Source organism: Tiliqua scincoides, chromosome 4 (assembly GCF_035046505.1).
Source record: "Tiliqua scincoides isolate rTilSci1 chromosome 4, rTilSci1.hap2, whole genome shotgun sequence".
Taxonomy (NCBI): domain Eukaryota; kingdom Metazoa; phylum Chordata; class Lepidosauria; order Squamata; family Scincidae; genus Tiliqua; species Tiliqua scincoides.
Window position 1 is genome coordinate 223,095,665 of NC_089824.1, and position 133,678 is coordinate 223,229,342.

A 133,678-nucleotide genomic window follows, 5' to 3' on the forward strand; every position below is an offset into this window, starting at 1 on the left:
CAACGAGGGAGCAGTTCTCAGTTCTAAGGGGAGGGTATTCCACAGTTCAGGGGCCACCACCGAGAAGGCCCTCTTCCTGGCCGCCGCCCCTCTCACATCTCTTAGTGGCGGCACAGTCAAAAGGGCTCCCCCAGATGATCTAAGAGCACGGGCAGGATTGTAGGGACGGAGGCGGTCCCTCAAATACCCCGGACCCGAGCCGTAGAGGGCTTTAAAAGTCAAAACTAGCACCTTGAATTGGGCCCGGAACAGAACTGGCAGCCAGTGTAGCCGCCGGAGCTAACTAATGATAGCTAGCTATCATGGGCCTGGTTCCAACCTCCCCTCCACCCCCAAACCACTGGTCACAAAACCCACCCAAGCGATTCCATTGGTCACACAACCCCAATCTTAGTGTGCAGCTGGATGTCTTCTGGGTCACCCCAATGCCAAAGTCTGCAACCAGTAAAAATGCCACAAAGTATGTACTTTTACATCATGTCCATATTCTGTTCCAGTGATATGACTGAATTATCTGTGGAAATTCAGCGTACTCCAGCAGGCCGCTCCCTGGGGAGGTGGAAGGGAGAAAGCACCAGGAGCTCAGGGTGGCCTGGGAGGGAGCTTAGAAGCCCCAACCGTTCTTTCCAAGCTTAAGCAGACTGCATTTTTCCCCAAACTGCACCCACAAACATGAGGACTGATAACCTGCTTTTTAAACAAAATCTCCAAGCCTGGAGCTTTTTATAAAGAGAGTTTCACGCCTGGAGCACGGCCCTTAAAACAGCCAGCACTCGTCAGCTGTACGTGTCCCTAGGACAGCTAAGCTCAGTTAAGACGAATTCAGGGGCGTTCACAGTTCCTCCAAACTCCCCATTCCTCTAATCCTGAGCCAATCAAAGGGGCAGAAAAGGCATCCAGTTCTTACACAAATGCAGATGTGCCACTGCCATTGGTGTGCACAGGCAAGATGTCTGCATAAGTCTCATCCAGAGACAAAAGGACATTGGCAGCCTGCTGGCCAGATCTGGCCACTGCCAGGAGCCGGGGAAGGTCACGATAAGCGTCCGGGCCAGCCACCAGGTCCACCAGCCTTTCCTGGTCCAGGATCTTCTCTTTCAGCCTCTTGGCCATGCAGCCTGCAGGAGAAGGGGAAGTCGGGACCGGAATGTCAAAACAGGGATATGCCAACTGAGTAGGGGGAGGGGTCAGCAAGTAAAAATCTGGAAGAGGATTTGCAGTATCTGCTGATTGTGAAACTGGGAAAGAACGGGAATCAAAACCCACTCCCTAGTCTTGTGACTCAGGGCCACTGTCAGCTCAGAATCTGCACTCTCCAGAAAAAAGGGGCCAAGGGGGGAGCTCACTGACTGCAGGGCCCAGGTGGTGACCACACATGCTCACTGACATACAGGCTGCCTCCCGCAGAGCCAGGCCCTCAGCCAGCTCAGGGCTGCCTACCCAGACTGGGAGAAGCGATCCAGGGTCCAAGGCAGAGAAGAGGGTTCTCTAGCACTGCCTGGAGAGGCTGGGCCTGCTGAGATCCTCAGGCAGGGGCTCCAGCACTGAGCCGGTCACCTTCATCCCTTGCTCCAAGAGGCTTCCCATTTCTGCTCCTCCTGCCTGCAACAGCATGTGTGTGTGTGGGGGGGGCTCTTACTCCCCCTTACCTAGAATTCCAATCCGCAGAGGCGCTTGCGTTGGCGGCCGCTTGGACTTCAGAGCCGTGAGGTGGCGAAGGCGGTTCCAGATGGTCTGCTCCGCTTTCTCCCTGCAAGGTGAGAAACCTCAGCAACAGCCTTTGCCAGACGCAGCATCTCTTGTGCACAGGCTGGAAAGTCTTCCCAGTTCCTTGCGGCCAGTCTCAGAGGCTCTGTGGAGTTTTCCAGACTGGCCTTTCACATTGTCACCATACATATATAGCCCTTGTCTTAATGCTGAGAGTACTGCATACCCATCTCCCACAACAACCCTGTAAAGCAGGCCAGCAATGTTCCGTTCTGGCAACAGAAGCCCGAGGGTGTCTCAGGGTTTGCTCATGGACAGCTTGTGAGATCACAGCCAGGCCTTCCCAGTTCATGTCTCAGCCATGACACTACAGCAGCTCACACTTTTCACAGGAGCAGACCATGTCAACCCAGCAGTTCTGCCTTGGACCAGGAAATACATAGCATGAGTCTCACTTCCAAAACACACTTGCCTACTGGGGAACCTCCTTCCGCACCATGTCCAGAACCAAAGCAACTAGGAGATAATTCCTTACCTGATTGAACACGTGACAAGGAGAATCACATCAGCCTAATGGAAAGGAGAGAGGAAGAAAGTGTTGATTTCAAAAGCTGGAGGGTTCCAGAAGAAGGCACTGTTCTCTGCACAAGGCCAACCGGATCTGACTGGAGCAGGACGCCAGCCCCAAAACATGAGTTAGAATCCCCAGACTATTTCAAGGGAAAATAAAACCTTTGAGACTGCATGGCAGAGGGCAGGCTGCAGTTGCAAACTGAGCCAAAGGGCTAAGTCTGATTCTCCAAGTGCTCCTGAGTTGCTCAGCCCCTTTCATGACTTCTGAGTTCCCCTCAGAGAGAATTTACAGGTTAAAAACCACAGTATGGCATGAATGCAGGTACTAGGCAAAAGTGAGACATGTGCTGAATCATGCAAGGGCCAGCAGCACAAGGTCAGGCTCCTTATTTCTAGGTGGGGAGACACGACCACCCCAACTTAACCCCTGCTAATTGGGTAAGAGGCACTTTTTCAAGTGGGTGCTCCTTTTTTTTTTAGCAGGGGGAGAGTAACTGGCCCACCTCACCCCAGCACTGTCTGTTCTAGAGGCTATCTGCTGGTATTCATTTGCATCTTTTTAGATTGTGAGCCCTTTTGGGACAGGGAGCCATTTAGTTAGTTGATTTTTCTCTGTAAACCGCTTTGTGAACTTTTTAGTTGAAAAGCGGTATATAAATACTGTTAATAATAATAATAATAATAACTTGCAGCCCACCTCTTCTAGACTTACGTTAGTTATATGCCACCCTTTACAAGTGCTTCTGGGATCGGTTGATCTAGAGGTGCGCCCCAGAATCCTTTGCGTGGGTGCAGAGCAGGCTGGGGCCCAAAGTCAGGTGTGTAGCATGAAGAGCTGTAAGTGATCCTGGGAGGGGGGCAGCTCTCTGACCACACGCTGCTCCTGTGGCACACCTGACTATGTGGCTGCCACAAGCCATCCCCAGCACACGTACCTCCTCCAGCCTCCTGGTCCTCAGGTAGCCACTCCTCTGAAGGATGGACCAGGCAATCTCAGTATCGCTGACATTCATCTGACAGCCGTACGTCTCCAGGTACACTGGAACAGGGAGAAAGGAATGGGAAACGGTGGGCTCCTTGGGGCTCACTCACCCCTCTGCAGACTTTGCACATCAAACTGCCTGACCCAAAGGAAGGAAATATTCTGCCCCTGAAGCACTCCCAACAGAAGCTCATCTTGAGCCCTGGCAGTTTTTAGATGGGCATCCACTAAGAATGCACCTGCCCACTGACCCGGCCATGTAGGCAGGCAGTGGGTGAGAAGGAGCCTGCAGGGCTCAGGTGCGCTCTGACTAATTGGATCTTCCCAGGCTGAGCTCTGCCACAGAAGACATGTTCTGGGGCTGGACCCCCCAGTTCAGAGGACCAGACAGAACTCACCCCCCCTTCAGGACCCTCCCCCTTTTTCCTAAATGAACTCGGGTACAGCAGTTCCTCTTCCGAGGTCAAAGAGGATCTTTGCTCAAGGTGGTGTGTGATCGGCCAGGGCAAAGCAGCAGTACAGACCTTTGCTTGGTGCCTCTGCCAAGGTGCCAGGGTCAAGATAGGGCGCTGGGTCATCTTCAGCCAGCAAGTGGTGACCGGCCTGCACAGGGGCAGCTTCTTGCAGGAAATGCTGCAGGGAGGGGCCCTCAGTCAACTTAGCATGGAAGTCTCCCAGGCCTCCCTTGCGTTCTGCTTCCTTGGAGTGCGCCACAGAATCCAGGCCACAGGTGGAAAGCCACGCCCGGAGTGTTGCTGGCACAGTCCAGCCCAGAGGCCTCTGGCAGAGCAGCCGGGCGCCCCCCAGCATCCTTGGCACCTGGGGCTTGCGGCTCCTAAAACGGCAGAGAAGCAGTGTCTTGCGTGAGGCTCAGACAGGCACATTTTGCACAGATCCAGGCTGCAGGGAAGACTCGCAAGCTACACACAGATGTGTGAACATGCTGGGAAGCGGTGCTTTGCCACAGCTGCCCCACAGCCCTCAGTTATGGTGCACACACAGGGAGAGATGACTGCACCGTCATCAGTGCGCTTGACCAGAATTATGTCCATCGCTGTGGCCCAGACTCCACAAAGTGCATCAGCTCCCAAGAGATGTCGGCCTCTGGCACTTCTGCAGGGCAGGGGGCTCTGAAGGGCCAGGGCCAGCAGGGTTGGGGGCCGCCCAGCACATCTCCTCCCTGGGCAAGAAAGGCCACTGAAGCAGCCATCAGGAAGGTGGTCCGCAGGAAGGCCGCAGCTGGCCCGTGGCGTAGCTAGGGGGGTGCCAGGCACTGAGTCGTGCAGGCAGCCCTTCTCCTTCGGAGCCATTCCGGGCGGGGAGGCTCCCCGCACGACTCAGTGCCTGCCCCCCCCAGGTACGCCACTGGCTGCAAATGGCAGGATGCACTGAAGACCGCCCAGAGGAGCCCCTGCCCTGCTCTGCTCTACCGATCCCCCCGAAAGCCGACCTCGCAGCGGGCTCTCCACGCTCCGCCTGGCCGGAGGGGCTGCTGCGCTGCGCTCCGCCCCGCCCACGACACCGACCTCCTTCCCGGCTGCCGCAGCCTTCCTTCCGCTGCTCCTCCTCCTGCCCGCCCCGGCAGAGCAGCGCCGCCCTCCTCGGAGCGCGCCTGGCTGGGCTGGGCTGGGCTGGGCTGGGCTGGGCTGTCTTGGCAGCTGCGGCTTCCTCGACGGGCGGAAGCTCAGCAGGCGGAGCCTTCCCCTGCCGGGGTGAGGCCCCACCGCTTGAGCGCCTGCCTGCCTGCCTGGGTGCTGTCAACAGGCGCTGTGCCGGGAGGGGGCCCGCAGAGGATGCTCCCGTGGCTGCTGCGGGCGCGCCTCGAGGTCGCTGCCCTCCAGGAGCTCACAGTCACATTTCCCTGCAGCGGAGCTTCCCTCTCTTTCAGGAAGGGCGTGTCGGGGGATCGCCTTCGGTTTGCAGAGAGCAAAGACTCGGGGCCCGATCCTCTCCAGCAGCAGTGCAGCCCCAATGCAGCCCCAAGGCCAGGGAGCAGGTGTTCCCAGCCCTTCAGGAGGCCACTCCAGTACAGGGTGCAGTGCGCGCCCCCTTGGCACAGCTGCAGCCACACTGGAAAATGGGATAGGATGGGGAAAAAGTGTCCTGAAGTCAGGGAAAATAATAAGAATACTAATATTTCTATACCGCCTCTCTGGTCATCGGATTCCTCCTCTGACTGTATTCAAGGTGGTTCACGTAGGCAGGCGATCTCTAAACCCCCAGGGGATTTTTACAATCACAGAAAGGTTCTGTCTTTCAAGAACCGCACAGCATTTCAGGTGGATCTTTCACAGTCTGGCACCAATAAACCCCATTTTGTGTAACTGTATCGGCAGGTGTGTATGAGTGTGTTCTCCACAGAAGATACAGCCAGGGGAAATGTGAATATAAGAACAGCCCCACGGGATCAGTAGTCCAGCTTCCTGTATCTCACAGCGGCCCACCAAATGCCCCAGGGAGCACACCAGATAACAAGAGACCTCATCCTGGTGCCCTCCCTTGCATCTGACATAGCCCATTTCTAAAATCAGGAAGTTGCACATACGCATCATGGCTTGTAACCCGTAATGGATTTTTCCTCCAGAAACTTGCCCAATCCTCTTTAAAAGGCATCCGGGCCGATGCCATCACCACATCCTGTGGCAAGGAGTTCCACAGACCAACTACAAGCACAGTAAAGAAATATTGACCTAGTTGAAAAACAAACTAGGTCACCTTCATTGCCAAACATGTACAGAACAATTCATTCACGGGATGTTATCATGACCCTGCACAAAGAGCTGAGAATAGGGACCGTGCCCAGAAATCACGTTATCCCAACCTGTGGCTCAGGCCCACCAGTGGGTTGAGACCCAATTTTTGATGGGTTGCAAAACTGACAGGGTAGATGAGGCTCTGCGCACCAAGAGTTGCATAAGCTACTGCTTGGGGGGAGCAGTAGTGGAGCAGGGCCCCATTCTGATTATGGCCACACCCCTTGGCATTCATAAAGCAGGCAGCAGCCCCTTGAGGGCTGCAGCAGCCTCTCAGTCCTAGTAGAAAGACAAATTTGCCAACCATTTGCGAACCAGTCTCTTTTGTGTGTCTCTGACTACTTGCCCTGCTTCTCATCTTCCCTACCAACAGGCAGCTTCTTAGCTTGGGAGTTCAGGCAGTTACCCTTGGGGTTCTTCTTCTGCTCAGCCAGTGATCCCTTCATAAGAACATTAGCTCTTCTAGGGTTTCCATAAAGCTGTCCATCATCAGTGCAGCCTGCTTGTGTGCTCAAGGTCGCCAATCACATCCCAGTGATGGATTGCCAAACATGGTGCGCTCCAGTCACCTGAGCAAAACACATAAGCGGTGTGCACTGGGTTCGTTGCTCCAACTGCAGACTCCCCGGGTGGTAGTTTCTGAGAGGGAGCTCACGTCCTGTCATGGCTGCAAGAAATATGTTGCAGATGGCCCAATTCTTCCCGAGAATGTGTCAACTGTTTATAGCTGCCTTTTTGGAAAGGATACTCCTGAAGCAGGATAAATATACATAACCGTTTGTTCAGATTGATGAAGCGTCAGAAAAGGATGGAAGCTGGTGATCAGTTTGAGGCAAATCCTCATTCTGTGTAAAGGATTCATCAAAAGAACATCACATCTCTTCTGCCCTCCTAAGTGTGCCATGATCACCATCTGCGATGTGCCCACAAAGTGGATGCAGCCAAGGAGAGAGCAGATGGGTGAGATATGCTGGGCACAGGGCCCAAGGACTGCAGGGGAGGGGCAGATAGAGAGATGAGGGTGGGGGGGGTGCTGGAATCCAAGGGAGACAATGATAAAGTAGCAGTTGGAAGGCTGAGGAGGTGAAAGCTCACACTGGACCTCAGGTGAGGAGGGGCTGTGCATAGATGGGCGAGGATGAAGAGAAGTGAGAAGAGATTGTACAATCCAAAGTTGTCAACCAAATCTCAAAAATACTGCATGTCCTCTTGGTTCCTCATTGGGTTGCCAAGCTTTCTTTCCTAGCAGCTCTTCTGCCTTAAACAGCTGCATGAAATAGCACATGCAAGTCCCAAGCCCTCTTCCACTCAGAGCTCTGCCCTAATACCTCCCTTCGGAGAAGGAGTGCACTTTCTGGCGCAGCCAGCCACGCAGCAGGAGGGATCAGCCCACCCTGTGGCATTTCCGAACATCACCTGGAGCTTGGAGGGTGTAATTTGGCTTGGAATAAGCTACGCTATTTCCCAAGTTCAGGGGGAAATACTGACTGGGACTTTTTCCCCTCCCTCGCAATAGAGAAAGCATTTCAAGGAAGAGGGTTAATGGCACCTGAAGTTGATTGAGCGAGAGACTGGACAATGTTTTCTGTTTTGCTTCCTTCAAGCCCCAGATCCTATTAATATACATTTCCTTGGTCAATTATTGCACTCAATTTTCATGTATAGGATTTTTATTGTAACTTTAAGTGAGCTTCAATTGCTCCAAAAAACATATTTACATGAATTACAGTAGCTAAAAACAAGAAAAGATCATATAACTAAAAGAGGCTAAAATTACCACCTTCCAGGTCTCTCAGCATTTCTTTCAGTATAAAAGCTGTTAACTCCCAGCTCCCTTCCTCCTGCTGTCTTCCTTTTCAGGCACCCACGCCCAGGATTTATTCTCTAAATTACTGATACTCTACACCTCGGTAGCCAACAACCAACTTAATCCATCTTAAGGGGAAAGGCACTTGCCCCACCCCGTGACAGCGTCTGCCATCTTGGAGCGGTTCAGCAAAATTCTTAATGTAATCAAAACAGAAATGTGGCCTAAAATTGTAAGCAGGCAGGAGGAAGAATTTGTGCCCCAAGACTGAGCTGGAGAAGGGCCTGTGTTTCTTAACTCCTGGGATTGTGGCTGAGAACAGTTGCCACTGAAATGCTGCTTCCTTGGAACTGTTATGCATAATCCGTGTATTTTTCTGGAGACTTCTGTCCGGTCCCAACCCAAAGGCCCCAAGTGTCTCCGCAGCAGTGGAAGAACAGGCTCCCTGGTGCCTTTGTCGTTCCCTTATTCCTGCTCTGCTCTTAGCAAACTGCCCTGAACATCTGCTCCAAGGGGCGGGAAATCCTGGGGAGAGATCAGAAGGCAGCGTCCTGGCAGAGACTGAGCAAATCGTGGGTATCTCACGTCATCCAGAGATGCCAGCCTTTCTGTAGGTGAGTGAAAGGCAAGCTTTTCATCTGGGCACGTGGGCTTTGATCACATCTGCCAGCAGCCCAGTGTGCACATGGTGAACACAGCACAGGGTGGCCAGAGTGGATGTTGGCCTCTCATCAGAGGGAAGCTGCAGCTGCTGCCAACAAACGTCTCCAAGCCTCTCTGGGCAGCCCAGATGCCGTCCTCTTTACAGAAACAGTCAGGATGCAAAATCTCACGCCCAGCAATCCCTGCTCAAAGCTCCTTTTAGGCATGGGAGGACTTCCCAAATGTTCCTGGTTTTTGCCAAGGATAATGTTGCACATTATTAATAGGATTGCACATCCTAATGTTGCACATTATTAATAGGATTAATAGGATTAGGTTTTTGCCAAGGATAATGTTGCAATTATTCATGTTGCACATGAATAATGTTGCAGGATTAGGAATTGAGATCTGGGAGTTATAATTTCAATACAAGTCCAGCTGCAGAAGATGTTGGAGCAGAATTCTAGCTGGTGAGCCATTTGCGTTCCAGTAGAAGGGCATTCAGGCTGAGAATGGAGCCCAGGCATTTGTCAGACAAATAATTCAGGAGGCCAGTTAATGGTTCTGAACAACTTGAGGATGGTCTATAGCAGAGGTGTCAAACATAAGGCCCGGGGGCCAGATGCGGCCCGCAGAAGCTTTTTATCCGGCCCTCAGGCTTTCAGCTGCTGAGCAATGCTGAGAAGTTACTGCTGAAAGGGCAGCCCACATGAATATTGGGCTCTCTCATATCTTGAAATATGATTAAGATTTGTATATTTTCTCTTCTGTCATTTGCAGCTGATGAGTTCCCAAGTGAGAAAAACGTGTTTCTTTTTTATCATGACCTGTTTAATGACATCACTTCCTGCCTGATGACATCACTTCCTGCCCTCAGCAGGCATCATGAATGCTATTCGGCCCTCTGTATGAAATGAGTTTGACACTCCTGGTCTGTAGGGACTCAACTGGGAGGAGTGGTCTAGTTTGAGGATCTGGTGATCCATTTCTCCTCTCAGGGTGATGTGCCCACTGGGCTGCTGGCAGATGTGATCAGAGCCCACGAGCTACCTCCCTGCCTGTGCCCTGCTGAGCTAATGAGAGGCAGACTGGTGGGGGTCTGCACAGGCTTGCATGGCTGGAAATGGGCCATGCTCGATTCAAGACTGCTGCAGTTTCCAGAAGATCTGCCTCACCCATCTCCCACAAGCACACGTGCAACATGTTTTTCCTGTAATCTGGGCTGGCAGTCGCCAGTCACTATCGATAAACACCACTGATGCTTTCATGGACTTCCTTGCTGCTCCCAAACTGCAGGGATGTGAGTCAGCCTGCAGACGTGATACCCCAGGCTCAACTTGGGATGCAGGGAGGAGGAATACCAGTCTCAGATGCTGCCTTCTGTCAGGTCAGGAGGCAAATCTAAGCCATTGGGTTTCCACTGAACCGTTTATAGCACAGCACACTGCTGAAGAGATCCCTTTGGCAGATGCCCCAGTCTGTCTGGTCCTCAAGAGTTCCCAAACTACAAAGGAGGAACAACGGCTTGGAAGAACTTGGGGGCTCATCTAGTTTCTCTCACCCCACTGAAGTGGGCCACCCTGTACTTAAAATGGAGCTGCTGCTGTGTAGCCCTCGCCATTTACTCACACTGGGTGGTGGTGGAACCCAGATTTTGGAATAGCTTCTCTAGAAAAGTGCAGCTGGCTTACACTGCATGATCTTTCTAGAACAGGGGTCTCTAAACATTTTGGCCAGAGGGCCGCATCAGATATCTGATCTAGAGGGCAGGAGGTCTGGTCTAGAGGGTAGAGCCTCCATTTGCCTGAAGATAACATCCACAAGGTTGCCAGTTCGAGGCCACCGGCACCGTGCGACCTTGAAGCAGCTGGCAAGCTGCAGCTGAGCTGTTCCATCTGCTCGGAGCGTGGGAGGATGGAGGCCAGAATGTTAAACCAGATCGGAGTGTAACACCTTGAATGTGGTGGTTCTTGAAAGAAAGAACCTTCTTTCAATTTGTAAAAATCCCTGCGTGGATTTAATAAGCCTGCCTATGTAAACCGCCTTGAATAAAGTCTTGAATAAAGACCAAGAAAGGCGATATATAAATACTGTATATTATTATATTATATATTATATCTAGTGTGGTGTTGCGGGTCAGAAAAAATTTTTAAATATAAAATTTAAATAAATAAATAGGAGATGAAACTTCGATGAGTGAATAAATGAATGAATGGGTTCATTCATTCAACCTCTCTGGCCTTCACAACACCCTCCAGACACAATCAGAGCACAGTTCTGGTCATGTTCAGTTGAGTGGGCCAGAGGCTTTCAGGGGACAAGAGGTTGACTGCGGGCCAGATAGAGGCTTGCCATGGGCCACATCTGGCCCCCGGGCCGGGGTTTGGAGGCCCCTGTTCTAGAAGATTGAGGTGGGAGTGGGATTGTATTCCAGAAAAGCTTTTAAAATGATTGCCTCTTTGACTCTTGTCTTAATTGGTTGCTAGCTCTATGTTGAACAGAGGGTTCTTTTTTTTAAATTGGGTTTAATTTGTATTTGTTTTGTATTGTTATGTGCTTTGTTGTTGGCTGCTTGTGTGTGGTTTCAGGGTTGCTGTCTTTGGAACCAGCAGCTTGAGCTGCAGACATTAACAGCAGTGGAATCACAGTTCTATTTCCATGCCAAAAAAAGACTTCAACTGTTGACTAGGTTGCTATTAAAAAGCAGTATAAGCCTCATAAATGTAATAAATATTATAATAATAAAGAAATAATAACAATGATAATAAATAATAATGTGTCACCATTTTTAAAAAACAAAATTTAAACTTAAACTCTGAACATTTGTTCTCATGTATGTTCTGAGAGCAGCAGGTTGTGTGTGCAAAGTGCAAACACTTCAACAAAGTGTGGTTTGAAATGACTGAATTTCAACTTCTGGGGTGCCTCCTTATATTTTATATGCATTAAACTTTGCCATTTTTTACATTAGCTACCCATCACATCTTCCCGAGTATCTGTTAGAGATTGGCTATATCAGGCAGGTTAATCCTGGCCCAAAATTTATGTAAAAACAAATACAGAGGAAGATTCCCCCCAGCTCAGTCAGAAGCAATGCCTGAAAAAGACCCTGCTATTTTTACAAGAGTCAAGAGCCCAGTAAAAGCCTCCCCAAATCTTAAAACATCCTTCATACAGAAGACAATTAATGTAACCCCATCAGGAGGCATATATATGATATCAATCTGATGAATAATGCATTGTTATACACACATACCTGGAAGTATAATTAAAGTAGTATACACATGAGGTGGGGAGAAATTGGATTTTGAAATCAGTGAGCTTTCAGATTCCCTCTCCTTTATGTTGCTATGCTGTTCTGGGTGATCCCAGGCCAGTTACTACCTCGCAGGGCTGTTGTAAAGATAAGGGGAAGAATTATGTACACCATCCTGATATAAGGGTGAGATATAAATGTCATAGATAAGTCCTGTGTATTTTAAAACACAAAGAATATAGATAAAACTATATACTGAAATATCCTCAAAGGTACTAAAAATCCTGACTTTTGCCTTAAAACAGTTGAGAAGTCGCTTTCTCTTCCACAGAGAGATTGTGGCCGATCCAAACCGATTCCACTTGGAAGTTTTAGAAACCATTTCATTTGCATATTATTTTTCTCCAGCCTCTTTCAGAGCTAAAGGCAGTTTGATACTCACTAAGCACATGGGATAAGCCACCAATATCCTAAAAGCTTTATGAAATTCTAGAAAACGATAACAGAGCCATAGAAGTTGCATGGATATTTTACCTATTAGCAGATATGAACATCCCCTGAGAATACGGAATATACCATGAACTCAGGGTGTAACTACACAGCACAGACATCTGCCAGTGGCATCACTAGGGTTGGTGTCACCCAGAGCAGTAACTCATGGTGTCACCCCCTATTTTGACCTTGGCTATGCCCCCATCCCTGCTGTGTGCACAGGTACCCTACGAGGTGAGTAAGGACCTTGCAGGACCTGGGGTGCAATAAACCCTCTGCCCACCTATTTTTCTTGGCCATGTCACTTCCCCCAATTTGGTGGTGGTGGGGGGGGGGTTAATGCAAACCTCTTCATTTGATTTCAGTGCACTGTTCAGTGCTGAGGTTCTCAAACTTTCAAAGGTCTCAAAGGTTCTCAGGGTTCTCATGACACCCTGCCTGAGAGCCTCAGCCTCTGGCCCCCGCCTCTGGGCAGGGGAAGGGAGAAGGTAGTGATGTGATCCCCAGGAAGGGGTGTGAAGGGGTTTTTTCTTAATCATACGAGGCTGCTGCAAGGTCCAGGAGTTGTGGGGAGCCCCCCACAAGGCTCACCAAGTCTTAGAATACTGAGAAAAAGCAATTGCAAACTACTCCCCGAGAAGTTTGAGAACTCCTACCTTACAGTGGAAACCTGAATGAGTGCGATTATTACATTAAGGGGTCAAACCAGGATTGCCCTTGGGCTGGTGCAGGTCCCTTGTGCCGGCACAGGAGGGTCACAAAAGTGCTGTAAAGTGCATTTGCTCCTCCTCAGGAGGAAGCCGCGCCAGTGCACTGATGTGTGCTGGAGAATGGCAGCTTCCCCCAGGTAAGTTGCATTGGCTGAGCTCAGCTAACACAGGAGTCTGGGGAGAGCGGGAAGGAGGGGGCAGGGAGGCATTCCAGGGCAGGGGGAGGGCGGGCGGGCGACGGAGCTGGGATCCAGCTGTTATGCCCATACCTGAGCAGCGTGGAGTGGTTTCAAGCCGCTCCACTCTTCTTGGGCTTATGCCACCTCAGGAGGTGGCACAAGTCTGAGGAGACCCATTGGGGCTGCACTGGCTTAACTTGGGGTAAGGGGAAGTTACCCTCTGGCTGAGCCACTTCGGGGTCCTATCTTGCACTGGATACAGCGCAGGTCTCCTGGCCTGCCTGTTCCAGCGCAAGATGGGATTGCACTATAATTTAATTACAGTGGTAGACCAGAACTTGGTAGAAAGATGACTTATAAATGCTACAAACAAACAGGTAGGTCAAAGCTAGTAACAAACAAATACACCATGTGCTCATGAGGGAGCTTCCAAGCATCTTGGGCAGACATGAGAGCCATGTGGCAAGATGAAGCTGTGATGGCCCACAAAGAACCAAAAACCAGAAGCATAGTCCTGGGTACAAAGGTTGTCCTGTCTTTGGCTTCAGGTCTCCAGCGCAACAGGAGGCACAACCAGGGAATGAGCACTTTTGCTGCCAACTGGAAGAGAGAGGGAGGGAGGGATGATGTGGGATGGTGACACAGAGCCTGGGGACTTCTTGCTGTCAGTCTCCAAAGGGTCATCTCCATGGGTGGCATGAGATAGTCAATAGATAGGTGGTGGGAATAAACCTCGCTGTGCCAGATGCCTGACTTGGGAGCTTCCTTCCAGCCTGGTTGGTCCTCTGGAGACAGAGAGCTGGACCAGATGTTCTGTGGCTAAGCGGTTTTTGTGTTTTCATCAGAGGCAGAAACACTCTCAGGGTCTCAGTAATCACTTGAATCTGGATCTCATTTCTTTTTACTCGCATTTTTGAATACTGCCTGAAGCTGGAGACTGGACTGGAATACTGGAGACTTTTCCCTAACACGATATGATTCTGGACATCCCTGGAGGCCCTGTTCTGAAATGAGGCTTTCAGTATAGTCGGCTGGAGATTGATGCTGATTTCTGGAGACTCCAGGTTGGGGTTGGACTCCAGACTTGGAAGGTTGGGAACCTTCCTCTGAATGGGTGAAAGCAGAGTCTTCATTTGGGCGCAAACGTTTCTCAATCCTTCCTCTCGACAGATTTTAAAGATCCACTAGATGGCAGCATATTATTGCAAAAACAGGTGTGCGAGTGCTGTTGACATCATCTCTTCCCTACTAGTCGGACTTTTCACAGCCTCCCTGCAGTTCTCCAGTGTTCCCTGTACCCTCCATCACAGAAGCTGCTGCCAGATAGCCATGTAGCAATTACTGCTAACAGCTTGTCTACATGCCTTGGCACAGGCTACCTGCGTGTCGGCTGTTGTGGAGAGCAGAGGGTACCATTGTTTTCAAGAACATGCTCCATTAAACTGGGTTGTAAAGGCTGGCAATAAGCTCAAGGAGGGGGGGGATTTCTTCCCCTAGCAGTGCAAAAATCTTCCATAGAGGTGAACTTCTGAATGCTGGGGTCAAGTTCATGGGCTGGCTGCTCTGCTGAATTAATATTTGGGCACAGAAAACACAAGAGATCTGATGAAAGGCAGCAGACCGATTCTAGTCAACATGGGTTGGTGCTGCAGGGGATTTGGAAGGAGATGCAAAGGCTGCCAGTGTCACTAACAAGCTTTGCTGGGGCTGGAGTCATAAGGGCCAAAACATTTTTCCCGCCCAAGATTTGTGCTGATAGGATCAGCCAGCCAGCAGCAGTCCCTGATCTCCATGGCCTAGATCAGGGGTGTCAAACCCATTTCATAGAGCGGGCCATTCATGGCACCTCCTGAGGTCTGAAGTGACATCATTAAGCAGGTGGTAACCAGAAATAAGCACTTTTTTCTCACTTAGAAACTCATTAGCTGCAAATGACAGAAGAGAAAATACGCAAATTTTGATCATACAGAACATAAGAACAGCCCCGCTGGATCAGGCCAGAGGCCCATCTAGTCCAGCTTCCTGTATCTCACAGCAGCCCACCAAATGCCCCAGGGAGCACACCAGATAACAAGAGACCTCATCCTGGTGCTCTCCCTTGCATCTGAAATAGCCCATTTCTAAAATCAGGAGGTTGCACAAGCACATCATGGCTTGTAACCCGTAATGGATTTTTCCTCCAGAAACTTGTCCAATCCCCTTTTAAAGGCATCCAGGTCAGACACCATCACCACATCCTGTGGCAAGGAGTTCCACAGACCAACCACATGCTGAGTAAAGAAAGAAATACAGGTATTTCCAAGATATGGACATCATGTGGACCCATTCTTTCAGCAGTGACTCCTCAGCACAGCAGCTGAGAGCATCTGATGGTGCTGCTGGGGGAGCCTGGGGGCTGGATAAAGAGCTTCTGGGGGCTGGACATGGCCTGCGTGCCTTTTGCTTGACACCCTGGCCAAAATGTTGGCTGTGACTTTTGAGACAATGTTAAGTGTTACAGTTTCATGATTTTAAAAATGATCATACGCAGAATTATTTTATGCCACAGCATCTTTCAACTCAATCCAGCGTAGCACTCCCCCCACAGATGCAGCCACTCCAGTGGGGCATGAACAATGGAACATCCCACAATGGAGTTTCAAGTCCTGGAGACCATTTTGAGGCAAAGGAACATTTTTCCCCTTGCCCCAGGGCAAGCCTCTGCTTCCCTGACGGGAAGCTAACCTGTGCCAGCTACTTTGCTGATGCAAGTCCAAGTGGACCCAGTTAGGAGGATGGAGGTCAAGAAGTGGGGTAGGAGATTGATGGTGCTGCTACTGTTGCCTCCTACCTGGCCTTAACACACACCCTTCACTGCCCCAGTCTCCTCCGTGTTCTGCCCATCCCCAATCATTGCCCACCCCCCAGGCTGATGTACTAGCAAAGGCTTGTGGCAGTGGCCAGGTTGTGCTCTATGGTATGTCACTTTTTGCAAGCCCAATTCAAGTGGGCTGTTTGAGTGTCATGCTTTGAGGAAAATGAAAATAGACCTGAATCCTGGATGTGGGGATTCCTAGCAGTTCTTAGCTTCTGCCCCTTTTCTGCTGATGCTACAGTAGTTCAGCGACTACTGAGGCGCTGAGGCGACTAAACAGCCACCGGGTAGATGGGACTCCTCAGCCTGGGAAGGCAGCTCATCTAAGAGAAGGAAACTCTGATCCCAATCCTCCACTGCCTTGTGGCTACGTTCAGTTATGGAAAAGGCTTCAGGAGTCAACCTCGAGGCAAAATCCGCAGCCGGAGTCCCTGAGGCAGTTCATGGCTGAACACAGTCACGTTCTGGCAACTCCTGCGACGCCGCTGGAACCAACCATATTGGCCTCTGCCTTTCCATTGGACCATTTCAGTGACGTGGAGAGGGGGGATTTGCTGCATAGGTAACAGCCTATCCTCCATACCTACTTTACCTAGGCTTCGCACACTGGAGAAGACATTCTGTACCAGAACCACCATTCAGAGTGATACCATGGTCTTCTGAGACTGAAGGATGCCAACATGGACAGTAGTTCAGCACAGCATCCGGAGAGGACTGGGCTGCAACAGACCCCTATTCTCTTCAGCCAGTCATCATGACCCCAGGGGCAGTGGCTGCCAGTCATTTGCATCTAGTCAGTTTTGCTGGTGGACCTAGAGTGTCAGTATGGCGAGAGCAGCTTTTCTCCTCCCTCCCTAGTCTGAATGTGCACACGCTCATGCATCATTGCAGAAAGTGCTGCCGCTTTTCTACGCAGCAAGGAGGGAAACCAGAAAAAAGGATCCCTTTGAAGCCCCACAGAGACGATTCCTCCTGCTCCCTGATCCTTCCAAGGAGGACTTCTGGGAAAGGTCATCCAACAGTGACTTTGACACAGCGGGTTCTCTGGCATGCGCCTGTGAATGCTTTTCTCATCAGAATCCCGCCCTGAAGACAGAGATCAAGTGACCAGTTCCATCCAATATTTTGGAGCTCCCTCCCTGGAGGTCTTCTGGTGGCAAGGGCTACACATATTTCTCTTCCAGTTGGGTCCCCTCCACCCCCTTGCTTTTTAGTTTTTGGTTTTGCTTTGTGTATTACCACCCTGGCTGTTTTTCAGTGCTTCTATCATTATTAGATCTGCTGCTGCATTTTATGTTGTTTTTATTCTGAATGCATTTATGTTTCCACTTTCAGGCTTTGCTCTGGCTTCTGTTTTGTCTTTCATTGTTTTTATCTTTGTATTTTAATGTACACTGTGAGCTGCCCTGGGCACCCTGTTGTTGGGGGGGGGGGACGACAGGGTATAAATCTTTTAAATAAATCACTGAAGCTGCCCATTTGTGGGGGGTGCACTCTTTACACAAGGGGCCCAAAACAAACTTTGCACCCCCAATATAATTAATCTCCAAGACCCTGTCCCTGGAGAGATTCACAGCCCAATCCTAATGACTGGTTATAAATAGGGAAGGTCCACTGTAGTCAGTAGAGGTGGTGCCAGAGGCTGGCTGCCACTCCCTTCTACCTCTGGCAGTGAAGGTAAGCCAGCAGTGGGGGTAGGGGATGGTTGGGGTGGGTGGAATGAAGTAAGGAGGGGAAGGAATGGGGTAAATCTCTGGGCAAAGAAGCAGCAAGCAGGAGGTGGAACAAGAGGAGCACCAGCATGCCCCGATCCCCCGGAGGAGAGGCTCTTTCCAGCGCTGCGTGGTGACAGCAGCAGGTGTTCTATTACTGAAATGACTGTCCTCAATTGCTGTGGAGTCTCCTTTCAAGGACTTCAGATGAGTGACTTTGTCAGTGGATGCCTGGCTGGGATAATCGGGATAAAGTGTCCGCAAGAAGGCAGGTGTGTCTCCAAGCAGTGTCATGCTTGTCCAGGCTCTCCGAGGCTCAGTGTCAGGAGTGGAGTCTGCAACACTTGCAGGGGGGGGCATTCATCCTCAGACGCCTGTATTTGGGGGCCAGGAATTCCAGGGCAGAGGGCGGGGCTTGTGCCCCAGCTCCTCTCGTAGAAATTAAGCAGAGTGTCTGTCCACAAGTTACTGCTTTTTAAACAATGCATGAGTAAGAGGGAGTGTGTTGCTTGGGGCCAAAGTTCTTCCAAGGTCCTGCTGCTCTGCAGGCCTGCACAGGATGAGACTATGTTGGTGTGCACAGAGATGGGGCCTTCTCTACTGTGATCCTCTGGATATGGAACTCTGCTGGTGGTGGCTTGGGAGACCCCCCCCCCCCAAAAAAAAAAACCTTTAAGGGGCTACCAGAGACTCATTTGCTTCATCAAAAACTTGGGTTCTGGGTGGGGAAGCAAGTGCTGTGAAGTGCGCAGCGCTGACTTGATAACGAAGTGTATGCAGCCCATTATTGTGGCTCCTTTTGGGGTCTGTGTGATTTTATGGAATTGCTTCTTGTGTTTTAGGGCCCAATCCTAATTGGGACTTCCTGCAGGACACTGGATGTCATTGCTGGCAAGGCTCTGCTACATCCTGCAGGCAGTCAGGGACAGAGAGGAGAATGAAGCAATGTTTCGCTTACCATACTCCACCACAACCCAGATCTCTATGAGTCTGTTCAAATCTGTGCTAGCTGGAGCAAGTCTGAGTAGAGCCGGGGGGGGGGGATGTTGAGGCCGGGCAAGAGCCAAGTATAGTGGTGGTGACACTGCTGCTGATCCCGGCCCTCTGCCCACGCCTGCTAGGTCCCCTGAGAAGCCCTGAGCCCTGCCCCCTTCTGCCCACTCCCTGCCTCATTCTGCCCAGTCCCCGTTCCTGCTACTGGCTCGCCACTCGTGCCAAGGATTTCTGGTTCTGGCGGCACTTCCAAAATGGGCCCCCAGAGGCATGTGATGGCAGCAGAAGAGTTGCATGCAGTGCAGCCCTTGTCAGGGTTGAGCTATTCTTGTTGGATCTCACCTTGAGATCAGTCCTGGGCAGGAGGGGCAGGCCCTTGTACCTCCCAACCCCAGGGCAGCGTGCAAGGCGTCCATCACCCTGGGAGAACAGCCCAAGCAGACACTGGAAAAGGGTCAGTGTTGCTTCACATGCTGTCCCAGGAAGCTCAGGGTTCCACTGAGCTTGGTGACTCTTTCCAGCAGGGCGGGAGTGGCGGTGTTGCGTTTCCCTTGCGAGGAGGGACCTTGTCCTTAGGTGGCCTTCGGCTCTGAGAGCAGAGGGCGCCAGGCCAGGGGCATTTGGGAGCGGCTCCACTTCTGCTTTCTAAGATGCAGGAGCCGGTTTCAAAGCTGCCTCCGCCCTAGAAAAACAGCTGAAGAAGAAGGAATGGAGAGAACGTTTGGCTACTGCAATCGGCTGGTTTTTTCTTTTGGCCAAGGGACAGGAAGTCAGTGGGGAGGAGAAGCAGAGGGCTGCCTCTATTGCTCCATTCAGGGGCCTCAAGGGAGCAATTCGCCACCCCCAAACTGCTGGCCTCACTTGCACAAGCTTTCTGCTGACAAGGGAGTTAACGAGACCCCGTGGCTCAGTTGCTATATTGCAGAAGAGCAGCCAACATGCTTCTTGCTTGCACGCACACACGTGTGCCCCCAGGTCTGGCCCAACTTGAAGCAACACCTGAAACAGCATCCTAATTCTTCCCCACCCCACCCCACCCCCCGATTTTGATATCAGTTTTTTTCTATTGCTCACTATGCCTGCGACCCCTTCTCTCAAGCAGGCTGGGCTCTGGGCGTGCTTACCCAGCTTGTTTGCAGAAGCTGCTGCCAGACAGGCTTGGAGGGCAGAGCTCCTGGAACACCCAGTCAGTCTCCTGACTAGCAGCTCCCCTGCCTGCCTGGGCATCTTCACACAAACACGAACCCAACACTCAGAGAGTTTCTGAGCATGGTGGCTTTTGTCTGCCGGAGTTCCAGTGCGGGCAACTGGGTGGGAGACCGAGAGCAGGAAGCCCAAGTGGGGAATGTCATGTATCCAGATGGGGGTGGAGGGAGGGGGAGGATGGCTATGTGAAGAGAAGTTCAGTGCTTGTGTCTGAGGTCATGCAGACATGCGCCGCTGCTGTCTAGGCAGTTTTGCACCACACAACCACGATCATTCTCTTTGGAGGGGGCAGATACGTTGCCCCAGGTCACCTTCTCCCCTTGGACCAGGGCTCCTGCAGCAACGCAGAGGTCGGCTCTCGATCAAGAGTCAATGCTGGAAGGCTCCATTCCTGGTCTCTTGGCTAATGCCTGCAAGACTTCCAGGACTTGCCTGTCTGCCCACCTCCTCCCTCTTCCCCCTCCTGCTCTGCTTCACCGCACACCTGGGGAAGTGGAGAGGGGAAAGGAACGGTGTTTGGAGAATGTGTGACTTTTCTCCTTGGAAGAAGAGCCCCCTCCCGTGCAGGAGCAACAGTGAGCAAAGGCTCTCTCTGTGTGGCACTGCTGTCTTGAGGATTTAGCAGCTGGGCCAGGAGTTCCAGACCAAGCAGTTTCTACCTTGCTGCTCAGGCCCCGGGGCAGTGGTTCTGAACCTTTGGGGAGTCATGGACTCCTCTGAGGACCTGGCAAAACCTATGGACTTCTTTCCTTCTGGATAAATGAACACAAACCCAACCATGTTTGCACTCATGGACCCCCTGAAGCCCAACTATGGACCCCCTAACTTCCTCCCCAGGGCCCTAGGTTAAGAACCCCTCCCCTCATGTGTGGCTGGGCCTGCTCCCCTCAGGGCCTGAGGAGAGGGACTGAATCAGAAGGGGTTGGAGCTTAGGGCAGGCCTCAGTGAAGCTGCTTCTTTGGTCACTTGTGCAAATGAATCACCACTGCTGAGGAAGCCTGAAGTGTCTCCTCCCACCACCTGCAAGGCTGAACATCCCTCATCCATCCCACAGGGCCAAGCCTTCAGGTGCTCCCCCAGGAGCTCTGAGGCCTGCTCTCCCTCCTGCCCTGCCCACCCACTCAGGCCATCCCTTGAGGCCAGGCAGTTGCTGAGAGCCCAGGGTGGCAATGAAAGCAAGAGTAGGGCGCTGTGGGCCGTGAGCGCTGTGGACGTGGGCCAGTGCCTTATTGAAAAGGCATCATGCAGCAGGGGGTCAGTAGAGTCTGGGTCTCTAATACCCCCATCAGACAGCTCCATCCATTTGCAATGGAGGCACTGCAAGCATCACTGCCTGATAGCAAGAGGCCAGGCTGATCATATCACCCAGTGGTTGCTGCCCAGGCTGACTCAAGGTGGTGTGCAAGTGGCCCTTCTCCCCCCCTCAGAGCCATTCTGGGTCACTAGGGCAAAATGGAGGAGATGCCTTGGTTTTGCTCTAGCAGCCCGGAACGGTTCTGAAGGGGAGGGGCCACTTCTGCGCCATGGTGAGGCGCCCTGCAAAACTTAGTGCTTTGCACCCCCTCCAGCTATGCTTCTGTTCAGAGAGGTCAGGCTCCCTTTGGGTGTTCTAGTACTCAAAGATGTCAAACATCTGTCCATAACAGCCGCACTCTTCATCCTCAGCCCCTTCCCTCCCCCCTCACTCTGCACTTCCGCCCAGTGACATGATGTCTGGAGGCAGCCCTGAAAGACAATGGAGGCCCAGAGTGCTGAGCCTGGCTGAGCTGGTAAAAAAGGTGACATCCAGCAGACCCTGCAGCGAGGGCCTCAGAGGCCCCTCGAGTCTGTGAATGGGGATCCTGTCCACGATGGCCACGAAGCTGAAAGGCCACACACACTTTTGCCTCAGCAGCTGGGCAGAAAGGCCAGGTCAAGGCCGCCTGGGGGCAAAATGGATGGGGGGGGGAGAAGAGTGAAGAACTTCAGACAAGCCTTGCGGCCAAAGGCTCCTTGGTTCAGCATCCTGTTTCCCACAGGAACCGACCAGCTGCCTCTGGAAAGTGTCTAGGCAGGAAAGGCAGACCCCTCTCTTGCCACTGCTCCCCTGCCCCTGGGATTCAGAGGCACTGAACCTGCCCCTGAACAGCTATCACGACAAGCAGCCACTGATAGGCTTGTCCTCCATACATTTGTGCAGACCCCTTTTCAAGCCATCCAAGTTAACGGCCATCCCCACACCTTCTGGCAATGAATTCCACAGATGTATGCACTGGTTGAAGACATTCCTCCTTTGGTCCATCCTGAGGACTCCACCAATCAGTTTCACTGGATGACCCCAGCTCTGGCATTGCCTGCGTGAGAAAAAAGGTTCTCTCTAGTCACTCTTCGCACCACATATTTTTATGTGTCAATCACACAAACACAACCCTTGCTCAAAAGTCTCAAACATTGTAGCTGTTCCTCAGAGGCCTGGCTTTTAACAAGGTAGTGCAAGCCAGCACACAAGGCCAGGTAGGAAAGAGGCCAGGATGCGGGCCCATAGGAAAGGAGCTTCTGGAAGAGCAGCCTTCAGGTGAAGATATTTAGAGAAGACCAAAAGTTAGCACATATTTGCTAAAGGTAAAGAGCAGTGCTGGCGCCCGCTGCTGGCACCCTGGGGCCAAGGCCTGCACTGGGTCCCCGGCCTACCATTAGGTGTGGGTATGGGCTCCTGCCCCATCCTCATCAGTGAATGGGGGGGGGGATTTTGGCAGCAGCAGCTCCTGCCATCTTCCTCATCAGCCAGGGAGACGGAGCATCACTTGGAGACCACCCTCCACTGATGGTCCTGAAGGATGCTTCCATTTGTAGCAAGTGTAGCAGTGATGCAGGTCCCTCAGCTGACTCATCCCATCACTGCCACTGGTATGAGGGGGGGGGGTGTTCAGGGACTGACCCAAGAAGGGGGCCCCTCTGATGGACATGCATTTTCAGGCACTGCTCAAGTGGGCTGTCCCCAACCAGTAGCATAGCTAAGGGGGTGCAGGGGTAGCAAATGCACCGGGCTACAGGGTGGGGGGGGCTACAGCATGCAGGCTACAGGGTGGGGGGGCTACAACACATGGGCAACAATGCCCACGTGACTACTGGGCTACTGTAAGGCATACACAGGAGGAGAGAGGCTGCTGCAGGCAGGGAGCAGGAGATTGGGGGGGCAACAGTTGGCTCACTCACTTCTCGCTGCCACCCCCCACCCCCAGCGACTTGGATTGGGCTGCAGGGGCGGGGCAGGGCAGCCAGCCCAGCTGCTGAGATGGTGGTGGCGGCGGCAGCAGCGGCTGGGGCTGTGTGGTCTGCTGCTGCTTGCCCTCCGCAATGCTGTGATGTCCATCAAGAAGATCTATCTCTGCTGGGGGGGGGCAGGGGGGCCCCAACAATTTAGCTCTAGACAGACACACAGGAGAGAGGCTTACAGGAGAAACTTAGAAGCCCAGCCCTATGCGTGTCTAGTCAGAAGTAAGTCCCATTATAGGCAATGAGGCTTACTCCCAGGAAAGTGGGACTAGGAGAGGGTTCTGAGAGCCCAGCCCAGGCATGTCTACTCAGAAGTAAGTTCCATTATAGTCAATGGGGCTTACTCCCAGGAAACTACATAGGACTGTAGCCTAGGTTCCGCTGCAGGCGCGGACTGGCAGCCCAGAGGGAACTGCTTGATGTTGCTCCTCTTCCGTTCCCTCCTCCCTGCCTTCCTGGCTGCGATCTCCTGGGCTTGGGCGCCACGATCTTCCCCTCCAAACATTGTCAGGCGGGAGGGAAGAGCTGGCAGCTAGACACTCGTGCCAGGACCAGCGAGGGAGGGGGCAAAGGTTTAGCCAGTGCATGCCTACAACTGCAGCCCAATCTAAGTTGCTCACCTGGGTTGCGGTCGTATGCACACTTTCCTGGGAGTAAGCCCCATTGACTATAATGGGACTGACTTCCAAGTAGGCATGCATAGGATTGTGCTCCAAGGCTGCAATCATATGCACACTTTCCTGAGAGTAAACCCCATTGACTATAACGGGACTGACTTCCAAGTAGGCATGAACAGGATTGGGCTCTCAGTTGGCTGGCTGGCTGTGATGAGTTCCCTACACAGGAACCTGAAGAGGAGAGCGCACAAGGCAAGGCAAGCTGCAGGAGTGCTGAGCAGCACCTGGCACTCAGAGCAGGCCTGGCCTGGCCTCTTAGTAATATCATCATCTCATCATTTATTTGTAATTCATGATCTCTGTTCTATTCCAATTCCTAAAGGTAAGCTGCTGGCTCTGATGATTGTTTCCAGCTCCCTGCACCTCTCAAACTGTTGGCAACCTTCAGTCTCAAAAGATTATGGTATCGCACTCTGGATGGTGGTTCTGGAACAGCGTCTAGTGTGGCTGAAAAGACCAATCCGGGAGTGACAATCCCTTCCACACCGGGAGCAAGTGCAGTCTGTCCCTGGTCTGTCTCCCTGGCTATGGGCCTTCCTTCTTTGCCTCTTAGCCTCAGTCTGTTGGCCAAGTGTCTCTTCAAACTGGAGAGACCGCTCAGAGGCCAGGGTTTCCCACTTGTTGAGGTCCACTCCTAAGGCCTTCAGATCCCTCTTGCAGATGTCCTTGTAGCGCAGCTGTAGTCTACCTGTAGGGCGCTTTCCTTGCACGAGTTCTCCATAGAGGAGATCCTTTGGGATCCGGCCATCATCCATTCTCATGACATGACCGAGCCAACGCAGGCGTCTCTGTTTCAGCAGTGCATACATGCTAGGGATTCCAGCACGTTCCAGGACTGTGTTGTTAGGAACTTTGTCCTGCCAGGTGATGCCGAGAATGCGCCGGAGGCAGCACATGTGGAAAGCGTTCAGTTTCCTCTCCTGTTGTGAGCGAAGAGTCCATGACTCGCTGCAGTACAGAAGGGTACCTGGATCTTGGTATGTTCCATCAGCTTCTTGTTGGACCAGACTCTCTTTGTGAGTCTGGAAAACGTGGTAGCTGCTTTACCGATGCGTTTGTTTAGCTCGGTATCGAGAGAAAGAGTGTCGGAGATCATTGAGCCAAGATACAGAAAGTCATGGACAAAGTTCATGCGCAGAGATTGTAATGCAGGGAGGTGAGTCCACATCCTGAACCATGACCTGTGTTTTCTTTAGGCTGATCGTCAGTCCAAAATCTTGGCAGCCTTGCTAAAACGATCCATGAGCTGCTGGAGATCTTTGGCAGAGTGGGTAGTGACAACTGCATCGTCGGCAAAGAGGAAGTCATGCAGACATTTCAGCTGGACTTTGGACTTTGCTCTCAGTCTGGAGAGGTTGAAGAGCTTTCCGTCTGATCTGGTCCGGAGATAGATGCCTTCTGTTGCAGTTCCAAAGGCCTGCTTCAGCAGGACAGCCAAGAAGATCCCAAACAAGGTTGGCGCAAGAACACAGCCCTGCTTCACTCCGCTTCGGATGTCAAAGGGGTCTGATGTGGAGCCATCAAAGACAACAGTGCCCTTTATGTCCTTGTGGAAAGATCTGATGATGCTGACGAGCCTGGATGGACATCCGATCTTGGGGAGAATCTTGAAGAGGCCGTCCTTGCTGACCAGGTCGAAAGCCTTCCTGTGATCTATGAAGACTATAAAGAGTGGCTGTTGTTGTTCCCTGCATTTCTCCTGCAGTTGTCTAAGGGAGAATACCATATCAGTGGTGGACCTGTTGGCTTGGAATCTGCACTGCGATTCTGGATAGACGCTCTCTGCAAGTACCTGGAGCCTCTTTAGTGCAACTCGGGCAAACAGCTTTCCTACAACGCTAAGGAGAGAGATGCCACGGTAGTTGTTGCAGTCACCCCTGTCACCTTTGTTCTTGTTCAGCGTGATGATGTTTGCATCCCTCATGTCTTGAGGTACTCCACCTTCTCTCCAGCAGGCTCTCAAACTGTATATGCACACTTTCCTGGGAATAAGCTCCATTGACTATAATGGGACTTACTTCTGAGTAGACAGACACCGGCTTGGGCTCTAAATTAGTTATGCCTTTTAGATTTGTGGAAGTAAGAGGGGTGGTGGTTTGAAAGAGGGTCCTTTTGGTTTCCTCCCTTTTTAGAAGCCTCCAATGATCTCTAAGAACTTGATAAATTAAAGATCAATTGATAATTGATCATTGATAAATTAAATTAGATCATTAAATTAAATTAAATTAGATGATTGAAAAATTAACATTTGTTCCCTTCCCTTGGGGCTGCATTGGGGCTGCGCAGGTGCTGGAAAGTTGGAGAGGATTGGGCCCTGAGGGTGCTTGGGCTCCTCCCACGGCAAAGGACTCGGTGGGGAGGCTCTCAGGTCTAATCCCAGAGGGGGCCATGCATGTCAGGGGCCTGCGATGCCCTCTGGGCCTCCTTCTGCGGGGCGCCCCCTGCCCGTCGGAGCCAGAAGAGGCGCTGGCGGGGGAGGTGCCAGGACAGTGGAGGGGGCGCGTCCTGGCCCCTGCGGGCGCTCTTTGCAGCCCCCCCCCGCCTGCCTGGCTGCCTGGGCTCAGACAAAGAGCGCGGCTGTTCTCCCAGCCAGGCAGCCTCGCCCCCGCCCCGTCCCGTCCCGTCCCCTCCACTCCCCTGGCCCTGCCTCCTCCGGAGGAGCGCTCGCTCGCTCGCTCGCTGGCTGTCTCTTCGCAGGCTGGAGAGGCGGAGGGACGGCGTGCACACCTGGGTGACCCGGCGGCGCCCCCGGGAGGAGCCCGACAGTCCGGCTGGCCGGTGGGCGGCGCGGGCAGGACAGCCGGGCGGGAAGGCTGCCCAGTGATCGCCGGCAGGGACCCGGGCGCCGCCATGGTAATCCGCCCGCCCGCCCCTTCTGCCCTCGCTTCTTGTCCGTCGGGGGGGGGGCAGTCCGTGCTGACCCGCCCAGGTGCGCCGGGGGCGCCCTTTCGGTGAAGCAGACCCCCGAGGGGCCCCAGTGGGGAGGAGCCGGCGGGATCGGAGCGAGACGGGGCCGGCCGCCTCTTCCTCCCGTCGGGGCTGCCCGCTTGCGGGATCGGCGAAGGGAGAGGCAGCTGGGAGGGCTGCCTCAAGAGGCGCCACCGCAGCTGCCCCAGAAGTCTCCCGGCTGCGGCAGGCCGGCTCCCAGCCCGCCTCCCACCCAGCCGCGAAAGGTCAGGAGGAGCTGAAGAAATGGGCCGGATCCTGACTCTGAAAAGGACAGTCCGCTGCCACCTGCGGACTGTTTCCTCCCGACACGGGCTGTGGTTTCTGAGTGTGCGGGGGTGTGGAACTCAGCTTGTGGTTGGTCTGTGGAACTCCTTGCCACAGGATGTGGTGATGGCATCTGGCCTGGACGCCTTTAAAAGGGGATTGGACAAGTTTCTGGAGGAAAAATCCATTACGGGGTACAAGCCATGATGTGTATGTGCAACCTCCTGATCTTAGAAATGGGTTATGTCAGAATGCCAGATGTAGGGGAGGGCACCAGGATGAGGTCTCTTGTTATCTGGTGTGCTCCCTGGGGCATTTGGTGGGGCCGCTATAAAATGTAGGAAGCTGGACTAGATGGGTCTATGGCCTGATCCAGTGGGGCTGTTCTTATGGTGTGGTGGTGCGTTTGGCCCGGGAATTCCCGGCTGGGCTGGCAGGCTTGTGGACGCCACCGAAGTCTTCCTCAGGCGAAAGGTTTCAGGTGTGTGCGCTGCAAGGCAGGTATGCGGGGACTGGGTATGTTGGCATTGGGATTGTTCACCAAGGCCGGGGATGTGTGGTGGGTGGGGAGGCAGGCGAGGCAGAGCCTCCCTGCCAGAGTCCTTTGAAAAGCGCAGCAGCTTTTCGTGTGGGAGCTCACAACCCACGCGCATAGCTTGCACAGCTCCCACGGCGGCAGTGCTTTTTGAAGAACTTTGGCAGGGAGGCTCTGCCTCACCACACATCCCTGACTAAGACCCAAATCCTAACCAACTTTCCCACACAGACACAGCTTTGCCAATGGGTCATGTGCTGCCTCCTCCAGTTGAGGGGCAGTCACGGAGGCCTCCCCAAGGTAAGGGAATGTTTGCTCCCAGACCTCAGAGCTGCACTGTCCTTACATCAGTGCTGGAAAGTTGGATAGGATTGGGTCCTCTGTCTTTTGGCAGATTTGGAGTGACTCAGTGGCTGAACAGTTAAGCTCTTTGGAAGTGAAATCAGGGCTGCTTCGTGATTTGACAGGAGTGCAGAGGCTTCCTTTCTTTCCCCTGCTTTATCAGAACCTTTGACTGATCTTACCCAATGATGAGTCCTGTGGGACTCAGACGCTAGCGGACTCCTTGCCCAAGCCCAGGAGTCTGGTTCTTGATCAGGGTTGACCTTTTGGCCCGCCTGCCCTTTGCATCGCTTCAGATGTGCTGAAGGGCTTGGCCCACTCAGGATCTTGCAAGGTCTCAGACTGTGTGTGTTGGATGACAGAGCTGCAGCTGTCTGTGCCCCTCCTTGCCAGCAGGTCTCTTACTCAGCCTCTGCCTGGAGGGTGAATTCTTTTTCTCAGGGAAAAACCCTCCTGTCTCCAGCAGAGGGAACAACATCCTGGCACTGATGGAGAGAAGAGGGAGCGAGGGATGCTGAGATGATTACCAGCTGCATGGAAAAAGAGTGTGTGGGCCTGCAGGCCTCTGGGACAGACTGCCTGGCTGCAGAGACGGGACCAGAGCAAGGAAATCGATGCCCTCCTGCTGCTGCTTGGAGAGCTTGATGGGGCCGACTTCAGCTGCTGCGCATCCCTCCTGTGAACTGGCTTGAGCTGTAGTTCTTTGCAGCCGGGTATGATGGCAGAACTCCCTCTCCAAGAGAAATTCCAAAGGAGCAGGAGTCCATGTGTGAGGGGGGCAGAGATGCCCAGGTGTTTCCGCTCAGCCTTGAGGCCTTCATTCCCTGTGTGGAAGGGCACAGGGAGGAGGTGCCTGTCTGGAGTCAGTTTTTTGGAAAGAAACCAAACTTGCATATGCCCAGCTGCAGGCTGTGGGATGTGGCAGTGCTGGAGGGCAGTAGCTGCTGCTGGTGATAGTTAGGAAATTGGCATAGCTAGAGGGGGGTGCAAAGCACTAAGTTTTTTAGGGAGCTTCACCACAGCATGTAAGCGGCCCCTGCCTTTGGGAGCCTTTTCAGGTGGTGGGAGCAAAACCAAGTGAATACCTGAAGGGGAGGGGGGAGGGGCTGCTTGCTCACTGCAGCAAATCTCCCTGCAAAACTTAGCACTCTGACCCCCTCTAGCTATGCCACTATTGTAACAGTCTTGGGAGTTGTTTCTCCCTCATTGGATCTCAACTTGAAGAACAAGTGAGTAGCTGTGTTCTGTTGAAAAGGAGAATAGACCACTGGCTGTTTTGCTTGCATCTTAAAATCAGGAGCTGCATATCTCTGGCAAGATTTGGGCATCCAAGTTCTTCCCAAGATATCAAGCAGAATCTTCTAGGAAGTCCTCTTGTGCAAAGCCTCATTGGCCTGAGAGCCACTCAAGTGGCTGAATTTAAAAGTGGATTAGACAAACTGCTGGGTCAAGTTTGCCTCTCTGGCTACCAGTCATGATGGTCATGTGCTGCCTTTGCAGGGGCTGGGGATAAGAATAGGCCCTCAGTTTGGCTGTACTTGTCGTAAGAGGCGACTAAACAGCCAACGGGTAGATGGGACTGGTCAGCCTGGGAAGGCAGCTCATCTGAGAGAAGGAAAACTCTGATCCCAAACCTCCACTGCCTTGTGGCTACATCCAGTTAAGGAAAAGGCTTCAGGAGTCAACCTTGAGGCAAAATCCGGAGCCGGAGTCCCTGAGGCAGTTCATGGCTGAACACAATCACGTTCTGGCAACTCCTACGACACCGCTGGAACCAACTGTATTGGCTTCTGCCTTTCCATTGGATCATTTTAGCGACGTGGAGAGGGGGGATTTGCTGCATGGGTAACAGTCTATCCTCCATACCTACTTTACCCAGGCTTCGCATATTGGAGAGGACACTGTTCCAGAGCCACCATTCAGAGCGCGATACCATAGTCTTCCGAGACTAAAGGATGCCAACAGCTAGTGCTGGGGGGGGGGTGCCTTTTCATCCTGCTTGTGGGCTTCCCAGAGGCAGCTGGTGGGCTGCTGCAAGAAACAAGATATTGCCCCATGACTTGATCCAGCTGGGCTCTTCTTATGAAATGAATGGGAAGTGCTCAGTGCTTTACAGGGAAAGCCAGAGTGGCCGTCTCACCACTCCTAAGAGTGCACAGTCTAAAGTGAGACTGTGGACAGCAGACGAAGCAGGGGCATGTGCACTTGGGTTGTGAGTGCTTGCACACCTCACATGGCGGTGGCGCTTTTAAAAGGATTCTGATGGGGATGTTTTGCCTCACTTGCCTCCCCACCCAACACACACCCCTGAAAGGAAGGAACAGGCAGGGGAACTAGGGTTGCAGGTGCTTTGCATGTTTCTGATTTGATGGGGGTGAAAGAGCTCAACCAAGGGCTTTCTGGAGAAGGCAGAGTCTGAGCAAGGGGTTTAAGAAAGCAAGAGGCGGCTCCACAGAGATCCTGTGAGAGGAAGGGAAAGAAAGTGAATAGGACTGAATGTCTGAGTGGCTTGGCTGGAAAAGGAAGCACAGCACATTCAGTCTGGTCTGCCTCTTCAGATTTGAGGCTCTGTGACCAGAAAACTGGGCAATAGGAGACTGGGCCCCGGTTCTCATTGCTGAGCAGCAGCAATGAGTCATCGCTTGCTTAATGAAATTCCCCAGTGGCAGCTTGGGGATAATCAGGGGCTTGCTGTGGGAATCTGCTAATGGTGGATTTTGCCCATGCTCTCTGCCAGTGTGCAGCAGACTCATAAGATGCATCCCACCCTACACGTGCCATGAGGAGCAGAGATAAGTGAGGGTCTCCTGGCAGAAAAGCCAGGAAAGCTGACGAGGTCTCTGAGTGCCAAGGTAGATTGGAAAAGCAGTTGGAGACAGCTGGGCTGGAAAACTAGAGAGAGAGGCATCTAGAGAGAGAGGCATAAGTCATGGGTGTGTCCTCGGTGCAAGGAGCTCCAGGCTCTCAGGGAACGCGTCCGCTCCCTTGAAGCCTTGGTGGCCGACCTGGAGAAGCGCAGGCAGCCAGAGGAGGACCGTGGGGAGACTTCCGGGGACAATCAGGCTTCGTCCCAACCTCAGGCGTGCAGCTCCTCGGCTGCCCGGGTGGGAAGTCTCGGGGCTGGAGGACGTCATCCTGGAGAGGAGGGAAACAATCCCCTAGGGGGGATCCCTTCTCCAGGGGATGGGCCCGTATCCGAGCGCACTCGGGATACTCCTCGGCGGGAGGGGGGTCGGGGGCTTCTTGTAGTGGGGGATTCGATTATTAGAAACATAGAGAGGGGGGTTTGCGACGGATGTGAGGACCGCATGGTGACTTGCCTGCCTGGTGCGAAGGTTGCGGACATCACTTCTCGTCTAGACAGGCTAGTAGACAGTGCTGGGGGAGAGGTAGCGGCTGTGGTGCATGTCGGCACCAACGACGTGGGCAACTGTAGCTGGGAGGTCCTGGAGGCCAAATTTAGGCTTTTAGGCAGGAAGCTGAAAGCCAGGACCTCAAAGGTAGCGTTCTCTGAAGTGCTACCTGTTCCACGCGCAGGGCCAGCTAGGCAGGCGGAGATCAGGGGTCTCAATGCGTGGATGAGACGGTGGTGTAGGGAGGAGGGGTTTAGATTCGTTAGGCACTGGGGAACGTTTTGGGACAAGCGGGGCCTGTACAAGAGGGACGGGCTCCATTTGAACCAGAATGGAACCAGACTGCTGGCACATAACATTAAAAAGGTGGCAGAGCAGCTTTTAAACTGATCCCTGGGGGAAGGCCGACAGGAGCCGAGGGGCATCCGGTTCGGGACTCCTCATCCCTATGGGATGAGGATGGGGAGGTTAGAGAACAACAAGACAAAGGCAGGGTAGGAGAAGAAATTGGGAAAGGTAGGGTGATGGGATGTGATAGACGGTTTGGCACAATGAGAGGATGCGGGGACAAAGGAGCGAATAAGCAGTCCATCCTGGGGCATTCCGTGTATAAATGCTTTTATGCGAATGCCCGAAGTCTACGAGCAAAGGTGGGAGAACTGGAATGTCTGGTGACAAGGGAAAATATTGACATAGTGGGCATAACGGAAACCTGGTGGAATGCGGAGAATCAGTGGGATACCGCAATCCCGGGCTATAAACTCTACAGGAGGGACAGGCAGGGGCGTGTTGGAGGTGGGGTGGCCCTTTATGTTAAGGAAGGGATAGAATCCAGCAAAGTAGAGATTGAAGGTGGGTCCGACTCCACCGTAGAATCTCTGTGGGTTAAATTACCAGGCTTGAGCAGCAATGTAATACTGGGGGCGTGCTATCGTCCTCCAGACCAGAAATCTGATGGGGACCTTGAAATGAGGAAACAGATCAGGGAGGTGACAAGGAAGGACAGGGTTGTAATCATGGGGGACTTCAATTATCCTCATATTGACTGGGTCAATTTGTGTTCTGGTCACGATAAGGAAACCGGATTTCTTGACGTGCTAAATGACTGTGGCTTAGATCAGCTAGTCAAGGAGCCCACCAGAGGACAGGTGACTCTGGATTTAATTTTGTGCGGTACGCAGGACCTGGTTAGAGATGTAAACGTTACTGAGCCATTGGGGAACAGTGATCATGCTGCGATCCGTTTTGACGTGCACGTTGGGGGAAGAATACCAGGCAAATCTCTAACAAAAATCCTTGACTTCCGACGGGCGGACTTCCCTCAAATGAGGAGGCTGGTTAGGAGGAGGTTGAAAGGGAGGGTAAAAAGAGTCCAATCTCTCCAGAGTGCATGGAGGCTGCTTAAAACAACAGTAATAGAGGCCCAGCAGAGGTGTATACCGCAAGGAAAGAAGGGTTCCACTAAATCCAGGAGAGTGCCCGCATGGCTAACCAGCCAAGTTAGAGAGGCTGTGAAGGGCAAGGAAGCTTCCTTCCGTAAATGGAAGTCTTGCCCTAATGAAGAGAATAAAAAGGAACATAAACTGTGGCAAAAGAAATGTAAGAAGGTGATAGGGGAGGCCAAGCGAGACTATGAGGAACGCATGGCCAGCAACATTAAGGGGAATAATAAAAGCTTCTTCAAATATGTTAGAAGCAGGAAACCCGCCAGAGAAGCGGTTGGCCCTCTGGATGGTGAGGGAGGGAAAGGGGAGATAAAAGGAGACTTAGAGATGGCAGAGAAATTAAATGAGTTCTTTGCATCTGTCTTCACGGCAGAAGACCTCGGGCAGATACCGCTGCCCGAACGGCCCCTCCTAACCGAGGAGTTAAGTCAGATAGAGGTTAAAAGAGAAGATGTTTCAGACCTCATTGATAAATTAAAGATCAATAAGTCACCGGGCCCTGATGGCATACACCCAAGGGTTATTAAGGAATTGAAGAATGAAGTTGCAGATCTCTTGACTAAGATATGCAACTTGTCCCTCAAAACAGCCACGGTACCAGAAGATTGGAGGATAGCAAATGTCACGCCTATTTTTAAAAAGGGAAAGAGGGGGGACCCGGGAAACTATAGGCCGGTCAGCCTAACATCCATACCGGGTAAGATGGTGGAATGCCTCATCAAAGATAGGATCTCAAAACACATAGACGAACAGGCCTTGCTGAGGGAGAGTCAGCATGGCTTCTGTAAGGGTAAGTCTTGCCTCATGAACCTTATAGAATTCTTTGAAAAGGTCAACAGGCATGTGGATGCGGGAGAACCCGTGGACATTATATATCTGGACTTTCAGAAGGCATTTGACACGGTCCCTCACCAAAGGCTACTGAAAAAACTCCACAGTCAGGGAATTAGAGGACAGGTCCTCTCGTGGATTGAGAACTGGTTGGAGGCCAGGAAGCAGAGAGTGGGTGTCAATGGGCAATTTTCACAATGGAGAGAGGTGAAAAGCGGTGTGCCCCAAGGATCTGTCCTGGGACCGGTGCTTTTCAACCTCTTCATAAATGACCTGGAGACAGGGTTGAGCAGTGAAGTGGCTAAGTTTGCAGACGACACCAAACTTTTCCGAGTGGTAAAGACCAGAAGTGATTGTGAGGAGCTCCAGAAGGATCTCTCCAGACTGGCAGAATGGGCAGCAAAATGGCAGATGCGCTTCAATGTCAGTAAGTGTAAAGTCATGCACATTGGGGCAAAAAATCAAAACTTTAGATATAGGCTGATGGGTTCTGAGCTGTCTGTGACAGATCAGGAGAGAGATCTTGGGGTGGTGGTGGACAGGTCGATGAAAGTGTCGACCCAATGTGCGGCGGCAGTGAAGAAGGCCAATTCTATGCTTGGGATCATTAGGAAGGGTATTGAGAACAAAACGGCTAATATTATAATGCCGTTGTACAAATCGATGGTAAGGCCACACCTGGAGTATTGTGTCCAGTTCTGGTCGCCGCATCTCAAAAAAGACATAGTGGAAATCGAAAAGGTGCAAAAGAGAGCGACTAAGATGATTATGGGGCTGGGGCACCTTCCTTATGAGGAAAGGCTACGGCGTTTGGGCCTCTTCAGCCTAGAAAAGAGACGCTTGAGGGGGGACATGATTGAGACATACAAAATTATGCAGGGGATGGACAGAGTGGATAGGGAGATGCTCTTTACACTCTCACATAATACCAGAACCAGGGGACATCCACTAAAATTGAGTGTTGGGCGGGTTAGGACAGACAAAAGAAAATATTTCTTTACTCAGCGCGTGGTCGGTCTGTGGAACTCCTTGCCACAGGATGTGGTGCTGGCGTCTAGCCTAGACGCCTTTAAAAGGGGATTGGACGAGTTTCTGGAGGAAAAATCCATTATGGGGTACAAGCCATGATGTGTATGCGCAACCTCCTGATTTTAGGAATGGGTTAAGTCAGAATGCCAGATGTAGGGGAGAGCACCAGGACGAGGTCTCTTGTTATCTGGTGTGCTCCCTGGGGCATTTGGTGGGCCGCTGTGAGATACAGGAAGCTGGACTAGATGGGCCTATGGCCTGATCCAGTGGGGCTGTTCTTATGTTCTTATGTTCTTATGTCCCTAGGGGGACCAAGTGATTCTTAAAACTCCAAGAGTGAGTCAAGGATGAAGGTTGGGCAGCATCGTCCAAAAGCCAGGAGTTTGGAAAGAGTGGCGTGTGCAAACAGGGATGCACTGGTGCAGACTTGCAGAACCACATGCCAGGAGCAGCATGTAGCAAACGGGTGGGGGTGGGGTGCTCAGAGTTCTTGGTTCTCGAACCCTAAAGCCCTCGAGGCCCCCCCGTCCAGTAGTACTGCCACCACCCTGTATGTGCCAGTGCCTCAGTCCAGGGACACTGAGACCCTCTAGGCTTAATTCTATCCCTTGCAGGCACTGAGTGCTTTCTCCAATTAAAGCTTCAGTCCTCAAGTTACTAGACCTCAATGAGCACTTGGTAGCTTGCTGAATGGCTAGGCAGGATTCTGAACCTTTGCCCCCAACAGACAATGAAACAACTTAGTAAAAGATATTTTAGTTTATTAAGTACATAAGCTTACACACTCTACAATAAGGCAGCAAATGCTAGAGGCATAAACATTGAGGAAACATCAGCAATAAAATAATAAAGCTAGCTGGCTATCTCTATTAATCCCTCTCTCTCACCTGGGTCAGTTACTCTTGTAGATCTCTTAGCACCAGAGCTACCTATGGGGCCAGGTGCCCATGATGGAAAATGGACCTCACACACGTGCAGGATGTTGCACCCAAAAAACTCTGTCCAAGAAGGAATGCACACACCCCTTGGGCACTCATTATTATGCTAATAGTACTGAGGTGACTTCAAACTATTTAGACTGTCCAGTCAGAACTCTTGAGGACAGAACCTTCTCGAAGTGGACCTGGTTGCTAAGCCCTCCTAGTTCTTACCCCTCCCAACTGGAGATCCACAGCTGCACTCCATCACGCTTGATCAGGCACCTCTCTGTCTACTCAGGTGCTAAACATTCCAATGGGTTGCAATTCTTGTTATCTGTCCTTTCTGGCCAGCAAAGGAGAGACAACAATCCTTTTGTTTGTTTACTAACATTCTTGCAGCTAGGAACTGCTAGCAACTTCTCAGTTACACTGTCTTAGTTTGGTTCAGGCTTCTACTGCCAACCTAGGCCTAACATGCACTTATTCATGACACAGCAGACCAGAGGTGCCAGCCAGGAAGCATGGTTGACTCCAGATGTTTGTAGACCTGCGGTCTTCTCCCCTTCACTGATGCAGCCAGGCACGCCCTCCCAGCACTCTGTTTGTGACCCTTGTCTCTTTGGGGTGAAGCTGGGAACCTCGGTGGTTGGAGAGGGATGTTTGAGGTTGCCACTCTTCACCCTCCCCCATTGGGAGGGGCAGAGACTCCTCTAGGTCAGCCTGATGGGTTCTTGACTTGAGCAGCTGCCCAGCCTTGCTGTTTCTGGTTCTGTCAGTCTATCCTGCGCCTGCACATGGGGTTTTGACAGGCACCTGCAGGGAGGGAGCAGCGGGTTTGTGGGAGCAGCAGTGAGCATCCTCGGGGGCAGAGTCAGGCAGGCCCACCTTTTTTGGGCTGCTGTGGCAAAAAGGCCATCTCTAGGGTGGCTGCAACCACAGAGGCCCCAGTTCTGGGTCACGTTGCAACAGACACAACATGCAACAGCCAAACTGCAGGAGGCAAATGGGGTTTTTGAATCTCTGAGTGGGACTTGGAGAAGCCATTGCCCCCTCCTTGCACTTTCCACTCCATCTGAAGATTCTGGCCATTGGGTTCCAAGGGAGGCTCCTCCTGGGAAGCCAGATGGGATTAAAAGAGGACACGGAGTCTTATTTTATCCTTTTTGAGAAAATGAGGGCTCTTGGGGGACTCAGACGCCGAGGACAGCCTGTCTCCGACTGTGAGGCGAGAGCTGAATTTGTTCTTCAGGAAACTTGCAGGGTTCAGGTAGTGCTCCAAGCTTAATTCCAGCGCTGGGGGGAGCAACCTGGACCTACTTGACTGAGGGAGAATTGTGGGATTCAGTGGGACCAGCTTGCATGGACAAGGGCCATTCACAATTTTCCCTGTACTTAGCATGGTAACAAACTAATAAATCTGGACCTGTTTGTTGCTTTGAGTAACAGCCAAATCAGGCACCCAAGAGAGAAGGCAAAACAAGGGTTCCCCCCTCGAGCCCCCCATTGCCTTCTCCATTCAAGTTCAGATCTCTGAGCACTGTTCACCGCAGCCCCGTTCACTGAAATGCAGCAGCAGGGAGGGTTTTTATTTGGCCACGTGGTTTCTGGAGCTAGCACTGGGTCATAAAGTACCAGGACATCATGATGGGGCTGTTTCCAGAGCTGGCCCAGCTGGGGTTGCGTGAGAAGTCAAAATGCTTGGAGGGAAGGGCCCCTGAGCCGTTCTCAGGCCTCCTCCAGCAGCCTCCTGCTTCTCCACTCCAGATGGCTCCTTCTCTCACGCTTCCCTCCCATCATCCAGGCAGGCCCTGCTGCTGAGCCAGAAATGTGACGTATGGGAAGAAACCCTGGCCTGCAGAATGATCAGGTGGTCCCTTGGAAGTGTGGGTTGGAGGAACTCAAATCAGCATATACGTTGCAGGGCATGGGGGGGGGGCTGGTGAGGAAAGAGGGGCTTGCTCTTTGCGAGGGTAGTTAGGTCTTCTTGGTGAGGAAGAAGGGTGGGGTACAGTTTGGCTTGCTTGCATGGGACGGATGTTGGAGGCACTGCTGAGAGCCCTCTCTGCAAATAAAAAGCTTAGAGAGACTGCTGAATGGAATGTGTTCATCTTCATGGAGGAGGGCCAGAGTGCTCCTTTAGCTCCAGAAGTGACTTCATGCTGGAGACTCACAAAAGATTTTTCAGTCTCTCCAAGTTTTATAATTAGAACCATTGCTGTTTGCAGCGTGTAGCCTCATCCATCCTGCCGTGCTTTAATCTGTGGGTCAAACAGAATTTGCAGGCTTTTAGATATGTTGCAAAACCTTATAGACCTGTTTGACAAGAAATTATAGTGGGATAAACTGGTTACCACTGTCTGTTTTGGGGTGAGGTTCAAGGTGCTGTTTTCCTTCCTGCCAGTATTTCACTGGTGTTTGAAGATCTGGCTCTTTCCATGAGTGTTTTCTCAGTTCATGTGACTTCTTGTTCTTCTGTTGGCTCATGTTTTAATTACTAGTGTGCTTATTATATTTTTTTGTATTAACATTGTGTTTTGGTTTATACCGATTCTCCCAAAGGAAGAGAGGCAGAGTAGAATTTTAAAATAATAATGAAGATACGTGATGTCAATGACATCGTGTCACTTTATGCCTCTGCTGCTGATACACTCAGGGTATTGTATTGGCAACCTTCAGTCTCGAAAGACTATGGTATCGCGCTCTGAAAGGTGGTTCTGGCACAGCGTCTAGTGTGGCTGAAAAGGCCAATCCGGGAGTGACAATCCCTTCCACACCGGGAGCAAGTGCAGTCTGTCCCTGGTCTGTCTCCCTGGCTATGGGCCTTCCTTCTTTGCCTCTTAGCCTCAGACTGTTGGCAAAGTGTCTCTTCAAACTGGGAAAGGCCATGCTGCACAGCCTGCCTCCAAGCGGGCCGCTCAGAGGCCAGGGTTTCCCACTTGTTGAGGTCCATCCCTAAGGCCTTCAGATCCCTCTTGCAGATGTCCTTGTATCGCAGCTGTGGTCTACCTGTAGGGCGCTTTCCTTGCACGAGTTCTCCATAGAGGAGATCCTTTGGGATCCGGCCATCATCCATTCTCACAACATGACCAAGCCAACGCAGGCGTCTCTGTTTCAGCAGTGAATACATGCTAGGGATTCCAGCACGTTCCAGGACTGTGTTGTTTGGAACTTTGTCCTGCCAGGTGATGCCGAGGATGCGTCGGAGGCAGCGCATGTGGAAAGCGCTCAGTTTCCTCTCCTGTTGTGAGCGAAGAGTCCATGACTCGCTGCAGTACAGAAGTGTACTCAGGACGCAAGCTCTGTAGACCTGGATCTTGGTATGTTCCGTCAGCTTCTTGTTGGACCAGACTCTCTTTGTGAGTCTGGAAAACGTGGTAGCTGCTTTACCGATGCGTTTGTTTAGCTCGGTATCGAGAGAATGAGTGAGCTACACTCAGGGTAGCTCACAGGGTTTAAAACAGAACAGTCCTACACATTTGGAAAGCAGACAGTAAGCAAACATCAAAATCAGTAGGAAGTGAGCATCGAAAGCCTCCAAGTGAAGATGTCCTGGTTAAAGTAAACTGTCTCCAGCGCACATTTCAGAGCAAGCAATGAAAGGGTCGAACTCACCTCCCTGGGACATAGTCTGTGATGTTGGCACCAGCTGCACCTCTGTTGTTGGAATTGGGACTCACGAGCAGATTCTCCTGGGTTTTGATCTACAGCGGTTTTTAAAAACGATTTTGTGTTATGTACAGTGTAACTCTGGTATCCTTGGATCCGGCATCTGTGGATTTGACTCATCAAAGGTGCCACGTATACTGGAGAAAGCTGGTTTGATGAGCAAACTAGAAGTGACTTTCTGAGGCTTCCAGCAGGTCTTCTGAGGCTCATGGAGGCCCGTAGAGGTTTCTGCAGGCCTCAGAAGGCCTTCCCAAGGCCACAGAAAGCCATTTCCATTTTGACCACCAAACAGGAAGTGGCTGTGAATTTACATATCCACAGATTTGCATATCCATGGGGTGGGGGAGTCCTGGAATGGATCCCCTGAAGATAAAGGGTGGACCAGTATGTCTGTAGTTTGTAGGTGCCATTCTCACACTCAGAGCAGTTAAGGATCTTTAAAAGAGTCACAGTCGAATCCTCACTTTCCAGCACCAATGCAGCCTCCAGGTAGGGGAACCAAAGTGTACCTGCCTGGAGGAGGTTTCTGTGACTGCCCCCCACTACCACAGAATGCAGCACACACCTCATTGGCAAGATTGCATTGGGGCTAAAAAGTTGTTGAGGATTGGGCCATCAGAAATGCTGCTCTGAGACAGTCTGGGTCAGAAGCCTCGGCCTCCAAGCATCGACTGACTTGCAGCATTGTCTGCTCTGCTGGGAGAAGTCCACAGCCTCAACAAGGGTGGCTGAGGCTTCTGCACTTGGCTTCTGGTTGAATGGGAAGTCACATGCTCCCCTCCCACCCGTGTCCTTCCAGAGCTAAATAAAGGGAGGGCCCCATTAGGCAGGTTGCATCTTCCATAGGCAAAAGCTGAGGGGGCTGAGAGGTGCTCTCTGGCTAGTTGGTGCCCTGAGTGAAGGTGACCTGAACAGAACGGGAGGTGGGATGAAGTGAGGGACCAGCTGGCACAACCATTTTAGAAGCAGATAAGTGACCAGGAGGTGAGCAGTCCCATCATTGTCACCATGAAGGTCCATTGTTGGCTGCCCTCTTTAAAAATGCACACGGAGAGCAGTGGGCTGCAGAGCTGCACCCCATGGATCAGCATCGGTCAAACACATTCTGGGGCCCTGGGGTTTCGCCACAAGAAGATCAGGAAAGGCTGGTGGCCTCTGCAATTCCACCATCCTGACCAGCCTTTCCTTGCTACCACGGGCAGCCAAAGGGGAGCCTCGGGTGTCTTCTAGCTAGTGGTGGCCGGGGCTGTTCTCACTGTCGCCCTTTCTCCTTCTTCGCAGGACCCGCAATCTCTCGATGCTGCAGTGCAGAACACGCTCTCGGGGCTCTACCCGCCATTTGACATCACTGCCCCGACAGTCCTCAGCCAGCTTTTCCGTGTCCTGGAGGCCAAGTACCATGGGGATGGGCTTTGTTGCCTCCTTGACTTCCTCATCCCTTCCAAGCGGCTCCTGGAGCACGTGCGTCAGGCAGCCTGTGTAAGTGTGGGACAGAGGGGCTGGCTGGACTCTGGGCCTGGCGCAAATCACTCTGGACCTTGGGGTTTGGGGTGTTGTGCTGACACCTGTAGAAGCGGCACAGTTAACAAGAGAGGGAAGAACTTCTAGGCAGCCTCGCAAGAGTGAAGGGAGCCTGCACCACTGAAAGTGCTCATTCTTGCCACAGTTCTGGTTGAACCTGGAGTGGCAGCTCAATTCTACCCACCCCCACTGATGCAGGTGTGCCAATAGAGCACATGCTGCATTCTAGGTTGGGGGGCAGTTGCATAGGTCCCCTCAGGATAAGGGAACTTTTGTTCTTTTGCTCAGGGGAAAGCCTTCACATTCCTTTTGGGACTCCTCGGTCCTTCACCAGCTGTTTTGCTGGCATGGAACCAAGGAGTGTAACAGTGGAGGAGAGGGAGAAGGATGGGACCCATGCGCAAGTGAGTGCCGCAGATCCCCCCCCCCCAGGAAATCCCCTATTCTACCTCCCTCCTGGTCCCCGTCCATGCCCAGGAAGTCTGCAGACTGAGGGCCCAATCCTTTCCAACTTTCTAGCACCATTGCAACCTCAATGCAGTGCTGAGGTAAGGGAACAAATGTTCCCAAACCTTGCAGTGCATGCCCCATTGGCACAGCTGTGCTGGTACTGCAAAATTGGTTAGGATTGGGCCCTGAGTCTTCTCTGTCGGTCAGTGTGCCTGGCAGCCTTGCTGCCCTTGCCAGTGGAAGTGTAGTTCTGTTGGTATCCTCCTCTTCCCACCAGTGGAATGCGTGTTCTACCAGTGGCAGTGGAGATAATGTTGGGCTATCGACACGCTACTTGACTCTAGTTGAGTTTCTCCATGTGTCTGTTCCCCAAGCAAAATGTACCTTTGAAAGGCTTACATACATTGCCAATACTGTGTGTTTTACATGCTTCCGATGTTCCTTTCTGGAATGGTGTATAGAAGTCAGAATCCTGAGCATTTGGAGCTTTCATTGTTTTAAAAAAGGAAAGCAAGTTTCTGGCCCTTAACACCATAAAGGCAAACTTAAAAATGTGGAGGCAGCGCCTACGGAAATCTCAGAGCAGTGCTGAATGGTGCTTCCTGTGATCAGATGCTCTGTAGTCCTTTCCTCAGCCCAGGGCTAACAGAAGCCAACTGAATAAATGAGTCTCAGAAATTGGCAAACCTAATTACATTTTTCAAGCCTCAGAATTACGCTTCTCTTGGATTGCCTTATTTGTTTGCTCAGAGCAAGAATTCCCAAACTGAGCACAAACAGCGCTGCTCATGGGAATCCTCGGGGCCCCTGACAGAGGAGGTGACCTGATGAGTCAGTCTGATTGATGGTTCCTGGCCTTGCCTCCATCTGGTCAACCTGTGCTGGAGGGAGATGCATGCTGCACATCTCTCTCAGCAGCAGTGTGGCTGGATCATTCACTCACTGCACAGTCCAGAGCCTTGATAGAATTGCTGGCCTTGGAGGAAGCTTCCTGTTGCTCTCCTTTCTTGTGGGCAGCAGTAGAGGAGACTTGTCTGCTTTCAGTTGCCGGGATGAACATGCAGACCAGAGTTCCATGAGAGACACGAGGAGTGGTCTTCTCTAAGGACAGGTCCTTCTTTCAGACCCCAAAAGGAGCCCTTTTCAGCTGCAGCAGTGAAGTGGGCCTCCAGTGTTGATTAAAGGGGGGAAATGTGCCTCAGCTATCAGACCCCTTGGGAAAAATGTCTCAGAGCTTCTGTGCATCTACATACCTCTCTGCTTAGAACCCTTCCTCTGATATTTCTCTGACAATGTTATCCTAACAGAACGTGACGCTTTTCACATCAGTTTTGGACTGTTAGCTGGTGAAACCCTGAGAATGGTTCTGTCCACACATGGTCTGTTTCCTTTCTTTCCCATCAGGCTCCTTACTTCAACCATGTTTTCCTCCACGAAGGTTGGCCATTGTGTCTCCATGAGAAAGTGGTCGTCCACCTTGGCCCCCTAAACCCCCTCCTGCTGCGCCCGGGCGACTTCTACCTCCAAGCAGAGCCCTGCGGAGAGCAGTCGGCATGTCTGGTGATGAAGTGTCTCTCCAAGGATCTGACCACCGTGGAGAAGATCCCTGTCCCAGAAGCTTCGTGCTCCTTGCTCTTCACCAAGGAGTGGCTGGACGAAATCAACAGAGACCTTGACCGGCCTGCTCTGCACACTTGCTTGTTGGCCACAGGGAATGGAATTGTTCCTGTCCCATGGAGTAAAATAACTGCTCCAGAATTTGTCAATATACCCCAAACTGATGGTTCAGTGGAACGAGAATCACCAGGTTGCCCAGAGTCTTATTGCACATCAGGTTCTCAGAGGCATAACGGCAGCGTTTCAGGGGATCTGCACAGCAGTGCAGACAGGGGTTTGAGATCCACTCAAGGCAAGTATCCAGGCCTCGTCAAGGTGGAACAAGGATCTTGGAAGAAATCCGTGTTGTTTGTTGTGCCAAGTTTGTGTGACATCATTAGTGAGAACCTGGAAGGGGAATATGTAAATCTAGTGGATTTTTCTGAGGAAAGGAAACTGGATATTTCTTCTTCGGCCACGTCAGCACCTTCAGTTGGTCAAGAATCTGAAAGAGGGGTGTCGCCCAAAACCAAAAAGGCGCTTGTTTGGGTGAATGCAGATATGGCAACAACAGACAGCTGGACTTGTGGAAAGGGGCAGAGTTCAGAGGAGGGTCCGTGCACACCTTGCCTGAGGAGGAAACTGAGCCAGGACCCCAAGTTCCAGGAGCCCAGATGTCGATACCGTGAGTCGTATGTGGCTGCCCTAAAGAATCCTGTCAGCTTCAGCTCAGGGCTGATGGCAGCTATTTTGGAAGAGATCGATCTGTCCAAACAGGCACCCCCCTCTGAGAGGACGGGCGTGACGCCCCTGGAGAAGTCAGACCAGGCTGCTCCCCAAGTCCTCTCTGACCATCCTGACAAGGAAGAGAAAGCAGAAGAGGCTTCCAAGCAGGGCCTCTTGAAACTTCTGAAGTCTCCCACAGAATGTCCTGCTGCCAGCAACAAGTTCTCATTCCTGAAAGGTCACCGTCAGCTGGTCTCCTCAGGGGGTGGCTTTGCTGTGTCAGAGAAAACTAGCAAGGGACACGAGGAGGCACCTCGGAAGAGGACGTCTCTTGTTTGCTCTCCCAGGATGGCTAGAGCAAAGCCGGCAGCAGGGAAAGGTATTGGCCCGGGATGCCTTTAGAGATAAGCCAGAACGAAGCAAACCCTTGAAAGGAAGCAGCAGCTGCACAGTGGCTCTCGGGGGCCTCCCTGTTTCCAGAGAGCCAGTCAGTGGCATTTGTTTCCCAGGTGGTGACAAGATTTTCGTGTGATGACTTTGCCACCCCCTTTTCACATAGTGGGGGAGCTGTCCCTGTAGGGAGGTTGCTGCTAATGTTAGAGGGTTTCCACAGATGTGCCCGGAGCCTGCTGGCGAAATTCCAAGCGTGTCTTGATGAGGTGAACTGATGGCTGGCAAGTTGGAATGGGATTGGAATTGCGGGTGAGGTGGGGAGACTTGCTGAGTCTGTCCCAGAGGGGGTGCTGTTTGCTTTGCAAGCTCCAGGCAGAGAAATCCTGCTGTCTTCCAGGCTGGAAGTTGCAGCCTGGCCTGCGTGGGTTGTGCTCTTTCTGTCGCTCACAAACGCACACACAGCACATGACCAGGCGGGGGCGGGGGAGATTGTACACCCTGCAGGCCACAATCTGTTCAGAAGCTTGCTGTGACTGGGGAGGATTTTTGAAACATAGCAGATTTCTTGACCCTAACCTCTGGAAATCTCTGGTGGTTTTTTCCTACCCACAAGGAGCCCTAAAATCTACCCCATGCTCCATGTGCAGAAACAAAAGCATCTCAGGAAGTCCTTCTGGTGCTGTCCATGGAGCCAGGCTCCCCGCATTGCCCTTGCTCTGTCACAACAGGGAGCTGTATGGCTGCAGTCCTAAACACACTTGCTAGGGAGTGAGCTCCATTGAGAAAATGGAACTTATTTCTGATTAAGCCTATATAGGATTGCGCTTACTGTGACTCTACCACGGGCTGACAGGGTGACTGTTGGCAACGAGTGCCACTCTCTGGACCTCAGCTCATCCCCCTGGAACTCAGTCCTCTAGAATTCAAATATCCTTTTGTAATGTTATAAAATTATCATACAATCTTACAGGGTTTTTGTGAAGGTCCCTGATGTTTGTGACTTGGAAGCATGACACCTGCATTCCTTTTGAAGATCATCAAAAGTGGAGGGTGGCATAAGCAGAAATGGGAGGTGGGCAGTGTGGACTTGCATGCCAAGTGTAGACATTTCCCTGTGGTGTTTTTGAGTGGGGCTTTTTGCTCACCCTCTGGGTCCAAATGGCCAGTTTAAAGCTGAGAAGGACATTGTCCCGGTGCTGCCCTTTCAGAGTGCCAGTGGTTCTTTTGGCTGCATCATCTGGAGGTATTGCCCCCTTTGGCACTGTCTTGAAGAACACAAACCCCTTTTCAGATGTGAGATGGAGAAATGAGTGTACATAGGCAGGAAGATGGATGATGGATTATGGATGATGGCCGGATCCCAAAGGATCTTCTCTATGGAGAACTCGTGCAAGGAACGCGCCCTACAGGTAGACCACAGCTGCGATACAAGGACATCTGCAAGAGGGATCTGAAGGCCTTAGGAGTGGACCTCAACAGGTGGGAAACCCTGGCCTCTGAGCGGCCCGCTTGGAGGCAGGCTGTGCAGCATGGCCTTTCCCAGTTTGAAGAGACACTTGGCCAACAGTCTGAGGCTAAGAGGCAAAGAAGGAAGGCCCATAGCCAGGGAGACAGACCAGGGACAGACTGCACTTGCTCCCAGTGTGGAAGGGATTGTCACTCCCAAATCAGCCTTTTCAGCCACACTAGACACTGTGCCAGAACCACCATTCAGAGCGCGATACCAGAGTCTTTTGAGACTGAAGGTTGCCAACATAGCTAGGCAGGAAGGCAGCAGTGTAACCACAGGCCCGGCCCCAATCACCATGTGTGGTGTCGATGTTGCAGTGAATACGCAGAGATCTGATTCCAGACTGCAGCTGCCACCACTGCAGTACAAGTCTCCTGCCTGCCTCCTAGAGAGGCACACCCAGTCCCTTCAGCCAGCAGCAAAGATGTTTCTGTTTGGTTGACAACACTGCCTACAGAGATCAAGCCAAATAAAGATGGCAATGAAAAATATGTAATCCAAAAGGAGACAATATATTTACATTGGATTATTTGTTGCTATGTGTCGCTGTGGTGGCTGAGAGACTGTGCTGTGAATTAGCACTCCTCTGGTTCTTCTCTTGTCTCTGCCGTGTACCTTAGGAAAGCCATGCTTCTCTTAGTCTTCCTCAGCTGCAACATGGGGATAATCATACTAAGGCCCCAATCCTATCCCCTGCCACCAGTGCCAGTGGCGCCACACCAACAAGGTGAATGCTGCATCCTATGATGGGGGAGGCAACTGAAAAGCAAACAGGAAGCAAGTAAAACTATTTTTTACTTACCTTGGTGTAAGCCCTGGGGCAGCCTATGGGTCTCCTTGGACATGCACCATCTATTTTGTTTGCATATATCCAAGGAGGAAAAGGGGACAGGGAGGTTTCAAAAAGAGAGGATAAGATCAGCAGGCACCATTGCCTCTGGGTCCACTTCGCCCCGGTTCCTCCCATGGAACACCCTGATCCCTCCCCCTCCCCACCCAGGGCGTACCCGCAACCCCCACCACTATCTTATCAACGCTGGGGATGCAAGGAAGTTACTTCAGCTCGGTCAGTGCCACTCACCCTTTACAGCAGTGGCCTTGTAGCGCACTCTAGAGCGCTGTGTTCTGCAATGCCATAAGTTGAGCTGCGCTGCTGGAATGCAAGTAGTGTGTGTAGGATGGGCTGTTACGGACATTACACGGTTGTTGGAAGCACAACATCAAGACAATACCTGTGACACAGTTTGCTCCGTTGTATTGCTGCACTGAAATGTCCGAAAAGGACTTTGCTGTCTGCGTGTAGCCCGCCGTGTGGTGGAGGGATTCATGGGAGCTCCTGCAGAGTTAATAATGTTGCTTTGTGATGGGGGTAAAACTCGATGACCTTTTAGTACATTGCGTCTCCACAGTCCTCTAACCTCCGGGTGTTTCTCTCTGTCCAGGGACTGGCCTGGCTGACGCTGTGCTTCCAGACCTTCCAATGCCGAAGATCACGGAGGGTGTCCCTGTGACCACTTCCACCACAGAAGCCTTGCTCAGCGAAAGTCTCCCTCCAGGATCTAGTCCCCAGGAGCCTGACCCGTGGGAGCTGCTCAGTCCTGACCTTTTGTCTTCGGGAGTTGTGTGTCTGCCAGGTATTGCTGACGGGCACAGTCCACTGGAAAGTTCTGCACGCATCATGTGCGCATCCAAGTGTCATGTAATGTGTTTAAAATATATATATAGCCTGCCTACCCCTCTAACAGGAGATGAATATATCAGCTTGCATGAAACTTTCAGTTTTCCCTCCATCAGCCTCCCACTATGCAGTGGGTCTCCTTGGTTCGGTGCCAGCTCAGTAGCTGCTTGGTGCCAGGTTGTGCCTCCTCTGTAGCTGGCTCTGAGGAGCGAATAGGGGGGTGGAGAGCTGCCAAAAGGGAGGATAGGGGGTGCACCGTTGCTGCCGTATCCACCCCCTCCCGCAGCCTCCCCACTCCATTTCTTCCCTGTTTTACCGCTTCCCCACCCCTGCTGCTGTCTTTCCTGCTCTGGTGGGTCCGGGGAGATCCGCTAATGGACAGGGAGCGCTACTGACTCTTGCGGCAGCTTTGTGAACATTTTGTGAACATTTTTGATTAAAAGCAGTATACAAGTATTCTTCACCATCATCATTTCAGTTTAACTGAAGAATAGAATTATGGGTGCAGAAAATTCCTGAACAACAGAATAAATACAGAATTGCAGCAACTTGCTGCTGTTAAAGTAGAGTTGCCTTGTTGCATGGCACTTGACAAAATACAAGAGGATAGGTCCCTGCCCCTAAAAGCTTACAGTCTATAAGAAGAGATGAGAGAAAATGGTTTTATTTTTCAACAGACGTTGGTATTTTCTAAAGTTCGAAGTGCAGAAAGTGCATTATTCAAAATTTACATTATATGTAATTATAATCACTTTAAAAGTGTACTAGGTAGGTGTCAGTAGATGCAGCTGTAGTCATTATCCGTGCACCCCCCATTAAATGATAAACACCAAATAAAAACAATTTTATTTTCTCACAGATTTTGAGGTGTTTTTTTTGTTTTCACAAAAATGGCATGCAGAAAGTAGTGTTATGTGTTTTTATTTTGTTATCACTATTTTCTCCACCTCTGGCTAGAAAGCAGAACAGGAGAGGGAAATTGAGATGGAAGTCAACTGGGGAAAAACATGTTGTTGTGTCAGTTGCAGATCTGAGCTTGGTTCCAGTATGGGAATGGGGGCTAAAGTGTTGTGTCAAAGGCTTCACAGAAAAGGCTTGTGTCAGAAAAAGTGTTGTGTCAAAGGCTTCCCAGTTTTATACTTATTCGGTCCCATGGAGGACCTCTTCTGGGAGGCAGTTCCAAGCATGAGAAGCCAGGGGGGAGAAAAAGCAGAGTTATTTGAGGGAAGAGGAGACATTCAGGCCCCAGAGAGTAGCAGGACTGGGCAACATTATTAACAAGGCTGCGGTTGCTGTCTTGACTGTTCTTTGTGCCGCAGGGAACACAGACAAACTCGGGAGACCCATCATCCAAATCAGCACTGCCTCCAGAGCATGGCAGGCCCCCTGGTGCTCAGCCAAGGATGTGACGCAGCTCCTCCTTTACCTCTGCTCCATGCCCAGGTTTGTCTCAACATCCCTTCCTGCCTGGCCCTCCTTTGCCAGTGAGAATTCTGCACAGACCCTTCCCTGCAGCTCCCAGAAAAGACTCAGGCTGCCTCCCCCTGCCGCCTTCCTGATGTTTGCATGGCTTTTGCACAGGGGTGTTTTTCTGCAGGCTGCAGCTCTGCCCCCTCCTGTATGGTGCCACATTTGGTGCTGCTTTTCAGAATATTTGCACCTTGTGGTTTCTGGTTTCAGAAAAGGTCCCCTGCCATTCTCTTCCATTGTTCCACAACGCTTGCTCCTTTGCGCAAAGGCATATGCAAAGTTGAAACCGCTTTGGATGGATCACCCGAGTTTTGCATCATGTGCCAGTTGCACACTGGATCATGGCAGGCGTGGATGAGGCCATGGCAGAGTTTGGGACTCGGGGGCGTCAGTGTGCCCCTCTCCTTTCCCTTCATGTCAGATCACATGTCCTGCACAAATGATGGCCTGGTCTTTAGAGCAGACTGCAAATAAACTAAGAATTGGTTTAGAGGGTTGAGCTGCTGAAGGGGTCAAATGCAATATGTGGGATGAGTGACCAAGAATACAATCAGAAGACGTTCTCCTGATTGTGGTGGTGTTCTTTGCAACCAGTGGCATTGGGGGGAAAGCTTCCAGTCAGGGCTCCTGTGTGGAGAGGGGAACCTGGCCCTCTTGATTTTTGAGGTTTTCCCCTTGGCTCTTCCCCTTAGAAGGCTGGAAGGTTAGTGATTTGGCCAATGTTGGAGGAGTTGGGCTTTGACAATTCAATCCCCAAGCATTGCTTCCCTCAGTCTTCTTCCTGAAAACACCCAAGGCAGGGGGTTCCACACCTTCTCCGCAAGGAAGCTTTTTCAAGGGCCAGGAGCCTCCCCCTCCCCTTCTTGGAGGTTGCTGTGTACCCTTCCAAGCCCACTTCACAGCCTCTTATTCCATCCCGCAGGAAGCTGTCGAGCGACTCTGGGCTGACAGTCATCATTGATGCCAGAAAGGAGCTGCCCCCTCCTATGCTCTCTGCTGCCCTGGGAGCTGTCCAGGTAATTGCAGGGGGTATTCACCGGGCGCATAAGGGTCTGGAAGGCTGGTGCCCTGTGTCCTTCCCCATGGCACACCCCTGAATTATTTCAGATTTGCACTGAAAGAAAATGGTGGCTGCCTATCTCTGCCTATCTGTGAAAGAAGCATTGAGAGGCTCTTTTTGTTCCTTTCACCATTTTGTGAACATTTGGCCCGCATTGCCAAACCCTCTCCTTGCAATACAATGGCAATGAATATCCTTCCCCAGAGGACCCGCTGCCGGCTGCCTGGATTGCTCCTCTCAGGGGGCTGCAGGAGCTTGGGTGCACTTACCCAAGCCTCCTGCAGCCTCCCAGGGGTGTGGGGAGCCCAGCGCGGCTTCTGGCAGGGTTCCCCACTGCAGGGAAAGTAGATGCGGAGTGATCTCGCCCCGCCCCGGGAAGTGGAGCACGATCGCTCCGCATCCGCCTTCCCTGCTGCGGGGAGCCCTGCCAGAAGTCGCACCAGGCTCCCCGCACCCCAGGGAGGCTGCAGGAGGCTTGGGTAAGTGCACCCAAACCCCTGCAGCCCTGTGAGTGGTGCGATCCTGGGGATCACGCCGCTGACTTCCCCCCGCCTCTAGGCTGCCCCCACCCTTTAAGGGGGCAGAGACCAGGGCCCTCAGGCTGGGGCATCACAATGCCCCAGTTTGAATAGGGGCTAGAACTACACCAGTTGCAAACCCCCCCCCCCCATGTGCAAACCCCAGAGCCAGGGAGTCATGCAGAGAAGGGTTGATCTTGGGTGACCTGTGACCCTTTGCCCTGCCTCACTTGCAGAAGGCCTTGCCCGGCTCCATCCACACTGTCCTGCTGCTGGCAGAGAAGGAAGCAGCATCACACCTGGAGAAGTTGCCTGGCATGCAGGTGAGTTTCAGGCAGAACTTCAGGCCCTGGATGTGGATGCAAATTTCTTCTTCATGTGCTGCTTACACCTTCACCTTGAGAAGCCCAGACCTGACATTTCAGGCTGGTTTTAATGCAGCTGAGGGCACAATCCTAACCCACTTTCCAGCACTGACACAAGGGGCAATGCAGCTCCGAGGTAAGGGAACAAACATTCCCTTACTTTGAGGAGGCCTCCATGAGTGCCCCCCAACTGCAGGATACAGCACACATCCCATTGGCACAGCTATGCCAGTGCTGGAAAGTGGGTTAGGATTTGGCCTGAGCGGGGTAATGCTTTCTACTACTCAGTCTGCCTTATTCACAGCTGTAGGTGCAACCTTTCCCCACAACTGCACTGCCATGTTGGGAAAAGGCTTCACCTGTTGAACTACTGCTGTCAGGCATACTAGAAGTGCTTTGCTGGATGAGGCAGAGGTCCATGTTGTCTGGTTCTGTTATGTGTCTCTTCAAAATGCCAAACTGTTTATTACTTTGCTATTTGCTATTGCTCCACCTACACATGTGATGCTTTTAAAATAATGAGATAACAGGGCTTTGCCCTGAGGAGCCTACAGTTTAGACATTAATTCAAGGGAGGAAACAGCAGAATAAGTAGGAGGGGGAGGAACAAAAAGTTACGCATAATTGGGCTGCAACGGTGCACACTTTCCTGGGAGTAAGTCCCATAGAATACAGCATGAGTTACTTCTGAGCAAACATGCTTAGGGATGCATGGCTAGTCTTACTTATTATAGTCTATGATCTTGGCAAGGAGTTAGTCATGACAGTCTTGAGATACCCCTTGCTACAACCCTCTGAGCCTGTGATTCCCACTCAGCCCCCCCTTTTCCCCAGCAATGCAGCCTGCTTTCTTTTCACCCAGACTCCTCCAGTAGCTGCAGAGAAAGACCCCTGACAGATGACAGCTGCTCCTTCCCAATTATAGCTCCATAGGCTGAACACCAGCATTAAGATAATTCAACATTTGAAAGGGGTTGCTCTTCTTTTATTAATGCTGCTCAGTTTAATTAATGTAATGTGAAATATTAATGAGTCTGATTAAGCGCCTCTGCAGATGATCTAAATCCTTGCATTTCCCCTGTGGGTCTGAAAAGGAGCCCAGCCAGGCAAAGGTTTCAATTTGTGATGGATTACAAGAGGAAACGAGAAAGAAGATTCTCTCCTTTGTGCGTCTATTTATGCATACACACCACCACCACCACCAAAGCCCCACATATTTCACGCTAGCTAATTAGAACTAAAAAGGACCCCTGGGGAGCCAGCTGGCCCACTGCAAGGCTTCAACACACACTGGATGGGTGGGGGGAGGGGCTGGATTCTGCACCAGCAAGGGCCGCATTCCACAGTCCAAGAACATTGTGTAAAGCCTGCAGATTTTCATATATTAAGAAAATAAGAAGAGCCCTACTGGATCAGGTCCAGGACCCATCTAGTCCGGCTTCCTGCATGGCACAGGGGTTCATCAGACTCCTTGGAGCGCACACGATACTTGCCACTCCCCTGCATCTGGCGTTTTATTTACCCTCGCACCTCCCAACGAATATATTCTAACAATCTTCTGTTCCTGCTATCCACAAGGAGGGGAGCAAAGTATCACACTGAGCCTTAAAATCTCATTTTCTGGGCGATCTCAAGTGTTATGCCATCCGGGGTGCCTTGTGTGTGGGAAGAGGCCAGTGAGCAAAGAAGCAGGTCACAGACTGGGCTGGACAAGTTGGGACTGATTAAACCGGAATGAGGCAAAGCGGATGTACAGTAGTTTGCCTTGTAAATACCTGGATGCAGTGTCTTGAAAGGAAGCATTCTTTTCAGCCAGACGCTCACTGTCATGCTGTGTCCTACCTGCAGGTGGAGCTGCTGAGCAGTCTGAAGGCTCTGAGCCGGCACGTGGACCCCAGCCAGTGGACCCCAGCCTTGGATGGCCCCTTCCCCTACTGTCACAGCGAGTGGGTTCAGTACTTCCAGGTGTTTATTGCTGTGGCCATGGGTCCCCTCTCTCCCCCTCTCTCTTTTTGCATTGCAAAAATCCTGGCTCTTATGCTCCTTTATTTGTTCTTATTTTATTTATGCTTCCTTATTAACTCTGCAGTTGGCAGAGATTGCTGCCTTTTTCTTAAAACAAGAAATCCCTCCAAGCATTGGGCTCCAGCACGTGATTACTGCTGCCTTGGCATGGCAGGCAAGGTGGGAGAGAGGCACCTGAAGCTGCTCAGAGCAAGCAGGGTGACTGCTGGCCCTGTTTTTGGAGCAGGAAGCCCAGCCTGAAACTCCTGGCTAGGCAGTAGCTAGAGTCATAAAGAGCCTTTATTCTCTCCTGGACAGCTCGCCTGCTTAGAGGCTTTTCCTCTAGCTTCCCCATCTTTTTCCTCTCGTTTGCATATTTCAGTGTCAGTTAAAGAGGCAGGAAATGAGTATCAAATATCTATTTTATTAAAAATTGGATGACTCACTTCTTGTAAACTCTTTATTCCTGGCAACTTCATGGTTGGATTAGCAAGGTTTTTTTTTTTTTTTTACAACAGCCCTGCAGGGCAGGTCAATATTGTCATTTCCATATTGCATGTGAGGGAGGGGGTGGGGGGCACAACTTCAGGCTCAACCATTCCCATGTCCTTAAAGCTGACTTGCTGATGGGGGTGGGGTGGGAGTTCTGTTTGGGACTAAGGTGCTGGGAAAGAATGGCTCAAAAAGAAAATTGTTCCTCCCTGTGACAAGGAACACATTGTTCCTCCAAGTCTGCTTATTACCTCCAGAGGTAATTAACTGGCCATAAACCCATCTAGCCACTTAACACCTCCCAGGCTTCTCCTGTTTCAGTTACCAATTGCTCCACAATCAGAAGAGCTTCCAAACCTGATAGTCAGGTCAATTTAGCAAACACATTTGAGCCATGCTCCAGCCTGAGCCTCCCTGACTCGGCCTGAACTCAGGAGCAGGCCTCTGTTACTGGGGTCTCCGGTTCACATACCAACCAACCAACCAGCCATAGATTAGCTCCCACAACCAAGTCCCCTTTGTTCCATCAGTCCATTGCAGTCAGCTGTAATAGAGAGGATTTATTGAAGAGGAAGTTAAAGAAATAGTTATAAAGACAGACACTGCATCAGTCATAGATTTCAGAATTTAGATTAGAGCATATCATTATAATACAACACTCAGCAACAATAAAGAGCTAACTCCTAACTCTATCACTCACCAAAGTCTTATGCTTTCAAGGTTCCAGTCTAACCCATCCTTGCTGCAGTCAAGGTGGGCCCATCTTAGCAGACTAGTCAACGCTCAGGCTCCCCTTGACCAGAGATGAACTAAGACAAAGGAAAGCTACTTCCTTCCACCTTTATAGGTCTCCTGACCTATCCACCAATTAGAGCTCGGATCCAGCCGAACACTCTCAGTGTGGATGTGCCACAGGCCTTCTCCCTCATGGTGGACTCCCCCAACCTGAAAAGTTCACAGCTGCATCTGGTTAATCAAGCGGCCTTGGAGCCAATTTAGCAGCCTGGTACCTTATCTGAGGGCCCTGTGAAGTGGCTGCCTCCACAGTTCTCCCAGACCTGGTATGTGTGAATGTGCACTCTTGGTTGCAGCTGGGCTTTGTAGCTCAGGCTCAGCTACAAGGCCAAAGGCAGAGACTTTCCTTGCTCTGATTTTTACCTTTTCAACCCAATGTTAACTTTTCTGTCACCCCCCCCCCTATTATTTACCCATAGGGTAACTATTGGGTACCTGGGCTCTCTAGCCAGACCCCCTTTTTAAATGTACCATCATTTAATTGGAAGGTGTGACTGTGTTTCCTCTACAGAAGATGTACCTTTTTGTGGGTGACCTCAAGAAAGCCTCTGAGCTGCTGAGTAGCACCACCCAGGAGCTAGAGAAGGGAGCCCTCCCTGAGACTTCACAGGTAAGGCACTCCTGCACCTCTGAGAACCAGATGGTGCAGCTTGGCTTTCTGACCAGTCCTTGGAAGGTCCAAACAATTTCTTCCTGCTGGGAGCAGCAGGTTGCATGATGTTCTTTCTTTGGAAGGACAGTTCGTGTTCTGGGTCAGACTCCTCTTGCTCACAACACTGGAGTGACTCTGTCCTTCAGACCTTTGTTCTCTGGCTGGCTCAAGAACTGTGAGAACAGGCGGAGGAACAAAAGGCCTCTGTTTTCCTTCCTATTGTGCAGCTGGAGCTGTCTGAAGCTATGCTGGCCTTTGTGCAGACAGCAGTTTCTGCCTGTGCTCTGGGCCTGGGAGCAGCTGCAAAAGCAATGTTAGCACGGAGCTGGTCAGTGCCTGGGCGAGGAACTGCGGGGAGTCCCATCTGAGCAGCTCTGAGTATTTTTTTAAAAGGAAGAGCAGGATGTGCACTGAAAACCAGACCAATTCCACAGAATGGTGTGGTGGGCTTCCAAGGGGAGGGTCCCAGCCTCCTGATCAGTAGTGCCGGCTCTGTTGTCCAGAGACCCAGAGCTCCTTTTCCAGAGTGTCAGGGTGTGATTCTCTGTAGATGCAGGAGGGCTTTCCAAGTCCTAGAGGTCACTGCCCTGATGGTGAGCCTCCTCCAGGTCTGTTCTGTGTTGTGCAAAGCACATGATGTTGGGAATTGGTTCAGGAAGGCTGTGGACCGGGTACTTTCCTACAAGTAAAAGATCTTGAAACTCCACCTTGTCCACCAAGAACCAGCCAGAGACTTCTGGGAAACTCCCTGGGTGGGCATGGAGGCAGCCCCTCCCCCCAGCTGTTGCCCTCTGCAGCCTGTATTGGGAGGCTGAGCGCGTTGAGACCTGGAGGCCTCATTTAGCTTTCAGGGCCAGCAGCCACTGACAGGCCTCTCTCCTCTTCTGGCTTATTCTGCGGCCACCTTGCAGGGAGCTCAGCAGCAACTGGGCAGGCACCGGCAGCTGATGCAGGAGGTCCTGTGCAACGCGCAGCTGGTGAGCTTGCAGAGGGAAGGCGGGGCCACCCTGGCCAGACTGCGGAAGGAGGCAGCCCGACTCAGCTTCTCCCCAGATGTCCGGTAGGAACATGCCGGTCTCAGCGCCTTGGGTGGTTAAGTGAAATGCGTCGGGCTCAGACACTGCATGTGTTCAGGTGCAGGGTGGACACTCCCTGAACCCAAAGATCACTCCCTCCTTAAGATGCAAAACTTGGAAGCAGGGAAGGGTGCGTCAGCGAGGCCGGGGATCTCGCCGGCAGGGTCATGTGGTGGCGTAGCTGGAAGGGGCAGAGCAGCCAGTGTGGTGGTGGGGGGGCAAGCGGCCCCTCCCTTCGGAGCCATTCCCAGCGGGGGGAGCAAAACGGAGCCGTACGGCTCCGAAGGGAGGGGCCGCTTGCCCCCCAACACACTGGCTACTCCGCTCCCTCCAGCTACGCCACCAGGGTCATGGAACGAAGGTGGTGTGTCTCAAGCTGCTGGATCACTGATGTGGGAGGACCCCGCGGGACCCGAGACTTCGGACACGGCAAATGCAGCATGGCCTTGGGGGAGCAGCAGAGATACTTTGCCTAAGGGGTCAGTTGAGCTGCACCACCAGGCTTCAGGTGGTGCAAAATGGTGGTGTCTTCTCATTAGTGGCTGGAACCAAGGCACGGCATTATGAGGAGTGACTGATTGACAGCTAATAATTGGAGCCCAAAGGACAGTTGAGAATCGGCCTTTCCCATTTGTTTAAAGAAAGCCATATGGTCTGTTGGCTGTTTGTGAGGAGGAAGGGGTTGGAAGGGACAGCCTGGGAGATGAAAGTAAGGTAGGTTGGCTAGCGACTAGTGGGTCCCCTCAGATCTATGTAGCTCCTCACCTCCACCCAGCACTCTGCTACAAAATCGTGGTTGGCAACCGTCAGTCTTGAAAGACTATGGTATAAGCCTACAGCACCCGGTATTCCCAGGTGGTCTCCCATCCAAGTACTAACCAGGCCTGACCCTGCTTAGCTTCCGAGATCATGGCATAAGCCTACAGCACCCGGTATTCCCAGGTGGTCTCCCATCCAAGTACTAACCAGGCCTGACCCTGCTTAGCTTCCGAGATCATGGCATAAGCCTACAGCACCCGGTATTCCCAGGCGGTCTCCCATCCAAGTACTAACCAGGCTTGACCCTGCTTAGCTTCCGAGATCATGGCATAAGCCTACATCACCCGGTATTCCCAGGCGGTCTCCCATCCAAGTACTAACCAGGCCTGACCCTGCTTAGCTTCTGAGATCATGGTATAAGCCTACATCACCCAGTATTCCCAGGCGGTCTCCCATCCAAGTACTAACCAGGCCTGACCCTGCTTAGCTTCCGAGATCATGGTATAAGCCTACATCACCCGGTATTCCCAGGCGGTCTCCCATCCAAGTACTAACCAGGCCTGAACCTGCTTAGCTTCCGAGACTCCCTTAAGAACATAAGAAGAGCCCTGCTGGATCAGGCCAAAGGCCCAGCTAGTTCAGTTTCCTGTATCCCAGAGCAGCCCACCAAAAGTTCCCTTCTCATGCCACTCAGGCCATGTCACCCCCTTTCTGAAATCCCTTCCCTGGTACCCTGCCCACTCAGCAGTCTCTGCTGCAGCTGATCCTAAGTGTGAGCAACAAGACTGTCACATTTTCTCCCCCTGCTGTTCTTGGCCTCCACTTCCTTCCCTCTTCCTTTCTTGTCTCTCTTTATCCGTATCCAGACTGTGAGCCCCTTGGGGCAAGAAGCTGTCCCTTCTCCCTATATAAAGTGCCACGTGCATTTACCCAGTGTAGAAAGAAGGAATAAGGGAAAGGACCCAGTGGGCAAGTTCTGTCGATTCCCATCCACTGCGTTTTGTGGGCTGCTGGGATTCAAAAAGAGACCAAGTGAATAGAAACCAGGCAACACTGTCCTGGGCGTGCCTAGGCAAATGGGTGGGCACTGGGAAGATTCTGAAAGATTCAAAAATGTCCTGGGCTTGATACACTGGGGTCTTGTACTTTCCCCCTTTTTGCACATCTCCGCAAGGCACAGCATCGATTGCACTTTGGCACTTTACAATCGAGTGGAGGAGGAAGTTCACACTCTGGTGACCAAATCCAACAGCCGCTTGGAGCACCTGGAGTTCCTGCTGAAGATCCGAGAGCTGCAGGCTGAGTTTAACAAGGTAGACAAGCCCTCTGTTGCCCTCAAGAGCCAGGGGAGGCAACGGCTGGTCAACCCCAGCTGGACCTGTTGGCTCAGAAGGGCTGGGAACATTCAGCAGTTTGGCCAATTTGGTTCTGTCTTGTTTAATTCACATAGAGATGCCTCAGAAAGGAGAAGGGTTGTGTGGTTTTGCTGGAATTTCACCTCCCCCATAATGCACCTTCCTTGGCTGTCTGCCTCCCCCACCCCCAATTGCCACAAATTCAGTACTTGACCATTTTTTTGCAAATTATATCCTTAAACGATAATTATATCATTATTATAATGATATAATTATATTGTTTAAACCTGGGCATAGTTGCTGATCATGATACTCAAGCTTTAGAAATATATTCTTTACATGAAAAAAGCGGTCTTTACACCAAGAAGATTAGTGCATAAGAACATAAGAACAGCCCCACTGAATCAGGCCAGAGGCCCATCTAGTCCAGCTTCCTGTACCTCACAGCGGCCCACCAAATGCCCCAGGGAGCACACCAGATAACTAGAGACCTCATCCTGATGCCCTCCCTTGCATCTGACATAGCCCATTTCTAAAATGAGGAGGTTGCACATACACATCATGGCTTGTAACCCGTAATGGATTTTTGCTCCAGAAACCTGTCCAATCCGCTCACAAAGGCATCCAGGCCAGAGGCCGTCACCACATCCTGTGGCAAGGAGTTCCACAGACCAACCACACGCTGAGTAAAGAAATATTTTCTTTTGTCTGTTCTAACCCTCCCAACACTCCATTTTAGTGGATGTCCCCTGGTTCTGGTGTTATGTGAGACTATAAAGAGCATCTCCCTATCCACTTTATCCTTCCCATGCATAATTTTCTATGTCTCAATCATGTCCCCCCTCAGGTGCCTCTTTTCTAGGCTGAAGAGGCCCAAACGCCGTAGCCTTTCCTCATAAGGAAGGTGCCCCAGCCCAGTAATCATCTTAGTCGCTCTCTTTTGTACCTTTTCCATTTCCACTATGTCTTTTTTGAGATGCGGCGACCAGAACTGGACACAATACTCCAGGTGTGGCCTTACCATCGATTTGTACAACGGCATTATAATACTAGCCATTTTGTTCTCAATACCCTTCCTAATGATCCCAAGCATAGAATTGGCCTTCTTCACTGCCGCCGCACATTGGGTCGACACTTTCATCGACCTGTCCACCACCACCCCAAGATCTCTCTCCTGATCTGTCACAGACAGCTCAGAACCCATCAGCCTGTATCTAAAGTTTTGATTTTTTGCCCCAATGTGCATGACTTTACACTTACTGACATTGAAGCGCATCTGCCATTTTGTTGCCCATTCTGCCAGTCTGGAGAGATCCTTCTGGAGCTCCTCACAATCACTTCTGCTCTTTACTACTCGGAAAAGTTTGGTGTCGTCTACAAACTTAGCCACCTCACTGCTCACCCCTGTCTCCAGGTCATTTATGAAGAGGTTGAAAAGCACCGGTGCCAGGACTGATCCTTGGGGCACACCGCTTTTCACCTCTCTCCATTGTGAAAATTGCCCATTGACACCCACTCTCTGCTTCCTGGCCTCCAACCAGTTCTCAATCCATGAGAGGACCTGTCCTCTAATTCCCTGACTGTGGAGTTTTTTCAGTAGCCTTTGGTGAGGGACTGTGTCGAACGCCTTCTGAAAGTCCAGATATATAATGTCCACATGTTTCTCCCACATCCACATGCCTGTTGACCTTTTCAAAGAATTCTAAAAGGTTAGTGAGGCAAGACTTACCCTTCCAGAAGCTATGCTGATTCTCCCTCAGCAAGGCTTGGTCATCCGTGTAATCATTTTAGTTGCCGTTTCATTCAGTGAATCTGGCATACACAATGGCTTGGCCTCCCGTATCACCTTCTTACATTTCTTTTGCCACAGTTTATGTTCCTTTTTTATTCTCCTCATTAGGGCAAGACTTCCATTTACGGAAGGAAGCTTCCTTGCCCTTTACGGCCTCTCTAACTTGGCTGGTTAGCCATGCGGGCACCTCCTGGACTTAGTCGACATAGATGACACAATTTATCCATGAGTCCTTTCTTCAAATGTTTGAGCAATACTTTTAGCCCAATCCTAACTGGGCTGCCTGTAGAATTCCACCTGTAGTAGTGCTGCTATTGAGGCATATGCAGCGAGGCTGTCAGTGAATGCGGCTGCTGCCATGTGCGTAGGCCATTAGAGAAGCCTCTCGCTGTAAGTGCCAGTAAGTTGGCAGCAAGGGTGGGTGGTGGGAGGAATGGGGGACTGCCTGAGCAGGGATGGGTGGGAAGCAGAATAGGGGAGTGTTACTGTGCCTGACTCTATTCTTTCCCCTATTCCCTCTCCCTTACTCTCCTCACAGAACCAAGGGTACCGTTTGGGGAGTGGAGGCTTACCCCCAGGTAAGGAAACAAAAGTTCCCTTACCTTGAGGAGACCTTAGGACTGCCCCCTCCCCTGGCAGGACACAGCACACATCCTGCTGGTGCAGCTGCATTGCTGGGGAAGGAGAGTTTAGTTCGGTTTGGGCTGTTTGAAAAGCAATCTCAGTCCTGATCCACTTTCAGCCTCTTCAGAGAGAATCATGTGGAGTCTCACTGGTGAAGCTTTGTGTGAGTCTCTTCCCACACAGTTTGGGTAAGCTGAATGGTTCAGATCCACCTCCAAAGGGAGAGGAGCCATTCACATAAGTGACTGTAACGGGAGGATCTGTGACCATTCTGCTCTCTGTCAAGAGAACACACACACAGTGGCCTGAATGTATGAATCAGGCCCTAGAAGTGCTGCTCTGAAAGCTATTTCAGTCCCAAGGGATGGAGTCCTGAATTCTATGATCCAAGAGGCCAAACATAAAGGGAGGCATATATGTTGATTGTACTTCACAAAATACTTGTGTGTCAGGGACATGCGGTGGGTGGGGAGGCAGGTGCAGCAGAGCTTCCCCCCCCCAGAGTCCTTTGAAAAGTGCTGCCTCTGTTGGAGGCGCCCAAGCACCCACAACCTTGGAGTCCTAAGCACGGCTGCAATGTGAGGCGCCCAAGCACCCACAATCCTTCTGCTCATTTTGTTTGTTTTCTTCATCAAAACTTTACTGCAGAAAGAAGAATCGAAAATCTGCCTCATCATCAAGTTCATGTATAAGCAAAAATGCACTTCTCTAGTGTCATGCAACAGGGTTTCCAAACTACACATCGGGCCTGCCAAAAGATATTTTTACAGCCCTCAGTAATGCAAAATTTTTCCCAACCACACAGTAGTGTAACGCATGCAGTTCTGTCCACTGCACTCCTTTCCATCTGGTCAGAGTGGAGTCAGCCTGGCTAAGCCTCATTTGCAGTGACCTGGGCCAGAGGCTTTCATTCCCTCCAACCATCATTATTCAATGTGAACCTCACTCCTGCTGTTAAAACAAAACAGGTGTCTGCAGGTTGACTTTTCAACAGTGAAGAAATAGCATCATTTTTGCACATGTATAAACAAATCATAACAAATTGGGTTTCTGCAATGGATCTGACAGTGTGCCACGCACTGCTTGCCTCTGCCTTACATAAAACCTGCTGAAAAGTTTAGAGACCTCTTCACAAAATGCACCTGCAAAATCCTGCACATGAACAGACAAAGGCCACATTCAGTTGCTAAAAGGGGCAGTCCCAGGAAATTGCCAGCTTGGGGACATTTTCCTTCCTGCTGTTTTCCCACTCAAAATCAAAGCCTCCCGGCTGTTTTTCTACCTGGCAGGTAGAAGATGCAGGTACCCACATTGTTTCTCCAGCAAGAGGAAAAGCAATTTTGGGGACTGTTTTGAAGGGGCTCTCCTCTTTTTCCTCAATGACTGGTGTCAACTCCTCAGAGTGGGCTTCAAACCAGTCTGCCGTCTTGTTGGTCTTCTTGCCAAATATGGACAAGGCGTTGTTGTAAATGGCATTCTTGAAATGTTCCCATCTGTTGGATGCGTTTGCATCGGCCGGGCCTGGAAGAGATTCCTCAAGCGCTCGTGCAAATTCCTCCACTTTTCTCTGATCCCGGGTCTTGCTGGTATCAATGCGAGGTCTTCCTTCCCTTTTCGTGTGATACAGTCGCTTTGTTTGCAGTTTCACTCTGCTGCACACCAGGGAGTGGTCAGTGTCACAGGCAGCACTCTGATAGCTGCGTGTGATCTTGGTGCTGGGAAGGCTGGAGCGTCTGGTGAGAATCAGGCCGAGCTGGTGCCAGTGCTTTGATCTTGGGTGCCTCCAAGAGACTCTATGTTGGGGCTTCGTGTTGAAGAAGGTGTTGCTGACACAGAGACCGCGATGACAGCAAAACTCTAGCAGGCATTGGTCATTCTCGTTCATCTTCCCAGTGCCGAACTGACCTAAGCAAGTGGGCCACGAACTGTGATCAGCACCAACTCTAGCATTGAAATCGCCAAGGATGAACAATGGCTCTTTTACGGGGATCTTCTTGATAGTGGTGGCCAGGTCATCATAGAATTTGTCTTTGGCTTCTGCTGGAGACAACAAAGTCGGTGCATAAGCACTGATGAGAGTGACAGGTCCTGCTGATGACTGAAGCTGCAGGGACAAAATTCTTTCACTTCCCACAGTAGGTGGGCTGATGGATTCCAGCAGGGTATTTCTGACTGCAAAGCCAACGCCATGTTCCCTGGTTTCGTTTGGTGGTTTTCCCTGCCAGAAAAAATGAGAAATTTCTCTCCTTGACAGATCCGGAATCTGAGGAAAAGAGGAAATCTGAGGAATCTGAGGAAAAGAGGAGAGCTCAAGCAGCACACAAGGCCTGTCCCAGTGAGTGCAACCTGCAGGTCCTCCGAGCTGCTCGCAGCAAAGTCCAGCAGACTGCCAGGAGATGTGCTAACGACTACTGGCTTCAGCTCTGCTCCCAGATACAGGTAGCAGCTGACACAGGCAACATCAGGGGGATGTATGACGGTATCAAGCAGGCCCTAGGTTCAACACAGAAGAAAATTGCCCCTCTGAAGTCTGCCACAGGCGAGGTCATCCAGGATCGGGCGCAGCAGATGGAACGCTGGGTGCAGCACTACTCTGAGCTGTATTCCAGAGAAAATGTAGTCACCGAAGAAGCGCTGAACAACATTGAGTGCCTGCCTGTGCTGGAGGAGCTTGACAGTGAACCAACCCTAGAAGAACTTCATGTGGCCCTGGACTCCTGGAAAAGACAGCATCCCTGCTGAAGTCCTAAAGTGCTGCAAAGAGATCATTGTCACTGAGCTGCATGAAATCCTCTGTCTTTGCTGGAGAGAAGGTGAAGTACCTCAAGACATGAGGGATGCAAACATCATCATGCTGTACAAGAACAAAGGTGACAGGGGTGACTGCAACAACTACCGTGGCATCTCTTTCCTTAGCATTGTAGGAAAGTTGTTTGCCCGAGTTGCAGTAAAGAGGCTCCAGGTACTTGCAGAGAGCGTTTATCCAGAATCACAGTGCGGATTCCGAGCCAGCAGGTCCACCACTGATATGGTATTCTCCCTTAGACAACTGCAGGAGAAATGCAGGGAACAACGACAGCCACTCTTTATAGCCTTCATAGATCTCACAAAGGCTTTCGACCTGGTCAGCAGGGACGGCCTCTTCAAGATTCTCCCCAAGATTGGATGTCCACCCAGGCTCCTCAGCATCATCAGATCCTTCCACAAGGACATGAAGGGCACTGTTGTCTTCGATGGCTCCACATCAGACCCCTTTGACATCCGAAGCGGAGTGAAGCAGGGCTGTGTTCTTGCACCAACCTTGTTTGGGATTTTCTTGGCTGTCCTGCTGAAGCAGGCCTTTGGAACTGCAACAGAAGGCATCTATCTCCGGACCAGATCAGACGGAAAGCTCTTCAACCTCTCCAGACTGAGAGCAAAGTCCAAAGTCCAGCTGAAATGTCTTCGTGACTTCCTCTTTGCCGACGATGCAGCTGTCACTACCCACTCTGCCAAAGATCTCCAGCAGCTCATGGATCGTTTTAGCAAGGCCTGCCAAGATTTTGGACTGACAATCAGCCTAAAGAAAACACAGGTCATGGTTCAGGATATGGACTCACCTCCCTGCATTACAATCTCTGCACATGAACTGGAGGTTGTCCATGACTTTCTGTACCTTGGCTCAACGATCTCCGACACTCTTTCTCTCGATACCGAGCTAAACAAGCGCATCGGTAAAGCAGCTACCACGTTTTCCAGACTCACAAAGAGAGTCTGGTCCAACAAGAAGCTGACGGAACATACCAAGATCCAGGTCTACAGAGCTTGCGTCCTGAGTACACTTCTGTACTGCAGCGAGTCATGGACTCTTCGCTCACAACAGGAGAGGAAACTGAGCGCTTTCCACATGCGCTGCCTCCAACGCATTCTCAGCATCACCTGGCAGGACAAAGTTCCAAACAACACAGTCCTGGAACGTGCTGGAATCCCTAGCATGTATGCACTGCTGAAACAGAGACGCCTGCGTTGGCTCGGTCATGTCGCGAGAATGGATGATGGCCGGATCCCAAAGGATCTCCTCTATGGAGAACTCGTGCAAGGAAAGCGCCCTACAGGTAGACCACAGCTGCGATACAAGGACATCTGCAAGAGGGATCTGAAGGCCTTGGGGATGGACCTCAACAAGTGGGAAACCCTGGCCTCTGAGCGGCCCGCTTGGAGGCAGGCTGTGCAGCATGGCCTTTCCCAGTTTGAAGAGACACTTGGCCAACAGTCTGAGGCTAAGAGGCAAAGAAGGAAGGCCCATAGCCAGGGAGACAGACCAGGGATAGACTGCACTTGCTCCCGGTGTGGAAGGGATTGTCACTCCCAAATTGGCCTTTTCAGCCACACTAGATGCTGTGCCAGAACCACCTTTCAGAGCGCGATACCAGAGTCTTTCGAGACTGAAGGTTGCCAATACAATACTGTTTGAAGGGGCAAGAACAGCAGGCAAGGGAAGGGTGATGCACCGCCTTCACTCCCAGCAACCCCCACCCCCACCCCCACTTGGAGCCTTTTGGGTCACATGCAGTTCATCCATGGTGGCTGAGGTTCCCCTCCCTGCTGCAGCAGTCAGTACAAGCTCTCACAGTGGAGGAGATCTGAGGCTAATATTCACTGAGCACTTTTGTACCCAGTGATTGAAATCTAATTATGGAGAAATTGTCTACAGACCTAAGAACATAAGAACAGCCCCACTGGATCAGGCCATAGGCCCATCTAGTCCAGCTTCCTGTATCTCACAGCGGCCCACCAAATGCCCCAGGGAGCACACCAGATAACAAGAGACCTGCAAGGCCTCCTGGGAATTGTAGTTAAGAACATAAGAACAGCCCCACTGGATCAGGCCAAAGGCCCATCTAGTCCAGCTTCCTGTATCTCACAGCGGCCCACCAAATGCCCAGGGAGCACACCTGGTAACAAGAGACCTGCAAGGCCTCCTGGGAATTGTAGTTAAGAACATAAGAACAGCCCCACTGGATCAGGCCAAAGGCCCATCTAGTCCAGCTTCCTGTATCTCACGGCGGCCCACCAAATGCTTCAGGGAGCACACCAGATAACAAGAGACCTGCAAGGCCTCCTGGGAATTGTAGTTAAGAACATAGAACAGCCCCACTGGATCAGGCCAAAGGCCCATCTAGTCCAGCTTCCTGTATCTCACAGCAGCCCACCAAATGCTTCAGGGAGCACACCAGATAACAAGAGACCTGCAAGGCTTCCTGGGAATTGTAGTTAAGAACATAAGAACAGCCCCACTGGATCAGGCCAAAGGCCCATCTAGTCCAGCTTCCTGTATCTCACAGCGGCCCACCAAATGCCCCAGGGAGCACACCAGATAACAAGAGACCTGCAAGGCCTCCTGGGAATTGTAGTTAAGAACATAAGAACAGCCCCACTGGATCAGGCCAAAGGCCCATCTAGTCCAGCTTCCTGTATCTCACAGCGGCCCACCAAATGCCCCAGGGAGCACACAAGACAGCAAGAGGCCTGCATCCTGGTGCCCTCCCTTGCATCTGGCATTGCCCATTTCTAAAATCAGGAGGTTGCACATGCGCGTCATGGCTTATAACCTGTGAATTTGCAAAACACATACAATTATTTTATATTAGATTTTAAAGGAATCAAAGCAGCATGAAATGGGATTCAATTTTCACTTTATGCTGTGGTGTCTGCTACAATCTATTTTTGAAACTTGTGATCAGTTGGTGATGCTTCATTAAGTTCAGGTAGTTTAACTGGATGTTCTGTGCTGATTGGGATCCCCTTAAAGTGCCATTTTATAAGTTGAATTGAAGCCAAGGAACGAAACTAATTGCACAAATCAAACTGCTGGAGAAAATGAATGAAATACGTATGAACTGGGGGTTGAATGGAGTCAGCCAAAGGGCTTATTTTCTAGTTGTTGCAATGCAGAGGAATTTCAGAGATCATCTTAGACATCATTTATAAGGTAACAGGATGCTGAATTCCCCTCCCCCTTTTTAAAATTTGCCTGTGAATGGAGGACTTATTTCAACCCAGCTTTTCCATACATGAATAAAATCCAAGCTGGAGTATATGCAATCTCTTTGAGTCACACAAAATGACATTGCTAAACCCAGAGTCTAGATGTCTTCTATGCTTGTTCTACCAGCTATTTTCTACTTGGGGGGCGGGGGAAATCCTCAGAGGCCTCTCCTCTTTACACATTTTTAAGTGTGTACCTGAGAATGTAATGTGTGAATGTGGTAAACACGAGGATCATTGCAGATGCGCTTCTCAGGAAGCTAGGATTGGCTAAGTTCATAGGAGGCCCTGCAGAGTGTGCCCAAAGTATGGCCAGAGGCTTCCTCCTCGAAGGCAGGAGGGAGAATTTTCTTCCCTTCTTTTCTGTGTCACATTTAATAAAGAACTTGAGAGCTAGCATGGTCTGGGAGTGGGGGTTGGAGTGTCAGGCTTGCCCTGGGGAGAGTGGGCTTGGATCCCTTTGGACCATGAAGCTCCCTGGCTGACCCCAGACCAGTCACTCTCCATCAGTCTAACTTGCTTTGTTGGTGCTTGGAGCCCCCACCCTGAGGAAAGAGCAGGATACCCCTGTGATAAAAACACAAGTGTGTAGTTTGTTGTCCTCCTCTGCTCCCTGCCCTACTACTGATGAGCACAAAAATCGATGCATCGAATAAGCCTGGAGAGCTGAATGGTCCCCCAAAAGGGTGGACAGGAAGTTCCCCTGCAGGAGGGACACTCTCCCCAGGCCTTGCTCTCACCGCAACCTTGACTTTCTCTTCTGGCAGCTCAGCTTGTGGTTTGATGAAGAAGGAGAATTGCAGCTCTCTGAGGTGGGGTCTGCAGAGTCCAGCCTGGAGAGTGCTGAAGAATCCTACCAAAGATTTAAGGAGTTCTTCAAGGAATCCACGGTAGGTTGGGCTTTGAGGCAGCCCCCTGGGAAATGCAGCCGAAACAAAATCACACATTCCTGGAACGGCAAGTGATCCAAATCTGCCTCAGACATTTCCAGGTTTTAGGCAATGATGTTAAATGTGAGCTGGTCAAATTCAGTATTTTCCTCTTCACTTTTCTGAAGCCTCTGAATCTCCTGGTGTCCATAAATGCTGTTGACAAAAAAATACAAACAGCTGTGTTAGGAGCCTTCAAGTATTTCCAAGCAAACATGAGATGGTTTGTTTGAGAATGGTTTCTGAAAGTGTTTCCACTCTTTGCAAGCACTGCTCCCTGTTCATCACAGCTTCGCTCCCTCCTTCTTGTCACCCCACTGAGGCAAAATCCCTGCTCTGTATACGGGCACAGCACTGAATTAAAGAACATGCTTGCAAGCACCAAGGACATTGCTTGCAGGGTGTTTCTGTGGCAAGGCATGTTATGGAACTGGTGGGGAGAGGGGCTGGTTCTAGGGACTCGACTGAAGCTGGGACTCGGCTCCATTTGGTTCAGAGAACCAAGGCACCTTCCCACTTGGCAGAGAAGTCCCCCTACACCTGACTAGGTGGGTCTCCCAGCTGAAGAGGGGGGCTGCAGAATTGGATCAATGCTACTACGTCTAGCTCATAATCCTGTTTCCAGCTAGTGGCCAACCTCTGGGAAGCCCAGAAGGAATCCAGCCTTGGAGAGTACAATGGAGCGTGTTGGTCAGATAAAACCCTTTCTCCAACTGGGCTTCTTTGTGTCTCCTGGACCTGACCTCTCCAGATTCCACTCCACTGCTGCAAAGAGAGGACATGATATTCCATTTTGGTATTATGTTCCTGGTATGTCCCACAGCTTGTCACTGTGTTCTCTGTTAGGTCCATTACAACCATGGGCTCTCTCTGTCCAAGGAAGCTGCCAAGGTCCAAGGCTCCAAATTCCCAGAGATGGGGGCCTTTGCGGAAGCAAAGGGGGCTTTCCAGGCCAAGCTAACGATGTTCTACATGGACATGGAAATGAAAGGGGCTGAGCTGGAGACGCTCCTGGATCTCTATCGGTTCCGTGACAAGGTGAGTGTGTGCAGGACAGAGCCTAGCCTCCTTCCAGTGACCAGTCTCTGTCTGCAGTGGGAATCGGGTGTCCTTGCCCAGATTGGAGGGTGTGGTTTGCATTGGTCTTCTCACAGTCCCCTGAATTGCTGTGGTGGGGATGACAAACAACTGGGGGGTGTGGGTGAGTGATTGGTTTCATACAAAGGCATGTTGCCATCATGTAAATGCTTTTGATCATCCTCCTGGCGTTGAGGCCGTGCTACCTGATTTGATGAAATGCCCCCCTACGGCTTCTGGCAAGTGTCTGACTGGCCTCAGTTGAAAACCAGCTGCTGGCTTGATGGACCCAGCAGGCTCTTTTCATTTCCTGGAATGCCTTCCTCCCACATGGTCTCTGCATTCCTCAGTCACCAGGGCAGCCTGGGATGGACCCACAGAGGAGCTGCCAGCAGAATTTGGTCTTCAGGAAGAATCTGGGATCCTAGGGAAGGATCTACTGTGTCTGGTTAAAAGTACAAAACTAGAATAGAATAAGGGAGGCATTAAAGAGCTAGGTAGAAGCAATGGCAAGGATATTCAGGTTGTGGGGGGGAGAGGAAGACAAAGGAAGAGACCCTTGCAGGTCCAGTGACCAGGGCTGCTCTGTTTCCAGGTGACCCAGCTCAGCCTTGCCTGCAAGCAACGCCTGGCTCTGTGGAGGGCTGGAGAGGATGAGCCTAGGAGCACTGAGCTCCTGCAAGACATGGAGAGCTCGCTGCAGATACTCTCCGAGGAATTTTCAGCGGAGCGGTTCCAGCAGATGAAGGCCCAGGCGTCCAGCATGCGCAGTGAACGGGGCCTGGCGGTGTGGGGCGAGGCCTTGGAGGCGTGGCAGGAGACCAAGCAGATTCTTGAGGTCACCCTGGCCAAGTACAAGGAGGCTCGGGAGAAAGATGCAGAAGACGGTGCTGAGAAGGAGGGCCCCTTTGGCCCAGGTCCTGGCCCGGCCAACACCATCCTGGAGGAAGGTCTTTGCTTTGACAGCACGTTGGCAAAGGCTGCAGAAGAGGAGGAGCTCTTGGTGCGCAGCAGCCAGAATGAGGAGGGCGGGTCTGTGGGTGGGACCAGCTTCTTGGACATTCCTTCGCAGGAGGATCCCTTGTGCAGCACAGGCCAGGCTGCGGAGGGGAGCGGAGAGGTCTGCCCTTCCCTGGAGGCGGTTCTGCAACATGGAGCCCCTGAGGCTCGGAACTCGAGCAAAGAGACCCCAGGAAATCTCCATGCACCAACTCAGATGGCTCCTTCAGTTCCCCCTGCACACATCTCCTGCTCAAGCATGAACCCAGGACCAGGGGCCCATGAGAGCCCGCCCTGCACATCTCTGCCAGCGAGAGGTCAGCGTGGCAGGAAGAAGGAAACAGCCCAGTACTTCCAGCTCTCCAGACATGGAAGCTTTTCCTCAGAAGATACAGATTCCCAGAACTCCACTGAAGATGCGTTGAGCAGCACTGCCACGCTGCCCATGGACTCCCCAGGCCCCCATGCGGTCTGGAGCCCAGACAAGTCTCTGGGGATTGTCTACTTGGAGAACCACAGCACCAGCAGGGCAGCAACTGCCCCATCAGACCAGTGAGCCGAGGCTCTGCAAGCCCTGCCTTCCCCTTGTGGTGGTCTTCAGAGTTGGACACATTCCTGAGGTTTTGGTGCTTCATCGTCTCACCTGTTACAAGGAAATCCTGTGAATGGCTTTCTTAGCTGTTGCTGGGAGGGCTTCATATCACTGCCACGTAACTCCCTTTGTGCAGGAGAATATTAACTGGAGCTATAAATCTCCTGTTTGTGGTGGCATAGCTGGAGGGGGGGCAGAGCAGCCGGTCTGGCAGGGAGGCTCAGTGTGGTCCTTGTTTTAAAACACTGAAACCCCAAAGATTGCATGTTCAGGAGACAAAGTGGGGAGCTGGATTGGCCACTTCCCTTTGTAGCCCAGCAACTGATTTTCATGTTTTCCGGTTTTTACAAAGGTGAGCAAACCTGCTTGGTTTGAAGGCGTTGTATTGACATGGGACCACTGTACGTATCTGTTTGCTGCTGGGAGTAAGAGGACTGTCCTTAAAATATCCACCCAGGGGCATACAACAGGGTGAGCCCTGGACAGCTGAGCCCTCAAGAAGGAAGGGCAGGGCTGTGGCAGTGGGACTTGTCAGCCATCCACCAAAGTGGGATGAGTACTGGTTGGCCCAAGGCCCATCTTCTCCCCCACCCAGATGGCCCTTTGCACACAGCTTCTTCCTCAGCTCGGGCTTCCAGACATGCACCTTGGCATGCTGGCAGTTGCTGCTTGTGGTCACAGACAGTGTTGCAGAGTTCCTTCCACACTGCAGTGGATGCAGCAGGGTTTGGTCTCTCTTCCCCTTTCCCCCTCCCTTTTCCCTTGTGGTCTGTTGTATTTGGGCACATGCCTTTCAAAACAGGTTGAATGGTACAAACAAGAGTCAACACATGCGCTGACAGTTCTCCAAAGAAGGGGCCAGATTGTCTGTTAATAAATGCAGTGATTTATGCACAGGGAGACTACAGGAAGGTGATGGGTGTGTGATGGTGTCATGTGACCTTCACTCCACAATGAGTGAATATTCCCAGACTAACCACCTTGTCTGGAAGTGCCCGCAGGCGTGAGAGCCTTTGCAGAGATATGCTGAGTAAACACCCCCTTTTATCCGTTTCTGAAGCAAGTGCCCATCCTGTTGTTGCTCTGCGGATCCAGTTTGGCAGGAAAATGACAGAGGAGAAGGCCAGTTGCCCCATAAACAGCCCTGTCTGGATTGCTTTTTAAGAACATTAAAGGGAAGCTTCTGGAATGTTGTTAAGGGAAAAGACAGAGGTGTGAACGTCACATTCCTAAGTGATTTCCTAGTGGGGTCTCAAGAGGGGAAACAGTGTTAGTATTTCCTTATTTTGGGTGGAGGTGATCATGCCGACACGGTTTCTGTGGGGTAAAGGGCTACTTCTGTGGGTCTCCCTGCCAAATCTGGTCCTCGTCCTGTCACTGACAACACCTGTTCCTGCCTCTTTTTACCTCACACACAAATTCTCCCAAGTCCTCAGATCAGAGATTGGGGGACAAAGTAGTAAGAAGAATAGCGGGAAATTGTCCTACATATATTGCCTGGAGAAGGTAGCGCAGGTTTGCCTGTTTTGTCCTTTGTTGTGCTGATGGGTGTCACTCGGCCCTCCTCACCTCTCCATACGCTTCTGCACACCTCCACTCTGTCTTGGTGGTCTTCCCGCCTGCCAGGCCACCTCACTCCCACCTTTTCCTCCGGAGGCTCCTGCCTTTCCAGCCCCTCCCCAGTGTGTTGGCCTCCTGGCTCTAATCCTAAAGCCTCCCCCCCCCCCATGCTCCTTGGCTGCCTTCTGGAAATTGACTGTCCTTGAGCAACACAGCCATTTGCTCCCACCCCCCCACCCCCACAGCAGGAGTCCTGCTTAGCTGCCCTCTGTGGCCAAACCCCCGTTTCCAGGGCTGATCAACAGACTTTCCCAGCTTTTGAGTCTGCACTGATGATGGAGGATGGCTGAGGGGGCAGAAGTACCAGCAGTGTCGTGGACAAGAATGGTGAGATTAGAAATGGGAAGACCTGCTGAACCACAAGGGCTGACATTTCAATATCAGCTCAGGCAGGGACAGTTCACTTCCTCAGGTGCAAGCAAGGAGCACCAGACGAGGTGGGCTGTTGCCTATGAAGGCTTTTGCAGAAAGAAATGGGAGGGCAAGATCCTCCACCCTGCTAAACACCCCAAGTGACATGGGGGGGGGGTCCACAGTAGAGAGGCCTCACTGGGCCTCCACCATAGCAGCACCTCCGCCCCTCAAGGCTGGGGCAGCCACAGCTATGATGATGACGTGCACACAGAAGGGCATGCCACGTGTGGAATTAAATGCTTGAAGAACCCCAAGCAGAGGTTCCAAGGCACCTGGGAAGCCCTGTTTCGTTTGGCCCTGGGAGGAGCAGGGCCTGTGGGCCTGGCACACTGGAAATGCCTCAACACTTGCAGTGGGAGTGGAAGGGATGCTGCAGGTGGGGCATGGAAAACAAGTGGTGGTGGAACCCCCCACTATCCAAAGGAAGAGGCTGCCCCCTTTCCATTGTAAGGTTTGTGCACATGGATACCTCAATCAAAGAAATTGGGATGACTGTGGAAGGAGGGATTCCCCTTGGGGCTTGCAAAACCATATCAGTGCCGATACCCATCAATCTCATGCCCTGAGGACCCTTTCAATGTTGCAAATGCCTCCGCACACCAGCCCGTGTGTAAGTGGGGCTGTAAGTGTGGCTGCAAGATCTGGGTTCAAATCTCTACTCCGCTGTGGTTGTCACTGGGACATTGTCAGCACAATCCTGTGCATATCTACTCGGAAGAAAGTCCCGTTGTGTTCAATGAGACTTACTCCCAGGAAAGTGTGTGTAGGATTGCAGCCGGCCTTTCTCTGCCTAATGTTCCTCACAGGGCCACCTCAGGGAGAGCACAAATGCCGCCCCGTCCTTCTTGGACAGAAAGTGCAACAAAACTGCAGTGGATGCTTGGAAAGGATGATGAAAGCAAACAGCCTGCCGGGAGGGTCAGGGTTTCCCGTCCTCCTGCGCTTGAAGCCATGTTACGAGAAGGCCCCTCCCTTCCCCAGCCCCAAACCTCTTGGGACATCTCCCTTTACAGGAACACAAATATTTGCAGAGCTGCCACTTCTGGCAGCAAGTGAGTCAGAGGCTAAAACGAGCAGCTCCTTGGTGGGCCTGGAAACACCTCTGCACATGGATTCCTGCGCCTTCCTCCTCCAGAAACCCGCGACATGCGGAGGGGGCCCAGTGAGGGAGCCAAGGGGGAGAGGGTGCAGGGAAGAACTGTGACCAGCAGCCTTCCTTGTGTTACAATTGTGCTCAACCAGAAGCAGCTCTTAGAAGACTTTCTGCAGAGCTGGGAGAGGCCCCCAGCGGCCTGGGTTCAAAGCTTGCAAGCATCAAGTGGCATCTTGATAGGGTGGTGGTCAAAGATGGGCCGGAGGCAGCAGGTGTAGCGCACATCAGCACCAACCTTGTACTTGTGGGGGAAAGTATTTTGGTGGTCCTGGAAGCCAAGTTGAGGCTGCTGAGTGGGGTGCTGAAGGCCAGGACCTGTAGGGCAACTTTTTCTGAAGTGCCCCTTGCTCCTGGCACAGGGCCAGCTGGGCAGGCGGAGCTGAGGGGTCTCCTCATGTGGATGAGACAGTGGAGTTGGGAGGAAGGGCTTGAAGGGGAAACAGTTTGGGACAAGAGAAGCCCGGAAGGAACTTCTCAAACATGAGGGGACCTGTGAGAAGGAAGGTGAACAGGAGGACCAAGAGGGCCAGAGAGTACAGGGAGATGAGGTGGGCCGCTGTGGAGAACAGTGTGCCAGACTAGAAGGGCCTCCTTGGGTATCACTCAGCAGGGCTCCCTTTATGTACAGTTATGTACAGCTCCCTTTATGTACAGCTTATGTACAGTTCTGTCATCAGTGAGCATCTGTCTCAGGTCTTCCTTCCATGATGGATCATGGCAGGAGGATCCACCCCGAGGCCCTGCTATCTCCCTTTGCCTTCTCACTCTCTTTCAGAAAAGAGGCGCTACTCCCACCACCCCTGCGAGCCTTCTGAAAAGGCAGCTGAAACTCATCTTAAAAACGTGTAAAGTTTACCAATTGTGATATTTCTGTACCCAGATTTCCACAGCTGCTCCCTCTTATGTGAAAAAATGTACATCTTCCAAGATTAATTAATTTGCATTCAATTAGTGGCTGCAGGCAGTCTACATTTGCAACCATAGGAGCACACTTGTGGGTGTGTTTGAAGAAGCATAACTCTGGCGGCTGTGGGCGTACTGCTGTAAAGCGACCAAGCTCCTCTGTTGTAAAATTGCACCATTGACTCTCTTGCTAGCCAGGAGCAGCATGGAGAAGAAGAGAGCAGCTCCCAGACTCCCCAGAGTGAAGTTGCCAACCCTCCAGCAGTGGGCTGCAGTCTCCAGGAACTGGCATTTGTCTGCAGGTGACTGCCGAAAGCCATTCTGGAAGCTTTAATAGATTCTCCAGGAAGGGCAAGTATGCCGTCAAGTTGGAAAAAAGGCCCTGCAGGAATAGCTTCCATTTGAGAGTTGGCAACTCTCCCGGCACAATGAAGCAATAAAGGCATCTCTCTGCTTCTCCTCCCCCCAACTTCCTGTCCCTTTCCCCCAAAAGAAACAAATGGCACTTAAAGGAGAAGCTTTCCCCTCATTCCTTCCTTTTGAGAAGGAGGCATCTTTTGAAATCTGCTCCTGCAAAATAGAAAGCAGAAGCAGAGATGCTGGGGAAAGCTCTTGGGTGCCCTGCCGCTGACCTCAGAGCTGGCCCTTCCTCCAGAACAGGGGTGTCTAAAGTTTTGGGCTGGAGGGCCACATCGTTGCTCTGACACTGTGTCAGGGGCGGGGGGGATGAATTAATTTACATTTAAAATTTGAATAAATTTGCATAAGTTTACATAAATGAATATATTAAAGATGAACTTATATGAATGAATGAAGGACTGGCAATAGTTCAAGGCCTATAAAAGGCCTTGCACAAAGCAAGGCTGGCCTTTCCTTTGCTGCCTCTGCTGCATCACAGACATGAAACAGCAAGCAGTGGAGGGAGCCCTTGTCCCACAGCTCACGCGAGAGGTCAAACAGTCGCCCTCACACTGAGAGCAGTTGCATCGGGCCAATGCAGGCTCCAACAAATCACCGGAGGGCCAGAGGCTGGAGACTAGGGGCTCCCTGAGGGCTGCATTGGGAAGCCTCAAGGGCCGCATGTGGCCCCAGTGCTGGGGTTTGGGCAGCCCTGCTCCAGAACCACAGTGAAGCGTCTTCTGCAGACATGAATGGAGCGCAACACAATGCCTGTAGGTGAGATGCAGCAGCACCGGGCAGGTTTGTCCCCCAAATGTGTGTCAAGAGCTCCTGAACGTACAGCAGTATGTGTTGAGGACTCTCCCCATGTGATCAGGGGGTCTCTACACACCTCTTCATGAGCACACTTAGGTCAAGAAAGGGGCCTGCAGGCCTGAAGGGGGGTATATATATAGCAGCTGCATCTCAGAGCAAAGAAGCAGCCACTCTGAACTTTGCAAACCCTGAACTGACGTCACGCAGAGATGCATGTTCAATATGGGTGGTACTCACAACATGAGCAGAGGTACATCAGGCGAAACAGGTTGAAAAACACTCATCTGATTTAGAAATAGGCTGTGTCAGAATGCCAGATGCAAGGGCTAAATAAATCAACAACAACAACAAAAAAGCTATGCAGTCAGACAGCCAGCAGCAGGGTGGGGGCTATCCAGTGTTCTGCACCGAGTGCCACATGTATGATTATATGCCTCTGGGGCATAAGTCATGGGTGTGTCCTCGATGCAAGGAGCTCCAGGCTCTCAGGGAACGCGTCCGCTCCCTTGAAGCCTTGGTGGCCGACCTGGAGAAGCGCAGGCAGCCAGAGGAGGACCGTGGGGAGACTTCTGGGGACGATCAGGCTTCGTCCCAACCTCAGGCATGCAGCTCCTCGGCTGCCCGGGTGGGAAGTCTCGGGACTGGAGGACGTCATCCTGGAGAGGAGGGAAACAATCCCCTAGGGGGGATCCCTTCTCCAGGGGATGGGCCCGTATCCGAGCGCACTCGGGATACTCCTCGGCGGGAGGGGGGTCGGGGGCTTCTTGTAGTGGGGGATTCGATTATTAGAAACATAGAGAGGGGGGTTTGTGACGGATGTGAGGACCACATGGTGACTTGCCTGCCTGGTGCGAAGGTTGCGGACATCACTTCTCGTCTAGACAGGCTGGTAGACAGTGCTGGGGGAGAGGTAGCGGCTGTGGTGCATGTCGGCACCAACGATGTGGGCAAGTGTAGCTGGGAGGTCCTGGAGGCCAAATTTAGGCTTTTAGGCAGGAAGCTGAAAGCCAGGACCTCAAAGGTAGCGTTCTCTGAAGTGCTACCTGTTCCACGCGCAGGGCCAGCTAGGCAGGCGGAGATCAGGGGTCTCAATGCGTGGATGAGACGGTGGTGTAGGGAGGAGGGGTTTAGATTCGTTAGGCACTGGGGAACGTTTTGGGACAAGCGGGGCCTGTACAAGAGGGACGGGCTCCATTTGAACCAGAATGGAACCAGACTGCTGGCGCATAACATTAAAAAGGTGGCAGAGCAGCTTTTAAACTGATCCCTGGGGGAAGGCCGACAGGAGCCGAGGGGCATCCGGTTCGGGACTCCTCATCCCTATGGGATGAGGATGGGGAGGTTAGAGAACAAGACAAAGGCAGGGTAGGAGAAGAAATTGGGAAAGGTAGGGTGATGGGATGTGATAGACGGTTTGGCACAATGAGAGGATGCGGGGACAAAGGAGCGAATAAGCAGCCCATCCTGGGGCATTCCGTGTATAAATGCTTTTATGCGAATGCCCGAAGTCTACGAGCAAAGGTGGGAGAACTGGAATGTCTGGTGACAAGGGAAAATATTGACATAGTGGGCATAACGGAAACCTGGTGGAATGCGGAGAATCAGTGGGATACCGCAATCCCGGGCTATAAACTCTACAGGAGGGACAGGCAGGGGCGTGTTGGAGGTGGGGTGGCCCTTTATGTTAAGGAAGGGATAGAATCCAGCAAAGTAGAGATTGAAGGTGGGTCCGACTCCACCGTAGAATCTCTGTGGGTTAAATTACCAGGCTTGTGCAGCGATGTAATACTGGGGGCGTGCTATCGTCCTCCAGACCAGAAATCTGATGGGGACCTTGAAATGAGGAAACAGATCAGGGAGGTGACAAGGAGGGACAGGGTTGTAATCATGGGGGACTTCAATTATCCTCATATTGACTGGGTCAATTTGTGTTCTGGTCACGATAAGGAAACCGGATTTCTTGACGTGCTAAATGACTGTGGCTTAGATCAGCTAGTCACGGAGCCCACCAGAGGACAGGTGACTCTGGATTTAATTTTGTGCGGTACGCAGGACCTGGTTAGAGATGTAAACGTTACTGAGCCATTGGGGAACAGTGATCATGCTGCGATCCGTTTTGACGTGCACGTTGGGGGAAGAATACCAGGCAAATCTCTCACAAAAACCCTTGACTTCCGACGGGCGGACTTCCCTCAAATGAGGAGGCTGGTTAGAAGGAGGTTGAAAGGGAGGGTAAAAAGAGTCCAGTCTCTCCAGAGTGCATGGAGGCTGCTTAAAACAACAGTAATAGAGGCCCAGCAGAGGTGTATACCGTAAAGAAAGAAGGGTTCCACTAAATCCAGGAGAGTGCCCGCATGGCTAACCAGCCAAGTTAGAGAGGCTGTGAAGGGCAAGGAAGCTTCCTTCCGTAAATGGAAGTCTTGCCCTAATGAAGAGAATAAAAAGGAACATAAACTGTGGCAAAAGAAATGTAAGAAGGTGATAGGGGAGGCCAAGCGAGACTATGAGGAACGCATGGCCAGCAACATTAAGGGGAATAATAAAAGCTTCTTCAAATATGTTAGAAGCAGGAAACCCGCCAGAGAAGCGGTTGGCCCTCTGGATGGTGAGGGAGGGAAAGGGGAGATAAAAGGAGACTTAGAGATGGCAGAGAAATTAAATGAGTTCTTTGCATCTGTCTTCACGGCAGAAGACCTCGGGCAGATACCGCTGCCCGAACGGCCCCTCCTGACCGAGGAGTTAAGTCAGATAGAGGTTAAAAGAGAAGATGTTTCAGACCTCATTGATAAATTAAAGATCAATAAGTCACCGGGCCCTGATGGCATCCACCCAAGGGTTATTAAGGAATTGAAGAATGAAGTTGCAGATCTCTTGACTAAGGTATGCAACTTGTCCCTCAAAACGGCCATGGTGCCAGAAGATTGGAGGATAGCAAATGTCACGCCTATTTTTAAAAAGGGAAAGAGGGGGGACCCGGGAAACTATAGGCCGGTCAGCCTAACATCCATACCGGGTAAGATGGCGGAATGCCTCATCAAAGATAGGATCTCAAAACACATAGACGAACAGGCCTTGCTGAGGGAGAGTCAGCATGGCTTCTGTAAGGGTAAGTCTTGCCTCACAAACCTTATAGAATTCTTTGAAAAGGTCAACAGGCATGTGGATGCGGGAGAACCCGTGGACATTATATATCTGGACTTTCAGAAGGCGTTTGACACGGTCCCTCACCAAAGGGACTGTGAGATACAGGAAGCTGGACTACATGGGCCTTTGGCCTGATCCAGTGCGGCTGTTCTTATGTTCTTATGTTCTTATGTACCTTTCCATTCTCATGGAACAATCACAGCCCTTCCAATAACCATTGACACTAACCCACCCATAAGAACAGCCCCCTGAATCAGAACATAGGCCCATCTAGTCCAGCTTCCTGTATCTCACAGCGGCCCACCAGATGCCCCAGGGAGCACACCAGATAACAAGAGACCTGATCCTGGTGCCCTCCCTTGCATCTGGCATTCTGACATAGCCCGTTTCTAAAATCAGGAGGTTGCACAAATACACATCATGGCTTGTAACCCGTAATGGAATTTTCCTCCAGAAACTTGTCCAATCCCCTTTTAATGGCATCCAGGCCAGATGTCATCACCACATCCTGTGGCAAGGAGTTCCACAGACCAACCACACGCTGAGTAAAGAAATATTTTCTTTTGTCTGTTCTAACTCTCCCAACACTCAATTTTAGTGGATGTTCCCTGGTTCTGGTGTTTCACATAAAGTGTAAAGAGCGTCTCTCTGTCCATCCCCTGCATAATTTTGCATGTCTCAATCATGTCCCTCCAAGACGCCCAAATGCCGTAGCCTTTCCTCATAAGGAAGGTGCCCCAGCCCATCTGGGACTTTGGGGTGGATTTCCAGTCTGGAGGTGAGCAGCTTCCATGCAGACTTGAAAGCTGGCAGCTCTCTTTAGAAGCTAAGGCCCGGAGCTGGCTGCGTTTGTCACAAAGTAAGAGAAAGGCCCTGACTACATTGCGCCAAAGCATCTGTGCCATGACCCACTAGATGTGCATCCCGGAGTTCAGCCCAGTATCTGGCACAGCCCCAGGCAGGAGAGTGTTACAGGAGTGCCCAGATTATTATTATTATTTTTAAGTCCCGCAGGCCAGCCCAGATCTGGGTGAGTTCTCAACTGCAACTGCAGAAATGCAAAAATACAACCCTGCTTCCTGCTTCCTTGGGCTGCTCATTCTTACTTCCCTGTTCTCAAAGCTAAAAGTGAACAGTTCACCTCTGCAGCAGCCTCCCTGGGCGGAAGCATCTTCGAGCTCTGGGGATACCAGGATGGTTCCTCTGCTGAGGGCTTCTCTGCTGGCCTCCCTGTTCCTGGGGTTGGCTGAGGGCACAGGCTCCGGGCTTGTGGGCCGGATCACTGACAAAGGCCTGGATTATGGTAGGTGTCCTGTTTCATTCCATCATCTCAGCAGCAACCAGGGTCTTGCCTTCTTAGTGAGCTTGGTGGTGAGTGGGCTTATTTTTTTGATCTGCCATGAGAATCCTTCTGTGTGCCTGGTGGGGACACTGCAAAATCAAGCAGGGGACATTGTCAAGCCTCTGGTCTGCCATTCGTTCTAAGCAGGTTGCTCTTTCTTCGCAGCTGTTTCCTTTTAGTGGTGGGGAGAGCCCCATTCACAGCTTTCTCCTTGCTTTGCTCTTCCTTGCAGCTCGTCAAGAGGGAGTTGCAGTCTTGCTGCAGCGGCTGACTCAGCTGAACCTGCCCGAGTTCTCTGGGTCCTTCAAAGTCAATGTTCTGGGGCATGTAGATTATGACTTCCACAGGTGAGACAGACACCACAATCAACTGTGATCAGAGAGGTGGTATATAATATTAGCGCTAAATCAATATTTGTAATAAATAATAATTACGATCAGTCTCGTGGAGAATGGAGCTGTTGCTGGAGGCAGGTGGGAAATGAGCAGCAGAGATGTGTGGAAGGAGGGGACAGAAGACCTGCTGGCCCTCACACTGAGGCAAGGTCGTGCAGCCTCCTCTCTCACCCACTCTCCTCAGGCTGCTTCTGTCCAGCCTCAGCCAAGGGGCCAAATTCAATCCATGTAACTCACCAGCCAAGAGGTTCTGAAGGCCTCTTTGCTTAGGGTCAATAAAACATTTTGACCTGCCCCTGCTCGTTAAAGGTTTTTCACAAGGATTCCGCAGCTCCCCTGGCTGGTTTTTGTGGCTCTCCAGGGAGCCGCAGCTCCCAGTTTGGGAACCACTGCCCCAGGGCATCGGGCTGTTCCACGCTGGACGTTGCATGGCCACACACTGACCACCAGTCTTTCCCCACCAGCAGCCTCCCCCTCTTTCCTTTCCCTCCTGCAGCATGAATATCCACACTTTCCAGCTACCCAGCTCTGTGGTGGCACCAGTTCCAGGTGTGGGCCTCAGAGTCTCCATCGACAATGCCTATGCTGAGCTGACGGGCCAGTGGAAGGTGAAGAAGAGGAGATGGTTGTGAGTTCATCTTTGCTGCTCTTTGACTTTTGTTGTTTTCAGAATGGCAGGGCCATGTTTCTCCTCAGCTTCTGTAGATGAGTTGTAGATGCCTCCCTTATGTCCCAAGAGTGCGCCTGGGGTGTTGAAGAACCACAGCTGCCCTGCCTGCCTGCTCCCAACAGCAACCCAGGAAATGTCTCAGGGAGCTGCCCCAGCCAAGCCGATCTTCATTCCAAGCGCATGACACACAGAGAGCACTGCCTCTAAGAATCCAGGTGGCACTCTGATTGTCATGGCTGATAGACATCGTGTTGACAACTGAGGTTCAAGACCTCAAGATTTTGTGCTTTGTGGGAGGACAGATATGCAGCCATGCTTAAGACTGGCTGGCTGAATGATCCTTCTCTTCCCCCTGGAAACTATAGTTCTGGGAGGGGGACTTGACCAGGAGACTGTGTCCCATTTGAGCAAGGGGTCACCCAGACTTGTCCTGTTTCCACATCAGTGTCAGAGTTCAGTCCTTGAATATGCCGGTAATGAGAAGGCAATGGCTCTGGGGCATGGGCAGAGTGCTTTCCAATCCCCAGCCCCTCGGTATCCCCTGCAAGCCATCGTGCACTGAAATTCAGGAAGCACTGGGCTCCGTGGTAGGCCTGCACTCCCCCCGCCCAGTGCAGATTCTTTCTCTTGTGTTTCCAATCAGCAAGGATCATGGTTCATTTGACCTGAGGGTTGAAGGCATCTCCATCTCTCTGGACTTGAAGCTGGGGAATGATGCTGCTGGGAAACCCACCGCCAGCACCTCTGACTGCAGGGCCCACATCTCTGAAGTCCACGTGCACATTTCCAGCAGGCTGGGGTAGGTCTGGTGATCTTCTCTCTGCAGCATGGCTGAAGGGAGTTCTGCCTGGCTTCCTGTTTAGGGCAGTGAACCTTCCCTTTGTTACTTTTGCCTTCTTTTGTGCTCAGCCTCCTTGCACTAAGACAAGATTTGCAGCCCAAGCCTACAGAATGGTTCTGATCCAGAGGAGGTGCCAGCTAGCAAGTCTTTTTGCTCAGGTCGACTTCAGTTTGCAGCAAGCACCAGGGGTCTGGTGTGTTCAGACTCCGGAGGAACCTCGCAAGTCCTCCTGACTTCCCGGATGCAGCTCTCCAGGGTTGCCAAGAGGACTGTTTCCCAGCCCTGCCTGGAGCTGCTGCCAGGACTGCCAAGTGGGGTGGATGGTCTGCATTCCCTTTTCCCTCCGAGTGCCCAGGGCTGCTGTTCCGACTTGCTTAGAGTGGCAGGAGAGAACCTCCAAAGAAGTGCCTCTGGCTTTTGACTCTACACTGAATGAGTCCTGATCCACTCTGGTCTTCTCTTCGCAGCTGGTTATACAACCTCTTCCACAGCCATATTGAGGGAGCCCTCAGAAGGACCATGGAAGGCAAGGTAGGCCCATCGTGCGGTTTCAGACGTCTCCTCCCCACCACAGTTCTGCTGTGCTTAATTTCAGTGAGAACTACACCACCACAAATGTACAGAAACCAGCTGCTCTTGCTCACTGAATGGAAGAGGCACTCTGCACATGCTCAAAAACGAGTTCATCTGTTGAACTGGACAGCAGTGATCACAAAACCCAGCCAAAGTGATCTTTTGAAATGGCTGTAGCATATTGTTAGGGGTGCTGGTGAACCCCCCCCCCCCAGCAATCACTGAGCTCAGGTGAAGCTACAAGCAAAAACCCCATTTTCAACACAACCAAATGGTCAGATCATTGCACAAAAAGGAAGGGCAAAACCTACTGCCAAAGAATACAGTTGATCAGTGTCATACTGGGGGGGGGGGCAATGGGGGCAAATGCCCCAAGCACTGCACCTGTGGGGGTGGCGCCACCAGCCTTGTAGCCCCGCTACCCATTAATGGTACCCAGAATTGCAGCTGGAGTGGTTGCAAGTAAAGGAGGGAGGTGGCCCAGAATGGCACTGAATCATGGCCTGAGTGGATTCAACTCCCAGACACTCCGGCTATGATTCTGGGCTGCTTCTTTCATCTCCTTGGAGGAGACAAAAGACACAGCCCAGAGCAGCAGCATTCTGGGAGCTACAATTCCCAGCGCACTGCCACTCTAGGCCGCCCCCCTCCTCTCCTCCTCTATAGGAGGAGGGGGACAGCCCAGAACAGTGCTGAATCACGGCCTCAACTCTGGATGCAATTCTGGGCTGCATCCTTCTTCTCCTTGGAGGAGATGAAAGATATGACCAGGAGCAGCATCACAGTGGCAGTTCAAGCCTATCCCTGCATAATTCTGTGCAGCTCTGGGACCTGGGCCGTGTCATTTGTCTGCTCCAAGGACACGAAAGACTAGCCCCAAAGCACGATTCTGAAAGTGATTGCCATGACGTGATGACATCACCACAATTACCTTCAGGTCAGGGTCGGGGGTAGTGAACAGAGCGGTAGCCCCAGGAGGGAGAAAGCCCAGGACCACCATTGCAGTGGATGTTGTTGGCAACCTTCAGTCTCAAGAGACTATGGTATCGCACGCTGAAAGGTGGTTTTGGAACATTGTCTAGTGTGGCTGAAAAGGCCAATTCGGGAGTGACAATCCCTTCCACACTGGGAGCAAGTGCAGTCTGTCCCTGGTCTGTCTCCCTGGCTATGGGCCTTCCTTCTTTGCCTCTTAGCCTCAGACAGTTGGCCAAGTGTCTCTTCAAACTGGGAAAGGCCATGCTGCACAGCCTGCCTCCAAGCGGGCCGCTCAGAGGCCAGGGTTTCCCACTTGTTGAGGTCCACTCCTAAGGCCTTCAGATCCCTCTTGCAGATGTCCTTGTAACACAGCTGTGGTCTACCTGTAGGACGCTTTCCTTGCACGAGTTCTCCATAGAGGAGATGTGCGAAGCCTGGGTAAAGAAGGTATGGAGGATAGGCTGTTACCCATGCAGCAAATCCCCCCTCTCCACGCCGCTGGAACCAACCGATGCATTATTCGGGTGTTTACCCCAAAATTCTCTTTCTGAGGCAGATGGCTCCACAGTTTGTTTTCAGGAAAAGGCAAGCAGATGTTTACTAAATTCCCTGATTCAAAATGAACTGAATACCCAAAGATACCCATCAATTTTCAGACTCCAATTTCTGCAAAGCTGAATATACCTAGTAAAATAAATACTACTAATGCTATTTCACTATAAATGAAGAGACGAGTAATGGAAGCCTCTCCCTGCTCCCCAGAAACAGAAAGTGGTTGATTTATGTAAGTGGCATTTCATCACTAATTCACCACCGGAGTGTACTGAACAGGAAGCAATAAAATGTTTGGAAACTGCAAGGAGGAAGCTCGTAGTGAAAGGTGCAGCAGACCCTTGAGGTCTTGATAGTGCTTTGCCTGTCCAGATTGGAAAGGCTTGTGCTGAAACTGCATTTGATTGCAATAAAGAAAGAGAAGCCACAAGTAAGGTCTGAAAAAATGTGAGAGGACAACACAGAAAGCACAATTTGGCAACCACATTGTCTAGACTCTATGTAAAAAGGGAGTGAGCAATTCCCTTCTATGTAAATTGCCAATTCCAAAGAAATTGGCTGGATAGAAGCCTCCCTTTCCCAGCATTCCCCTCTCTCCTCCACCCATGGTTTTATTGCAAGGGCAGAAGCATTTTAATTTCTTCCCATCCTTGCATAAACACAACATATCCATTATTTAGGTTCATTTCTTAAATCAATTTTTTCTCAGGTTAACAGAGCAAAGGCTAAACTTCTTTTGAGTTTCATTGCCATGCTTTTATATAAAGAATGTCAAAGTGATACATACAAGCTCATTACAGCTATACTTCAAGCAAGAAAATGTGCCTGGTCTCAGCGGCGCAGCTAATGATCGTGTAGCCGGTGCCAAGCTTAAAATGTTGCCCTGGAAATGATGTCACAACTGGAAGTGAGGTCACATCTGGGCTTTTAAAAAGTAAAAATTGAGAGGAACCCACCTCCTCCCCCAGCAGCTTGCCACCTAATTGCTCTGCTGCCTCCCCCCAGTCAGTGGCATAGCTAAGGCATCTATCTGCTACCTGGGCTCAAATAAGATTTGTAGCCCCACCCAAACAAAATCAAATTAATTAAGGGTGCAATCCTAACCTACTTTCCAGCACCAATATAAGGGCAATGCAACTCTGAGGTAAGGGAACAAACATTACCTTACTTTGAGGAGACCACTGTGAGTGCCATCCAACTGCAGGATGCAGCACACGTCCCATTGGCACAGCTATGCCAGTGTTGGAAAGTGGGTTAGGATTTGGGCCTAAGTAAATAAATAAAAAATGTGTCCCTGATAGGTTCGAGACACTGTGCTGGGGTAAAGAGGGATGGTTAATCTCCCCTTGCTAAATATAAGAGGAGCACCACTTGAAAAAGTGCCTTTTACCCAGTTAGCAGGGGTAACTATATTGTGATAAATGGAAATGAGAGCTGACTCATATTAACACCTTATTGGTTTCATGCGGTATCATGATAACATGTCATTGCAACATGTCAATAACATGATAATATGTCACTGGCTCTCAGAAAAATCAGTCTCATAGATCAGTTTTGAGTTAGGTACACCCACTTTTTGTTCCATAAGGCAGTTGTGTTTTCATTTTCTGTTTAATTGGCCATAACGTTTGATAGAATACAGATATTCCAATGCCATTTGTTTCATTGCATTCTGCATTAAATTACCTTTCCAATGATATATAACTTGATGGTATTATTCATATATCTTGTACCAAGATTTTCACAATCTTGGTCACTAGTGTCAAGCTCAGCTTGTTGCCCCCCTAAAGCTTGATGCCCGGTGCAACTGCTGCCCTCTGCACCCCCTTAGCTATGCCACTGCCTGTTCCCCCCCCCCCAAAAAAAAACTGGTTTATCAAGCCTTTCCTTTCCCCACCCAGGTCATGACAGGTGATGGAAAAGTCAGATCAAAAATTCCCTCAGACCGTGCTACTATTCAGGCAGCTCAGCTCCTGCAGTTTGCAAGGCTTCTGCAGTTTGTGTGAACAGAACAAATTTACCTTCTACCCTGTTGCCTGCATGGGAAATACATGGCCAACGTGGCCCCCTGCTAGCCTTGGTGGGACTCATTCGGCTGCTTTTCCTCCTCCTCCTCCTCCCAGGTCTGTGAAGACGTGACCAGCTCTGTCCAGTCTAAGTTGCATCCCTTTCTGCAGACCATGCCAGGTATGGACAGCCAGCAAAGGGACGTGTGCCAGGCTGACCCCTCTCAGCCTCCCTCCGCAGCCTTGCATTGCACCCAGAAGCTGGAGGCTCAGTCTACTGACTTTGCATTATGAGACAAGGACTTCCTCATTCTTTGGTCCTCTATGCAACGGGGGTGGGGGGGCACAATCAGCACAATCAGAAGAATAGGGAAGGCATGCTGGGAGGGGGACCAGCCCTCATTATGCAGCAAAGGGGCTGGCTCGGGTAGATCTCTGAACCAGCCCATTGTTTGTTCTCTGGTGGAAGAACCTCTCCCTGCCAAGAATCAGTGGAGATGCCACAAGGGGCAAAGGGTAGAGCCAGCCCATCGCACTGGCCCCTCACCCTATCTTTTGTTTTGTAGTGACGGCCAGGATTGACAAGATGGCCGGGATCGATTACTCCCTGGTTGGGCCTCCTAAAGTGACCACTAATGCTCTGGACCTGAACCTGAAGGTGGGATCGGCAGAGGGGCCTAAAGGAGGAAGCGCTGGACGGGAGCCAGCTGTTCCTCTCCCAGGCCTCCTCTACAGTTGGCAGCAGGCAGAGTGTTCCTCTTCCTCGCCTTTGTCTCCTCCCTCCTGCGCCCTGCCTGTGGTGAGAGCGTCAGGTCATTGGTACCACATCTGCCAGTGTCTGACACTTTCTGAATCCACGACAAGCCACTGAGCAGGTGGAGCTGCAGTAATCAACGAAGGCCCTGACCCTTCTTCTCCCTCATGAGGGTCCCATCTAGTTTGTCCCCCTGTGCCAGGCAGTGCCACCAACCTACTGCTACTTCCCAGGTCTGACATTCCATTTCCTGCTCCATCAGGGTGAATGGTTTTCCCTCCGCCATCGCTCCCCCCCTCCATCGCCGCCACCTGCTCTGAATTTCTCCGTGGGTCACGACCGTATGCTCTGTTTGGGGATCTCCAGCCACTTCTTCAACACGGCTGGCGATGTGTACTACAAGGCCGGAGCTCTGACCTTTCAGGTCACCGACAACATGGTAAGGGGCGGAAGACAGGGCTGCAGAAGAGCTGGCTCTGCCATGGAGGGGCCTGAGAGAAACTTGGCCAGTTCAGACCAAAGGCCTCTCTGACCCAGAATCCTGTTTCCTACGATGGCCACAGAGCAGCAGTCCTCTCTGGGGGCACACGGCCAGCACATTTAGTAGCCCTTGAGAGACCTCTGGTCCTCCTTGGATGTGTCTGCCCCCTTCAGAGCTAGTGCCAAAACCACACCTTGTGGCAGTGAATTCCAAAGACCCCCTTAGGCACTGTGGGTGTTCCTCTGGCCTGGAGTTTCATGTCCAAAGGAGAGTCCTGGCATAGCCCTGAGACGTGTGAACCTGGCAGTTTTCTGTACCTTGTTTGCCTGCTGCAGCCCCTGCCCCTGAGCCACAAATCAGAGCATGTCGCAATATATACCGTCCTGGGAGAGCAGAAATGGAATTTGCTACCCTGGGCCAAAGCACCACCTCTGGTCAACGGGACACAGCACGTACTGAGTTCCAGCGTGAGGACAAAGTGCTTATTTCTGGCTGTCGGTGGCTCAGTTGAGGTCACTCCCGTCCCTCAGCAGGTGCCACGAATGCTGTTCGGCCTGCTGTATGCAACGAGTTCAACACCCCTGCCCTAAGCACAAAATCAGCACTTCATGTGCTGACGGCTGACGCTTGACTTTGAAATCAGCTCCCAGGACTGAGTTTGACTGAAGGCAGGAGACTTCAAGGACTGGACTGGCCCCCTTCGTCATACAAATGGCACCTGGATCCTAGTCTACAGATGTCTCTCTTTCCTGCTTCAGGTCCCCAAGGAGTTTAGAATCCGGCTGAACACCTCATCCTTTGTTGCCTTTGTTCCCCAAGTAAGTCTCTTTCAGTGGGTTTCCCTGAAAGGGGGAGGGTAAATGACTAAATGGTTGGGGGGGGGGCTTCCCCTACCTGAGCAGTGGGTCTGAGGGAGCCATTCTCCAATCTCAAGTCACAAGATAATGAACCCATCTCCACACACACACACACCCACACCCACACACACACACACACACACACACACACACACACACATCCTGTGCTCTCTGTAGTCCAAAGGAAACTCTGTAGTGCCAAATGCCTGGATTGTGTTTGTTTTCACCCTACTTTGCAACACTTCCAAAATGAATGTGCTTGTTCCTGGGGCTAATGCAGCATCTCCCAAGCTGTGAGCGGGCATAAGAACCTCAACCCCGCTGGATCGGGACATAGGCCCATTTAGTCCAGCTTCCGGTATCTCACAGCAGCCCACCAAATGCCCAGGGAGCACACCAGATAACAAGAGACCTGCATCCTGGTGCCCTTCCTTGCATCTGGCATTCTGACATAGCCCATTTCTGAAATCAGGAGGTTGCACATACACATCATGGCTTGTAACCCATAATGGATTTTTCCTCCGGAAACTTGTCCAATCCCTTTTAAAGGTGTCCAGGCCAGATGCCATCACCACATGCAGTAGCAAGGAGTTCCACAGAACAACCACATGCAGAGTAAAGAAATATTTTCTTTTGTCTGTTCTAACTCTCCCAACACTCAATTTTAGTGGATGTCCCCTGGTTCTGGTGTTATGTGAGAGTGTAAAGAACATCTCTCTATCCTTCCCATGTTGCAAGAGGGCCTGAAGTGTGCCTGAAAAATTAAGCCACTGAGCCCAACACATTGGTGCAGGGGAGCCCATGCAGCAAAGGTCTTTGCCCACCCCAGTAGTGGCATCACTGCCAGGGAGGGAGGAAAGGTGCTCCAGACCTCTCTGATGCCAGCCCAGACTGTGACTGGCAGGTGTGGAGGACTCTAGATGCATCTCCATCACCCAGGAAGCAGGTCCCATCCCTGGAGTGGAGGCTGGAACACTGACCAGGAAGTAATATTTATGGACTGGGCCAAGCTGTCGTGTTAAAAGCAACGTCCAGATGGTTGGAGTTTAAGAATCAAGAAACCAAACCAACTTTTGCCCCAGTTCTCCAAAGGCTAGCAGGCTGGAACAGGAACTTGCCACAGGGATTCAGACCTTTCAGACCACTTTCTGTTTTAATGTGATGTCTTTGCTTTCTCTCCCCAGGTGCAAAAGCTGTACCCCAACATGCCAATGAAGCTGGAGGTCTCGCCTTCTTCTGCCCCCTCTCTGACCATCACCCCTGAGGGCCTGTCGCTGACTCCTGCGGTTGACATCCAAGCGTTTGCCATTCTGCCCAACTCCACCCTGGCCCCCCTGTTTGTGCTGGCTGCAGTAAGTGCTGTCCACCTCTCTTAGTCAGTGGCTCAAGTTCACACTCACACTGCAGCCCCTTCCTATGCAAGGGGCCCATTGAGTGAATGTACTCTTCCATCTCCATTGATTTGGTCCCAATCCTATTCAATTTTCCAGCACTGTTTGAGCAGCAATGCAGCCCCAAGGTAAGCCCCAAGGTTCCTTTACCTTGAGGAGGCCGCCCTTACCTACATTGGTAAGCTTTGCCGATGTTCCCTTGGTATGTACATTACCATCGTTCCCTTTTGTAGAGGAGGCCTTCTTGACTGATCCCCACTGCAGGGTGTGGTGCACACCCCATTGGCATGGCTGCATCTGTGCTGGACGGGGTCTGTTTGTATTGATCAGGGATGGTCAAACTTGATTAACATAAGGGTCACATATGATCAGCTTCAGATGTTTGAGAGCCACAGGCCCAAATCCTAACCCACTTTCCAGCACTGGCATAGCTGTGCCAATGGGACGTGTGCTGCATCCTGCAGTTGGGGGGCACTCACGGAGGCCTCCTCAAAGTACGGGAACGCTTGTTGCCTTACCTCAGAGTTGCATTGCCCTTATGTCGGTGCTAGAAAGTGGGTTAGGATTGCACCCACAATATGTGTCCCTTAAACTTACATCAAACTTATGTGTCCTCTTCCCTCTCCATTTGTGTGGTCCAACCTTCTCCAACTTTCCAGCACCAATGCAGCCACAATGCAGCTCCGAGCTAAGGGAGGAGGAAGCCTCTGTGACTAGCCCCCCCTCAGAAAACAGCGCATGGAGCGTGGAATGGCTGCATCGGTGCTGGAAAGTGGGATTGGACTGGGGCCAAACAAATGGAGATGGAAGAATAAGTCAGGCCAATGCATGTGTGAATGAGTCATGCTGGCAACAACTGCTGGCTCATGTTCACTTGTGGTTCACTACACAAAACCACTTGTGGTTATTGGCAGTTGAAGCAGAACAGGGTCATTTCTGGCAGGGAGGGGAAAGCGAGCTTCCCGGCCTCTCCTTCTCCAACTGATATGTGGACAGGCTCCTCTCCTCCTTGCTGTTCTTCCTGGGGGACAGGGGTCAGCTTCCATGGGGCTTGTAGCCCTCTATCAATCTCTTGTCTTGCATAAAAGAATTGCACAGCAGACTGCATGCAAATCTGGTAGGATGCCTTACAGCCTTTTCCTGGTGTGTTTGCACAGCAGACTCAGCCTGCCTTTCTTTGATTCCAGAGAACCACCCTTTCAGCCAACGCTGCTGTCAACTCCACCAAGATCTCTGGGGTGCTGAAGCTGGGCAGGTGAGGAATACGAACGAGCGTCTTTATTTTCCTTTGCCCGATGAGAGATCCCAGATATTGCTACTTGGTAGTATCCTGAAAATACTGGATTTACAGTGTGGGTCAATGTGTGTTTCTCAGATGTAAGTCACACTGAATTCCACGGGATTTACTCTCAGGACTAAAGATGCTCAGGAGTGCAACCTGGTCCTTGATTGCACAGGCCAGGAACTGCAGGGAGCCAGATCTGGGTTTTACTACCTTGCTGGTTGCCATTTTCCAGATGCAAAAGTGCCATCATTGGCCATCATTTTGTGGCTGCTCTCTTGACTTGGCTTAGCCTGCCTTTCAGGGCAGGAAAAACAATCATTCTCTCTCTTTAACATGCCCAGGTTGCAGCTGTCTTTGAAGCACTCAGAGATTGGATCCTTTTCAGTAAGCTGTCTGTGGGACCATAAATGACCTGATCCTGTGGTCTGGGAAAACCCCAAGTAGTTCTTTGGCACAGCCAGAGGAGCCACTTCTCTGTCTGAAGAGCAAGTGGGCTTGGGCCACCCTGCTCAGCCGTTCAGCCCCACACTTTTTCTCAGCTATCTGGTGATTCAGCCTAAGCTTGGGGAGGGGGCGTGTCTTCATGTTGGGTCCTCCCCATTGTATGGAATTCCTCCACAAACGGGACATGATGTCTGGGCCAAAGCAGTATGGAGTCTTACAAATGTAGGATTTGCTGCTTGGGGGGCCTAGTGGTGGGAATGGGGAACTGGAGCACTCTTTAGCCTCCTTCCAAAATTTAGTCAAGATCCCCCATTTCTTTTATTTCCCTCACTCAGGTGCAGTTGATACAAGCTCTCATGAACTACTATGCTGCAAGTGTCCTTCTGCCTCAAATGAATGGTAAGGAAAAGTCTCATGACGCAAAGTGCTTTATAGCTGATTGTGTCCATTTCATAGATAAGAGAACAGAGGTAGAGAGAAACCTGGCTTCCTGGCTTTCAGTTACAAAATGAAAAGCATCCTGCTGTTTATTAACACCATACATAGACATATCCCTGTATCACCACAGAAGGTCCTCCCAGTGCTAAATTGTCACCATCTGCACGTGATCACGCCCATCAAAGAGATCCATTCTGCATCTAAGGAACTGGATCCTTTATCCACCTAACAAAAAACAGCTTCTATTTGTCCTGTGCTTTGTATTCATATATTGCAAAAAAAGAAGCCATCTGTGCTGAAATGGGACCAATTGAGAGCGCCTGATCCGACAATGAAAGCAAGTTGTCATTAGACATGACGGGGTAATGGACAGAAGGTTTGAGTAATCATCCCTCTGGGATCACTTGGGGTTCCTATAGCGCCTCTAGGGGCCACTATAACTATTGCAGCACATAATCCATTCCCATCAAATACTCAGTGCTTCTTTTGTACAAAACTTTTCAAGTCATGCATTTCATGAGAACTCAAATTGGAATTGAAGGGAACCTGCCACCATCTGGTTTATTATACTAACTGCATCAATCCTGAATTTCTGGATTTTACTGCTAACAACCATACAAAAAGGTCAGCATTTGGTTTTAAAAACACCCAACAGTTATATTGGTTATTAGCATTTATTTTTGTAAGCCAAGGAAGTGGCAGATATCAAAGGCATCTGTTTTTATAAAAGTTTTCATTCCAATTTGAGCAGGGTGAGTGTTTTGCCAGATTCCTGGTCCAAGCTGCAGTTAGATAATTATGCCCATTTTAAGCTAATTTTAAGCTCATTAGCTCCCCTTCATCCCCCAACAATGGCCCCTCTTCTGCACTGCAGCACTGCTGAACCCCACCACCAGGGTAGCTCGCCTGTTCAGCCTGCAGAGGTCCTCCTTCCTCCCCTGTCCTGCCAGCAGCTTCTCCAGCCACCACAGCAACAACTTGGTCCTCAGCAGGTCTTGGGAGTAGCAGCCACACACCAATCTCCAGTGTCTCCAGAAGTCTCTGTTCCAGCAATCCTCAGAAGTCCATTCGCCCATCTGTCCATTAGTCCATCAGTAGGTCCAGTAATCCATCAGCCATTAGTTCCTCAGTCCATTAATCCTTCAGTTCAGTTTGGTGTCTTCCTTTCTCTAAGCTTTCCTGCTCCTCCTACCCACCAAATTCTCCCTTACATAAGAACATAAGAACAGCCCCACTGGATCAGGCCATAGGCCCATCTAGTCCAGCTTCCTGTATCTCACAGCGGCCCACCAAATGCCCCAGGGAGCACACCAGATAACAAGAGACCTCATCCTGGTGCTCTCCCCTACATCTGGCATTCTGACTTATCCCATTCCTAAAATCAGGAGGTTGCGCATACACATCATGGCTTGTGCCCCATAATGGATTTTTCCTCCAGAAACTCATCCAATCCCCTTTTAAAGGCGTCTAGGCTAGACGCCAGCACCACATCCTGTGGCAAGGAATTCCACAGACCGACCACGCGCTGAGTAAAGAAATATTTTCTTTTGTCTGTCCTAACCCGCCCAACACTCAATTTTAGTGGATGTCCCCTGGTTCTGGTATTATGTGAGAGTGTAAAGAGCATCTCCCTATCCACTCTGTCCATCCCCTGCATAATTTTGTATGTCTCAATCATGTCCCCCCTCAAGCGTCTCTTTTCTAGGCTGAAGAGGCCCAAACGCCGTAGCCTTTCCTCATAAGGAAGGTGCCCCAGCCCCGTAATCATCTTAGTCGCTCTCTTTTGCACCTTTTCCATTTCCACTATGTCTTTTTTGAGATGCGGCGACCAGAACTGGACACAATACTCCAGGTGTGGCCTTACCATAGATTTGTACAACGGCATTATAATACTAACCGTTTTGTTCTCAATACCCTTCCTAATGATCCCAAGCATAGAATTGGCCTTCTTCACTGCTGCCGCACATTGGGTCGACACTTTCATCGACCTGTCCACCACCACCCCAAGATCTCTCTCCTGATCTGTCACAGACAGCTCAGAACCCATCAGCCTATATCTAAAGTTTTGATTTTTTGCTCCAATGTGCATGACTTTACACTTACTGACATTGAAGCGCATCTGCCATTTTGCTGCCCATTCTGCCAGTCTGGAGAGATCCTTCTGGAGCTCCTCACAATCACTTCTGGTCTTTACCACTCGGAAAAGTTTGGTGTCGTCTGCAAACTTAGCCACTTCACTGCTCAACCCTGTCTCCAGGTCATTTATGAAGAGGTTGAAAAGCACCGGTCCCAGGACAGATCCTTGGGGCACACCGCTTTTCACCTCTCTCCATTGTGAAAATTGCCCATTGACACCCACTCTCTGCTTCCTGGCCTCCAACCAGTTCTCAATCCACGAGAGGACCTGTCCTCTAATTCCCTGACTGTGGAGTTTTTTCAGTAGCCTTTGGTGAGGGACCGTGTCAAACGCCTTCTGAAAGTCCAGATATATAATGTCCACGGGTTCTCCCGCATCCACATGCCTGTTGACCTTTTCAAAGAATTCTATAAGGTTTGTGAGGCAAGACTTACCCTTACAGAAGCCATGCTGACTCTCCCTCAGCAAGGCCTGTTCGTCTATGTGTTTTGAGATCCTATCTTTGATGAGGCATTCCACCATCTTACCCGGTATAGATGTTAGGCTGACCGGCCTATAGTTTCCCGGGTCCCCCCTCTTTCCCTTTTTAAAAATAGGCGTGACATTTGCTATCCTCCAATCTTCTGGTACCGTGGCCGTTTTGAGGGACAAGTTGCATACCTTAGTCAAGAGATATGCAACTTCATTCTTCAATTCCTTAATAACCCTTGGGTGGATGCCATCAGGGCCCGGTGACTTATTGATCCTTAATTTATCAATGAGGTCTGAAACATCTTCTCTTTTAACCTCTATCTGACTTAACTCCTCGGTCAGGAGGGGCCGTTCGGGCAGCGGTATCTGCCCGAGGTCTTCTGCCGTGAAGACAGATGCAAAGAACTCATTTAATTTCTCTGCCATCTCTAAGTCTCCTTTTATCTCCCCTTTCCCTCCCTCACCATCCAGAGGGCCAACCGCTTCTCTGGCGGGTTTCCTGCTTCTAACATATTTGAAGAAGCTTTTATTATTCCCCTTAATGTTGCTGGCCATGCGTTCCTCATAGTCTCGCTTGGCCTCCCCTATCACCTTCTTACATTTCTTTTGCCACAGTTTATGTTCCTTTTTATTCTCTTCATTAGGGCAAGACTTCCATTTACGGAAGGAAGCTTCCTTGCCCTTCACGGCCTCTCTAACTTGGCTGGTTAGCCATGCGGGCACTCTCCTGGATTTAGTGGAACCCTTCTTTCTTTGCGGTATACACCTCTGCTGGGCCTCTATTACTGTTGTTTTAAGCAGCCTCCATGCACTCTGGAGAGACTGGACTCTTTTTACCCTCCCTTTCAACCTCCTTCTAACCAGCCTCCTCATTTGAGGGAAGTCCGCCCGTCGGAAGTCAAGGGTTTTTGTTAGAGATTTGCCTGGTATTCTTCCCCCAACGTGCACATCAAAACGGATCGCAGCATGATCACTGTTCCCCAATGGCTCAGTAACATTTACATCTCTAACCAGGTCCTGCGTACCGCACAAAATTAAATCCAGAGTCACCTGTCTTCTGGTGGGCTCCGTGACTAGCTGATCTAAGCCACAGTCATTTAGCACGTCAAGAAATCCGGTTTCCTTATCGTGACCAGAACACAAATTGACCCAGTCAATATGAGGATAATTGAAGTCCCCCATGATTACAACCCTGTCCTTCCTTGTCACCTCCCTGATCTGTTTCCTCATTTCAAGGTCCCCATCAGATTTCTGGTCTGGAGGACGATAGCACACCCCCAGTATTACATCGCTGCACAAGCCTGGTAATTTAACCCACAGAGATTCTACGGTGGAGTCGGACCCACCTTCAATCTCTACTTTGCTGGATTCTATCCCTTCCTTAACATAAAGGGCCACCCCACCTCCAACACGCCCCTGCCTGTCCCTCCTGTAGAGTTTATAGCCCGGGATTGCGGTATCCCACTGATTCTCCGCATTCCACCAGGTTTCCGTTATGCCCACTATGTCAATATTTTCCCTTGTCACCAGACATTCCAGTTCTCCCACCTTTGCTCGTAGACTTCGGGCATTCGCATAAAAGCATTTATACACGGAATGCCCCAGGATGGGCTGCTTATTCGCTCCTTTGTCCCCGCATCCTCTCATTGTGCCAAACCGTCTATCACATCCCATCACCCTACCTTTCCCAATTTCTTCTCCTACCCTGCCTTTGTCTTGTTGTTCTCTAACCTCCCCATCCTCATCCCATAGGGATGAGGAGTCCCGAACCGGATGCCCCTTGGCTCCTGTCGGCCTTCCCCCAGGGATCAGTTTAAAATCTGCTCTGCCACCTTTTTAATGTTATGCGCCAGCAGTCTGGTTCCATTCTGGTTCAAATGGAGCCCGTCCCTCTTGTACAGGTCCCGCTTGTCCCAAAACGTTCCCCAGTGCCTAACAAATCTAAACCCCTCCTCCCTACACCACCGTCTCATCCACGCATTGAGACCCCTGATCTCCGCCTGCCTAGCTGGCCCTGCGCGTGGAACAGGTAGCACTTCAGAGAACGCTACCTTTGAGGTCCTGGCTTTCAGCTTCCTGCCTAAAAGCCTAAATTTGGCCTCCAGGACCTCCCAGCTACACTTGCCCACGTCGTTGGTGCCGACATGCACCACAGCCGCTACCTCTCCCCCAGCACTGTCTACTAGCCTGTCTAGACGAGAAGTGATGTCCGCAACCTTCGCACCAGGCAGGCAAGTCACCATGCGGTCCTCACATCCGTCGCAAACCCCCCTCTCTATGTTTCTAATAATTGAATCCCCCACTACAAGAAGCCCCCGACCCCCCTCCCGCCGAGGAGTATCCCGAGTGCGCTCGGATACGGGCCCATCCCCTGGAGAAGGGATCCCCCCTAGGGGATTGTTTCCCTCCTCTCCAGGATGACGTCCTCCAGTCCCGAGACTTCCCACCCGGGCAGCCGAGGAGCTGCACGCCTGAGGTTGGGACGAAGCCTGATCGTCCCCAGAAGTCTCCCCACGGTCCTCCTCTGGCTGCCTGCGCTTCTCCAGGTCGGCCACCAAGGCTTCAAGGGAGCGGACGCGTTCCCTGAGAGCCTGGAGCTCCTTGCACCGAGGACACACCCATGACTTATACCCCAGAGGCATATAATCATACATGTGGCACTCGATGCAGAACACTGGATAGCCCCCACTCTGCTGCTGGCTGTCTGACTGCATAGCTTTTTTGTTGTTGTTGTTGTTGTTTTATTTAGGGGTCCTTTTAAAAACCGTAGCTTTTTTGTTGTTGTTGTTGTTGTTTTATTTAGGGGTCCTTTTAAAAACCGTACACTGGATAGCAGCCTTTTTCTCTAGGGAAGAGGAAGGGCAATGTATGGGGCCCTGGCCTCCTCGCCCTGCTGCTGAACTCGCCCAGATGCTAAACTCTTGTGCCTTACCTGGCACTTAGTTCCCAGAGGCCACACGCGTCTGCAGAGAGCCTCACGCGATGGCCTGCCTAGCTTTATACTCCTGGCTGGCTCCTCCCCCCTCCTTCCTTCCTGATTGAAAGGGGGCTGGCCTTCCCAGGTGAGTTTACAAAAGCTCAGGAAGGCAAATGGCTGCTGATGGGCGTGACCTACTCTGCAGGCTCCTGAATGGACTGCTTGGGGCTCCCTTCATCAGGTGCTGCTTTTATCCCTTAATGACCTGGTTGCTTCTAGTGGTTGCAGTTGTACAGCAGACCCACAGCTAGTTAGAGCCCTGGGATTAACTCTATGCTTCCCTGCCAGAGCAAGGGGCCACTGTTGACACCACACCCTGTCTCCTCAAGGGATCTTGTGCAGTGAACTTGTTGGTCCTTTAGTAAAAGACCTCAGAACATATGACAGGCTTCCCTTGGAATGTCCCTTGCTGAGGCAGGAGCCAAATGTGCTGTCTGATGAATGGTGCTGAGACCGTGATGCTGAATCTCTGGAGAAAGCCAAGATCTCACTGTACTCCTCTCAAAGAAGGAGACATGCAAAATGATAGGATGCAGAACTTGTGCGTCAACCTTCCTGTTGTCCCACCCCAGCCTCTTTCTAACCCAGACCTGAGTGGTGGTGGGGTTTTGGCCTGGGTTTTGTTCTCAATACCTTTCCTAATGATCCCAAGCATAGAATTGGCCTTCTTCACTGCCGCCGCGCACTGGGTCGACACATTCATAGACCTGTCCACCACCACCCCAAGAGCTCTCTCCTGATCTGTCACAGACAGCTCAGAACCCATCAGCCTATATCTAAAGTTTTGATTTTTTGCCCCAATGTGCATGACTTTACACTTACTGACATTGAAGTGCATCTGCCATTTTGCTGCCCATTCTGCCAGTCTGGAGAGATCCTTCTGGAGCTCCTCACAATCACTTCTGGTCTTCACCACTCGGAAAAGTTTGGTGTTGTCTGCAAACTTTGCCACCTTACTGCGCCCCCCTGTCTCCAGGTCATTTATGAAGAGGTTGAAGAGCACCGGTCCCAGGACAGATCCTTGGGGCACACTGCTTTTCACTTCTCTCCATTGTGAAAATTGCCCATTGACACCCACTCTCTGTTTCCTGGTCTTCAACCAGTCCTCAATCCATGAGAGGACCTGTCCTCTAATTCCCTGACTGTGGAGTCTTTTCAGTAGCCTTTGGTGAGGGACCGTGTCAAACGCCTTCTGAAAATCCAGATATATAATGTCCATGGGTTCTCCCGCATCCACATGCCTGTTGACCTTTTCAAAGAATTCTGTAAGGTTCATGAGGCAAGACTTACCCTTACAGAAGCCTGATTCTCCCTCAGCAAGGCTTGTTCGTGTATGTGTTTTGTGAGAATCTCATCTTTGATGAGGCATTCCACCATCTTACCCGGTATAGATGTTAGGCTGACTAGCCTATAATTTAAGAGTACCTGCAGTCAGGTATCCACTTTTTGACCTTAGGTGCTGACTCCCCTCACCTCCTCTCACTGCTCTGCCCTTCAGCCATCTGCCCCTCCATCTCCATCCCCATCAGATTTACAGTCACACAAATACGGCAGTCCCTTTAGTGCTGGACATTTTAGCTTTGGGTCTGGCTCACTTCTGCAGTGTTGGCAGCATCCTGGTTGCCTGCAAATTTGGTGCTATTAAACCAAATGGCAAGCCTGCTGCAAGAGAAACCGATATCCAGACCCCTACATGAAAGGCTCAGAAAGGATTGTAGAGGGACTGGGGACAGCCTGGACATTGCAAGGGCACAGTATATTCCATCCTTGACCAGCTGCGTGATGGCAGGAGAAGGCTGGTCCTGTCTGGGGAGAAGCCGCGGTCCTGAGAGGCTCCAGGGCTGGGCTGGTGCTGGTCTTTTCTGCTCTGAAGCAAACTGACAGCATGTGGCAGCCGGAAAGTGGAACAGCAGAGTTTCAGAAGCTGGGGGTCTTCACTGGTCTGTCTCTTCATGGCTGGCAGAGACAAAGGCAATTCATATAAACATGCCGTAGTTTTGTTATATGTTAAAATGGTACAGTTGGGTAATTTGCATAATTTAATAAGAATCTGGCTTTTCTTGCCGCAGCATTTGGGTGGGTGTGTTTGTGTCCAAACAAATGTTGACCTTGAGGTTAATTTTCCTCCCTGCCACCCCCAACACTTCGCCTTCTGCCACAAGTGAATTGCACTTTATCTTCCAGCACGACTGGCGGAGGGATTCCCTCTCCCCCTCCCAGACCACCTGCAGCTCTCCAACACTGTCCTCCAGATGCACCAGGTGAGTGACTCACTAGTGACACCAGGCCACAAAGTGGGTGAGCAGCCAGAGGGACCCCACGGTTTGTGCTAAAAATGACACGGAAAAAATGTCCTCGGAGAAACCAGGTGTGGCCTTCACACAGATCTCCAGGAGGCTGCCCTGCACACAGTCGTAATCTGCACTCCGAGCTCCCTGCAGATGTCGTCCGGACCCAACAGAAGAGGGTCTCTCCTGCTTAGTCACAGCAAGGCAGGCCTGGAGGCAGAGGGTGGTTGTTCCTTTCTGTTGTCGTCCAGAGGGGGACGTGGTTAGAATGCTGCCTTCTGATCTCTCCCCAGGATTTCCTTCTCATCGGAGCAGATGTTTCTTGGGTTTAGTGAGGAGGCAGAAATCAGCCAGAGGAGAGAAACAACCAAGATAGAAGGCAGCAAGTTCCTCTCCCTGCACTCCAGTTGCTTTGCTTTGGGCTTCACATTACTGGGGAATTGCCCCAGGAAGAGCCCCTTTACCTTCTGGTTCCCTCTGGAGATGGCACTCTTTGTTCACTGCCCATTTCCCGAGCAAACTGCCCAGTGCACCATTTCGTGTTCCCAAGCGTGGTCGCCTGTTCAGCGGACAGGATGAACTATAACCACCCGAGTGGGCGGTGTCCCTTTGACTCACTTAGAATGGACACTGGATGCAGCCATGCCCGGGGCATTCTGGGGAGGGGGGATCATGCTTGCCAGCGGAACAAGAATGGAAGGGGCAGCAGAAATGATTTGGAAAGAACTGAGGACTAAAGACAGGTTAACATTGTATCAAACGTTGTGTGAAAGGATCTGAACATAAACCCACGTGCCAACTCCGCAGAAGAAATAAAGATGTGCAAATTTGCATTGTGGGCATGCTATGGAGCAATTATTCCTGCAGTGGTCTTAGGGTCAAACTAGACACATCCCTGAACAAGTCAGTGAACCTTCCTTTCTGATGGTTGCTTTTTAAAAGTAAACAGCCCCCAGGCAGGCTGGGGAGGGGGAGGAAAACAGGGCTTAAGCAATGAGTCATAAGAACATAAGAACAGCCCCACTGGATCAGGCCATAGGCCCAACTAGTCCAGCTTCCTGGATCTCACAGTGGCCCACCAAATGCCCCAGGGAGCACACCAGATAACAAGGGACCTCATCCTGGTGCCCTCCCTTGCATCTGGCATTCTGACATAGCCCATTTCTAAAATCAGGAGGTTGCGCATACACATCATGGCTTGTACCCCATAATGGATTTTTCCTCCAGAAACTTGTCCATTCCCCTTTTAAAGGTGTCCAGGCTAGACACCATCACCACATCCTGTGGCAAGGAGTTCCACAGACCAACCACACGCTGAGTAAAGAAATATTTTCTTTTGTTTGTCCTAACTCTCCCAACACTCAATTTCAGTGGATGTCCCCTGGTTCTGGTGTTATGTGAGAGTGTAAAGAGCATCTCCCTATCCACTCTGTCCATCCCCTGCATAATTTTATATGTCTCAATCATGTCCCCCCTCAGGCGTCTCTTTTCTAGGCTGAAGAGGCCCAAACGCCGTAGCCTTTCCTCATAAGGAAGGTGCCCCAGCCCCGTAATCATCTTAGTCGCTCTCTTTTGCACCTTTTCCATTTCCACTATGTCCTTTTTGAGATGCGGCGACCATAACTGGACACAATACTCCAGGTGTGGCCTTACCATCGATTTGTACAACGGCATCATAATATTAGCCGTTTTGTTCTCAATACCCTTCCTAATGATCCCAAGTATAGAATTGGCCTTCTTCACTGCCGCCGCACATTGGGTCGACACTTTCATCGACCTGTCCACCACCACCCCAAGATCTCTCTCCTGATCTGTCACAGACAGCTCATAACCCACCAGCCTATATCTAAAGTTTTGATTTTTTGCCCCAATGTGCATGACTTTACACTTACTTACATTGAAACGCACCTGCCATTTTGTTGCCCATTCTGCCTGTTTGGAGAGATCCTTCTGGAGTTCCTCACAATCACTTCTGGTCTTTACCACTCAGAAAAGTTTGGTGTCATCTGCAAACTTAACCAACTCACTGCTCACCCCTGTCTCCAGGTCATTTATGAAGAGGTTGAAAAGCACTGGTCCCAGGACAGATCCTTGGGGCACACCGCTTTTCACCTCTCTCCATTGTAAAAAGTTGCCCATTGACACCCACTCTCTGTTTCCTGGTCTTCAACCAGTTCTCAATCCAGGAGAGGACCTGCCCTCTAATTCCCTGACTGTGGAGTTTTTTTAGTAGCCTTTGGTGAGGGACCGTGTCAAATGCCTTCTGAAAGTCCAGATATATAATGTCCACGGGTTCTCCCACATCCACATGCCTGTTGACCTTTTCAAAGAATTCTATAATGTTCATGAGGCAAGACTTACCCTTACAGAAACCTTACAGAGCAGCGTCTAGTGTGGCTGAAAAGGCTGATTCGGGAGTGAAAATCCTTTCCACACTAGGAGCAAATGTAAACTGCTGCTTCCCATGTTGTGCTGATGCTGTATGGCAAAGTTGGAGTGTCCTCTCCAGTGCGTGAAGCCTGGGTAAAGTAGGTATGGAGGATAGGCTGTTACCCGTGCAGCAAATCCCCCCTCTCCACATTGCTGGAATGGTCCAATGGAAAGGCAGAGGCTAATATGGTTGGTTCCAGCGGCATCGCAGGAGTTGCCAAAGCGTGACTCTATACAGCCACAAACTACCTCAGGGACTCTGGCTCCAGATTTTGCCTCAAGGTTGACTCCTGAAGCCTTTTCCATAACTGGATATAGCCACAAGGCAGGGGAGGTTTGAGGTCAGAATTTCCTTCTCTTAGATGAGCTGCCCTCCCAGGCTAATGAGTCCCACCTGCCCAGTAGCTGTTTAGTTGCCTCTTATGACAAATACAGCCGGACTGAGGGACTAACATGATGGTATTATTCATACATACCAAGATTTTCACAATTTTGGACACTAGTGTCAAGTCTGACTTGTTGCCCCCCTAAAGCTTGATGCCCAGTACAACCGCTACCCCCTGCACCTCCTTAGCTACACCACTGCTCCAGGCCCTTTGAAAGGCATGTATTCGGGGGAAGGGAGGGGGTTGCTTGGAGAGGGAATGACTGATGGATTGTCAGCTGGCCGTCCTCTCTCTAACTATTGTAAAGGACTGTTTTCCTTTAATTTAAAGGCACCTTCTCATCATGTTGAGATAAAAATCTCCACAACAGTAAGAAAAGCATTTTCAAGGGGTGCATTTTTTCCCCTTCTCCAGGGATCAGCACATTCCTTCGCCTTTGCAGTGGCAATTCGTGTTGAGTCAAATCTGTGTATAAAAAAATCCGTGTATAACAAGGCTGGACCTGTACTTTATTTCTTCTGATAAAACAAAGTAAGCAAAGCAAACCTTACCAAGCCTCATGAGGTGGGCTTGCAACCCAACAAAGTGGCGTGCTGGTGTTCAAAGCCAAGTCCAGGGTGATTTAAATTATTTGCATGATTACCGTAGATACTCACCTATAGTATGTAAAATTTTTGCCAAGTAATCAAGTTCCAATTCTCACTTCGACTTATCTCTGGGTCAAGCAGAGGGCAGAGCTTTTCAACCCTGAAAAGTTTCATTTCTTTCTCAAGCAGCAGGCCGGCAGGGCTCATTAGAAGCAATGCAGAGATCATTTTTTTCTATAATAATAATAATAATAACTTTATTTTTACCCCGCCTTTCTCCCCCGAAGGGACTGAAGGCGGCTTACAACAGATTAAAAACATAATTTAAAAACAAATAAAAACATATTAACACATCATAAAAAACAGCAGTCAGAATAAAAAATAGGTAAAAAGAGCATAGAGCAGCAGCAAGTCATAAAAGAATCAGGCCTGTAAAAAATATTAAAAGATGTTATAGTAACTTTCCAGCCAAAGTTAAACCTTTTATTCTCCTCCCTCTTGCAAATGCTGCTGCAACCTGGTTCCTTTTTGCAAATGCCTGCATTTGGTAGAAGTCTTTTTTTTTTTTCCACACCAGGATGGGATCCTCCTTTCCATTTGAAGCAAAGTCCCAGGCTACAATTCAGTGCACCATTATTTAAGAACACCACCCATGGAAAGCAGTGGGTCTACTTCTGAGTAAAAAGGGCTGCAAATATATGCAGCTGCCTCTCTCTGCTGTGAATTGAATTGCACACTCCCAGTTATGTTGTATGTAGAGCTTCTGGCTTAACACACCAGATACCTTAACGTTAGATTTGATTCCTGGTTCTCCTGCAGTGGTTCCCAACCTTTTTCACTTGCATATCCCTTGGCAGCCCATTTCCATAAATTGTACTGTTCATATTAGCAAAATGTTTGTAATTATTAATACAAGCCCTCATCTCCTCCATATGAAAGCCCAGACTTCATGTATTCATCACAGTGTTTTCTCTTTTTATCTGCTTGAAGAACAGAAGACTCTGCCTTTGCACTGTTTTGCACCAGAAGTGTCCTGAGAAATTCTGGGTGATTGATCACTTTCCATATTATGTTTCAGCTTTTTTACTGTGCTGGTTTTCAATCACTGGTTCATACATGAATTGATGACCACAAACTAGCTATTGGTGGGGCTTTCACAGCCAACTAGCTACCTCCCTTCCTGCCTTGCTGGCTCTGCAAAGCATTCTGGAGCATGACCTGCCTTTTTCTGCCATTATTCCATTCTTTTTTAAGTACCCCTAAAGGTTCTGTTGAGTGTCCCTGGGAGTACATGAATATCAGGTTGGGAACCACTGTTTTACTGGTATGTTGTTTAGAGTGCACTTACTCTGATAGTGTTTACAAAAGGTGGTGAAGATCAGAATTTAAAAAGACTAAAAATGTATCTAATGATCTTTTACTATGTTTTTAATAAATTAGAGACTACAGTTCATAGGTAACAATTAGTGGTAAGTTATTTTTCAGGATCTGGCCTTGGGTAAAATCAGACAAAACTACAGTCAGACACCCCCCCTAAGTTTAACCCCTGACTTATCTGAGGGTCATAGAAAATTCTATGATTGTTGGCTCAAAACCTGCCCTCGACTTATCTGTGGGATCGGCTTATAGGCGGATGCCTGCAGTGTATAGGCTAGCTGTATACTTTGACTAATTTCTCAGGAAATTGGTGCTAATTACCAAGAAATGGACTAATTGACAACAAAGTTAGATATGTATGGCTATTGCCCAGGTTCTTATTAAAAGTCACCTTTGACTCCTGGGCTCCCTTTTGGACCCAGGTACAAATTACCCCCTTTACCCTCTCCTGGGCCCTGCCCGCCACGTCCTTTGCCCCTGCCTGCAGCCCTCTTCCCCAGCCGCTAAAGGGTTCCAGACAGACCAGTCCTGCCTTACAATCCAGACCTCGGGGGGCAGGGAGTGCAGGGCAGAGGAGCTGCATTTAGCACATTGGCACCCACTGGGCACTGCTTTGCTGAAACAGTCCGTTGAGGTTTCTTTTCCTTGAACAGAGAGTGCTGAGTCCTCAAAGGCATGAAAAAGGAACTTGGAGAATCGCCTGTGGTGGGAAGTCTAAAGGCCTGATCCTGTCCTTGAGTTACACAGGCGCAATGGCACAGCAGTGGAACCTGATGAGGAGACTCTCCACATGATCTCCACTTCATCTCCTCAGGTCCCACCCATCCAGCCCACTCCTCTTCTCCCTCCCGCAGCAACCCAAGAGGAAGAGGGAAGTTTCTGTGATCCCTGGCAGGGAAGAAACCCCATCATGGAAGGCGACCCAGGGTGAGGGGGAGATGCCCCCTATGTGCATCTATGTGCCCAGGGAGGGTGGAGTGAGAGGGACAGAGCCACCCCCAGCAGGAATCTGATGTCTCCGCTTCTCACCAGCCAGCAGTGGACATGAGCCAGCTCTGGTCGCAATGGGGCTGGCAGCACTGTTCTTCCTGCTTGCTTTGTGGTTCACCATGAAATGTGGGAAGTGGGTGTCCAGACACACCTTGGGAATTCCCAGGCACGCAAGCCTAGTGGTTAAGACCCACTAGTAGTTGACCTCTTAGTGAGCCTTGAGCAGTGGCTAGCCTGCATTTCTAATGGCTGACCCATCACTGTGATGCAAAGCAAATTCCACCCCCCCCCCCATTTCAGGGTTCCTCCCAGATGCTTCCTGGCAATGGGGCGTGGATGACAAAACAGTCTGCCTTTGGGAGTTTGGCAAAGACCTGTGTGTCCTTGTGGCACCTTACACAACGGGGTACATTTACCAACACCTCTGTTTTCTATTGTTCTCCTGCGCTGTGGGGGAGGAGCAGAGTTATTCTTCATGCCTGCTGTGTAGGGATATAAAGCCCAGGGGGGGTGGAGGTGGGCAGCAAGCAGAAGTTCAGTCCTCCTGCTCAGCATGAAGTCTGCCGGCCTCCTCCTCCTCCTGGGGCTCCTTGCGCTTGGTGCCCTGGTGCCCTCTGCCTCCAGTCCAGGTTGTGCTCCCTTCTGGGATGGGCCCAGAGCCCAAGGGCAGAGCACCTGCTTTGCAGGCAGAAGGTCCCAGGCACAAGTTTGGGGGGATACAGAGAAGACTTGGGAGAGCCACTGACGCAGGGTGGTGTTGCGTAGGCTGACTCAGCAGGAAGCCTTGCCCAGTGGCGGATCGGGGGGGGCATGGGTGCATGCCACCCCAAACTGTCCTGCTCCAGAAAGAAGTTACCCGAGTGGGGTTTTGCTGGCCGCCTCCGCTTCTCTTTCCCTGGTCAGGCAGCTCCCCCCGCTCCACCCCTCCTCCCCCACCCCCCTCCCAGTGCCCTGTGCGTCTCCCTGGCAGGAGGTTTGTGGTTGAGGCTGCCACAGGAGCAGGAGAGAGAGCAAGAGCCTGAGCCCCACCCCGTCCCCTGTCAGGCTGGTTCAGGCTGGTGGGGAACTAGCCGGCCGCTGAGGAGGAGAGAGCTCTGAGGAGGGGAGGTGACCTGGCCGACTCGCTGCCCTGGACTTCCGGGGAGCCGAGGCAAGCTGTTCAGGAGGGAGGTTGAAGGTGTGGAGAGGATTGCCCTACCCTATGCAAGTCTATTCAGAAGTGTGTTGGCAACCTTCAGTCTCGAAAGACTCTGGTATCGCACTCTGAAAGGTGGTTCTGGAACAGCGTCTAGTGTGGCTGAAAAGGCCAATTCGGGAGTGACAATCCCTTCCACACCGGGAGCAAGTGCAGTCTGTCCCTGGCCTGTCTCCCTGGCTATGGGCCTTCCTTCTTTGCCTCTTAGCCTCAGACTGCTGGCCAAGTGTCTCTTCAAACTGGGAAAGGCCATGTTGCACAGCCTGCCTCCAAGCGGGCCGCTAAGAGGCCAGGGTTTCCCACCTGTTGAGGTCCACTCCTAAGGCCTTCAGATCCCTCTTGCAGATGTCCTTGTATCGCAGCTGTGGTCTACCTGTAGGGCGCTTTCCTTGCACGAGTTCTCCATAGAGGAGATCCTTTGGGATCCGGCCATCATCCATTCTCACGACATGACCGAGCCAACGCAGGCGTCTCTGTTTCAGCAGTGCATACATGCTAGGGATTCCAGCACGTTCCAGTAAGTCCCATTATAGTCAATGGGGCTTACTCCCTGGAAGGTGTGGAGAGGATCAGAATTCAGATGCGGTTTCACAGAACAGATGCCCATTGCAGTGGGCAGCCCCCCCCCCAAGCTTGCCCCCTTGCAGCTCCCAGCAACCTCACTAGCTTAACTCCAGAGCCCAGGTCAACCAAGCAGATAGACCTGGGCGTGTGCCTGGACTTGTAGCCCTGATCTAACTGCTAGGTAGACCAGGGCTCCCAGTTGAACCCGTGGCCTCCATGACCGAGATTTGCTGTGTGGGTAGACCTGGGCTCCCAGTCTGACTGCTCCGTCAGATGCCCCGCCCAGTGGATGTTCCCTTTTTTCCCAACTTTGCTCCCCAATCCAGCAGGTGCCCTTAAATTTACATGCAAGTTAAAGGTGTTTGGGTCCATAAAATTGGACATACCATTTATCATAATTATAAAATAAAATTCGTAATGCTCAGAATAGCACATTTGCATAGGAAATTTTTCAGGGACTATCATCACTGCATCCAATCTTGCAAGCCAGTCAAAAAAGAGGCCCTGTGGAAGAGAGATTGCCTAGAGCAGTGGTTCTCCCACATTTAGCACCGGGACCAACTTTTGAGAATGAGAATCTGTCAGGACCCACCGGAAGTGATGTCATCAAGCAGGAACATTTTTAACAATCCTAGGCTGCAATCCTATCCAAGAGTACATGCCATTGACTATCATTGTTAAAAGAATATGCATAGTTGCTTGTTAAAAGTACAGGTCTGTAACATTTCCCCAAATGCAGTCACAGACCATGGTAGCATCAAGTCTAGTATATTAAAAATAAAATATTGAAATGAATGGGGACCCACCTGAAATTGGTTCACAACCCACCTAGTGAGTCCCGACCCACAGTTTGAGAAACACTGGCCTAGAGTGTCCATCATCACTTTGTAGCTCTCTTGCTGCTTCTGTGTTCGTCATGAAACCTGCCAGGAGCTGTTGATCCATCACAGAGTGACAGGAACCCTTCAGATTGACATGGCAGGAACTGCTGGGCCTGTACGTCATCGTGGGGGGGGGGGGAATTGGAGAAAGATTCCAGCACCAACTTTGTGTTTTTTACCCAAGGATGGAACAACTTGCTTCCAAGTTGTTTACTTCAAAGATTTATTAAAGCTCTTCCATGTTAGTAAGTATGAGGAGAATCCTCCACCCCACATGGGGGGGGGAGGGAGAGAGATGAGGTCTCCAGGATTTAAGTGAGAGTACACACTTGCTAAGGCAGCAGCAAAACAATACACCTAACTACTTACTACTTTGGATCGATTCTCTGTGTCCCACTGTGCAGGGTGGTCGTTGCCATCCCGCTGCACTCCCATCCAAGAACAGGCTTCATCTCTTCCAAGTATATGGCGAAACCCCTCCTGGTTCCTTCCAATCAACCTGGCCTGATTTCTCTTAAGTCAGAGTCTGCCTCGGGGTTGCTATGGCATGTAGCTTCCATTGCCACCCCCCAGGTGTCCTGATTTCTGTCCTGGCACCTCTGCACTCATCAGACAATGGCTACCTGGCAGTTGACTCCCTCTCCTCTCGCAGAGCAAAGACTCTCCAAGCTGGTACCAAGAGGCCCTGAATTGCCAGCTTCGTTCTACTGGAAGAGCTGGCTTCTGAAGGGACACAGTTTCCACCCATACCTCCCATTCAATCCAGCAATCAGGCCCAGTGGCCGGTCCTCAATGGCCACGGAGCAGAAGAAAAGGGAGCCTGGTTTCCTCCGGGCCAGCTGAGTATGGCCTGAGGTTGGTGTCAGGCCAACGCCAGGGGAATCCCCTCTTCTTCCCCATTCACCCTTCTTTCCGAATCCCTCACCCTTTCCTGCTCTTTTCCTGCCCCTCTTCCAGATTGTCAGGCCTTTGGGGCAGGGAACCATCTTGCTTCCATTGTGCTTTAAAAACTCTTTCTTGAATGGTGGGACAAAAACATAGTAAACATACAAAACCTCTTGGATCCTGAAGACATCACCAGTCTGCTCACTGAGAAGTCATTTCCACGCTGAGTTCAAAGGGGTTTCCTCAGGTCTGCCCAGGAGTGCAGCCTTAGGGCGCAATCCTAACCAGCTTTCCAGCACTGACATAGCCGTGCCAACGTGGCATGCGCTACATTCAGTAGTGGGGAGGCAGTCAAGGGGGCCTCCTCAAGGTCAGGGCATGTTTGTTACCTTACCTTGAGGCTGCATTGCAGCCAGTTCAGTGCTGGAAAGTTGGTTAGGTTTGTGCCCTTAGTCTCTTTCTGCTGCTGAATCCAATGCACTCCAGAATCCACAGCCAGGGTAAGCCACACTTGGCATTTTGACACATTTGGAACACATCAGTGTGGCTTTGTGATGACTTGAGGCCGTGACTGCCTGCAGACAGAATCACAACGGTGTGCACAGTCAATCAGATCTATAGGAAGATGAAAAATGGAAGCAAACAGCAGCAGCCACTGCCAGAGGGAAATGGACAGATCTATTGAGGAAACCCAGATCACAGGTTACAAGCCCTGATGGGTCTGTGCACCCTCCTGGTTTTAGACGTAGGCTACCTCAGAATGCCAGGTGCAAGGGAGGGCGTCAGGATGCAGGTGCCTTGATGTCTTCCCTGAGCATCTGCTGAGCTGCAGGAAGCCTTTGGCGGGGCCATTCTGATGTTCTGCGGATCAAGGCACCTCTGAGAAAGCAATAGTATTCAAGGGAGTGGAGGTGTCTGGTGCTGCTGCTGTGAGCAGTGCTGAGTCCAAGGGATTTGGGGATGGGTTCTGTCCAAGGAGGTGACTCCGCAGAGCTGTGCTTCTTACACCAGCAGAGCCTGCAAGCCCTGGGGAGAGAGCAACAGGTCTTTCACCTTGGCAATGACGGTTATTCTTACCTAACCTCTCCAAGAAGTGTTTCCACATTGTCCCTCACCCACCAGCTTCCTCTTCTGCTTTCGCGATGCTGCAACTCTGCTGGAATGCAGTTTGCGGAGTTATAAAGGCCCCTGGACAAGGGGTGGACTCCCATCACGGACTCACCATGCGTGCCAGCAGCTTCCTCCTCCTGGTGGGTCTCCTCACTCTCTGGACTGAGCCGATGCCCATTTCTGGGCAGGGAACTCCTCAGGGTAAGTGGTCTCTCCTGCTCCCTCTCCAGGGCACCCCCTTTCCCAAAGATTCCCCCCCCCCCAGCAATGTCTTTCAAAAGCCCCACCCAGGTCTGGGTTTCTACATAAGTGCTATCCAGGAGGCATAACACAACCTGCAGCCACGTCTTTGCCCAGCAAATGAGGGAGACTTAGCATGTGCCCTCACACGGCTGTGTGTGCGCACAGAGGGACATGCATGACTCCTCAGCACCAAGAAAATACATGTCATTTTGACATGCAGACAATAGAGCCAATTGGCAGGAAGCTCCCTGGTGGCCTCGATGAGGCACAGCCTGTGCTTTCAGGGCATTCGTTTTGCACAGGGAAAGGTGCTGATTTCAGAGGTGCCACTTTCCCCAAAGAGTAATGCTCCTCTGGAGAAACAGAAAACCTCTGTCCTCAAGGCGAGAGGGTCTCCCAAAGGAGAAACATTGCCCTGTGGTCACCCTCTCTCAAAGCGGGGGCTGATGGCTACAGCCAAGGGAGGCAAGGGACATCCAGAAGGAACCTGACCCTCTGGGCAGGAGAGGGGGAAGGTGGTCCTGCATGAGGGCGGCAAGGCATATCTCTTTCTCACAAGGGACTAGCCACCTGGAAGAAGGCGGGTATCACCACCTCAGGCCAGCTGCAGTCCCCATTTCCCCCACCCCCAAACACCCCTCCAAGTGGCCCTATGCCACAGGCTGGAACCAGGCTGGAAAGGGGCCAAATCCTAACACTGCATTGCCTCTGTGCAAATCAGTGGTGCGGCCACATTTGGACTACTGTGTCCTGTTCTGGTTGCCACACCTCCAGAAGGAGACTGAAGAACTCAAAAGGGGACAACCAAAATGACAAGGGGGCAGGAGCTGTTTCCCTACAACAAAGGTTACAACAAGGAGGGCTTTCTGCCTTGGAAACAAGGCGGCAAAGGTGGGACATGATCGAGAGCCATTGAAAGTGTGGACAGAGAGCAACATACTGAGGAGAGTGGAGCGGCTTCAAGCCACTCCGACCTCCCCGGGAACAGTGGTTGGGATCCAGCATAACTGCCTGATCCCAGCCCCGCCTCCCGCTCCCCGCCCACCTGCCCCTGGAGCTGTCCACTGCCCACCCTCCTCCCACCCAGGATTGCCTCCTCCCGCCTCCTCCCCGCCCACCCCAGAGCCTTGCGTTGGCCCAGCTGGGCCGGTGCAAGGCTCTCTCCCCTCCGTCAGCGCAGAGGCTTCTGCCAGCGCATAGATTTCACGCCGGCCTTGCCGACTGTCGAGGAGGCACAAACATGCCTTATGGCACGTTTGCACAACGGACTTGCACCAGCTCATGTGCAGCTCAGGATTGCACTGCACATGTTTTTATTTTTTCACATATTTTGTTTCTCCCAAGGACGAAAAATGCAGAAATCCTGAGCTGCACATGAGCTGGTGCAAGGCTGGTGAGAAGTCTATGCACTGGCAGAAGCCTCTGAGCTGATGGGGGGGTGTCACCAACTGGGCCAACACAAGGCTCGGGGGGCGGGAGGGAGGCATTCCTGGGTGGGAGGAGGGTGGACAGCCCTGCTTTTGAAGTGTTGCTGCTTCAACAACACTTGTGAGGATGACCAGGACTGTCCCCTCACCCAGAAGTGAGGGGTTGCCTAGACCCAGGTACAGGCAAGACTTCCAGCCCCACAGCACAGGAATGGTGGGGCTTCTCCTAGGGTGCCTGGGCAGGAGCAGAGCCTCTGGGAGCTCTCCGAGCCCCTTCCTCACGTGCCCCCTTTGTCTCTCACAGTGCACAATGAACGCTGTCAATTGCCGCCCATGACTGGACCGTGCAAACGAAATATCAAGCGCTACTACTACAACCCCGCCCAGAAGAAGTGCCTGCAGTTCACTTATGGGGGCTGCAGGGGCAACAGCAACAACTTTGAGACCAAGGAGGCCTGTGAGCAGGCCTGCGGGAAGATCAGCCCAGGTAGGGGAACCTGGCTTTGCGACCTTGGCCAGGCAGCGCCAGTGGATTGCTGGATCTGACCGTGGCTCTTCATCGGAAGGAATGCAGGGCATCCCTCAGAAGGGGCAGAGTTCAGGCCGAGTGGGGGGGGCTCTGCCCATCTCTCCAATTTGACCATCATCTTGTGTGTCACTTGTGGTGGTTCCATGCTGCATTTTTCTCCTTAGCCTGCTGCTCAATTTTCACTTTTATTCTCATTAAGCTGAGATCTTTACGTCCAGGCAACCTAATATCAACACAAAGCACAACATCTGCAGCACTGAAGCGCAGAGCTGAACAAGGAAGGGTACCAAGACAAGGGGTTCCCTCTGATCCCAGATACCCTCTTGTAACCAAAAGAGATGGAGTTTAGGGGAATCAATATATATTGCACGGCTGGCAGCTGTATTGGAACATGGGATCTGAATAACACGCAAAACAGATACCCAAAAGATGCAATAGAGAATTATTGAAATGCCCTAGAGCCCAATTCTAGGCATGTCTACTCAGATGTAAATCCCGCTGTAGTCAATGGGGCTTGCTCCCAGGTAAATGTGGAGAGGATTGTGGATTGCAGCCCTAAAGTGATGAGTTATTCGGTAAAACCCAGTGGCATCACTAGGATTCGTGTCACCTGGTGCGGGAGGCCTGCGGATCACCCCATGCAGTGGGCGGGGCAACACCCCAGGTGGTGGGCGTGGTTATATACCATCGCCCCACCCCCACTGGTTTTTTGGCTGTACCTTTTGTTAGAACACAAATATTTCAATGTGGTTTGTTTCATTGCATTCTGCATGAAATGGCACATTGATTGATATATAACATGATGGTCTTGTTCCTCCAAATTCTGATTTTAGTGATTTTGAAAACTTGTAGAGTCTCACACACACCCCGTGTCAACTTACTAACACCTTATTGCAGCAGTTCTGAAACTTTTAGCACTGGGACCCACTTTTTTGAATGACAATCTGTCCAGGACCCATTGGAAGTGATGTCATGGCCAGAAGTGACATCATCAAGCAAATTAAAATAAATAATTATAAATAATTAAATTAAAATAAAAGAAATAAATAAGGGGGAGCCAGTCCTGTTCCACCAAGTGAATCTACTCTGAAGTAAGTCCCATAGTGCTCAATGGGGCTTACTCTCAGGAAAGTGTGGGTAGGATTGCAGCCTGTGAGCTCAAGCCTATGCAGGTCTACTCTGAAGTAAGTCCTATTGTGGTCAATGGGGCTTGCTCTCAGGAAAGTGTGGGTAGGATTGCAGCCTGTGAGCCGAATCCTATGCATGTTTACTCTGAAGTAAGTCCCATAGTGGTCAATAGGGCTTACTCTCAGGAAAGTGTGGGTAGGATTGCAGCCTGTGAGCCCAATCCTATGCATGTCTACTCTGAAGTAAGTCCCATAGTGGTCAATGGGGCTTACTCTCAGGAAAGTGTGGGTAGGATTGCAGCCTGTGAGCCCTATCCTATGCATGTCTACTCAGAAGTAAGTCCCATAGTGGTCAATGGAGCTTATTCTGTAGTCTGCCTGCAATAACAACCCCCCAAAAAGAATCAGTGAGCTCTTCAGCCCTCCCAGTGCCCAGTTGAAAGTTCTTCTATTTCAGGCACATCAGAATAAAGATCCACCTGGCTTTGCAAGTGCAAAATAGAAAACTTTTCCCTTACCATTCAAGCCTCTTTTTTGTCGTTTTTTGTTGGATAGAGAGGCTGCCTTCTGGAACATATGTTGAGCTTCAGTTCCATCAGATCTGGACCATTTTGTGTCCTCACATTCCCCTTTGCCTGGCCTGACCACCAGCCAAGGCTTGTCTGCCTACTCACAAGTAAACACGAACGTGAGGCTGCTTTGCTTTCCATAGGGCTGGGAGGGAGGGACCTCCTCCCTTTTATGTTTTTGGGGGCTGTATTCATTGGATCAGGACCATTCTGATTTTGTTGGAGTCCTCTCTGCCTGCCCTTTCTGATGGACTAACGCAAGTTTGCCTCCTCGCTAGTAAACGCGGCCACGTGACTTTGTTTCGGGCTCAATAGACTCGCAGCTGGGAGGGAGGGAACTTCTTGGGTGTTTTTTGGGGGCTGCATTTATTGGATTGGACCATTCTGGTGTCATTGGATTCCTCTCAGCCTGCCCTTTCCGATGGACTATGGCAAGTATGCCTACTCACGAGTAAACGCACAATACGGCTCACTTTCACTTTCCATAGGGGTCCATGCATTTCTTTTCTTTTCGTTTTTTGGCCATAACTTTTGAAGGAAAGGAGTGATTTCACTCGGGTTTTTTGCATTGCATTCTGCTGGACATTCCACATCCAACAGTGTATGGCATGACAGGGTAGCTCCTAATTCTGCTATTTTAGCGCATCATCCCCCCAGGGCACGTCATCCCCTGGCGCGTCACCTGGGTGCGGCCCACATCCTCCGCACCCCCCTAGCAACGCCACTGGTGCAACCGAGGGAAAGGGGGAAGTTATAGGGACAGAGTTCCAGGAGTCCCTGCTTCTTCGAACCCAGCTGCTAACCACTAAAGATAAAGAGGAGGGGAAATGGGAAGGGGGGAGTGTGAGAACTGAGAGTTCAAAGTGCAAGATATAGCTACCTTGTCTTGGCCATGGGCAGCAGTTCCTGTGAGCGATGGCATAGCTGGAGGGGGTGGAGCACTCAGTCTGGCGGGGAGGCTCAGTGGGGTGGGCAAGCAGCCCCTCCCTTTGGAGCCATTCCCAGCGGAGGGAGCAAAACGGAGCCGTACGGTTTATGCTTTACGCTTTGACCCAAAATGCAAGAGTTGCTGGAACTGCATTCAGGAGAGCAAACACAAACTGTAGACAGAATTGCAAAGTTGCATTCAGCTAGACCATAAGTGAGGTCATTGCTTTCCTTCCAGAAGGTGGGGGGAGGGGGATCAGATAAGCCAACCAGAACCTGAGGCTCAACCAAGTCTTCTGGAAACATGGCCTGTATGCCAGAGTTTCTGGGAGAACAGTTCATCTGGTATGCTGGCATCCATGGATGTAGGCACGTGAAATGTTGTTTGGTTACTATGTTATGAGTAACTCTCTATGCATAAAAAGGGGGGATGTACTCATAACGTGATGAGTAGCAAATTGCAGGAGCTTGATTTGATGTAGGACTTGGTTAGTAAGGGATGCAGGCGAGCCTCTCTTGAGCGGGAGCTCAGCATCCTCAGTGCTCCCATTAAGAAGCCACTCACTGCAGGTCTACAGGGGAAGCCACGCTGCCCCTCTCCTCCACTGCCTGGCTCAGGCCTTATCTTCTCTGGCACACGGTGTTCCTTCCACCAGCTTTGGTGAGCCGCTACAGGCCTTCCCACCGGCACATCTAATTCCTATGTTGCCGCAAAGCACTGTGCAGCGCAATCCTACCTTGCGCTGCACAGCAGGCCTGCACTGTATCCAGCACAAGTTAGGGGCCCAAAGTGGCTTAACCGGAGGTAAGGGGAAACCCCCTTACCCCCAGGTAAGCCACCGCAACCCCACTGCGTCTCCTCAGACTTGCTCCACTTCAGGAGGTGGCATAAGTCTGAGGCGAGAGGAGCAGCTTGCACTCTGCACCGCTTGGTTAACGGGATTGGGATCCGGCATAAGAGCCGGGTCCCAGCTGCACCTCCCACTCTCACCTCGCCCCAGGACCACCCTCTGCCCACCCTTCCCCTACCCCGCAATGCCTCCCTCCTGCATCTCCCCTGCCTCCTCCCCACCCTCCCCAGATCCATATGTCAGCTGAGCTCAGCCAATACAGCTCTCCCTACCAGAGTTTGCACAGAGGCAGGATTCAGCCTCTGCTGGCCAGTGCGCATCCCTGCACCAGCCCAGCCAACTTTTGTGGAGGTGCAGATGTGTTTTATGGCACATTTGCTACCCTCTTGGGCTTGCGCAGGGGACTTGTGCCGGCCCAAGGTGCACTCAGGATTGCGCCCATAGAGTGCTTAGGATTGTACTGTAAATGTTGTAACAAGAAAGCTTAAACTTTGGATTCAGAATTTTGGGAGGCAACGCAGCCATTTGCTGATTTCTTCTTCTCCCTTTCCCTTCCTTCTGTGGCCTCAGAGGTTTGCAAGCTGCCAAAAGATTCTGGTCCTTGTCTGGGTTACTCAGAAATGTACTACTACAACTCAGGCACCAAGATGTGCGAGATATTTGTCTACGGGCTCTGTGGGGGAAATGGCAATCGGTTCTCCAGCAAGCTGGAATGCTTGATGGTCTGCGGGAACCTAGGTAAGAAGTCAGCAGGGGTGGCATGACCCCAAACCCTGTCCGGTGCCGCCCTTGGGTTGCCCACTGCCAGCTCTGCTCATGAAAAAGGAGTCCTCAGTTCCACAAAATTGGGAATGGCAGTCTGAGTAAAAGGAATTGTACCAAGGACAGGGCTCCTTTGTTCCTGCAGTCCCTGGAAGTCCCTGAATTTCCACATTTGAGGAAACCGAGTCAGGAGTGAGACAAGAAGGTGGGTGATCTGCTTGCTGCTCACTTTGAGAGGGAGGAAAGCAGACCAGCGCAGCTCCATCCGTTGGAGGGCATCAGTGGTGGCAGCAGAGGCAGGGCACCCGCAGTCCACCACCCTCCTGCCCTGCTGATGCAGCCCACATCACTGCGCCTCATAGATGGGCCAGACCTGGCAGTCGGTGGCAGAGCTCTGAGGAGTGGCATCTAAGTGCCTGGTGGTGTTGCTGAGAAGTGTGCGAGTGGGCTGAGGGGAGGGACCAGGAGGAGCTCCTGCATGCACGGGCTGGTCAGGTGGGAAAGGTGTGGTCTGACCTGCAATAAGTCGTCTGAGCTCTGGACAGGGAAGAACCTCTGCGTCTGAAAGGGCACCGGGAGGGGGGCGTTTGGCCCAGCAATCAGGGGGTGGGTAGGCAGGCAGGAGCATCCAGGCTCATCCATGACCTGCTGCTTCTTCCTTTCCACAGCTCAGTCCCCGGCACAATGAGTCCTGCACCATTTTCATCCGATGATAGCAGAACTCACCGATTCAAGCCGAAGACTGAACCCGCACACGGTGTGCGGTCCCCTGTTGCCCAGCGGCCTTCGTCTCCCTCCATCCTTGGGGAAGCAGGTGACCCTGTCTGCCCTTCCCCGAATAAAGGCGTACAGCACCCATCCTCTGTGCCTGGTGTTGTGTGGACTGCAGTCTCCCCTCCCCCCACTCCATCCCACCCTTGCTTCTCCGGGCTGCTCGGCACCACTCCTCTGGTTTCACTCTGGCTCAGGCGGAAGACTTTCCTCGATGCATTCTGGAACTCTGCACAGAGGATCTCATTAAGTTTCTCTCCATGTGCAAAGTGTGGGAAGTCACTGCAGAAAGAGAATCTTGCCCAGAACTGCAGGTACAATCCCATCCAGATTCCATAGGGACAGAGTCCTCGCAACACACCTTAGAGTGTCCTTACACCTGCTCAATAAGACACCACACAAAATAGGTTTGATGCAGGCATATGTCTGATCATGTAGGATTGCTTGTTCTGCAGTGTTTTGCCAATGCACACGTGCGCGTGGATGATGTCCCTGTGGGGAGGCAGACACAGGGCTGGCTTAGGGCAGTTTGACCAATTGGGCCCCACACCTGGAGGGGCCCTGCACTGGGGTGGGGAGCAGAGTGACGGCAGCTGCAGCCAGAACCTCGCCTCGCAGCTGAAGGCCCAGCATGGAATCTCCCATGCTGAAGAGTCACGAGAGTGGCGCATTGCTGCTGGGTGGCGGCATCGGAATCCGGCTGGAACAGCAGAGTGGGTGTTTTATGACCCTTGCCCAGCCGTAAGCCACTTGCTCCCCATTGGCCCCACACCGAAGGGCCCCCTGTGCGAGGGTAACCCACTCTAGTCTTGTCAAATACACCCAACAACACGTTGCAACGGACACCTAACACCACACTGCGGGTTTTAGAGATAATTAGCAACAATTTTCTGGATTCTTAAAAAGTCAGTGGGGATATAAAAGCTATAATAAATTCTATCTGGGATTTGTCTGGGATTCTGCAGACCTTGGCTGTGAACCTGGAGCTGTGCAAGTGCATACAGTATTTCTCATTGGGCCCGGCAGCTCCTAAGGCCAGCCCTGGGCAGACAGACGTGTCATTATGACTAAGAAAACTTCCAAACCTCTTTTCCAGGACAAAAGGCTCACATGGCAAAGGGGATGTCTGGGCAAAGGCAATGAGGAGGTAGCCCTCTGTCCTGTAACAGGCAGCAAACCTCCATCGAGAAAGGACACAGAGCGGTGAATGGGGACAGTTGTCCCCCCGGCTAATATAGAAGTGGAGCACCACTGGAAAGGAGCCAGTTGGCCCACTTGGGGGGCAGAAGCTGAAGGGGCCAAAAGCTGCTGGAGGCAGGCATCACACAGCACCCTGCTCAGCATTCGGAACAAGGCATGCCTAATGCACCCGTTTCCTTTTGAAACAAGGCCCGGAAAAAAGGGCGACTGATGTTTTTCGGCTGTCTGGAGCAGCTGCTTGAATTCTCTACAGTGAGGTGGTGCAAGCTGTGATCGGTGTTGGAATGCCAGCGTTGAAAATACCATTTTCCCTTTTTCTTCTCTCCTTCTCTTGGAAGCGCAAGCCCCACAAACTCATTTATTTTGAGACGGGGTGCCTGAGACGTCTCAGGGACGTCTGCTGGGACACAGGCAGCCAAACTCTCCTCCTTTTTCCTGGCATTAACCCTGAGCAACAACAATGTCCAAGGACATGTGGGTGGCTGCTGCTGTGAGCAGTTCTTAGCTCTGGATTATATCTCTGTTGGCAACCTTCAGTCTCAGAAGACTATGGCATTGCGCTCTGGATGGTGGTTCTGGCACAGCGTCTAGTGTGGCTGAAAAGGCCAATTCGGGAGTGACAATCCCTTCCACACTGGGAGCAAGTGCAGTCTGTCCCTGGTCTGTCTCCCTGGCTGTGAGCCTTCCTTCTTTGCCTCTTAGCCTCAGACTGTTGGCCAAGTGTCTCTTCAAACTGGGAAAGGCCATGCTGCACAGCCTGCCTCCAAGCAGGACGCTCAGAGGCCAGGGTTTCCCACTTGTTGAGGTCCACTCCTAAGGCCTTCAGATCCCTCTTGCAGATGTCCTTGTATCGCAGCTGTGGTCTACCTGTAGGGCGCGTTCCTTGCACGAGTTCTCCATAGAGGAGATCCTTTGGGATCCGGCCATCATCCATTCTCACGACATGACCAAGCCAACGCAGGCGTCTCTGTTTCAGCAGTGCATACATGCTAGGGATTCCAGCTCGTTCCAGGACTGTGTTGTTTGGAACTTTGTCCTGCCAGGTGATGCCGAGAATGCGTCGGAGGCAGCGCATGTGGAATGCATTCAGTTTCCTCTCCTGTTGTAAGCGAAGAGTCCATGACTCGCTGCAGTACAGAAGTGTACTCAGGACACAAGCTCTGTAGACCTGGATCTTGGTATGTTCCGTCAGCTTCTTGTTGGACCAGACTCTCTTTGTGAGTCTGGAAAACGTGGTAGCTGGAAGAGATTAAAGGGCTGGGGCTCCCCCCTTAAAAGGAAATGCTACAACATTTGGAGTTCTTCTTCAAGAACAGGGGTGGGCAAACCCCTGCCCGGGGGCCATTTGCAGTCCTGGGGTCCCCCAGTTAGCTCCCAGTTGCCACAAGCAAGGTTGCATCACCACCACCTCTTGTGGTGGTGCTTACAAAATGGCCACTAGCAGCACACTATGTGCACAGTTAACAGCCAGTTTATGAAAGTGGAACACTGTTCCACTGTTGCAAACTCCTCTACACTCCTAGTTAGGACTGGGCCCACAGACTCTGCTCCCAGAATGAAACAGGGCTTCTAATGTGGCCTGGAATCTCTGCTTGGGATTCTCAAGGTACTTAATTCCATGCATGCCATTTCAGGGTCATATCATCATCATGGCCACGTCTGCCCCAGCCATAACTTCACATATGGGCTGAAGAACCATAACTTCACATATGGGCTGAAGGGTTCTGAGCTGACTGTGACAGATCAGTGGTGGCGGACAAGTCAATGAAAGTGTCGACCCAATGTGCGGCGGCAGTGAAGAAGGCCAATTCTCTGCTTGGGATCATTAGAAAAGGTATTGAGAACAAAACGGCTAATATTATAATGCCGTTGTACAAATCGATGGTAAGGCCACACCTGGAGTATTGTGTCCAGTTCTGGTCACCACATCTCAAAAAGGACATGGTGGAAATGGAAAAGGTGCAAAAGAGAGCGACTAAGATGATTACGGGGCTGGGGCACCTTCCTTATGAGGAAAGGATACGGCGTTTGGGCCTCTTCAGCCTAGAAAAGAGACGCCTGAGGGGGGACATGATTGAGACATACAAAATTATGCAGGGGCTGGATAGAATGGATAGAGAGATGCTCTTTTCCCTCTCACATGACACCAAAACCAGGGGACATCAACTAAAGTTGAGTGTTGGGAGAGTTAGAACAGACAAACGAAAATATTTCTTTATCCAGCATGTAATTAGTTTGTGGAACTCTTTGCCACAAGAAGTAGTGATGGCATCTTGCCTGGATGCCTTTAAGAGGGAATTGGACAAATTTCTGGAGGAGAAGTTCATTATGGGTTACAAGTCATAGTAGGTATGTGCATGTTTTTTATTTTAGAGGCAAGCTGCCTCTGATTGCCAGATGCAGGGGAGGGCACCAGATGCAGGGGAGGTTGTGTCTGTTGTCTTGTGTGCTCCCTGGGGCATTTGGTGGGCCGCTGTGAGACACAGGAAGCTGGACTAGATGGGTCTTTGGCCTGATCCAGCGGCGCTCTTCTTATGTTCTTAAAGTGGGGTTGCCAACCCTGCAGATTGGCATACAGTCTCCCAGAACTGGCATCCATCTCATGAACATTCTGAAAGCCACCCTGGGAGCTTTAACAGGTTGTCCAGGAAGGGCCAGTATTACATTAACTTGGAAAAAAAGCCCCTGCAGAAATGGCTACCATCAGAGGTGGCAGCTTTCCCTGCACAATGAAGTAATAATTCTCCCCATTCCTGCCTTTTGAGAAGGGGGCATCTTTTGAAATCTGCTCTTGCACAATAGAAAGCAGAAGCAGAGTTGCTGTTGAAATGTCTTGGCAGAGTGCCCTGCTGGTCTCAGAGCTGGGCTCTGCCTCCAGAATCACAGCCAAGGGTTTTCTGCAGACATTAATGAAGTGCAACACGATGCCCTCAGGAGAGATGACTGCGGTACTAGGGCAGGCCTTTTACTCAATTGTGTGTCATGAGCTCCTGCACATACAATCGTTTGTGTGGAGGTCTCGCTCCATGTTATCAGAAGAGCTCTACACACCAGGGAGGGGTGAAACAGAATGGGGTAGGGTGGTGACAGGGTGTGCAGAATGGGAGCAGAGAGGGGTGGGTGTAGTGTCCACCAGAAGTCTTTGGAACCCACGTCTACCAGTCTTCCCAATGTGGAGCCCAAGTCTACCCAGCTATGCAAAGTTGGCAGTTGGATACAGTGATATGGAAAACCAAACAGACTCCTAAGTTTCTCTAAAAGCATTTAAATATAGAAAATCACTGCAGAAAATTAGCATCATCATGTTTAAACTCACACTGGAATGGAAAGTGTCCTGTGTGTGCCACACTGTGTGTGCGTTGTGTGCAGCAGCAGCAGCAGCAGCAGTCCCTCAGCTGTGTCCCTGAGCTCCTATACGCTCCTTCATGGCAAGTGGGCTACAAGCCAAAGAGCTGCTCTAGCAGACCAGTTTCCTCCCAGATTTGACTCTATGTTAATTCCTTGGCCTGGTGCATATGGCTTGAGACGGCGGTTGCTGCCACACAGTTCATAGTAGCACCCCTAGTATCCCACCTGGGCAGCAAGTCTGAGTGAGACTGGAAAATGTAAGATCCCAGAAAATTTTGGCCCCTGGGCCCCCTTTGTGATCCCAGGCCTGGGTGCAAATTACCCCCTGTACCCCCCCCCCATGGGCCCTGCTACACACCTTTGCATGAGCACTCAGATTGGGGAAGGGCCTGCAGCTGGGGAGCTGCCACCCACCCACCACCTGCCTGTGGGTGCTCATTAACATCTGCAAAGGGCTAAAGTGAGGCAGAAACAGATCTCTGTGTAATATTTGCAGGAGGAGAACAATTCCCTTGGAAAATGCACATGAGAGGAAATGAAAGATTGACTGAGGTTCGTTTTATATACAAGACTGAGATGTATCAAATTATGCACAGCAGACAGTGGACAGAGATTTTTCTCCCTTTCTCAATGTACTAGATCCTCTGAGGTCATCCAATGAAATGGACTGGAGGGAGCTTCAGGACAGTCAAAAAGAGGAATTTCTTCACACTGTGCGTCAGTCGTCTATGGAATCCATTGCTGCAAAATGGCCACCAGTTTGGATGGCTTGAAAAGGGGATTGGAGAAAGTCACGCAGGGCAGGCCTGGCTGCCTCTAAATTCCAGTTGATAAGGAGCAGGGGCAGAAGTCTGTCTTTCTCTCCTGCATGTGGGTTTCTCAGAGGCAGCCAGTGGACCACTGCAGAGAACTGAATTCTGCATTAGGCAGGGTTTCGGCTTTTCTTACGTTCTCAAGATAAATCAGTTCCTAGGTGACCTGCTGCTCTGGTGACAGGTACAGCTTGCCAGAGTGCCACCTGGGGAACAGGTGTATCACTTTGCATGCTTTACAGGTGATGCCAGTTCCTCCTCAGACCCCAACATCTACCTCTCTTGCCCACCACTTGTGGTGCACCTGGGAGAAGCCTCCAACCCCCTCTTCTTCTGCTGAACCTCAACTGTTCTGTTAGTTGCAGCATGGCAACTTCAAGTGAAAAGGGAAGGGAGAAAGGACAGAAACAGCAATCCTTCACTGAGAGGGTGGAGGGCGAGTGGGAAGCTCTACTGCTCTTGTGTATCAGCGCCCTAACCCAGAAGTTACGTGACAGCTTAGTGGACCATAACTTGCCCCGTCAATATCAATAAGATTTCAGTTTAGCCAACTTTCTCTGGAAAGGGCAAATATTTGTCTGCTAGAACCTGTTCTGGTTTTTCTGGAAATGGAAAAGGTGCAAAAGAGAGCGACTAAGATGATTAGGCACCTTCCTTATGAGGAAAGGCTACGGCGTTTGGGCCTCTTCAGCCTAGAAAAGAGACGCCTGAGGGGGGACATGATTGAGACATACAAAATTATGCAGGGGATGGACAGAGTGGATAGGGAGATGCTCTTTACACTCTCACATAACACCAGACCCAGGGGACATCCACTAAAATGAGGATTGGACAAGTTTCTGGAGGAAAAATCCATTATGAGGTACAAGCCATGATGTGTATGCGCAACCTCCTGATTTTAGAAATGGGTTAAGTCAGAATGCCAGATGCAAGGGAGGGCACCAGGATGAGGTCTCTTGTTATCTGGTGTGCTCCCTGGGGCATTTGGTGGGCCGCTGTGAGATACAGGAAGCTGGACTAGATGGGCCTGTGGCCTGATCCAGTGGGGCTGTTCTTATGTTCTTATGTTCATGTGGCCACTCTCTTGACTCAACTGGGCTTGTCTTTTAGGACAGAAAAAAGATCATTCTTTGTCTTTAACATGTGTAGATTGTCGCTATCCCCAAAGCACTCAGAGGTTGGACCCTTTCCGTTAACGGTAAGCTGCCTTTGGGAACATAAACTGAATGCTCCCATGATCTGAGAACCCCAAGGACTCCATTGGCACAGCCAGAAAAGCCACTTCTCCATCTGGAGAGCAAATGGGCTAGGGCCCTCCCCTGTTCATCCTATTCAACCCAACACTTTTTCCAGCTACCTGGTGATTCAGCCTAAGCTGGGGGGGGGGGGGGCTCTTTGTGTTGGGTCCTCCCCATTAACTGGAATTCCTCCACAAACAGAACACGATTTATGTAAAGCAGATATGGAGTCCTACAGATGTAAGATTCGCTGCTTTGGGGGTGGTTAGAGGTGGGAATGGCGAACTGGAGGGCTCCTTAGCCCCTTCCAAGATATTGGTCATGATGATTTGCCATTTCTTTTCTTACCCCAGCCATCTGTGGAAAGTCTCATAAAGGACTATGCTGCAACCGTTGTTATTCCTCAAATTAACGGTAAGGAAATGTCTTGGGACTTGCAAAGTACTTTACACCCAATTGTGCCCATTTCAAAGATAAGGGCAGATAAAGATAAGAGACAGAGAAAAACGTGGCTTCTTTTTGTTTTAATGAAAATTATATCCTTTCGTTTATAAACAACAACACACACAAAGAAATATCCCTGTATCACCACAGAACAACAACCCAGGGCTAAACTGCCACCATCTGCACATGATCAAGCCCATCAAAGGGATCCATTCTCCATCTAAGAGAAGTGGATCCTTTATCCGCTTTGAGTGCCCTTCAGAGAAATAAACTGAGGAATGAATGAATGAATGAATGAATATCTAGCAAAAACAGCTTAAACTCATCCTAAACCTTATATGAGTATACTGTGAAAAGAAAGGCCATCTGTGCTGAAGTGGAACTTGCAATGTAAGTTGAAGGAGGAAGGCTTCAACCAAGTCTAGGAGAATGCCGGTATGGCTAATGAGCCAAGTTATAGCCCAATCCTATCCACACTTTCCTAGGAGTAAGCCCCATTGACTCTAATAGGACTTACTTCTGAGTAGACATGCATAGAATTGGGCTGTTAGAGAGGCTGTAAAGGGCGAGGAAGTTTCCTTCCGTAAATGGAAGTCTTGCCCTAATGAGAAGAATGAAAAGGAATATACCATAAATTGTGGCAAAAGAAAGGTAAGAAGGTGATACGCGAGACCAAGAGAGACTATGAGGATCACATGACCAGGAAAATAATGGGAATAATAAAAGCTTCTTCAAATACGTCAGAAGCAGGAAACCTGCTAGAGAAGCCCTAGGCCCTTGGATGGTGAGGGAGGAAAAGGGGAGATAAAAGGAGGCGGAGATGGCAGAGAAATTAAATGAGTTCTTGGCATCTGTCTTCATGGCAGAAGACCTCGGGCAGATACCGCTGCCCAAACGGCCCCTCCTGACTAAGGAATTAAGGGCACAATCCTAACCCCTTATGTCAGTGCTTTCCAGCACTGGCATAGCGGTGCCAATGGGTCACGTGCTGCATCTTGCAGTTGGGTGTCACTCATGGAGGCTTCCTCAAAGTAAGGGAATGTTTGTTTCCTTACCTCAGAGCTGCATTGCCCTCATGTCAGTGCTGGAAAGCACCCCGGGGCAGCCCATCGCCCACCCTCTCCCCACCCAGAAACACCTCCTTCTCCCTTCTTCCCCGCCCCTCCACGCCTACCTTTGCTGCTTGTGTCAGCGCAAGCGCGCTGACACAAGCAGCTGAGGGAAAGCCGCGGCAGAGGCTTATGCCAGCCTCTGCAGGCCGGTGCTTCTCGGAGCGCTGACCTGGCTTCCCCGCGAGGAGGCACAAACATGCTTTACGGCACGTTTGCGACCCTCTTATTCCAACCCAAGGGACTTGGGCCGGCATAAGGCACCCTTTGGATTGCGCCCAAACTGGAAAATGATACAAAAAATGTTTCAAAATATATTTAATGTTGTAATCTACTCAATCTATAATATTCAAAGCTATCTATCCAATCATAAAACGGCTTCCAGAATCTTCTTACTTTATCTAAATCTTTATCTTTCATTCTTTCTGTTACTACATCCATTCCTGCAATTTCGTAAATCTTACCTATTAATTTTTCTCTGTTAGGAATATCTGTAGATTTCCATAATTGTGCATACAATGTTCTTGCCGCTGTATTTCTTTTGTAAATCCTTAATTTCTGACACTGTATTCAGGAGGAATGTTTCCAGTTTAAATGGTATTACAACATTAAATATCTTTTGAAACATTTTTTGTATCATTTTCCAGTATATCTTGGTTTTTTCACGTCCACCACATATGATAAAAAGTACCCTCAATCTGGTTACATTTCCAACACTTATTTGATAAACCTGGGTACATTTTTTCTATTTTATCTGCAGTCAAATGCCATCTATAAAACATTTTATATAAATTCTCTTTAAAAGAAACCGCTTTCATTAACTTAATATTTGAATTCCAAATTTGATTCCAATAATCAAAATATTATATCCAAAATTTTTGCCCAAAGCACCACTGAGTCTTTCACTACCTCATCTTCCATTTTTATCTAAAGAAGAAAATTATACATTTTCTTGATATATTTTCCATCATCAGTCAAGAATATTTTATCAAATATCTTCTTCATAAATGCCTATTTTAAAGTCTTCTTGTATCTTGATCTTATTTGTAATTCATTCACCAGTCCAGACTTAATCCTCTCTCTTCCTGCTCATCTTTGCTTAGAAGCTCTCCTTTTGATATTTAACAATTTGCTATATGCTTTATTTTGATATTTTTAAACCCAGTTTGGGTAGTTGCAATTTCTAGTGGTCTTATTCATCTAGGGAGTTTATGATATACTTTGCAATTTATTTGATCCCATACTCACATGAAAGACCTTCTTAAAATATGTTGTCCAAAATATCCATTTTTTTTTGACTATCATAAATAAAAAAGAAAGGCATGCCAGCCTATTTGTAAATCATGTGCTTCTGATATTACTGCTTTTGAATTTGGCATGGTTCCCCAATCTTTTATCCAATTCAAGGCTGCTGCTTGATGATATAATTCCCAATCTGGTAATCCAAATCCGGCTCTTTGATCGTCTTGCAATAATTTCAGTCTTATTCTCGGTTTCTTCCCCTGCCAAATGAATTTTGTAGTAATTTTAGTAAGTTCATCAAAGAATGTTCTCTTTAAAATAATTGGAATTGTCTGGAATAGAAACATTAATTTTGGTAATATATTCATCATCTTGCTCCCAGTGTGGAAGGGATTGTCACTCCCAAATTGGCCTTTTCAGCCACACTAGACGCTGTTCCAGAACCACCTTTCAGAGCGCGATACCATAGTCTTTCGAGACTGAAGGTTGCCAACTGAATAAGGCAATTCATCCCATCAAGGATAATTGTAATTTATCATATTTCTCCATATCTTTTTGTATTTCTTTCAATATTTTAATTATCTTCCATCAATGAATTAGTCTTCTTAGTAATTATTATTCCTAAATATTTTACCTTTGTTGTTATTTGTAGTCCAAATTAGTGCATTCTTTCTGTCTCCTTCTCTTTTATGTTTTTAAGTAACATTTTAGTCTTTTGATTGTTTATTTTTAAACCAGCAACTTCTCCATATCCTTCTAAGTTTTCCATCAGAAATTTTATGGAGTTAGATGGAACTTCGACAATAAATATGGGCAGCCCAATCCTGAGCTGCCCGGGGCACCCAGGTGTGGCAGCTCTGAGAAGGGCTGCCGCCAGATACCGCAGGAGGTGCCTTGGGAGAAGGGGACATTCGTTCCCTTCCCCCGAGTAAGGTAAGCGGCCCTGCAGTGGGGCTACTTACTTTACTGCCAACTAAAAGGTCAGCGGTAAGGTAACGGCACTCGTGTAGGGCGCGTAGCCCTACACGAGTGGCCTGGATCCTGCAGAGCAGAGGAACCTGCCTCCCATCCCTCCCCCAGGCATGCCTCCAGCCGCCCCCCGCCCCAGGGCTGAACTGATATGGGTCTTCTAAAAGCAAATTTCCAGTTCAAAGCAAACTGACAGCCTCTGGGCAGTTAGAAAGTGGCAGAGCAGAGATTCAGATTCTGGATGGTTGGTGGCTTCAGTGCTCTTTGTCTCTTCATGGCCAGCAGGAACAAAGGCAACTCATACTATATACTAACTCACTAATACTAACAACATACTATAGTTGTTTCCCCTGGGGGCTGGGGACAAGAATAGGCCCTCAGTTTGGCTGTACTTTTCGTAAGAGGCGACTAAACAGCCACCGGTAGATGGGATTCGTCAGCCTGGGAAGGCAGCTCATCTGAGAGAAGGAAAACTCTGATCCCAAACCTCCACTGCCTTGTGGCTACATCCAGTTATGGGAAAGGCTTCAGGAGTCAACCTTGGGGCAAAATCCGGAGCCGGAGTCCCTGAGGCAGTTCATGGCTGAACACAGTCACGTTCTGGCGACTCCTGCGACGCCGCTGGAACCAATCGTATTGGCCTCTGCCTTTCCATTGGACCATTTCAGTGACATGGAGAGGGGGGATTTGCTGCATGGGAAACAGTCTATCCTCCATATCTACTTTACCCAGGCTTTGCGCACTGGAGAGGACACTCTGTTCCAGAACCACCATTCAGAGCGCGATACCATAGTCTTCCGAGACTGAAGGATGCCAACAACAACTATAGTTGTGTTATATTTTTTTTAAAGGTTGTTATTGTTGTTGTTCAGTTGTGTCTGACTCTTTATGACCCCATGGACCACAGCACACCAGGCCCCCCTGTCTACCACTAACTTCTGGAGTTTGTCCAAATTCATTTTCATTGCCTCCATGACACTATCTAACCATCTCGTCCTCTGCCATCCCCTTCTCCTTTTGTCTTCAATTTTTCCCAGCATCAGGGTCTTCTCTAAAGAGTCTTCCCTTCTCATGAGATGCCCAAAATATTTCAGCTCCAGCATCTGTCGTTCCAATGAACAATCAGGGTTGATTTCTTGTCAGATTGACTGATTTGATCTCCTTGCAGTCCAGGGGACTCAAAAGTCTTCTTCAACACTATAATTCAAAAGCATAACATAAGAACATAAGAACAGCCCCACTGGATCAGGCCATAGGCCCATCTAGTCCAGCTTCCTGTATCTCACAGCGGCCCACCAAATGCCCCAGGGAGCACACCAGATAACAAGAGACCTCATCCTGGTGCCCTCCCTTGCATCTGGCATTCTGACATAACCCATTTCTAAAATCAGGAGGTTGCGCATACACATCATGGCTTGTACCCCATAATGGATTTTTCCTCCAGAAACTTGTCCAATCCCCTTTTAAAGGCGTCCAGGCTAGACGCCAGCACCACATCCTGTGGCAAGGAGTTCCACAGACCGACCACACGCTGAGTAAAGAAATATTTTCTTTTGTCTGTCCTAACCCGCCCAACACTAAATTTTAGTGGATGTCCCCTGGTTCTGGTATTATATGAGAGTGTAAAGAGCATCTCCCTATCCACTCTGTCCATCCCCTGCATAATTTTGTATGTCTCAAAGCGTCTATTCTTTGGTGCTCAGCCCTCCTTATGGTCCAGCTCTCACAGCCATATATTCCATAGTTGGCAACCTTCAGTCTCGAAAGACTATGGTATCGCGCTCTGAAATATATACAGCCATATATTACAACTTGGAAATTCATAGCTTTGACTATATGGACCTTTGACTATACAGACCATGTTGATGGGGTACAGCTGATTAATTTGCATAATTTAATGAGATGGTGGAATCTGGCTTTGCTTGCCACAGGATTTGGGTGTTTGTGTCTGAACAAATGATGGAATTGAGGCCATTTCCCTGTCTGTCACCTTCCACCACTGCTTAGGGACTTTGCCTTCTGCCTAAAGCGAACTGCACTTTATCTTCCAGCAGGACTGACTGACGGATTCCCTCTCCTTTATATGGCCAGATGTTACAGGTGATGTGCAGGGGATGAGTTTCCCCTAATTTTTAGTTGTCACCTGGCAAATGATGGCCTTTATTCACTCACTGCTTAAAAGTGAACACTGTACCTTTTAGAAAGTAAGACTCATGGCCCAATTGGATCCTTTCCCCTCACCAAAACATGCTACACTACTTGCTATGGGGGGAGGGGGTCAATCAGGAGGCTTGGGAAATGCCAGGCAAAATATCTGCCCTTGGCCCTCCATAAGCCCACTTTAGCTGCTGCAGGCCCAAGGAGACAAAGGGGGATGTCTGCTGGCTCCAGAGCATCTGCTGCAAGTCGATCCTGCCTCTGACACACCCCTGCCCGTTTCTCTGATCCACCTCAGCTCTCCCACCCCCTGCTCTGTTCTGCCCAACCTGCCAACTTACCAGTTTCAGTGGAGCTCCTCTTTGCCAACATTCTGTGCCAGGAAGTTGGAGTAGATGGATCTATGGCCTGATCCAGCGGGGCTGTTTTTATGTTCTTATGGCCAGGTTTTCGCTCTCCCGGCATGCACCCAGCACCTCAGATACATGTGCATATGTATTAGGCAATACCAGGCACTCACTCTCTGACCCTCCCTTGGAGACTGCAGGGAACTCTTTTCTTTTCATCCTGCAAATGTAAGGGAAGTGACAGCTCTTGAGCCCTCCCAATCCAGTGTGCCCGAACCTGAGTGCCAAGGTGAGGGAGTAATTATACACTGGGTAAAGAAATATTTTCTTTTGTCTGTTCTAACTCTCTCCACAATTTTAGTGGATCTCCCCTGGTTCTGGTGTGTGAGAGGGAAAAGTGCATCTCTGAATCCACTCTAGCCATACCCTGCATAATAAGCTCCACATTTCTGCCTTCCTGGGGAACCTTCATCCCAATTATCCCAGCCAGGCACCCATTGACAAGACACAGGTAATCGGTCACTGATGTGAAGACTTTGAAAGGCAGAAGCAATTTAGGAAAGTCATTTCAGTAATGGAACTCCTGCTGCTGTCTCTGCTATGCGCTGGAAAGATCCTGTGTGTGTGTGTGTGTGTGTGTGTGTGTGTGAGAGAGAGAGAGAGAGAGAGAGAGAGAGAGAGAGAGAGAGAGAGAGAGAATCTGCGCTGGTAAGTTGGGTAGGTTTGGGCCCTAAGTCAATCACATTCATCCAAAGACAGCCTTTCAAAATGGGTTGTACTTCCAGGAGAATGTGAAGCTTTCACTCAATTCACAGATGTGCAAAAGACAAATCTGGGTCTCGCAGCCTGGCCCCACATGCCTCTGCTCGGAGATGCCCACTGAGGTCCATTGGGCTTCCGCTGTGCACAGAATTCGGGCTTGGACATCACTTTTGAATCCACTCCTGTTTTCAAGCAACTTTCTCAGATGGCGGCTCAGCACCCCCTGCACTTCCCTTGTGTGTCATCAAAAGAGCCTGCCGGTTACATTCATCTCCTGAAAGTCAAGTACTTCTTGGACAGGCAAAATTGTTCTTATGGCATCAACCAGCTGAGACGCGGAAGGTGGGGAGCCATGCAACGGATGCTTGAAATTGGGGGTGTGGGGAAATGCAGGGCACCCGATAGATTTCAACGCAAACTTTCCTTATTGTGCTTCACAGTTTCACAGCCTTTATCAGAGCCTCATCAGGTCCAGACTTTCCCCAACCCTCCTGCCCCTTCTTCCCTTGATGGATGCCTGAAGAGTCAACCCTGTCTCAGACAGATCAGGGGAGAGATCTTGGGATGTTGGTGGACAGCTCAATTAACGTGTTGACCCAAAGTGCAGCGGCAGTGAAGAAGGCCAATTCCATGCTTGAGATCATTAGGAAAGGCACTGAGAATAAGAGAGCTAATATCGTAATGCCATTGTACAAATCAATGGTAAGACCACACCTCAGTGGCGTAGCTAAGGGGGTGCAGGGGGCAGCAGTTGCAGTGGGCATCAAGCTTTAGGGGGGCAACAAGCTGGGCTTGACACTAGTGAACAAAATTGTGAAAATCTTGGTATGTATGAATAATACCATCATGTTATATATCATTGGAAAGGTAATTTCATGCAGAATGCAATGAAACAAGCCACATTAGGATATCTCTATTATATCAAACGTTATGGTCAATTAACCAAAAAATGAAAACACAACTGCCTTGTGGAACAAAAAGTGGATTTTCTTAAATCAAAACTGACCTATGAAGACTGATTGTTCTGAGTGACAATGAGATGTTATTATGATACAACATGGAACAATAACTTTTTATTTACTTAATTAAATTTGATATTGTTATGGAGGGGGAGCTACAAAATATTCTTTGACCCCAGGTAGCAGATAGAAGCAGCAGAGCAAGTGGGTGGTGAGCTGCTGGGGCAAGGAAGTGGGTTCCTCCCAATTTTCACTTTTTAAAATGCCCAGGCATGATGTCACTTCCAGTTGTGACATCACTTCCAAGGCAACATTTTGAGCTTGGCACGGGGCTACAAGATCATTAGCTACGCCCACTGCCACACCTGGAGTATTGTGTCCAGTTCTGGTCGCCGCATCTCAAAAAAGACACAGTGGAAATTGAAAAGGTGCAAAAGAGAGCGACTAAGATGATTTCTGGGCTGGGGCACCTTCCTTATGAGGAAAGGCTACGGCGTTTGGGCCTCTTCAGCCTAGAAAAGAGACGCCTGAGGGGGGACATGATTGAGACATACAAAATTATGCAGGGGAAGGACAGAGTGGATAGGGAGATGCTCTTTACACTCTCACATAACACCAGAACCAGGGGACATCCACTAAAATTGAGTGTTGGGAGAGTTAGACAAAAGAAAATATTTCTTTACTCAGTGTGTGGTTTGTCTGTGGAACTCCTTGCCACAGTATGTGGTGATGGCGACTGGCCTGGACGCCTTTAAAAGGGGATTGGACAAGTTTCTGGAGGAAAAATCCATTACGAGGTACAAGCCATGATGTTTGTGCGCAACTTCCTGATTTTAGAAATGGGTTATGTCAGAATGCCAGATGCAAGGGAGGGTACCAGGATGAGGTCTCTTGTTATCTGGTGTGCTCCCTGGGGCATTTGGTGGGCCACTGTGAGATACAGGAAGCTGGACTAGATGGGCCTATGGCCTGATCCAGTGGGGCTGTTCTTATGTTCTTAGGGTTGGGACAGACAGAAGAAAATATTTCTTCACCCCGTGTGTAATTAGTTTGTGAAACTCTTTGCCGCAAGAAGTATTGATGGCATCTTGCCTGGATGCCTTTAAGAGTGGATTGGACAAATTTCTGGAGGAAACATTCATTACAGGTTACAAGGCATAGTAGGTATATGCAAGTCTTTGGTTTTAGAAGCAGGCTGCCTCTGATTGCCAGAAGCAAGGGAGGGCACCAGGATGCAGATTGTATCTGTTGTTTTGTGTGCTCCCTGGGGCATTTGGTGGGCCGCTGTGAGATACAGGAAGCTGGACTAGATGGGCCTGTGGCCTGATCCAGTGGGGCTGTTCTTATGTTCTTAAACTACAATTCCCAGGAGGCCTTGCAGGTCCCTTGTTGTCTGGTGTGCTCCCTGGGGCATTTGGTGGGTCGCTATGAGATACAGGAAGCTGGACTTGATGGGCCTATGGCCTGCTCCAGTGGGGCTGTTCTTATGTTCTTAAACTACAATTCCCAGGAAGCCTTGCAGGTCCCTTGTTGTCTGGTGTGCTCCCTGGGGCATTTGGTGGGTCGCTATGAGATACAGGAAGCTGGACTTGATGGGCCTATGGCCTAATCCAGTGGGGCTGTTCTTATGTGCTTAGCTACAATTCCCAGGAGGCCTTGCAGGTCTTCTTGTTATCTGGTGTGCTCCCTGGGGCATTTGGTGGGCCGCTGTGAGATACAGGAACCTGGACTAGATGGGCCTCTGGCCTGATCCAGTGGGGCTGTTCTGATGTTCTTAACTACAATTCCCAGAATGCCTTGCAGGTCTCTTGTTGTCTGGTGTGCTCCCTGGGGCATTTGGTGGGCCGCTGTGAGATACAGGAAGCTGGACTAGATGGGTCTTTGGTCTGATCCAGTGGGGCTCTTCTTATGTTCTTAACCAATTAATGGTGACCTTTCTGGGAGCCAAGAAAGGAAGTTGATTGTCTCCTCCAAGAAGCAGCAGGATCATCTGAAAAGAAGTTGGGCATGAATGATACCTTTGCAGACGAGGAGTGTCCATGAATTCGAAAGCAATCCAGGGTGTGAATGTGGGACGGGGCTGACATTGCAAAAACCTTGTGCCGTGCTCTGGAGCAACAAACTTCAACCAGTGTGTCAGGACACACTGGTGTGTGGCAAAAGGTCCACAGGTGTGCGTCAGGGGTTTGGGGCACAACTCTTGAAAAACTGAAAAATTCTTCTAGGCTCTGTGGCTCTGTTTCTAGCAACTGTCTGTGGTAACAAATTGTCTGTCCCTCTTCCTTCACCAGCTCTGCTGACAAGAGTTACTACAGACAGGTGCCCTATAAATAGAGCCACAGAACCCGGAGGAGTCTCCTGGAAGCCGGAAGTGACAGCACAAGAGGCAAAGACCGTAGAGATGACCACCGTGTGCTGTAAGAAGAAAAATGTTGAAAATTGTTGCACTGAAGAGTCAGTTTGGTCCATAGTAGCATGTGGTGTATGTACGATGAATGTGGGTGCAGTGCTAACTCAAGTCACAGCTGTGGGCTCTTCTGTTTGTCAGCGCAGCAACTCGTA

The 133,678-nt window shown here is 50.7% G+C and overlaps 4 protein-coding genes across 4 annotated transcripts in view; 3 read left to right on the top strand and 1 right to left on the bottom strand.

Annotated features, from left to right (window-relative positions):
* Positions 1 to 4,771, bottom strand: part of CDK5RAP1 (CDK5 regulatory subunit associated protein 1) — a 12,897-nt gene extending 8,126 nt beyond the window's left edge. The window contains exons 1-6 of the mRNA XM_066625774.1: positions 4,713 to 4,771; positions 3,787 to 4,097; positions 3,216 to 3,319; positions 2,243 to 2,277; positions 1,650 to 1,750; positions 908 to 1,118 (exon numbers count right to left, since the gene is read on the bottom strand). Coding sequence (XP_066481871.1) covers positions 908 to 1,118; positions 1,650 to 1,750; positions 2,243 to 2,277; positions 3,216 to 3,319; positions 3,787 to 4,072 — 737 coding nt within the window. The 5' untranslated portion in view covers positions 4,073 to 4,097; positions 4,713 to 4,771. The remainder of the gene's footprint in view (positions 1 to 907; positions 1,119 to 1,649; positions 1,751 to 2,242; positions 2,278 to 3,215; positions 3,320 to 3,786; positions 4,098 to 4,712) is intronic.
* A 21,745-nt stretch (positions 4,772 to 26,516) lies between these two features.
* KIAA1755 (KIAA1755 ortholog) lies at positions 26,517 to 70,400 on the top strand. The gene is made up of 14 exons (XM_066624751.1): positions 26,517 to 26,651; positions 40,414 to 40,611; positions 42,508 to 43,804; positions 46,771 to 46,962; positions 48,326 to 48,449; positions 49,399 to 49,492; positions 50,291 to 50,377; positions 52,268 to 52,384; positions 54,222 to 54,320; positions 55,274 to 55,422; positions 57,372 to 57,510; positions 66,763 to 66,885; positions 67,771 to 67,962; positions 68,597 to 70,400. Exons 1-14 carry the CDS (start codon positions 26,649 to 26,651, stop codon positions 69,554 to 69,556), a joined length of 3,774 nt encoding a protein of 1,257 aa, XP_066480848.1. The 5' UTR covers positions 26,517 to 26,648; the 3' UTR covers positions 69,557 to 70,400.
* An 8,810-nt stretch (positions 70,401 to 79,210) lies between these two features.
* Positions 79,211 to 99,479, top strand: LOC136648688 (bactericidal permeability-increasing protein-like). Its single transcript, XM_066624878.1, has 15 exons — positions 79,211 to 79,344; positions 79,616 to 79,730; positions 80,275 to 80,406; positions 81,092 to 81,247; positions 81,757 to 81,820; positions 85,513 to 85,576; positions 85,962 to 86,053; positions 86,412 to 86,588; positions 87,389 to 87,448; positions 88,672 to 88,839; positions 90,066 to 90,133; positions 90,505 to 90,547; positions 90,943 to 91,006; positions 98,815 to 98,891; positions 99,212 to 99,479. The coding sequence occupies exons 1-15, from the start codon at positions 79,236 to 79,238 to the stop codon at positions 99,248 to 99,250; spliced, it is 1,428 nt and encodes a 475-aa protein (XP_066480975.1). The 5' UTR covers positions 79,211 to 79,235; the 3' UTR covers positions 99,251 to 99,479.
* A 5,762-nt stretch (positions 99,480 to 105,241) lies between these two features.
* On the top strand, positions 105,242 to 116,446 carry LOC136648630 (kunitz-type serine protease inhibitor textilinin-2-like). The gene is made up of 4 exons (XM_066624753.1): positions 105,242 to 105,317; positions 111,298 to 111,480; positions 115,567 to 115,734; positions 116,427 to 116,446. Exons 1-4 carry the CDS (start codon positions 105,242 to 105,244, stop codon positions 116,444 to 116,446), a joined length of 447 nt encoding a protein of 148 aa, XP_066480850.1.
* Positions 116,447 to 133,678: the final 17,232 nt, after the last annotated feature.

What these genes read in the sequence shown, in the direction of transcription:
- KIAA1755 (XM_066624751.1), top strand. An exon ending in ACGTGCGTCAGGCAGCCTGT is followed by an intron (nt 40,612 to 42,507) that starts GTAAGTGTGGGA and finishes CTTTCCCATCAG; the next exon opens with GCTCCTTACTTCAACCATGT. An exon ending in TGCAGGCTGAGTTTAACAAG is followed by an intron (nt 57,511 to 66,762) that starts GTAGACAAGCCC and finishes CTCTTCTGGCAG; the next exon opens with CTCAGCTTGTGGTTTGATGA.
- LOC136648688 (XM_066624878.1), top strand. Translation starts at nt 79,236, where the DNA reads ATGGTTCCTCTGCTGAGGGCTTCTCTGCTGGCCTCCCTGTTCCTGGGG. An exon ending in GTAGATTATGACTTCCACAG is followed by an intron (nt 79,731 to 80,274) that starts GTGAGACAGACA and finishes TCCCTCCTGCAG; the next exon opens with CATGAATATCCACACTTTCC. An exon ending in CAGAGATTGGATCCTTTTCA is followed by an intron (nt 90,548 to 90,942) that starts GTAAGCTGTCTG and finishes TCCCTCACTCAG; the next exon opens with GTGCAGTTGATACAAGCTCT.
- LOC136648630 (XM_066624753.1), top strand. Translation starts at nt 105,242, where the DNA reads ATGAAGTCTGCCGGCCTCCTCCTCCTCCTGGGGCTCCTTGCGCTTGGT. An exon ending in GCCCTCTGCCTCCAGTCCAG is followed by an intron (nt 105,318 to 111,297) that starts GTTGTGCTCCCT and finishes TGTCTCTCACAG; the next exon opens with TGCACAATGAACGCTGTCAA. An exon ending in GATGGTCTGCGGGAACCTAG is followed by an intron (nt 115,735 to 116,426) that starts GTAAGAAGTCAG and finishes TCCTTTCCACAG; the next exon opens with CTCAGTCCCCGGCACAATGA.